This window comes from Rhinopithecus roxellana, chromosome 17, assembly GCF_007565055.1.
Source record: "Rhinopithecus roxellana isolate Shanxi Qingling chromosome 17, ASM756505v1, whole genome shotgun sequence".
Classification (NCBI taxonomy): Eukaryota; Metazoa; Chordata; class Mammalia; order Primates; family Cercopithecidae; genus Rhinopithecus; species Rhinopithecus roxellana.
In genome coordinates, this window is record NC_044565.1 from 112,497,841 (window position 1) to 112,640,937 (window position 143,097).

At 44.6% G+C, this 143,097-nt stretch overlaps 3 protein-coding genes across 7 annotated transcripts; 2 read left to right on the forward strand and 1 right to left on the reverse strand.

The window, feature by feature from the left end:
• Positions 1–15,167: 15,167 nt before the first annotated feature.
• On the reverse strand, positions 15,168–31,092 carry ZNF2 (zinc finger protein 2). Its single transcript, XM_010362061.2, has 5 exons — positions 30,672–31,092; positions 22,195–22,266; positions 20,543–20,669; positions 17,887–18,000; positions 15,168–17,074 (listed from the first exon to the last, which is right to left on the reverse strand). Exons 2-5 carry the CDS (start codon positions 22,225–22,227, stop codon positions 16,071–16,073), a joined length of 1,278 nt encoding a protein of 425 aa, XP_010360363.1. The 5' UTR covers positions 22,228–22,266; positions 30,672–31,092; the 3' UTR covers positions 15,168–16,070.
• A 5,945-nt stretch (positions 31,093–37,037) lies between these two features.
• Positions 37,038–54,542, forward strand: ZNF514 (zinc finger protein 514). Of its 2 annotated transcripts, XM_030920940.1 has the most exons (6): positions 37,038–37,643; positions 39,185–39,273; positions 49,279–49,405; positions 49,774–49,869; positions 52,263–52,333; positions 52,694–54,542. In XM_030920940.1, exons 1-6 carry the CDS (start codon positions 37,625–37,627, stop codon positions 53,246–53,248), a joined length of 957 nt encoding a protein of 318 aa, XP_030776800.1. In that variant the 5' UTR covers positions 37,038–37,624; the 3' UTR covers positions 53,249–54,542. The 2 variants fall into 2 exon arrangements, with proteins under 2 accessions (XP_030776800.1, XP_010360362.1); XM_010362060.2 differs by having other exon boundaries at positions 52,263–54,542.
• Positions 54,543–80,684: 26,142 nt separating this feature from the next.
• On the forward strand, positions 80,685–116,976 carry MRPS5 (mitochondrial ribosomal protein S5). Of its 4 annotated transcripts, none has more exons than XM_030920941.1 (12): positions 80,685–80,963; positions 84,630–84,710; positions 88,064–88,201; positions 93,228–93,353; positions 95,175–95,408; positions 97,113–97,147; positions 99,077–99,167; positions 102,080–102,126; positions 102,920–102,977; positions 103,273–103,335; positions 113,677–113,813; positions 116,505–116,976. In XM_030920941.1, exons 1-12 carry the CDS (start codon positions 80,906–80,908, stop codon positions 116,697–116,699), a joined length of 1,263 nt encoding a protein of 420 aa, XP_030776801.1. In that variant the 5' UTR covers positions 80,685–80,905; the 3' UTR covers positions 116,700–116,976. The 4 variants fall into 4 exon arrangements, with proteins under 4 accessions (XP_030776801.1, XP_010360359.2, XP_010360360.2 ...); XM_010362057.2 differs by having other exon boundaries at positions 116,594–116,967; XM_030920942.1 differs by lacking the exon at positions 80,685–80,963 and adding an exon at positions 81,113–81,224 and having other exon boundaries at positions 116,594–116,967.
• Positions 116,977–143,097: the final 26,121 nt, after the last annotated feature.

The window sequence follows — 143,097 nt, forward strand, 5'->3', positions numbered from 1 at the left end:
GAGTTGAGAGTGCACCGCTGCACTCCAGCGTGGGTGACAGAGCGAGACTCCATCTCAAAAAAGAAAGAAAGAAAGAATATATATGATGAGTGCCAGGCACCACACTGGAACACAGCAATACACAGATATGAAGGAGCTCTTGTTCTCCTGCAGCATTCAGCCTTGCGATAAATAAATAAATAATATGTCTGTTGCCTATCTTAGGGTCTCCTTCAAACACCTGCAAAGCATATTGATTGGAGAGCTTCTGGTCAATTTGGGGGATCCTCCAGGCATCATCTCAAATTTGAGGTATCCCAACGAAGCGTATGGCATGATTAATTGAGACTATTGATGAAGACTGTGGCACCAAATGGAGGTGTGAGGATAAGCAGTTGATAGAAGGTGCTCAAACAGAAATCGCCATTACCTTGAACAAACATGTGCCGAGTCTCTCTGGGGACTGCTTTTCTGGCTGAAGCACCTCCACGGTACCCGGAAGCCTGATTTTCATAAACATCACTGATGTTGGGTGATAGAGGATTTGCGACTGAAAACTTTCCCGCAGGTGCTGCACTCGTGGAGCTTCTCTCCAGGGTGCACTCTCTGATGGTGAGTGAGCCACCTTTTCTGCAGGAAGGTTTTCCTACATGCAATGCATTCATGGGGCTTGTCTCCGCTATGAATTTTCTGATGCTGATTATGGGATGAGCCGTCAAAGAAGACCTTCCCACAGTCATTGTCTTCGGAATGCGTCTCTATAGTGTGCACTGTCCTGTGTCGAATGAGGGATGAATGGTCCAACAGAGCTCTGCCCTACCCCTGCATTCCTAGGGCCACTCTCCAGGGCAGGTTAGCTGTGGCCAGAATACCTTTCCCACTGAAGGGTTCTCCACACGCTGTGCATTCATAAGGACTTTCTCCAGGATGAGTTCACCAATGTCCAGTAAGGGTTAATCAGTTGTAGAAAGTTTTCATTGCATTCAAAGGGTCTCTTCCCAGGGTGTGACATCAGTTGTTTCTTTTTTCAATTTTAATTAATGTTATAGAGACAAGGTCTCACTATGTTGCTCAAGCTGGTCTCAAAGTCCTAGGCACAAGCGATCCTCCCAAAGTGCTGGGATTACAGACATGAACCACCACGCCGGCTGACATCAGGTTTTTCTTAAGGCTCCTACAGCTGAAGGCTTTTCTGCATTCTTTTTTTTTTTATTTTTATTTAAGTTCTAGGGTACATGTGCACAAAGTGCAGGTTTGTTACATGTGTATACATGTGCCATGTTGCTGTGCTGCACCCATTAACTCGTCATTTACATTAGGTATATCGCCTAATGCTATCCCTCCCCTCCCCCAACCCCGCGACAGGCCCCGGTGCGTGATGTTCTCCTTCCTGTGTCCAAGTGATCTCATTGTTCAATTCCCACCTATGAGTGAGAACATGAGGTGTTTGCTTTTCTGTTCTTGCAATAGTTTGCTCAGAATGATGGTTTCCAGCTGCATCCATGTCCCTACAAAGGACATGAACTCATCTTTTTTTTAATGGCTGCATAGTATTCCATGGTGTATATGTGCCACATTTTCTTAATCCAGTCTGTCACTGATAGACATTTGGGTTGGTTCCAAGTCTTTGCTATTGTGAATAGTGCCGCAGTAAACATACGTGTGCATGTGTCTTTATAGCAGCATGATTTATAATCCTTTGGGTATATACCCAGTAATGGGATGGCTGGGTCAAATGGTATTTCTAGTTCTAGATCCTTGAGGAATTGCCACACCGTCTTCCACATGGTTGAACTAGTTTACAGTCCCACCAACAGTGTAAAAGTGTTCCTATTTCTCCACAGCCTCCCCAGCACCTGTTGTTTCCTGACTTTTTAATGATTGCCATTCTAACTGGTGTGAGATGGTATTTCATTGTGGTTTTGATTTGCATTTCTCTGATGGCAAGTGATGATGAGCATTTTTTCATGTGTCTGTTGGCTGCATAAATGTCCTCTTTTGAGAAATGTCTGTTCATATGCTTTGCCCAGTTTTTGATGGGGTTGTTTGTTATTTTCTTGTAAATTTGTTTGAGTTCTTTGTAGGTTCTAGATATTAGCCCTTTGTCAGATGAGTAGATTGCAAAAATTTTCTCCCATTCTGTAGGTTGCCTGTTCACTCTGATGGTAGTTTCTTTTGCTGTGCAGAAGCTCTTTAGTTTAATTAGATCCCATCTGTCAATTTTGGCTTTTGTTGTCATTGCTTTTGGTGTTTTAGACATGAGGTCCTTGCCCATGCCTATGTCCTGAATGGTATTACCTAGGTTTTCTTCTAGGGTTTTTATGGGGTTTTCTAAATATACAATCATGTCATCTGCAAACAGGGACAATTTGACTTCCTCTTTTCCTAATTGAATACCCTTTATTTCTTTCTCTTGCCTGATTTCTATGGCCAGAACTTCCAACACTATGTTGAATAGGAGTGGTGAGAGAGGGCATCCCTGTCTTGTGCCAGTTTTCAAGGGGAATGCTTCCAGTTTTTGCCCATTCAGTATGATATTGGCTGTGGGTTTGTTATAGATAGCTCTTATTATTTGGAGATACGTTCCATCAATACCGAATTTATTGAGTTTATCATGAAGTGCTGTTGAATTTTGTCAAAGACCTTTTCTGCATCTGTTGAGATCATCATGTGGTTTTTGTCTTTGGTTCTGTTTATATGATGGATTACGTTTATTGATTTGCATATGTTGAACCAGCCTTGCATCCCAGGGATGAAGCCCACTTGATCATGGTGGATAAGCTTTTTGATGTGCTTCTGGATTGGGTTTGCCAGTATTTTATTGAAGATTTTTGCGTCGATGTTCATCAGGGATATTGGTCTAAAATTCTCTTTTTTTGTTGTGTCTCTGCCAGGCTTTGGTATCAGGATGATGTTGGCCTTATAAAATGAGTTAGGGAGGATTCCCTCTTTTTCTGTTGATTGGAATAATTTCAGAAAGAATGGTACAAGCTCCTCCTTGTACCTCTGGTAGAATTTGGCTGTGAATCCATCTGGTCCTGGATTTTTTTTGGTTGGTAGGCTATTAATTATTACCTCAATTTCAGAGACTGGTATTGGTCTATTCAGGGATTCAACTTCCTCCTGGTTTAGTCTTGGGAGAGTGTACGTGTCTAGGAATTTATCCATTTCTTCTAGGTTTTCTAGTTTATTTGCATAGAGGTGTTTATAGTATTCTCTGATGGTTGTTTGTATTTCTGTGGGCTCAGTGGTGATATCCGCTTTATCATTTTTTATTGGGTCTATTTGATTCTTCTCTCTTTTCTTCTTTATTAGTCTTGCTAGCAGTCTATCAGTTTTGTTAATCTTTTCAAGAAAACAGCTCCAGGATTCACTGATTTTTTGAAGGGTTTTTTTTGTGTCTCTATCTCCTTCAGTTCTGCTCTGATCTTAGTTATTTCTTGCCTTCTGCTAGCTTTTGAATGTGTTTGCTCTTGCTTCTCTAGTTCTTTTAATTGTGATGTTAGGGTGTCAATTTTAGATCTTTCCTGCTTTCTCTTGTGGGCATTTAATGCTATAAATTTCCCTCAACACACTGCTTTAAATGTGTCCCAGAGATTCTGGTATGTTGTGTCTTTGTTCTCATTGGTTTCAAAGAACATCTTTATTTCTGCCTTCATTTTGTTATTTACCCAGTAGTCATTCAGGAGCAGGTTGTTCAGTTTCCATGTAGTTGAGTGGTTTTGATTGAGTTTCTTAGTCCTGAGTACTAGTTTAATTGCACTGTGGTCTGGGAGACAGTTTGTTATAATTTCTGTTCTTTTACATTTGCTGAGGAGTGCTTTACTTCAAACTATTTGTCAATTTTGGAATAAGTGCGATGTGATGCTGAGAAGAATGTATATTCTGTTGATTTGGGGTGAAGAGTTCTGTAGATGTCTATTAGGTCTGCTTGGTGCAGAGTTGAGTTCAATTCCTGGATATCCTTGTTTTTTTTTTTTGAGACGGAGTCTCGCTCTGTCGCCCAGGCTGGAGTGCAGTGGCCGGATCTCAGTTCACGGATATCCTTGTTAACTTTCTGTCTTGTTGATCTGACTAATGTTGACAGTAGGGTGTTAAAGACTCCTATTATTATTTTGTGGGAGTTTAAGTCTCTTTGTAAGTCTCTAAGGACTTGCTTTATGAATCTAGGTGCTCCGGTATTGGGTGCATATATATTTAGGATAGTTAGCTCTTCTTGTTGAATTGATCCCTTTATCATTATGTAATGGCCTTCTTTGTTGCTTTTTATCTTTGTTGGTTTAAAGTCTGTTTTATCAGAGAATAGGATTGCAACCCCTGCCTTTTTCTGTTTTCCATTTGCTTGGTAGATCTTCCTCCATTCCTTTATTTTGAGCCTGTGTGTGTATCTGCATGTGAGATGGGTCTCCTGAATACAGCACACTGATTGGTCTTGACTCTATCCAGTTTGCCAATCTGTGTCTTTTAATTGGAGCATTTAGCCCATTTACATTTAAGGTTAATATTGTTATGTATGAATTTGATCCTGTCATTGTGATGTTAGCTGGTTATTTTGCTTGTTAGTTGATGCAGTTTCTTCCTAGCATCGATGGTCTTTACATTTTGGCATGCTTTTGCAGTGGCTGGTACCGGTTGTTCCTTTCCATATTTAGTGCTTCCTTCAGGAGCTCTGGTAGGGCAGGCCTGGTGGTGAGAAAATCTCTCAGCATTTGCTTGTCTGTAAAGGATTTTATTTCTCCTTCACTTATGAAACTTACTTTGGCTGGATATGAAATTCTGGGTTGAAAATTCTTTTAAGAATGTTGAATATTGGCCCCCACTCTCTTCTGGCTTGTAGAGTTTCTGCCGAGAGAGCCGCTGTTAGTCTGATGGGGTCCCTTTGTGGGTAACCTGACCTTTCTCTCTGGCTGCCCTTAAGATTTTTTCCTTCATTTCAACTTTGGTGAATCTGGCAATTATGTGTCTTGGAGTTGCTCTTCTGGAGGAGTATCTTTGTGGCGTTCTCTGTATTTCCTGAATTTGAATGTTGGCCTGCCCTACTAGGTTGGGGAAGTTCTCCTGGATGATATCCTGAAGAGTGTTTTCCAACTTGGTTCCATTTTCCCCCTCACTTTCAGGTACACCACCAATCAGACGTAGATTTGGTCTTTTCACACAGTCCCGTATTTCTTGGAGGATTTGTTCATTTCTTTTTACACTTTTTTCTCTAAACTTCTCGTTTTATTTCATTCATTTGATCTTCAATCACTGATACCCTTTCCTCCAGTTGATTGAGTCAGTTACTGAAGCTTGTGCATTTGTCACGTAGTTCTCGTGTCATGGTTTCTATCTCTATCAGGTTGTTTAAGGACTTCTCTGCATTGGTTATTCTAGTTAGCCATTTGTCAAATCTTTTTTCAAGTTTTTTGTTTCTTTGTGCTGGGTTCATAATTATTCCTTTAGCTCAGAGGAGTTTGATTGTCTTAAGTCTTCTTCTCTCAACTCGTCAAAGTCATTCTCCATCTAGCTTTGTTCCATTGCTGGCAAGGATCTGTGTTCCTTTGGAGCAGGAGAGCCACTCTTTTTTTTAGAATTTCCAGCTTTTCTGTACTGCTTTTTCCCCATCTTTGTGGTTTTATCTACCTTGATGATGGTGACATACTGATGGGGTTTTGGTGTGGATGTCCTTTCTGTTTGTTATTTTTCCTTCTAACAGTCAGGACCCTCAGCTGCAGGGCTGTTGGAGTTTTCTGGAGGTCCACTCCAGACCCTGTTTGCCCGGGTGTCAGCAGCAGAGGCTACAGAATAGTGAATATTGCTGAACAGCAAATGTCGCTGCCTGATCGTTCCTCTGGAAGCTTCGTCTCAGAGGGATACCCGGCCCTGTGAGGTGTGAGGTGTCGGTCTGCCCCTAGTGGGGGATGCCTCCCAGTTAGGCTACTCAGAGGTCAGGGACCCACTTGAGCAGACAGTCTGTCCGTTCTCAGATCTCAAACTCTGTGCTGGGAAAACCACTACTCTCCTCAAAGCCGTCAGACAGGGACATTTACATCTGCAGAGGTTTCTGCTGCCTTTTGTTTGGCTATGCCCTGTCCCCAGATGTGGTGTCTACAGAGGCAGGCAGGCCTCCTTGAGCTGCGGTGGGCTCCACCCAGTTTGAGCTACCTGACCGCTTTGTTTACCTACTGAAGCCTCAGCAATGGCGGGCACCCCTCCCCTAGCCTCACTGCCGCCTTGCAATTAGATCTCAGACTGCTGTGGTAGCAATGAGGGAGGCTCTGTGGGTGTGGGACCCTCCAAGCCAAGCGCAGGATATAATCTCCTGGTGTGCTGTTTGCTAAGACCCTTGGTAAAGCACAGTATTAGGGTGGGAGTGACCCGATTTTCCAGGTGTTGTGTGTCACGGTTTCCCTTGGCTAGGAAAGGGAATTCCCTTCCCCCTTGCGCTCCCTGGGTGAGGTGAGGCCTCGCCCTGCTTCGTCTCTCACTCATTGGGCTGCACCCACTGTCCTGCACCCACTGTCCAACACGCCCCAGTGAGATAAACCCTGTACCTCAGTTGGAAATGCAGAAATCACCCATCTTCTGTGTCGCTCATGCTGGGAGCTGGAGGCTGGAGCTCTTCCTATTCGGCCATCTTGGTGCGGATCCTTTCTGCATTCTTGACAGTCATGGGGCTTTCCTCCACTGTGAGTCATCTGATGATGGGTGACGGATACGTGGTTATATCAGGTTTTCCCACACATGCTGCATTCAAAGTTCCTCCCCTTACTGTTGGTTTTCTTGGCATGAGTAGATCTTTGCCTCAGTTGTTCTCCTTGGGGGCAGATGTTTCAACATTTCCCTGAATGGGTTTTCTTCTTTCTCCCCTCAGGCTTTTCAGGGATAAGTGCAGGACCCAGAGGACAATCTTTTCCGAGTTTTTCATTAATGTATTTAGTGATTTTACTCTTTTAGAAACATCCTGCCTTTGAGTGGAGTTCTGGCTTTTAGGTCTGGTCTTCTGGTCTAAAATAAATAGCAAATAGAGATCACAGCTTTGAGTGCTAGTTAAGAAGAAAGTATTTTATGTGTTAAGAACAAGTACAAAATAGTGGCTGATTGGTAACTCCTTAAAAGAAAAACAACAGGGACAGAGTGAAAAATAGCAAAGGAAAAGAGAAACAGAGATTAGAAATGGAAAGTGGGCATTTAGCCGACTAAACACAGTTCACTTATTCATGCTTTAGCTATTTATCATCTAGTGTATCTGTTAAGTGCTGGGCATAGTAAGTCACTGAAACACGAATGCCTAAGACAGTCATAGTCCCTGCCCTCATGATGCTTATATTCTACTGCACAGATGACAAAGAAACAAAGAAAATACAACAGATGGTGATGAGTGCAGTGAAGGAAATAATGAGTGGGAGTTGGAGTAGGCGCTTCAGAGAGATCCTTAAGAGTGGTTATCTAGAATTGATGTTTAAACTAAGATCTTTTTTTTTTTTTTTTGAGACGGGGTCTCGCTCTGTCGCCCAGGCTGGAGTGCAGTGGCCAGTTCTCAGCTCACTGCAAGCTCCACCTCCCGGGTTCACGCCATTCTCCTGCCTCAGCCTCCCGAGTAGCTGGGACTACAGGCGCCCACCACCTCGCCCAGCTAGATTTTTTATTTTTTTAGTAGAGACGGGGTTTCACCATGTTAGCCAGGATGGTCTCGATCTCCTGACCTCATGATCCACCCGTCTCGGCCTCCCAAAGTGCTGGGATTACAGGCTTGAGCTACCGCGCCCGGCTAAACTAAGATCTGAAAGAAGGAAGTTAATCATGTGAACAGCCAAAAGAAGAGCATTTCGAAAAGAGGTATATGAAGAAAAATAGGAGATGTATGAAGGGGTGGCCTGCCCCTCCACACCTGTGGGTATATCTCGTCAGGTGGCATGAGAGACTGAGAAAATAAATAAGACACAGAAGCAAAGTATAGAGAAACAACAGTGGGCCCAGGAGACCGGCAGTCAGCATACCAAGGACCTGCACCAGCACCGGTCTCTGAGTTCCCTCAGTTTTTATTGGTTATTATTTTCATTATCTCAGCAAGAGGAATGCAGTAGGAGAGCAGGGTGATAATAGGGAGAAGGTCAGCAAGAAAACGTGAGCAAAAAATCTACGTCATAATTAAATTCAAGGGGAGGTGCTATGCCTGGATGTGCACGCAGGCCAGATTTAAGTTTCTCTCCGCCCAAACATCTCAGTGGAGCAAAGGATAACGGAGCAGCATTGCTGCCAACATGTCTTGCCTCCCGCCACAGGGCGGTTTTTCTCCTGTCTCAGAATTGAACAAATGTACAATTGGGTTTTATACCAAGACATTCAGTTCCCAGGGGCAGGCAGGAGACAGTGGCCTTCCTCTATCTTAACTGCAAGAGGCTTTCCTCTTTTACTAATCCACCTCAGCACAGACCCTTTACAGATGTCAGACTGGGGGACGGTCAGGTCTTTCTCATCCCACGAGGCCATATTTCAGACTATGACATGGGGAGAAAGCTTGGACAGTACCCGGCTTTCCAGGGCAGAGGTCCCTCTGGCTTTTTGTAGTGCATTGTGCCCCTGGTTTATGGAGACTAGAGAATGGCAATGACTTTGACCAAGCATACTGCCTGTGAACATTTTGTTAACAAGGCACGTCCCGCACAGTCCTAGATCCCTTAAACCTTGATTCCATACAACACATGTTTTTGTGAGCACAAGGTTGGGGCGAAGTGGCTGGGGCAAAGTTACAAATTAACAGCATCTGAGCAAAGCAATTGTTCAGGTACAGGTCAAAATGGAATTTCTTATGTCTTCCCTTTCTACATAGACACAGTAACAGTCTGATCTTTTTTCTTTTCCCTACAGATGTACATAGAACTATAGAAGAGGGAATGAGCAGGGCAGCTTGCTACGGGTAGAGGAGTGTAAACATCCGGGAAAAAGTAGGGAGGCAGGCTAGCTCCTGGGAAATAGCTGCCTGTGACTACTGAGTGGATCTAAAGGGAAAAGGAAGGTGGTATGGTAAAAGATAAGCAGGAGAGGCCGGCGTGGTGGCTCACACCTGTAATCCCAGCACTTTGGGAGGCTGAGGTGGGCGGATCACCTGAGATCAGGAGTTCAAGACCAGCCTGGTCAACATGGTGAAACTGCATCTCTACTAAAAATACAAAAATTAGCCAGGCGTGGTTGCGGGTGCCTGTAGTCCCAGTTACTTGGGAGGCTGAGGCAGGAGAATCGCTTGAACCCCAGAGGTGGAGGTTGCAGTGAGCTGAGATCGTGTCACTGCACTCTAGCCTGGGCGACAGAGTGAGACTTTATCTCAAAAAATAATAATAAAATAAGCAGGAAAGATGAAAAAGTGTTATCAGAGTTGAAATAAAGGTGTGTCTCAACCCTCTCCTCTCCCACCCTCACCCCTCACCACTACCACCCCCAAGAAAAACAAACAGGAAGGGCCTTGCTGTAGACAGCTCCACTTTCTCACTCATTATCTGTGTGTGTGCTGTGTGCCAGGTAGTGTTTTGACAGTAGGCGAGAATATAAAACAAAACATCTCTGGTGGTGTTGACATTTTAATTAGGAGTAGATGTGTACAGACAGTAAACAAAAGTAAAAAGTAAAAATGTCAGGAAGACAGAGCTGGGAAGACAGTTGAGAGTGCAGGGGCTGGGAAGTGTGAAAGGGATGGCGAGAGTTCTGTTTTATTTAATTTTTTAATTTTTGAGATGGAGTCTCACTCTGTTGCCCAGGCTAGAGTGCAATGGCATGATCTCAGCTCTCAGCTTCAGGTGATTATCCTGCTTCAGCCTCCCAAGTAGCTGGGATTACAGGCATGAGCCACCATGCCTGGCTAATTTTGTATTTTTTTAGTAGAGACAGGGTTTCACCATGTTGGCCAGGCTGGTCTTGAACTCCTGATCTCAAGTGATCCACCTGCCTTGGCCTCCCAAAATGCTGGGATTACAGATGTGAGCCACCGTGCCTGGCTCAGAGTTCTGTTTTTAGACAGGATGGCCAGAGAAAGCCTGGCTGAGAAGGGGGCACATCTGAGCAAAGCCTTGGAAAAGGGGACAGGAAAGCCATGTGCTTATCTGGAGCACAAATTTTTGGGGCAAAGGCCCAGTATGGCCATGACCATCTCCATAGGCCTATGAGACCCCAAGGAGGGGTCTCTATGTGAACCTTCCACTAAATCCCACCTGCCCATCCACACATGCCTACAGAAGTACTTCCTGCGCCCTGTCTCACTTCACCTTCCTGAATATCACGTTTCCATGGCTCTCCACCTCCATTCAACTGGAAAATCACATCAGATTTAGGAAATAAAAGTCCTCTTCACAAAGAACAGAATGAGAAACAGCCGTTTAGGATAGAAACCCATAAGCCACCTCAGGGTTTAGTAACAGTGCCTTACTTTCTGGCGGGGAACATAAAACTGTTCAGCAAGCATATGCTGCTTTCCAGAATCACATACACAGCTCTCTGAAGAGAAGTAAGGGCAACTTTCTAGAAAATCGGAGTTAGGTCTCTTTGAAGTGGTTCATGTGTTCTTTCCCTGGTGGGTATCTGGGAATGTCCCCCATATAGACCTGGTGTTCTTGTGGGTTGAGGGAAAGTTCTTGGCTTAGAGCAGTGGAATATGGAGAAGGTTCCACACCTCAGGAACAACCCCATGAAGCCATTTTCTTTTATAGCTTTAAAAATAATGAATTTGTATCCCTTAATTATATATCTGTGCAATTTTGTTGATTTTGATGAAAATACAAATTCAACTGGAAGAGTTTTAGATAATATAAAACACAACTATAAACATCAATAAACAGTTTTTTAGAAATCCTTAAAAAGATAAATTATGATGACTTTGGCTTTTAAAAATGTAAAATAGGCCGGGCGTGGTGGCTCACACTTGTAATCCCAGCACTTTGGGAGGCTGAGGCAGGCGGATCACCTGAGGTCAGGAGTTCAAGACCAGCCTGGCCAAAACCCCATCTCTACTAAAAATACAAAAATTAGCTGGGCGTGGTGGTGAGTGCCTGTAATCCCAGCTACCTGGGAGGCTGAGACAAGAGAATCACTTGAACCCAGGAGGCAGAGGTTGCAGTGAGCCAAGATTGCACCACTGCACTCCATCCTAGGGAGAAGAGCGAGAGTTTGTCTCAAAAAAGAAAAAAAATTAAATAGTGAAATTTATAAAGCGTTCATTTTCTGTATTTAGTTTCTAAATGCATTATGAAATGCTTAAGACATACAAGAAGCATAAAGACTAAAGCAAACACCTATGGACCCACCACCTAATTTAAGAAATAAACATTAACACTAAGGTTGAAGCCCCTCCCTCATCTCCTCTCTTCCCCTCCATGAGGTAACCACTGTACTAAATTTGGTGTTCATCACTCCACGTATTTTAAAATGTGCTTCCTCATTTTATTTGCAGTTTTAAAAATATTTTAAAACATTCCATGTTCACTGGAGACAACTGGGAAGTATAAAAAGGAGATAGGCTGGGCACGGTGACTCACACCTGTAATCCCAGCACTTTGGGAGGCCGAGGCAGGCAGAATATGAGGTCAAAAGATTGAGACCATCCTGGCCAACATGGTGAAACCCTGTCTCTACTAAAAACACCAAAATTAGCTGGGCGTGGTGCCGCACGCCTGTAATCCCAGCTACTTAGGAGGCTGAGGCAGGAGAATCACTTGAACCTGGGAGGTGGAGGTTGCAGTGAGCTGAGATGGCGCCACTGCCCTCAGCCTGGTGACAGAGTGCGACTACGTCTCAAAAAAAAAAAAAAAAAAAAAGAGAGAGATAAAGAAAAGTGTATAAAGTGGCTGGGCATGGTGCCTCATACCTACAATCCCAGCATTTTGGGAGGCCAAGGCAGGTGGATCACCTGACGTCAGGAGTTCGTGACCATTCTGGTCAACATGGTGAAACCCCATCTCTACTAAAAAAATACAAAAAATTAGCTGGGTGTAGTGGTGCATGCCTGTAATCCCAGCTACTGGGAAGGCTGAGGCAGGAGAATTGCTTGAACCCGGGTGGTGAAGGTTGCAGTAAGCCGAGATCATGCTACTGCACTCCAGCCTGGGCGACAGACTGAGACTCCATCTCAAAAAGAAAGAAAGAAAAAGAAAAGTATATAAGCTTTCTAGTCAAAGATAATTAGGGATAATATCTTGGTGTTGGTCCTCCTTTTTCTATGCATATATGTGGACATGTATTGTAAATGTATTCAAGTTCCAAACATTTTGTAACCCGGTTTTATCATTTAGCAATATATCATCATCTTTCCAACTCTGTAAATATCACTGCTAAATGTCACTGATAAACTCCAGTGGAGCCTTCTCAGGCTTTGTCTTCCTTGATTACCTGGCAACTTGGAGTGTTTTGATCATTCCCTCTTTCTTGAAAATCTTGTGACTTCTGTGACACTGCTGTCCCCTGGTATTTCTCTGACCTCTTTATCTCCATCTACTCATTCTCCTTTGAAGCCTCGTCCTGCCTTCACGCCCCTTAAATCTTGGTCTTCCTGCGACCCATCACATGAGATCAGATGTGGAATTTTCCACTTGTGGCTTTAGCTCAGCACTCAGAAAGCTTTACATTTTGGAGCATTTTGGATTTCAAATTATAATGGTCAATCTGTATGTACATTTCCCAATCCACTCAAACCCTTGTAAAAGCATTTCAGAGAAGCCCCCTCACTAGGATCCCCATCACCCAACTCAACATGCCTACTTCAACTTGCTTTTTACCACAGGAGTCTTGCCTCCATAACATAGACCACTTAGGAACTTGACATCCATTGCAGTCAATCTGTTAGACTTCCTGAGGAATCAGTTCTAGCTGGTTATTGAAAATGAACATATTTATCTTGTCTAATGGCTGGCACCTGGTATCTTCACTTCCATCTTCAGCTCTGTGATTTTTTATGTAAGACTTGCAGAGGGGGTTATTCTTAGAAATGCAGGCCTGGGGAGGAGGGAGTGGGTGTGCCTGAGCCCAGAAGCTGGCCAACCTTCCTGCTGACCACCCTGGCATCCTGACACCCCAGATGCATTTCTGGGATTGGTGGGTCTGCCAACTGTCTGTGCCAGGTTGCAGTGCCCAGCTTTTTGCCATCTGCCATATTCTTTCCATTGCAAGGTTCTCTAGCATTGCCAACCTTTCTTTTGATTTGTGGAATGCTTCTGTGCCTTTGTGTGGCAAGCACTCAATTCTCGCTTAAAACTTAGAGTTTGGCCAGGCGCAGTGGCTCACACGTGTAACCCCAGCACTTTGGGAGGCGGTGGTGGGTGGATCACGAGGTCAGGTGTTTGAAACCAGTGTGGCCAACATAGTGAAACCCCATCTCTACTAAAAATACAAAAAATTAGCCGGGCGTGGTGGCAGGCGCCTGTATTCCCAGCTACTCGGGAGGCTGAGGTGGGAGAATTGCTTGAACCTGGGAGGTAGAGGTTGCAGTAACCGAAGTCGCACCGCTGCACTCCAGCCTAGGCAACAGGGCGAGACTCTGTCTCAAAAGAAACAAACAAACAAAAAACAAAAACTTCAATTTGTCATCAGTAATATTATTTCGTGTCTTTGAAACTCCTTTTAAAGCTTGACATCAGTGATATTACTTCATTTCTTTGAGGCTCAAACCCCTGTAAACACTATCCAGTCATTTTTGGTTTATACCTTAAGAATGCTGATATTCTTCCAATTTGATCAATTTCTAATTCCAAGATTTGACCCTACTAATGGCCATTAGGTGAAGCCAAAACCTCAAAATTTAAGGTCTCCACTACTACGTGCTACATTGGGAAATATTAATTAAAAGGTAAAATGGCCATTTCCTGTTTTTAGAAGGAAGTGGAACAGTATCCCCTTTAAAAAAAAAAAAAAAAAAAAAAAGCTCTGATAACCAAATTTAAAAGGGGAACAAAGGGAAAACTATCAAATCCGTATCTCCACTCTGTTTCCATTACTACTGTGCTCAAAAGTCCACTGGTATCTTTTTTAAGGATAATAGAGTAAAAAAGATGTCCATTGAATCTGAATTTGTTCCAATCTCATCTTGCTGAAAATGGTAGAATGTATTAGGGAAATACCTGACCCTCAATTTACTTTTAACAAGGCAGTAAAAATTCAGAACTCCCAGAGACAGTCATCAGCCAAAAGTTTGTCCAGTCTTGTTTATTTCCTACTTGACATTATTTAGCAACATCACATATCGTCCACACCCATAGATTCTGTTACGTGTTTTTCCTCAAGTTGCTTCCAAAAGTCCACAGATCAAGTCTTCCCTGCCGTTTGTCTGCTCTAGGGTGAACAGAGTAATAGGGTTGTTAGTAGGTTGGGGAGGGTCTGTTTGGTAATTCAGCTTCTCAAATCTGACTTGAACTTCCAGAGGAAATTCATCTCAATCCACTGGGAATCACGTAGGGCAATCTAATTCCAGACAGCCTTTCAGAACCAAGTCCTTTTCTGAGCTTCACCCTAAGCGAACAGCAAGAGAATGCAGATGCCTAGAGTCAAGGTCATCTAGTGCCTATCCTTTAATAAAAATGAAAATATAGGACTGGGCCCAGGGAATAGAAGTTTTTGGAGTCAGGAGGTAAAGTTCAGCAATGGGGATCATGTTAAGGCAGATCTTAAATATTCAGATAATTTTTCACTGAATAGGGAGCTATTTTAGGTCTTGAGGAAGGCAATGATGGGCAGGAAGGGGTCACTTGCAAAGACTGGGTTAACAGTAATATGCAAAATGTAACTGTGATGGAGGCTCTTGGTGTTAACCAACTTTCAAGGTGCTTGTTTACTTTCCTAGCTTCCAAGTGCTGGGTTCTGGCTTATTAGACGTGGACAGAAGTGATGTAAGCCTGGGTCTAAAAAGAAATCCTACAAATTCCTCTAGCTTTCTCTTCCTCCCTTGTGGTGACTTTGGAAGCCAGATGTTCCAAATAATGAGGACAAAATAAGACAGAGTGGTTCCCATCAGGTTTTAAGGGAGACATAGCTCTCTGTGGGCTTGTTACTGTACCACATCTTAGCACATCCCTCTTCAACAATAAAGCAGGAAGAATTGGAATTAGGAAGCTACTGCTGCCAGGAGTGGGAGCTGGGGATGATAAAAGTGTAGGCTGGGCTGTGAATTCAGAGAAAGAATGCAAATCCAAGAGGTGTTTTGAATGGAGAGAATCTGGTAAGTAGAAAAGTCATTCACTCATATAAATATTTATTGAGCACCCATTAGCAAGGCACTGTGTGAGATACAAAGACCTTAAGTCACACCTCCAAGTGCTTACAATCTAGTTGAGAGGATAATACATATACATAAATTATAAAACAAACTGTCGAGCATAAATGGTAAAGAGAATAGACTTTGAAGGTGGGCCTGTCTTCAAGACCTGGCATCACCTTTTACCAGCTAGGTCACCTTGGGCAAGTGATTTAATCTCTAACCCTCAGGGTGCTCATCTGGAGATGCAGATGGTAACAGTGCCTACTTCATAGGGTTGGCGACAGGATCAATTAATCTACTTCCTGTAAAACCCTTAGCTGAGTGTTTACCTCATTGTAAGCGCTCAGTAAGTGCCAGCTGCTAGCAGTAGAAGTAAGAGATCTAAAAGCTGGGACACAAGAGAACAAGATTAGGGCCCCAAAAGCTCCAAGACAGGGGGACTAAAACAGCCATCAAAACAACCGTTCTGAAAAAAAATCGTACTGCTCTGGTATCATTCTGCCTTTCCCTCCTGCTGCAGCCACCAGTTACTTAAAGTGCAGTGATACCTGGGGCCTAGGTTCTCAGATAAGAGATGTGTCTCCTCCTAACATCTATCCTATTGTCTGACAAACCTCTTCAAACTTTTGTATCTTTAGAGTCATTTCCACGGCCTCCCTACAGTTCTGTAACACAGCAGGAAGGGAGTCATCTCCATGGCCTGCCTACAGTTCTGTAACACAGCAGGAAGGGAGTGCCTATTGAACACTCTGGTGCATAAGCAGGCCAGGACAGTGGCAGCCAGGGTGGGTAGAATGAGCAAACGGCAGCTTTGTTTAAGATAGGGGAGACCTATCTCGAATTTGTGGAAGTCCTTGTCCCGCCCAAGCTTTCGCCCAACTCAGTCTATTCCCTGCTTGGCGTAACGCCGCTGATGCTGAATAACGGAAGATTTTGAACTGAACACTTTCCCACACACGCTGCATTCAAAGGGCTTCTCTCCTGTGTGGACGCGCTGATGCCGCGTGAGCCGGCACCGCTGGCTGAAGGCTTTCCCACACTCGCTGCATTCATATGGCTTGTCTCCAGTGTGGATCTTCTGATGCTGCGTAAGGGACGAGCGATCAAAGAAAGCTTTGCCACACTCGTTACACTGATAGCGCGGGTCCCCGGCGTGAGCCTTCTGATGTCTGTTCAGTGATGAGACCCCATAGAACGCTTTCCCGCACTCGTTACACTCGTACGGCTTCCTGCCGGTGTGGATTAGCTGATGGCGAGTAAGAATGCTTTTCTGGCTGAAGGCTTTCCCACACTCATGACACTCATAAGGACTTTCTCCAGTGTGAATTCTATGGTGTCGAGTGAGGGACGAGCGGTCAAAAAAGGCCTTCCCACACTGGCTGCACTGAAAGGGCTTCTCCCCAGTGTGAATTCGCTGGTGGACAGTGAGGGACGCGCGGTCGAAGAAGGCTTTTGCGCACACGCCGCACTCGTAGGGACTCTCCCCGGTGTGTGACATCAGGTGTCTGCTGAGGCTGCTCCTGTGGCTGAAGGCTTTCCCACACTCACGGCAGCCGTAGGGCTTCTCCCCAGTGTGAGTCCTCCGGTGGCGGGTGAGGGATGAGTGGTCAAAAAAGGTCTTCCCACAGTCACTGCATTCCTGGTGTCTCTCTTTAGTGAGAACTTCCCTGGGCAGGGCTGACCCTCGCCGCATGCCTTTCTCCCGGAAAAGAGATTTCTTATGAGTCTCCCCTGAAGGGCTTTGCTTTTCTGTTCCCACCCTGCCATCGGGTGCATAAACTTCAAATTTAGGACACAGAGGACTTTGCCTTCCAAGGCATTCCCTCAGTGATCCTTCTGATTTTTCGTCTGAAGCATCATGAATCTCAGGCTTGGTTTCCCAGTCTGGAACAAACAGAAAACAGATGCAGTTTTTTTCCCTGGACTAGAAAATATTACAGCAGAAAGAAGAGATGCTTCGATGAGTCTGAAAGTAATGTATGGTCACTGCATTGCTTGCTCCCACAAATAGTACTACACTGCAGGGAGGGACTGAGACCTGGGAGTGAAGAAGGTGGCAGGGAACAGAACGGATGGTGGACACCTCAGAAAACAGGAGCATGTCCAGTGGGAGCATGGCCAGCACAATTAGGAGAGCATGCCACATGGACTGGATGGAGCTCAATAGAAATAGCAAAGTGTGGCCGGGCGCGGTGGCTCACTCCTATAATCCCAGCACTCTGGGAGGCCGAGGTGGGCGGATCACCTGAGGTCAGGAGTTCGAGACCAGCGTGGCCATCACGGCAAAACCCCGTCTCACTAAAATACAAAAATTATCCGGGTGTGGTAGCGGGCGCCTGTAATCCCAGCTACTTGGGAGGCTGAGGCAGGAGAATCGCTGGAACCCAGAGGCAGAGGTTACAGGGAGCCGAGACAGCGCCCCTGCGCTCCAGCCTGGGCGACAGAGCGAGACTCTGTCTTGGGAAAGAAAAAGAAATAGCAAGGCATGAGTGCGCCGTGTGACAGATGTGAGAGAGTAACACTTGGTGAATATAGATGGATAATACGCTAAGGTGTAAAGGGAATAAATGAAAGCTAGTGGGTGAAACACAACAAATAACAAAGCAAAAGACTGGAATGTGAGAGAGAGGCGAGAGCTGATGTTCCCCCATCACCCAAACAACAAATTCCATCCTGTCCTGTTGACACTCAGTTACCTGGAGAGACACTCTCTGGCCGTTCTCTCTCCTCAGACCCATGCAGATCTACTACCCGTGGCTTGTCCCCTCTCTTCAATTGGAAAATCACATCAGGTTGAGGAACTGGAAGGCCTGCTCAAAGAGACAGAAACAAACAAGTGGCTGTGTGTGATGACATATCACTCTCCCAAAGCTCAATCCCAGCTTCTAAGACTTTTTTGTTGTTGTTGAGACAGCGTCTCACTCTGTCGCCCCAGCTGGAGTGCAGTGGCCCGATCTCGGCTCACTGCAACCTCCACCTCCCAGGTTCAAGTGATTCTCCTGCCTCAGCCTCCCCACTAGCTGGAATTACAGGCGGGTGCCACCACACCTGGCTAATTTTTGTATTTTTAGTAGAGACGGAGCTTTGCCATGATGGCCACGCTGGTCTTGAACTCCTGACGTCAGGTGATCCACCTGCCTCGGCCTCCAAAACAGCTGGGATTACAGGCATTAGCCACTGTGCCTGGCCACAGTGTCTAAGTCTTTTAGAGAGAAAATGCAAAAGGCAGAACGCACAGGCCAAGAATGCAGAGTCTAAAGCAGAGGAAACTCTGGACAGAGGCCAGGACTGAGGCTATAAAAGGAGCAAGTGGCACAAGGTCAGAAGGTTGAGAGAACCCGTGTGGATTCACATGTTTATTCTTCCCTGTGAAGTGAATGGGAAGTTCCCGGTGTTAGTACTGGTAGGATGAAGGCTTAGGGGAGATGAGAATGAAATTAAGTCACCTTGAGTAAAAAAGTGTATCAAAACTGCCCATTTTTGTTCATTTGTTTGCCTTGAGCATTATGCTTTCATTGAAACAAATCTGTCTGGTTCATTCTAGGAAAATTAGAAGTGTATACAAGCAAAATGAAAAAAAAATCACCTTGCATACAGTGTATTTTCTTTCTTTCTATTCAGATATCCAAAGATACCTCTAGATACATTCTGTTAAAAACTGGATAATGAGGCTGGGCACAGTGGCTCCCCCCTGTAATCCCAGCACTTTGGGAGGCCAAGACGAGTAGATCACCTGAGGTCAGGAGTTCAAGACCAGCCTGGCCAACATGGTGAAACCCCATCTCTACTAAAAGTACACAAATTAGCAGGGTATGGTAGCTCATGGCTGTAATCCCAGCTACTTGGGAGACTGAGGCACGAGAACTGCTTGAACCCTGGAGACGGAGGTTGTAGTGAGCCGAGATTACATCACTGCACTCCAGCCTAGGCAACAGAGTGAGACTCTCTCAAAAAAATAAAATAAAATAAAATAAAATAATTAAAAACTGGATAATGAAATGATGCTGACTTGTAAACTTGATTTTTTTTTTCACATAATAAATTTAAAATACTATTTTATTTCAATCAGCACTGATCTACCTCACCATTGTAATAGCTACAGGATATTATGACATTGTATGGATAACATAATTTATTTAATGAATTCCCTTATGACAGATATTTAGATCATTTTTAATGTTTTGCTATTAACAAACAATAGTGTAATGAACATCTCCATACACCACGGATTGTTAGTCTTATTATTTCCTTAGGATAAATTCCCTGAAGCAAATCTATCCATTTTTGATTATATTAAAAAATAGATCCTGGAAATAGGCTTGGGCTCTAAACTTCCCTTTTGTTGAGGCCTCAACTTGGGAAAGAGGCACTTTCTTATTGGGCCCAAGGACTGTCTACTGGGTTTTATGTGGATTCTCTGTTGACAAAAGGGCCACACCCAGCATCTCCCTGTGGCTCTCCGTCCCTGACCTCAGGGGCTCTATTTTCCTCAACAGCCATCTGCTAACGCCTGTAACAAAGGCTCCTTCCTGAATATTCCATTCTGTCTGGGAGACTATTGGCCTGATTACATTACTCTGGGGGGTGTTAGCACTTACTTTTTGACCTGCCTGGTAGGAAATCTGCACTGCGAGTCCTGTCACTGCTGCTTAGTTTAAACCAGCTTCTCATTCTGGGCACTCCCTCAGCCTCTCACTCGTGAAGCCCCTGAGAGGTTCCCATAACCTCCGGGAGCCCAGCTTTACTTTTCACTAATACCGGAATCAGTAGTGACTCTTAACTTTCTCCTTGTTACACAAGTCTCTATAATTACAAAGTGTGTTCTGTGAGCATCTAAGACTGTACCTAAGACAAATACTCAAAATCAAACATATCTCTGGTGACCTCAGAGGCACAACCCTGTATTCTGACAAGATGGCCCCCTGCCCCAGCGCACGCTTCTCTGGGTGAGCTGAGTTACCTGACTGGCGAGTTGGGAGAAGAGCTGGGCATATGGAACTCGGCGTCTTCCACCTGCCCCTCTGGAGACCCAGCTCCCTGCCTCTAACACACACTCTGCTCGGTCCCTCAGCCCTCACTGGCCCTCCTTCCATTTTGCCAGGGCAGGCTGCTGAGCGAGAGAGCCTATGGTCATCCAGCACTGCCCATGGCTGGGGAGGCATGTCTGCCCAATGCTGGGGTTCAGTATTGAGCCCGCCATTGCTGTACTCTGATGCCACATCTTTCAACTCTTACCTTGTCTCTCAAGTGGCTCAGAACTCAGTGGGGAGGAGAAAGGTAATAATTCCTCAGCCCTCTCAGCCCCACATTAGCATAGGACAGACTGTACCTCCTCATGGAGGCTCCCCTTACCCAATGACACGATGCTGTTATAGTTCTCCAGCATCACCTCCTTGTAGAGGTCCCTCTGTATGGGGACCAGATGACTCCACTCTTCATCTGTGAAAACCACAGCCACGTCTTCGAATGTCACTGATTCCTGAAAATACAGTCACATTCTCCTTTACTCTTAACCCTTCTCTTTATTTGGACCAGACCAAAAATGTCAAAGATGACAGCCCTGGAGGATGCATGGTGGGAGGGAAGAAAAACAATTCTGACTGAGTAGAACTTCAAAGCATTTGGGAAAAGTGGCCTCATCACCCAAGACATGGAGTTCTTGGTCAGAATCTCACAGCACTACACCTGCAGCTAAGCTTCTGAGTATCAGCCTCTTTCTTCAGACCTCTAAAACCAGCACAAAAAAATTCCTGTGTGCCTTTCACCTGGCTTCCTCAAATGGCAACATTTTCCACGTTTGCTTTATCTTTCTGTCTCTCTCTAGATACACATTCTCCTATCTTTTTGCTAAGCCTCTTGACTAACTTGCCAACATCAGGTGTCTTTAATCCTAAATATTTCAATGTGTATTTTGTAAAAACAAGGGCATACTGTTGTTATGATCACAGTATAACTATAAAAAATGGAGAAATAGGCTGGGCGTGGTGGCTCACACCTGTAATCCCAGCACTTTGGGAGGCCAAGGCGGGCGGATCATGAGGACAGGAGATGGAGACCATCCTGTCTAGCACAGTGAAACCCTATCTCTACTAAAAATACAAAAAAATTAGCCAGGCGTGGTGGTGGCGCCTGTAGTCCCAGCTACTCCGGAGGCTGAGGCAGGAGAATCGCTTGAACCTGGAAGGTGGAGCTTGCAGTGAGGGGAGATCGTGCCACTGCACTCCAGCCTGAGTGACAGAGTAAGACTGCGTCTCAAAAAAAATAAAATAAAAAGGAGAAAATAGCATTGATCTTATCCTATTATGTAATCTACAGTCTTACTCAGATTTCACCAATTGCCTTTGTTTTTTACAAATCCTTAGAATAATGGTGTTGATTAGATCACCTGTAGGATCCCCCTCATTTCATTCCAATGCTCTGTGATTCTGTAAGATTGCATCTCTTTACCTCCAGTTCTAAAACCTCAGATGAGTCTCCAGTGTGTCGGCAAAAGTTCTAGCCCGGGGTGCAGAATGTAAGACTCTGCCCTTGGGCAGGAATGGAGCAAGCCACATGTCTGTAGCACAGGAGACTCTCTCCAGGGCTCTCAGCACCCTGAAGAGAGGTGCTCTACAGTGTGTATCACACATCCAGCCTGGCCCCACACTCCCTGAACACCGGGGCCTCCTCTCAGTCCACACATGAATGTACCAAAGGGACAGTCAGGACCAGAACCAGCCCACTATTCCCCAAACCTTCCAGTCAGACCCTAGCATTGGCTTCTAGGCAAAATCACTCACAGCGAAGGCTCCAGGAGTTGTAAGTCTGGTGACGAGCTAGTGGGCACGTGCTCACGGCAAGAAAAGGTCACTAAAGGATACCTCAAGTCAAATGGGAAAGAAATACTCTCTATGGAGTCCTTCATCTGCCTGGCCGGCTCTGCTCAAAGAGGCTCCAGGATAAAGAAAAGTGGTTATATTCTGGAAACGAATGGAGTGCTTCAGAAACACAAAAGGCCACCTCACCTGGCATCTGGTGGTCGGAGACACAGCAGCCATTCTTTCCTGTGTGCTGTCCTTGTAGACAAGGGCAGAGTCCTAATGAAGCAGAAGTGTGGGGTGAGAAAGAAGGTATGAGAAAGACCAGGACTGTCACATAGTGTTTTGACCCATGAAGCCCATACTAGGGGGATACGTCATTCTCAATACCTTACAAAAGGGGGTCAAAGTCAAGCAAGGCCAGGAACAACCCCAGACCACCCCAGAATGAGAGCTAACAACCATGGAATTGCCAATTAGACCACAATGTGGTGGTGGTTTTACCATGATGCTAGAGGCAGAGTTCTATTCCTGAGAGTCAAGAGCGGTGTAAGATTCACACAGTATGTATACGTATAAACTCACATTCATGATTGCCCTGAACAATTACTGGGCAAAAACCATAAGCAATTTTGTAAATGACTACATGGACAAGACATATCAAAGACAATCCAGTCTCTTCAAAGGAAAAAGACCCCACTCGTAGCCCCTGCTAAAGGACCGTCCCTTGGGCAGGTTTTGTACCATGTGACCCTGTGTCTCATTCCTGGAGCCACACTGATTAGGCCACAGGTGGGCAATGCGTAGGTGACTAGTAGACTGAGACGTGATCTGGCTTGAAAAGGTGTGACATCCTTCCTTGGGAATGTGAACGAAGAAATGTCAGGACAAGGAAGTGACTAGTTGAAAGGATATCATGAGGTCCCGAAGCAGCCACGAGGATCGGGGAACCAAAGTTACCAGCAGTAGAACCCGTGGGCACGTGGGAGGTACAAGGTAGAGAAAAGGTCATAACAGACCACGGGACCAGGGGCAGGCAGGGGGAGCCCGGCGCAGTCCCACCAGCAGTGGAACGCTGATGCAGAGACCTGAGAATTCCTGGGGAGGCCCTCACCTCGCCTAGCACCACCCACGGGTCCAATTTCCATGCAAACCAGCCTTATTTATTCATAGATTGCCATAATACTCTAACCCTCTTGGGCTCTGTGCAAGATCTTACCACTAATTCCCTTTACTGGGATTAGCGAAGTCTCAGTTTTTCACAATCAAGAGTCTAATTAAAACAGCAGACCAGGCACAGTGGCGCATGTCTGTAATCCCAGCACTTTGGGAGGCTGAGGTGGAAGGATCACTTGAGGCCAGGAGTTCTCGAGACCAGCCTGGGCAACATAGCAAGACCCCTGTCTCTACAAAAATAAAAAATATAAAAATAAAACAAGAGCATTAAATCCCACATTTCTGGGATTTATGGTGGCTGGGAGATGGTGTGGGCCTCGTGTAGAGGAGGAAAAGGCATATTTGTGGTGCACTGACCATTCTCCAACAGTCAAGGGGATGTGGTCACTGCTTCTTGTGACTCATTCATCCTTCTCTTCAACCAGCATTTATTCAGCACCAACTACTTACACCAAGCACAAAAAAACTGTCAGACGCTGTCTTTGTCCTCCAGAAGCTATAGCTTAGCACAGAGAACAAACAAGTAAATGAAATAATATTTCACTCCAGGATGTGTAAGTGCAGCAAAGCGGTATGCACAGCAATCCATGAGAGCACCTCAGAGGCTCACCTAACCCAGCAGGGAGGGATGGAGGGAGGAGCACTGCAGCTTTCTTGACAGGAGTGGGATCTAAGCTAAGTTTTCATTTGTGGGAGGAGCCAGAACCTTCTAAATCTTGAGAAAAAAACCTCAAGTTTCTCAAAAAGAAGGAGGCAGGTCTTTACATGGAAAGGATTAACAACAAAAATTAGCTTAGAATGGTAGAAGTCTAGGCTGTGAGTAGTGCTGTGGGGAAGATGAAGCTAAAGAGGTAGGCAGAGGCCAGTTTCATCAAGGAGAGTTTTGCACGGTCCTTTCTCCACAGGCCTGGAGATTACTGAAAGATTTGGGTGTGGACATGTCATCACGTCTGTGCTTTAGAAAAACCACTGTGACTCACAGCAAGGGCCTTGAAACATACTGTTTGACCCAGCAATTATCTCCTAGGAATTTATACTAAGGAAATAAGTAATAATATGTACACAGCTTTTTATGACTCATCATTAACACTAACCCTTACTGACAGCTATGTTCCAGGGCACTTCCTAAGCACTCTGTATGTATTATCTTATTTAATCTTTTCAATAAGGCAGCAAAAATTTGAAATATCTTAAACATCTGGAGACTTGGGTAAGTAATTTCTGGTCCAGTCCATACATAAGTGGAACACTATTAAACATCATCTTGGCCTGGTGCATTGGCTCACGCCTGTAATCCCAGCACTTTGGGAGGCCGAGGCAGGTGGATCATGAGGTCAAGAGATGGAGACCATCCTGGTCAAAATGGTGAGGCCCTGTCTCTACTAAAAACACAAAAAAATTAGCTGGGTGTGGTGGCACGCGCCTGTGGTCCCAGTTACTTGGGAGGCCGAGGTGGGAGAATTGGTTGAACCCGGGAGGCGGAGGTTGCAGTGAGCCAAGATCGTACCACTGCACTGCAGCCTGGCGACAGAGACTCCATCTCAAACAAACCAAACCAAAACAAAAAAACCCATCATCTTAATAACAACTAGCATTATTGAGCATTTGCTATTTGCCAGGTATTGTGCTAAGTGCTTTTTATAAGGATAATTTAACTCCATCCTCATAAATCAATAAGGAAGACACATTTTACATATTAGGAAATTAAGGCTTTGTAAGAAGCTGAGGTAGAACTTGAATCCAAGTCAGGCTGGGAGCTTTTAACTTTTATGCTATCATGATTTATTTTCATGAAAAGACAGCCACATCAATTACAGATGAATAGACTAGTACAGAAAATCCCAAAACATATCCAAGCATTAGGGAAGCCTGATGTGTGACTGAGGTGGCATTACAAGTCAGTGGGGAGAAGATCACTAGTGATAAACTGCAAACAACGTCAATGTCCATTAATCAGATAATGGATTTGTGAATATATACACATATATGAATATTATACATTATTAACAGAGATAAATTGCAAAAAACATAATTACTAGGCAAAAAATAAGTTTTAGAATGACTTACTGTATAATATTTACATAAAATTTAAAAACAGGTAGATAATACCTGCAAAAATCTATTAACACTTGGGACAATAAGCACCAATGTGTACATATCTGAGAAGACAGGGAAATAAGACTGGGGAGGGATACCCAGGATACTTCAGCTTTATAATGCTTTGTTTCTTACAAAAAAAAAAAAATCAACAATTGAAAAAAACTCACAAAGAATGGCCAGGCACAGTGGCTCACACTTGTAATCCCAGCACTTTTGGAAGGCCAAGGCATGCGGATCACTTGAGGTTAGGAGATCGAGACCAGTTTGGCCAACATGGTGAAATCCCATCTCTACTAAAAATACAAAAATTAGCCAGGCATGATGGCACATGGCTGTAATCCCAGCTACTCCGGAGGCTGAGGCAGGAAAATCGCTTGAACCTGGAAGGCAGAGGTTGCAGTGAGCTGAGATCATGCCACTGCACTCCAGCCTGGGTGAAAGAGTGAGACTCCATCTCAAAGAAAAAAAAAAAATACCCACTAAGAAATTCAAAAATACTACGTGAAGAATGTACACTCTTAAAATTACATACTTGTACGTGCACATTATGTATAGAAAAAGGACGAACACATATTAAAATGTAAATGAAATTTGAGTGGTGAGTTATAAGAGATTTTTATTTTCTTACCATTCTTTATGTATTTTTTTCAACAAGAGTATGTCCTTATTTTGGTGTACAGAAAAAATAACAGGAAGGAAGGAAGAGTGGTGTGCAGAAAAGTTATAGCGGACCTGAGACTGCTATTCCTAGAAAGTTCTGCTTGCATGCTGGCCCTTCGCTGCCAGGTGGAGATTTCGATTTTGAGAGGGTTCCCTAAGAGAGAAAGGTGGTCTACTATGCCTAAACTATTTATGCAAACAATGTGGTTTATGGTGAACACCTGCTTTCCTATTGGAGGGTCTGGAATTTTGGTATGTGTTAGACAGACGGTGCCTAGGTGACCAGCTCTCAGTAAAAACGTGGGTTGAGTCTCCAGGGAGCTGCCTTGAGCAGAGATTGTTGCTGCATTTTCGTTGCTGGGGGAAGGAGTGTGCTCCATGTGACACCCTCATGGGAGAAGGAGAATAGAAGCAAGCCTGTAAGCAGATTCCTCTACCCGGCTTGTCTTTTCCCCTTATGATCTGGCTGCCTGTCCTTGCAGGGTCATCACCATACTCTTAGTCAGAAGTACAACTACCGGTCGAGTCTTGAGTCATTCTAATGAATCCCTGAACCTGGGGTGATCCTGGGGACCCCAACACAGGTGGCCACACCACACTGAGTGGCTGTGGTGTGATGGGATTACAGGAAAGAAAGAATGGAGGTGAGCAGACCATTGAGGAGAGTGCTGTACTTCAATAAGAAAGATGACAAACTGAATGAAAGCTGTGAAAGCAGAAATGGAGGAAACTGCTGTCAAACTATTAAGAACAGACAGGCCGGGCGCAGTGGCTCACACCTGTAATCTCAGCACTTTGGGAGGCCGAGGTGCGTGGACCACGAGGTCAGGAGTTCAAGACCAGCCTGGCCAAGATGGTGAAACCCCGTTTCTACTAAAAATACAAAAATGAGCCAGGCACCGTGATGGGCACCTGTAATCCCAGCTACTTAGGAGGCTGAGGCAAAAGAATCGCTTGAACCCGAGAGGCAAACGTTGCAATGAGCCAAGATCACGCCACTGCACTCTAGCCTGGGCAACAGAGCAAGACTCCATCTCGGGGGGGGGGGGGGGGAAGAAGAAGAACAGAAAATACACTGGCTGGAAGAAGAGGCTGAAGGTGATGAGGGCAAAAATGATGTCCAGGTTACCACTGCGGCGTGGATAACGATGCTGTTCATGGAGATAAGCAACAGAGAAGGAGGACGGAAGGGAAAACCAATGAGTACAGTTTTGGACATTCAGAATTTGAGCTGACCCCACATCCTTGAATAAGAAAACTCAGATGACTCTGGCTCCCACTGGCCAGATAAGTAATAAAAATCATTAGTGCTAAATAAAATAATTTGAACTTTGAAGGGCTATGAGTTTCATACTCAAAATAGAAAAGTTAATATAAAGTATGCCATAAAAGTTGCAATACAAGGAAGGCAATGTTTAAAACTTTAGTTATATAAAAAGGTACTTTTTTCTATTAATTGTATGACTATTCATAAAGTATAGATGTACCCTTGGGATATATACTTGTATCTACTCATCTAAGAATGTAAAAAGAAATTTGGAATGGGAATAAACCAGGTAATTCCAGACACAGAACTACATACCCCAAACAGGGAGGACTCATCAGTACTGGGGCTACAGGTAACTATCAGGGAGAAAGAGAAATGGGCTCTACTAACAATGAACCTATGTATCCAAAGAGGCATAGTAACCGTGCAGATTTCATCCTTTCTCCCTTAGGAGATGAGTCCTACAGCTAGACTTATGAATCAAAGATACAAACAAGGAACAACTAAGTTTTCAAAAATGTCAAAAGACCAGATCAATAGATATTTACTGGTCTGTTTGGCAGCATTTAACTCTATTCTATAATGGGGCTATCATATTCTTGGATATTTGGGGATTTTCTGTTCTAGTCTATTGGTCTGTTACCTTTGCTATCTTTTCATGAAAATAAATCATTATAGCTTAAGAGTCACAGGTTGCCAGACAGCTCAGGGTTATTTAACAATGGGTTCACACTGGCCAAGCAAAATTTTAAAGGAATATTACCTTGAGGGTGAATGCCAGTTTGCAAAAACTATGCGAAAAACAAGCAAAAACTTATTGGAAAAAGAAGTTTAGGTAAGTATAAGCAAGAAATTTCTGCATAACTTTTGTCTTCTACCACACCAAAGATTCCCAGGAATGAGTTTCAAGGGAAGCAGGGTTATATGTTAGAAAGCACTACACAGGCATGGAATTATTAACCATGAAGCCTTGGATGAGTTACTTAAGCCAATAGCTGTTTGCTGCCTAACTCACAGAGTAGTTACAAATGGTAAGACCATTAATATAAAGCATTTATCATCCAGTTCATTCAACAAATACAAGTTCTCTTCCTTTCTACTGCTCAGTGCAATCCATCCACTCATTGCACTATTCAACGACTACGTACCAAGTAGCCGTTATGTGCTAGGCAGCGAGATATGTGAGGTCAACAAGACAGAAATGTCTGTCTCCAGGACTTTACCTGTGTTCTAACTGTTTTCTTTTTTTTTTGGAGGCGGAGTCTTGCTCTGTTGCCCAGGCTGGAGTGCAGTGGCGCGATCTCGGCTCACTGCAAGCTCCACCTCCTGGGTTCATGCCATTCTCCTGCCTCAGCCTCTGGAGTAGCTGGGACTACAGGGATGCACCACCATGCCCAGCTAATTTTTGTAATTTTAGTAGTGACAGGGTTTCACCATTTTGGCCAGGATGGTTTCAATCTCTTGACCTCATGATCCACCCGCCTCAGCCTCCCAAAGTGCTGGCATTACAGGCGTGAGCCACCGCACCTGGCCCCCAGTCTTTTTTTTTTTTTTTTTCCCAGCATTTTCCACCCTAGTAGTACTTTCTTTCGACATCTTCAAAGACATACAAGCCTCTTCTACCTGAAACTATTTTCACTGAATCCCATGACGTCCTTCTAGCAAAACAGTTCTCATTTAAGCTTTCCTTTCATGATCAAACTTTTTGGAGAGTAATACAAACCTACTGACTCCATACTGTCACCACTTACTCTTCTCCAGTCCCTGTTTTTCAGTTTTGCCCCTCACACACCTGAAAGGGCATGCTTGAAAGCTACCTTTTTTTATTTTGAGGCAGAGTTTCACTCTTGTCACCCAGGCTGAAGTGCAATGGCATGATCTCAGCTCACTGCAACCTCCACCTCTCAGGTTCAAGTGATTCTCCCACCAAAGCCTCCCGAGTAGTTGGGATTACAGGCACCCGCCATCATGCCCAGCTAATTTTTGTATTTTTACAGAGATGGGGTTTCACCATGTTGGCTAGGCTGGTCTTGAACTCCTGACCTCAAGTGATCTGCCCACCTCGGCTTCCCAAAGTGCTGGGATGACAGGCATGAGCCACTGCGCCCGGCCTACCAATGCATTTCTGATCTTATCTCTATTTCTCTGTAGCTTTTCACTATTCTGACAAGCTTCTGCTTGTTCCAGTGGTTACTGTAACTGCTATGATACTGCACTAGCCTTTCTTCCAACCACTAAAATAGCTGTCTCTCTGTGACTCTTTTTCCCCACTTTTGCCCTGGAAACATGGGTGCTGCCCATAGTTCAGTCTTTGTACTTTCTTCATTTTTGCCATCCCTCAGAAAGTCCATCCACACTCAGGGCTCCATTTTCCAACTCTACAGATGTCCATGTCCTGTAACTGTATTGTAATTGTACAACTGTATTGCATTCTTCCAAACTCATCCTGCATTTCCAATGCAGGATGACTGCAAACCTTGAATTAGGCGTTCCGCCATCACCTCAAAACTATCTTCCTTTAGGCAATTCCCCACATCCACGTCTCTTCCTGGCTTTACATTTGTATCAGATGTTTTATTCTTCTCCCAGGTGTCCCAAACTCAAACTCTTACCTCACTCTCTTTCCTCCCAAATCTAGTCACCAGGCCCTTCTGACTCTTCTTTTGCAATGTCATCTGTATCCTTCCCTTTCACTACCACCCCCTGAATTCAAGTCCACAACAGCTTACTTCAGAACTGCCATACATTCCTAACTGGCTCTCTGCTTCTGGTCCTTTCCCCTCTCTAGTCCGGAATGTGACCTCTAGAACAACTGTCCCCAAATAGTTCGATTCGTGTCAGTCCCCGGATCACACCCACACAAGCCGCCTTGCCTACTGGGTCTTGTCCCGATTCTCTGAGTCCCGGGCCCTGGCTCCCAGCGTACCTTTTCTTCAACCTGTCTACCACTGTTCCTAAATTTCTGTAAAAATTCTCTCCAGCTCAAATCTGCCTAACGCTTAGCTGCTGCTTTCGTGGTTTTTTTTTTTTTTTTTTTTTTTCACGTCAAATCCCACCTCCTTCACGAAGCCCTCCAGCACTCGTGCGGAGGCCCAGGGCAGGGAGCTAAATGAGGCCATCTGAGGCGCTCGCTGGGAAAGAGGGAGCGGGCAGCACCCTAAATTTGGTGTCAATTCCTCCCACGTTCATTAAGCACCCATTATGGGAAGAAGAAACGGGAGAGGCGGAGGAAGACTCCAAACCTCCACCTGAAAGTCCGGGACCGACATACAATGGGTGCCCAGACCCCACGGGACACACGCACACACGGGGGTGGGTGCACAACTTTCCGTCCGCACGGAGTCGTCGCCACACACGCTCTGCTAGCCTCGCCCTTATCACCCCGTTTTGCTCCCACAGCACCTCCCCAAAGTTCTCAAGTCCCTTCTCGAAGCTGCTGCGCTCACTCCGCTCCTGGGAGACACACACCCACAACCCTCACCTCCGGCACAGAGTGCTCGGGACCCGGGAAGACGACGCCTCTTCAGGTCGGTAAGCAACGCGCCTGCGCAAAGGGTCCCGGCGCCCGCGCTCCCAATCAACGCGCTGCCTTCGCAAGGACTTCATCTCCCAGAAGTCTGCGCGCCCGGTGCGCTTTAATATGACGTCCGAAAATCTGCGAACGCCGGCTTCGCGCGGTTGAACAGCCAAAATGGCAGCGCTGTCGCGTTAGCTGGGAGAGCGAGCCGTTGCGGATGTTTGTGAGACTTATGGTCACTCTGAAGTACTGCCTGCGTCTGGTGTCCAGTCCCTCCAGTCATCCGATGGGAGCGCCGTCCGCAGGGAATGTGTCTCTCTGATCCTGGTGCCTCTGCCCAGCCCTGGGGAAGACCTGGACGAAATCGAGTCATCTAGCGTTGGGAAGGGGCTTATTTCCGCTTCCGTTTGTCCACTTGCAGAAATTTGATTCTGGAATTTTGGCCGGAGAGGCAGTTTGGTTCTGAGAACAGGGCTGGGGTTCCAGGCAGGGTCTGTGCATATATTTGCGTTGGAAGGAGAGAAGAGCCTAGGACATATATGTATTAACTGTGCAGCTGGTCTGACTCCCGACAGCTTGAGCGCACACCAGCCGGCCTTGGAGTTGCTGGAAGGGCGCTGACTGCAAGCTACGATCACCCGGAAAGCTTTGGACATTGATGCCTGAGGCCCAGCTGTGGAGCAAAAGTTTGAAAAGAGCTGCAGGTGACTCTAACGTGCAGCTAAAGCTAAGAACCATTGAGCTATAGCTCAGGGAAGACTGAAAATTACAAAGAATATGATAAAATCCTACTTCAGGAACAAAACTACATTTTTCCAGGTTAATGCTTCCTTAGTGGTTTTTTTTTTTTTAAGTTTTTTGGGGGTACACAGTAGGTGTAAACATTTATGGGCCACCTGAGATATTTTGACACAGGCATGCAATATGTAATAATCTCATCAGGATAAATGGGATACCCATTACCTCAAGCATTTATCCTTTGTATTACAAACAATCCAGTTATATTCCTTTAATTACTTTAAAATATTCAATATTATTGGCTGTAGTTACTCCGATGTGCTATCAAATACAGTTATACTATTTCTTATTCTATTTTTGTACCTATTAACTAGCCCCATTTCCCCCACCACCACCACCCCTTCCCAGTCTCTCTTAATCATCCTTCTACTCTGCATCTTCGTAAGACTACACTTTCATTCAAAAAAAATCCTAATTGCTCACCATAAGCAAGGCATGGTTGAGTAAGTTACTGACCCAAATGAACTCTTGGTCCAATGGAAAAAAATCACAATAGAGGCAGTATGTTCTACAATTATGTCACACTCGACATACTATGAGAGTACAATGGAGGAAGGAAGCTATTAACTATGGTCGGGAAAGGTGGGAAAGGATTGCTATAATTGGTGTACTTAAAGTAATTACTTAAGAAAAAAAGTGTGATCTAAACAGAGAATAGCACCTGCAAAGGCATAGTCTAGAGGATAAAAGTGAAAAGAATTTGTAGCAAAATGAATAGCTTGTGGATAACGTTTAGGGGCCAATAACTATCTTGAGGTAAGGCCAGGTTGTGGCTGACTTCATGTTGTATTAAGGGGTTTGGACCTTCCTAGAAGATTAGAGCTTGATTAAAGTGACAACATCCACAAGAGAAATATTTTCTTTTTGTTCTATTCTGTGTGGTGGTTTTTATTATTTATTTAGCTTTATACTGAGGGTGGAAACTGGGGTCCTGAAAGTGTTTCTTTCTGGAATATTCCGCACCCACTGGCAGGCCCTAGGCTTTGTCTTTACTGCTTCCAGGTAGCTGCCAAAGTGGAAGTTTATATTCTCTAGGATTTAGCAGCCTCAAAGTCAGGCTTTTTGCTCGATTCTCAGAATTCTAGCTCTCATTTTTTGAGACAGGCTCTGGCTCTGTCAGCCAGGCTGGAATGCAGTGGCATGCTCTCAGCTCACCGTAACCTCCACCTCCTGGGCTCATGCAGTCCTCCCATCTCAGCCTCAGGAGTAGCTGGGACTACAGGCGTGCACAACCAGGCCCGGCTAATTTTTGTATTTTTTTTTTTTGTATTTTTTTTTTTTTGTAGAGACGAGGTTTTACCATGTTGCCCAGGCTGGTTTCGAACTTGGGCTCGAGCAATCCACCCTCTTCAGCCTCCCAGAGTGCTAGGATTATAGGCATAAGCCACTGCGCCTGGCCCATTTCACTTTTATTTTTTTGAATGTTTACACATTCCTCACTTTCATGCCTGCTCATCAGTGTGTTTATGAAGATGGTTGTAATTTTTCAGCATTTTTAGTTTTTCTTGATTAAGAGGGCTGTTTAGGCCATCTAATCTGCCATGTTACTGGGAAGATTAAGAGAATTTTAACTGATTTTCTCAAAAGAGTTAGGAGGAGCATATGGAAGCTAAGCAGCCAAGAAGTGACATATATTCATTTTTTTTAGAGTACAACAGATATCTCTTGGGCCCACAAGCTTGTAGGTTCTGCCAAATTGCGGGATGTTATGGCCATCTGATGGTGTTTAACAAACCAGTCCAAACTTAGTGACTTAAAACAACAGTTTTATTAGGCCAACACATTCTGTGGGTCGGGAACTTGGATGGGCACAACAGGGATGGGCACACAAGGGTATCATTTGGATATCCCCTCCAAATCTCATGTTGAGATGTAATCCCCAGTGTTGGAGATGGGGCCTGGTGGGAGGTATTTAGGTGATGGGGGCAGATCCCTCATGGCTTGGTGCTGTCCTTGCAATAGTGAGTACTCCTGAGATCTGGTTTTTACGTGTGTGGCACCTTCCTGCCCTCCCCAACTCTGTTTTGTTCCTGCTTTCGCCATGCAAAGTGCAAGCTCCCACTTCACCTTCCACGGTGAGTGAAAGCTCCCTGAAGCCTCCCCAGGAGCCAAACAGATGCTGGTGCCATGTTTCCTGTACAGCCAGAAGAACCAAGAACCAATGAAACCTCTTTTCTGTATAAATTACCCAGTTTCAGGTATTTCTTTATAGCAGTGCAGAATGGCCTAACACAGCTCGTTTCTGCTTCACAATGTCTGGATCCTCAGTTGGGAGGACTATATCTGGCACCCAGATTGGCACCTGTGGCTAGGCTCAGCTGGGACTGTTAGTCCCCACATGTAGCCTCTCTTTGTGCTTGGACTTTCTCACAGCATGGTGACCTCGGGGCAGTCAGGCTTCTTGCACCTCATTTCAGGGCTCTAAGAGGGTCCCAGTGAACAAGACAGAGGCTTCATGGCGTTTTTTTTTTTTTTTTTTTTTTGAGACAGAGTGTCGCTCTTGTTGCCCAGGCTGGAGTGCAATGGCATGATCTCGGCTCACCACAATCTCCACCTCCCGGGTTCAAGCGATTCTTCTGCCTCAGCCTCCTGAGTACCTGTGATTACAGACATATGCCATCACATCCGGCTAATTTTGTATTTTTAGTAGAGATGGGTTTTCTCCATGTTGGTCAGGCTGGTCTCCAACTCCCGAACTCAGGTAATATGCCCACCTCGGCCTCCCAAAGTGCTGGGATTACAGGCGTGAGCCACTGTGGCCAAGAAGCCGGTTTTTTTTTTTTTTTTTAGACGGAGTCTTGCTCTGTCACCCAAGCTGGAGTGCAGTGGTGCAAACTCGGCCCCCCGGGTTCCAGCAATTCTCCTGCCTCAGCCTCCTAGGTATCTGGGATTACAGGTGCACGCTACCACGCCCGGCTAATTTTTGTATTTTTTAGTAGAGATGGGGTTTAGCAGAGACAGGTGTAAGCCACTGCACCCAGCTACCAGTCTTAAAAGTTTACAAACTGTAGTCTGGGCGCGGTGGCTCATACCTGTAATCCTAGCACTTTGGGAGGCCGAGGCGGGCGGATCACAAGGTCAGGAGATTGAGACCATCCTGGCTAACATGGTGAAACTCCGTCTCTACTAAAAATACAAAAAATTAGCCGGGCGTGGTGGCAGGGTACCTGTAGTCTCAGCTACTCGGGAGGCTGAGGCAGGAGAATGGCATGAACCCGGGAGGCAGAGGTTGTGTTGAGCCAAGATCGTGCCACTGGCATCCAGCCTGGGAGACAGTGAGACTCCGTCTAAAAAAAAAAAAACAAAACTGTATGATTACAAACTGTATGATTCCATTTATGTGACATTCAGGAAAAGGCAAAACTATAGGGACAGGTAACAGCAGTGGTCACGGGTTGGGGTGGAAGAGGTGTTTGCAGAGGAACAGTAAAAGAAATGTTGAAGGTGGTGGAGAGTGTATAGGCTGGTAAGGACTGGAGCTCCACCAACAGTGCTTTGAGATGAAATGGTGCACTAGAGCACTGAGAAGGAGAGAGAATATGCCGGGGATAATTAACGTGCATTGTAACAAACAAGGGCCTCTGGATCAAGATCTGTCCCAAAGGACACAATGTAAGATTGGGGAATTTTAGACACTGTAGCAGGCCCAGAGGATGGGCATCAGGAAAAGGCAGTGGCCCTCAAGTTCATCTGAAGTAGTTCCATCTCTAGTTTTGTTGAGCCATCAATGAGATGAAAATCTTTTCTCATTTGTCCATCCCCTCACCTTTTTGGTTCAGAGCACCGAAGATGGAAAAGCTCCTATAGCAGCCATGGTTCCCAGACAATGTCCCCCTGCGTGGAAGAGGGCTTGCTTGCTGCGCCATCCTGGCCATCTGTGCCACTGGAAGTGCTGGCAGAAAAGTGAAACAGACTGCAAAAGCAGGAAAGGAGAATGGGCTCTTTGCCTTGATTTTGTAAGTTATTTTGTCCTGAACTCCTAAATAGAGCTGATAAACCAATCTCTCTATCCTCGTAAGTGGCCCTTCTCTGGCTGAGGACTGCCTCCAGAAAACCACTGTTTTAATACTCAGACTGAGTATTAGGCATCAGCGCTGCTCTAACAGAGTATCTTAAAGTGGGTAATTTGTAAACAATACAAATTTGTTGTTCACAGTTCTGGAGGCGGGGAAATCCAATATCAACATGCCAGCTGATTCAGGGGCTGGTAAGGGTGCGTTTCTCATAGATGGCACCTTCTGTGTCCTTACATGGCAGAAGGAGCAAAGGGGGCTAAGGCCTGTTTTTATTTTTATTTTATTTATTTATTTTTTGAGATGGAGTCTCGCTCTGTTTCCCAGGCTGGAGTGCAGTGGCATGATCTTGGCTCACTACAACCTCCGCCTCCCAGGTTCAAGCAATTCTCCTGTCTCAGCCTCCTGAGTAGCTGGGATTACAGGCATGAACCACCACACCCAGCTAATTTTTTAAAATATATTTTTGGTAGAGACAGGGTTTCACCATGTTGGCCAGGCTGGTCTCAAACTCCTGACCTCATGTGATCTGCCCGTCTTGGCCTCCCAAAGTGCTGGGATTACAGATGTGAGCCACCACGCCCGGTCTAAGGCCTGTTTTTAAAGGGCACTAATCTCATTCATGAGGGCAGAGTCTTCCAAAGGCTCCACCTCTTAATACTATCACCTTGGGAGTTAGGTTTCAACATATGAATTTGAGGGGGACACATACATTCAGACCGTAGCAGGCCGTTTTTCCATTTCTTTTGGGTCCTAAATGGTATTTGTTTCTGGAATAGGAGGGCATCCAAAATCCTCTCGTTCTCCATCGCCCTTCACTGAATTCAGGGGCAGATGGAGAAAGGCAAGAGGCACGGGGCAGCCTGTAGAAGCAGTATCTAGCACTGAGCCCCCAGTATCTCCTAGGCAGCCAGGAGAACCTCCTGGAAATCCTCACTGGGCAGATCCAGGGTAGGACTGCGGCTTCTGTTGAATAGCCTTACATCGAGATATGCGGCTTGGGCGCGGTGGCTCACATCTGTAATCGCAGCACTTTAGGAAGCCGAGGCGGGAGGATCATCTGAGGTCAGCAGTTCGAGACCAGCCTGGCTAACATAGTGAAACCCCGTCTCCACTAAAAATACAACAAATTAGCTGGGCGTGGTGGCGGGCACCTGTAATCCCAGCTACTACGGAGGCTGAGACAGGAGAATTGCTTGTGTCCAGAAGGCAGAGGTTGCGGTGAGCCGAGAGCGCGCCACTGCACTCCAACCCGGGCGACAGAGTGAGCCTGTCTCCAAAAAAAGAGAGGGAGATGAGGCTCGGCTACCAAAGGCACGCGCGAGGGGAAACGCTTGTAGGTCCGGCCCTTGGGGCAGAGCGGGGTGAAAGCCTGCGCGTGGCCGGCGAGCACGGCCCTTCCCAGCTGAGGTCCTCTCGGGCCTCGCCGCGCCTCCCACCCCGCCCCCAACCCCCGGCGCTCGCTCCGAAAGGCCTCGGCGGCGGCCGCGTCTGCGCAAGCTGGGGACGGCCTCGGGAGGCGGGGCTGGGCCTAGCCCTGTGCGCGTTCGGAGACTGCGGCGCGCAGACAGGGCCTGGGCCCGCTCCCCGGCCCCTTGCGGAGCGGGGCGTGTCCCTCGAGTGCCCCCGGCTAGGGGCTGTGCAGGCCGGGGCTAGGCAGGGGCAGCGGGGAAGCCGGGTTGATGGGGCCTGCGCCTGCCCCGTGAGGCTCTCACCGAATCCCTGCTGTCTCCGGGCAGCTGAAGGGCGCCGGGCCCCGCGTCGCGGGCGTGGCAGTGGCCGTGTCTCCGGGTGGTCTGAGCCCACTGCGCGTGTGGATCCGCGTGGGAGCTGGGTTCCAGAGCCTCGTCCTGAGGCGGAGCCGAGCGGGGGAGGAGGCTGGACTCGGCGGGGGAGGAGCACGGCGCCGGGCGCACCCGTGTTTGCCGGCCCTGCCCTGGGCCCTGCAGGTCCGCTGGCCCCGCCGCGCCTACTGGGGATGCCCCGTGTGCCCCAGGCAGCCCCAGCCTGCGTCCCGCTCCCTGAACCCTCGGGAGGACCGCAGGGCTGTGGCCGAAAGACAGAGATTTGGACCTAGTGAAAGGACGTCGCTCCTTAGCCCCCGCTATGGACTCCACAGCATCAGGTTTGGCACTGGAGCGTGCAGAGGGCCAGGAGCCCTCTTGGGGAGCTAGTACCGGGCCCGATATCAGGAGGACCCCAGGAAGAGGCCGGGGAATCCCACTGAAGGGGGAAGGGGAAGGCTGTACTGCATCTGCCTTTCCTGTGGCGACATCTAACCTTCCAGACCCAGGAGGCTGAAGCCGCGGGCTGCTGGGTCTGGCGGGGGTCTCTAGATGACCGTGGCGGAGGTGGGGGGGATGGCCACGGAAAATTGTCCCCACGGCCAGAGGAGAGAGAGGAGAGCGAGGAGAGCAGAAGAGGATCTGATCTCGTCCTGCTGCTGCAGGGAGAGAGCAAACAAACCAAGAGGGAGTGGCCCTTGGCCAGGAATCAGAGAACAGTAGGGCCATGTGGAGCCTTGTCATCCGCCTCCTTAATCACCTCACTAATAAGGTTCTTCCAGCCCTTCTAGCTCAGCAGTGTATACGGTCAGCAGTGTACACAGTTGGCACCTCCTGTGAGCTGTTCCCCCAGTAGCACTGGGGCAGGGCAATCCAGGGGACCCAGGAGATTTTAAGCCAGTCCTAGGTTTAGAACGTCCTGTCTTTCACCAGGTGGGTGTTTTAGTCCAACTGTTCATTCTTCGGTGCACATGCTCAAGGACACAGAACTGGCCAGTGGAAGAACTGGGCTCAGTCCCTGGGCCTCCCACCCGCTTTTTTTTTCCTTTATAACCTTGCTAATCAGTGTGGCTCTGGCACCAGCAGAGGCACTGCCCAGAAGCTCTCTAGAATTACAGACTCTGGGGCCCCACACATCCTCAAACAGGGTGTTAGCAAGTCTTGAACCAGAGTTTAACAACATCCTCAGGGATCCACACACACATGAAGCTTGAGGAGTGCCGACCTGTGCTGTGCTGCCTGCTTACATTCATATTGTTAGCCTTAACGACTTCTCTGGCATGATTTGGGCTAGTTTTTTTGTTTTAAGGCTCTGCAAACAGTATGATACAAAGCTTTTTAATAAAGGAGCTCTCATGTGTGCTGCAGAGACCTAACAGAGCTTGGGAACACCAGGGGCAGCTTCTCAGGAAGAGGTAGGCTCTGAGCTGGGTTCCCAAGGATGAGGGGAGAGGTGTAACTTCCTCCCCTTAAAGCCTCATAATCCCACATGGCCTTGCCTTGGGTCTTGTGTCATTGTTAACCTGTAGGCTAGATTTAAAGTTCCTTGAAGGTCTTTTCCATATTTATATTTCCAAAAGTCCTAGGAGATGACCTGCATACCGTATGCCCAGCAAATAACTTCACTAGTGTGGCCAGAGTGGTCACACTTCACTCACCTACAGGCTGATGTGGGCCTGTGGACAGATGGGAGCCTCATACAGCTGTGTACAGGGGCACTTCTCTCCATGTTTGAAGGCTGGAAGCTGCCTCTCAGATCCCTTTGACCCACTGGTGTCCTCTGGACCACGGAGGTGACATTCAGAGCTGCTCTGGGTCTCAGGTTTGGGAAGTCTGAGAGCTGTGTGTGCTGCTTCCCTTATATCTCCTTCTACCTTCCCAGCTTCCCCTTCTCAGAATCCTGTTCTTCCTCCAGAAACATTCCCAGGAGAAAAGGGAACAACCAGTTCATTCCTGAAAGCTAGGCCTCAGGTGAGTTATGTTCTCAACTTTTCCTCAAATGCCTGAACCATGGTTAGCTTTGCCTACTTTTCACCAAAAAGTAGCCTCTTTGTTTACTAAGGGAACTGACCCAGTGGTGCCTCTGCTGGAGGCTGAGCCCATGCAAGTGAATGATGGCTCCCTGCCCTGCCCTGCCCTGTCCAGGGTGTTCTCTTCTTGCTGTGCACCTTCTCAGATCATTTGGGCTTACTCCAGCATATTTCTGGAAAGGGCACTGTGGTGGCCACCAGGTAATATGACAGCCCTGGCCTTGAAAGAATGTCACAGCCACAGTGGGAGAGGACACTGGCACCCAGAACGCAGCCACCAGTAACACGATGTGAATGGTTTGATGCCAAATGGAGTGGCACAGATAGGCCTTTCCATCGAGGTTCACAAAAAGGGGAATTGGCCTGTTCGGAGAGGTTGGGAGAGCTTGCGGAGAATTGGGAACAAGTGGGTTTTGAGGGTATAGACAGATGGACAGGCCATTTGAGGCTGGTCACTATTCAGATGTTATCTCCCTGAATTAGGGAGGAGACACACTTAACTTTACTGTTGACAGGCTGTGTGGCCTTGGATAAATCACCTAACCTCTCTATGCATTGGTTTGCCTCCTGTAACATGAAGACTATAATAATGTTAATGATAATGAAAATAATTATTATTTACGGAGAACAAAACCTGTATCCGGAACTATTCTCTACAATTTACACATACTAATTCATTTTGTCTCTAAAACATTCCCATAAATGGTTACTATTTTGAAGAATGGTAACCAAAGTGTGGAGAGGTTAGCTGAAGAAATCAAGGCACAGAGAGAGAAAGTAACCTGTTTGTGGTTATCCAGTTAGTGAGGAAGGGACCCCAGTTTTACATCCAGGCTGTCTAGCTCTGAGATCTTAACCACTCAATCACAGAACCGCCTTCTGTGGTTGTTAGAGTCCGCTGGCAGTTCCACTGGCAGATGGTAACTGCCTAATCCTTGTTGGCATCAGGGATCATGGTGACTGGCCCTCAAGGGGGATTCAGGTTTGGCTCTAGTGAGCTGGATGTGAAGGGGTACAAATGCCAGCCTCCGGGGTTTCCCAGCATCCAGGATAAGCGTGGGATTCAGGCTTGATGATAGACACTGACATTTAACTTTCAAGCCAAGACGGGGAACCCCCCCAGTGAGGCATTTAATCAGTAAAGTCATAAATAGCGTTTAAATCTTTTTGGCCCTGACATACATCATTCAGAGGTTTATCGAGTGCTTAGGTGGGTTCAATGTGGTAATCACAGCCCCGCATCTCAACGTCTGGCAGTTAGAAAGAGTGTCTTTCTTCTTTCTGCTGTCTTTATCGGTAGTGGGCTAACCGTGACTCTACTCCACACCCTCTTCTCTCTGAGTTTCAGGCTGACGGGTCAGCCCCCTCTGGGATATGCTGTTCTGTTTTTTTTTTTTTTTTTTTTTTAAGCATTATTATTATTTTTTTATTATTATACTTTAAGTTCTAGGGTACATGTGCACAACTTGCAGGTTTGTTACATATGTATACACGTACCATGTTGGTGTGCTACATCCATTAACTCATTTACATTAGGTATATCTCCTAATGCTGTCCCTCCCCCCTCCCCATGACAGGCCCGGTGTGTGATGTTCCCCTTCCTGTGTCCAAGTGTTCTCATTGTTCAATTACCACCTATGAGTGAGAACAGTGTGGTGTTTGGTTTTCTGTGCTTGCGATAGTTTGCTCAGAATGATGGTTTCCAGCTGCATCCATGTCCCCACAAAGGACATAAACTCATCCTTTTTTATGTCTACATAGTATTCCATGGTGTATATATGCCACATTTTCTTAATCCAGTCTATCATTGATGGGCATTTGGGTTGGTTCCAAGTCTTTGCTGTTGTGAATAGTGCTGCAGTAAACATACGTGTGCATGTGTCTTTATAGCGGCATGATTTATAATCCTTTGGGTATAATCCTTTGGGTATACACCCAGTAATGGGATGGCTGGGTCAAATGGTATTTCTAGTTCTAGATCCTTGAGGAATTGCCACACTGTCTTCCACAATGGTTGAACTAGTTTACAGTCCCACCAACGGTGTAAAAGTGTCCCTGTTTCTCCACATCCTCTCCAGCAATTGTTGATTCCTGACTTTTTAATGATCCCCATTCTAACTGGTGCGAGATGGTATCTCATTGTGGTTTTGATTTGCATTTCTCTGATGGTGAGTGATGGTGAGCATTTTTTCATGTATCTGTTGGCTGCATAAATGTCTTCCTTTGAGAAGTGTCTGTTCATATCCTTTGCCCACTTTTTGATGGGGTTGTTTGATTTTTTCTTGTAAATTTGTTTAAGTTCTTTGTAGATTCTGGATATTAGCCCTTTGCCAGAGGAGTAGATTGCAAAAATTTTCTCCCATTCTGTAGGTTGCCTGTTCACTCTGATGGTAGTTTCTTTTGCTGTGCAGAAGTGCTTTAGTTTAATTAGATCCCATTTGTCATTTTGGCTTTTGTTGTCATTGCTTTTGGTGTTTAGACATGAAGTCCTTGCCCATGCCTATGTCCTGAATGCTATTGCTTAGGTTTTCTTCTAGGGTTTTTATGGTTTTAGGTCTAACATTTAAGTCTTTAATTCATCTTGAATTCATCTTTGTGTAAGGTGTAAGGAAGGTATCCAGTTTCAGCTTTGTACATATGGCTAGCCAGTTTTCCCAGCACCATTTATTAAATAGGGAATTTTTTCCCCATTTCTTGTTTTTGTCAGGTTTGTCAAAGATCAGATGGTTGTAGATGTGTGGCATTATTTCTGAGGGCTCTGTTCTGTTCCATATCTCTGTTTTGGTACCAGTACCATGCTGTTTTGGTTACGGTAGCCTTGTAGTATAGTTTGAAGTCAGGTAGCATGATGCCTCCAGCTTTGTTCTTTTGGCTTGGGATTGTCTTGGCAATGTGGGCTTTTTTTTGGTTCCATATAAACTTTAAAGTAGTTTTTCCAATTCTGTGAAGAAAGTCATTGGTAGCTTAATGGGGATGGCACTGAATCTATAAATTACCTAGGGCAGCATGGCCATTTTCACGATATTGATTCTTCCTATCCATGAGCATGGAATGTTCTTCCATTTGTTTGTATCCTCTTTTATTTCATTGAGCAGTGGTCTGTAGTTCTCTTTGAAGAGGTCTGTCACATCCCTTGTAAGTTGGATTCCTAGGTATTTTATTCTCTCTGAAGCAATTGTGAATGGGAGTTCACTCATGATTTGGCTCTCTGTTTGTCTGTTGTTGGTGTATAGGAATGCTTGTGATTTTTGCACATTGATTTTGTATCCTGAGATTTTGCTGAAGTTGCTTATCAGCTTAAGGAGATTTTGGATTGAGACGATGGGGTTTTCTAAATATACAACCATATCATCTGCAAACAGGGACAGTCTGACTTCCTCTTTTCCTAACTGAATACCCTTTATTTCTTTCTCCTGCCTGATCGCCCTGGCCAGAACTTCCAACACTATGTTGAATAGGAGTGGTGAGAGAGGGCATCCCTGTCTTGTGCCAGTTTTCAAAGGGAATGCTTCCAGTTTTTGCCCATTCAGTATGATATTGGATGTGGGTTTGTCATAAATAGTTCTTATTATTTTGAGATACGTCCCATCAATACCGAATTTATTGAGAGTTTTTAGCATGAAGGGCTGTTGAATTTTGTCGAAGGCCTTTTCTGCATCTATTGAGATAATAATGTGGTTTTTGTCTTTGGTTCTGTTTATATGATGGATTACATTTATTGATTTACGTATGTTAAACCAGCCTTGCATCCCAGGGATGAAGCCCACTTGATCATGGTGGATAAGCTTTTTGATGTGCTTCTGGATTCTGTTTGCCAGTATTTTATTGAGGATTTTTGCATCAATGTTCATCAGGGATATTGGTCCAAAATTCTCTTTTTTTGTTGTGTCTCTGCCAAGCTTTGGTATCAGGATGATGTTGGCCTCCTAAAATGAGTTAGGGAGGATTCCCTCTTTTTCTATCTGTTGGAGTAGTTTCAGAAGGAATGGTACCAGTTCCTGCTTGTATGTAGAATTCGGCTGTGAATCCGTCTGGTCCCGGACTTTTTTTGGTTGGTAGGCTATTAATAATTGCCTCAATTTCAGAGCCTGTTATTGGTCTTTTCAGAAATTCAACTTCTTCCTGGTTTAGTCTTGGGAGGGTGTATGTGTCCAGGAATTTATCCATTTCTTCTAGATTTTCTAGTTTATTTGTGTAGAGGTGTTTATAGTATTCTCTGAAGGTAGTTTGTGTTTGTGTTGGATCGGTGGTGATAACCCTGTCATCAATTTTTATTGCGTCTATTTGATTCTTAATTCTTTTCTTCTTTATTAGTCTTGCTAGCGGTCTATCAATTTTGTTGATCTTTTCAAAAAACCAGCTCCTGGATTCATTGATTTTTTGAAGGGTTTTTTGTGTCTCTATCTCCTTCAGTTCTGCTCTGATCTTAGTTATTTCTTGCTTTCTGCTAGCTTTTGAAGAGCTTTTGTTTGCTCTTGCTTCTCTAGTTCTTTTAATTGTGATGTTAGGTTGTCAATTTTAGATCTTTCCTGCTTTCTCTTGTGGGCATTTAGTGCTATAGATTTCCCTCTACACACTGCTTTAAATATGTCCCAGAGATTCTGGTATGTTGTGTCTTTGTTCTCATTGGTTTCAAAGAACATCTTTATTTCTGCCTTCATTTCGTTTTGTACCCAGTAATCTTTCAGGAGCAGGTTGTTCAGTTTCCACGTAGTTAAGCAGTTTTGAGTGAGTTTCTTAGTCCTGAGTTCTAGTTTGATTGCACTGTGGTCTGAGAGACAGTTTGTTATAATTTCTGTTCTTTTACATTTGCTGAGGAGTGCTTTACTTCCAACTATTGGTCAATTTTGGAATAAGTGCGATGTGGTGCTGAGAAGAATGTATATTCTGTTGATTTGGGGTGGAGAGTTCTGTAGCTGTCTGTTAGGTCTGTTTGGTGCAGAGCTGAGTTCAAGTCCTGAATATCCTTGTTAACTTTCTGTCTCGTGGATCTGTCTAATGTTGACAGTGGGGTGTAAAGTCTCCCATTATTTTTGTGTGGGAGTATAAGTCTCTTTGTAGGTCTCTGAGGGCTTGCTTTATGAATCTGGGTGCTCCTGTATTGGGTGCCTGTATATTTAGGATAGTTAGCTCTTCTTGTTGAATTGATCCCTTTACCATTATGTAATGGCCTTGTCTCTTTTGATCTTTGTTGGTTTAAAGTCTGTTTTATCAGAGACTAGGATTGCAACCCCTGCTTTTTTTTTGCTTTCCATTTGCTTGGTAGATCTTCCTCCATCCCTTTATTTTGAGCCTATGTGTGTCTCTGCGTGTGAGATGGGTCTCCTGAGTACAGCACACTGATGGGTCTTGACTCTTGATCTAATTTGCCAGTCTGTATCTTTTAATTCGAGCATTTAGCGCGTTTGCATTTAAGGTTAATATTGTTTTGTGTGAACTTGATCCTGCCATTATGATGTTAGCTGGTTATTTTGCTTGTTCGTTGATGCAGTTTCTTCCTAGCATTGATGGTCTTTACATTTTGGCATGTTTTTGCAGTGACTGGTACTGGTTGTTCCTCTCCAGGTTTAGTGCTTCCTTCAGGAGCTCTTGTAAGGCAGGCCTGGTGGTGACAAAATCTCTCAGCATTTGCTTGTCTGTAAAGGATTTTATTTTTCCTTCACTTATGAAGCTTAGTTTGGCTGGATATGAAATTCTGGGTTGAAAATTCTTTAAGAATGTTGAATATTGGCCCCCATTCTCTTCTGGCTTGTAGAGTTTCTGCTGAGAGATCCGCTGTTAGTCTGATGGGCTTCCCTTTGTGGGTAACCCGACCTTTTTCTTTGGCTGCCCTTAACATTTTTTCCTTCATCTCAACTTTGGTGAATCTGACAATTATGTGTCTTGGAGTTGCTCTTCTCAAGGACTATCATTGTGGTGTTCTCTGTATTTCCTGAATTTGGATGTTGGCCTGCCTTGCTAGGTTGGGGAAGTTCTCCTGGATAATATCCTGAAGAGTGTTTTCCAACATGGTTCCATTCTCCCCGTCACTTTCTGGTACACCAATCAGATGTAGATATGGTCTTTTCACACAGTCCCATATTTCTTGGAGAAATGTTCATTTCTTTTTACTCTTTTTTTCTCTAAACTTCTCGCTTCATTTCATTCGTTTGATCTTCAATCACTTGATACCCTTTCTTCCAGTTGATCGAATTGGTTACCGAAGCTTGTGCATGTGTCACGTAGTTCTCATGCCATGGTTTTCAGCTCCATCAGGTCAGTTAAGGACTTCTCTACACTGGTTATTCTAGTTAGCCATTTGTCTAATCTTTTTTCAAGGTTTTTAGCTTCTTTGCAATGGGTTCGAACATCCTCCTTTAGCATGGAGAAGTTTGATCATCTGAAGCCTTCTTCTCTCAACTTGTCAAAGTCATTCTCCATCCAGCTTTGTTCCGTTGCTGGCGAGGAGCTGTGATCCTTTGGAGGAAAAGAGGCGCTCTGGTTTTTAGAATTTTCAGCTTTTCTGCTCTGGTTTCTCCCCATCTTTGTGGTTTTATCTACCTTTGGTCTTTGATGATGGTGATGTACAGATGGGGTTTTGGTGTGGATGTCCTTTCTGTTTGTTATTTTTCCTTCTAACAGTCAGGACACTCAGCTGCAGGTCTGTTGGAGTTTTCTGGAGGTCCACTCCAGACCTTGTTTGCCTGGGTATCACCAGCAGAGGCTGCAGAACAGCGAATATTGCAGAACAGCAAATGTCGCTGCCTGATCATTCCTCTGGAAGCTTCATGTCAGAGGGGCAGCCGGCCGTGTGAAGTGTCAGTTGGCCCCTACTGGGAGTTGCCTCCCAGTTAGGCTACTCGGAGGTCAGGGACCCACTTGAGGAGGCAATCTGTCCGTTCTCAGTTCTCAAACTCCATGCTGGGAGAGCCACTACTCTCTTCAAAGATGTTCAGACAGGGACATTTAAGTGCCTTTTGTTCAGCTATGCCCTGCCCCCAGAGGTGGAGTCTACAGAGGCAGGCAGGCCTCTTTGAGCTGCGGTGGGCTACACCTAGTTCCTGCCGTGCTTCCTGGCCGCTTTGTTTACCTACTGAAGCCTCAGCAATGGTGGGCGCCCCTCCCCCAGCCTATGCTGTTCTTGTATCAGAGGGAAAGAGCAGTGTCAGAACCCGGGGATAGCTCTTTGGGCTTCCACTCAGAAGTGGCCCATGTGGCTTCTGCTCACAACCAACTGGCTACTGCAGGTCCCGTGGCCAATCTTAATGTTAATGAAGTGGGAAGTATTAGCCTCCTAGAGTGAGGATCCCAAAGGGAAGGGCAGGGATTATGTTAAGCAAATAATTCATCTATCACTGTATATTTTCTTAACCATGGATGTTCACTTCCCTCTCTCCTGCACACAAAATGCCCTCCAAGAGAATTAACCCAGGAGCCACATCCAGTCAGAACATCATGATCAAAGTCCTGGATGGCGCGATAGTCTGGATGGAGATCCTGTGGGTCTGGATACCTATAAACTAAAAGGACAATTACCTGAATCCATGTATCCAATATACAATATACAGTGAGCAATGGGGACAGGATGGCCTCGGTAAACATTCCTTTGCAGAAAGGGGAAGCATGGGAAGAGCCAGTCCCAGGTCCATAACAGTGGTGAAATTCCACTGGACAGACACTGTGAGGACCCTTGGTCTTGGAGTGGGAAAGTCTGCAGGTTCTTCCCTGGTTCTGCCCCCTGGGTGATGCTCCCCAGCCTAGTGTTTGCCTTGGCTGTTGGCTTTACCCTTGGGAAGTTCCTTCCTTTTGATACCTGCTTGGTGTCATATGAAGATGATACTGAAGAATAAGCTTTCCTGGGGGCAAAGCAGCTTTTCCATCCTGCCAGAGTAGGTTGGTGGCCCAGGATTATTTAAGGTGCAACTCTAAAAAACTTCATCAGCTTTTTATGAATTTGTTTCCAGTTGGCTCCATGTGTCAGTGGTCTGACCCACAGTTCTTTTTGAAATATGCCCCCTTCGTTAGCCTTAATTGTGGAGTGTTTGGATTTCCTTTGAAAATCCATACTTTTTTCACTCTAAACAGTTTGGTCCCACTGAAAGCCTTTACTGGGAGCCTTTTGAAATTATTGGGAGATTTACTGGGAGCCTTTTGAAATTACTCAGAGGTTTAAACCAAAGGTTTGACAAACCCTATCTATGATTTGGTGCCTGATAATGGGCTGAGTTTTAATTAGTCGTCATGCAGAAGCTGATGTATATTGTCTTTGGCCAGTTGGAAATGAGAACTGGTTGTCTCCAACCCTGCAAGTCCTAGCATTTCTGGACATTTCCTATTGCCTTCCATTTTTATTTTGCAAACCACAACTCTTGAGCTCATTTTTTCTTGTAATACTTTGTCAAACTGAGCCAATAAAACCAACTCACACTACTAATGTTATGTTTCCAGTCTCTTCTCATAACATCACAAGCTCATGCTTTCATTGTTCATCTTTCAAGTTACTGAAGGCAATAGTTTCACCAAACAGTTCACCACCAAATTACATGGGTTGCCACCTTGCCAATAAGTTTCCTCACTGCCTGGCCTGGACTCCAGTGTCATCTATTTTTGGCTTTTTGTTAAAGCAGAACTCCACTTTGAGTACCAGTTTTTTAACGAGTCCGTATAGGCCAGTTATGCCATGATAGCAACAGCCAACCCTCAGAGACTTACGCCATGGAAGGTTCCCTCTTGCCCATGTTACATGACAGCTGTGGCTTTGCCCACATCTTCACTCAGATCATTTGCCATTCTCAAGGCAGACAGGAAAGGACAACTGCAGAACCCCCACTGGCCCTGAAGGCTTCTGCTCACCTGTAGCTCGTGTCTTTCACGTTCCATGTGAGAAAGCAGATGACATCGCCCCACCTGGGGCAGGGGGAGGCAGAAGCTCAATTCTTTAGGGAGGGGCCGGTGGATATTTTGGACAAATAATATAACCTATCAAAAGAGGTCACTATAGTAGTGAATTTTTCATGTGTGATTATTTTGGATGATTTTTGTATTATAAAATTGTTATTCACCTTTTCTGTAGAATCAGTATCTAAATGGGATTTGATTTCTAAATACTTTGGGGTGAAAGTCACAGGAATTTATAGTACTTTCACCTATTCTGCTTTTTAGTGGATTGCCATACACTATAAGCCAAATGGGAGGTGTTCTAATTACTGAGATTGAAGGTGACAAGACAGTTCTGGCCAGGACCTATGGTATCGTTAGACTTTGTAAGGGTGACCTGGGATCTGGGGTCTCATGCTCAGCTTTGTAAACTTAGGGACGGAATAATGATCAGGCGTTGGGGGAAAGGATCATGCTAGTCAAACTCACAAAACCTACTGTTTCATCATAAAGCCATTCGATTTACTTTTGCTGAACTGTGTGCTGGCAGGCAGGTGGAGGGTAAATTATCATAAGCTCCAGATTACTTGATCTGGCCTTACTGTTGTGAAAATCATAGGTCACAAGTTTCAAAAATACTCTGTTAGAAAACTGTCGATCCTTGTGCATTTGAGAATGCAAAGCATATTCATCATTAATTCTAATTGATTCCAATTAAATGTAACTAGACTGAGAATAAGACCTTTTGACAAATGAGGAAATATATTACATTTACTTCTGACTAAGAAGAATGTCTCCACAGGCCTGATTCACCTGAGACACTGGTTATATTTCCTAGCAGTTTCATGTTGATAGGCATATAAGTGGACATTGGGTGGGATACCAAGTAGTGAGGATGGTACAATCCCTGGAGCAGCTTAAATATTTTTGAGATAACAAAACCCACAACTCTGTGGGCACTGGGATAGCTGGCAGGCACTCAGAATCCCTTCTTGCACGCCCTGAGGTTCTCCTTAGATGCCTGCCCGCTCTTCTCCCCAGGGCCATGAGGGTGCTCCTTCAGGGTACAGGAGTGTCTTCTGTGTTTCAGAACCTGATGACATTCGAAGATGTGGCTGTGGAATTCACCCAGTGGGAGTGGGGGCAGCTGAACCCTGCTCAGAAGGACGTCTACAGGGAGGTGATGCTGGAGAACTTCAGGAACCTGGCCTTTCTGGGTGAGCACAAGGCCTCTAAAGCCCAAAGCCTGCCCACAGGACTTCTTGATTTCCTTGATGTGTAAGAGTTAGCGATGTCCGGGCCAGTTGACTGAGTCTTGCCCTGGGTTTCCTTGGGAAGTCTGGAATCAGACATTTACATTCTCCTGGGGCCCAGTGAGACGGTATTTCTGTTCCTAGTTCTAGGAAACATCCAGCTACTTACGGAGTTGAAATGGGAAGTTACCTGGCTGTGTTCCTGATCTTTCACAATGCCTATTCCCTGGAGGCTTTCCACACCTACAGTATTTCTCCACCTTGAAGATGAATATCCAAAGACTTGGCCACTGGCATACGCAACCAAAATCCTTTTCCTTCTCTACCATCAGGCCTTCTAGTATCCAAACCATATGTGATCTGCCAATTGGAGGAAGGGGGCGAGCCCTTCATCGTGGAGAGAGACATCTCAACAGGGGCCGACTCAGGTGAGTGAGGGAGTGAGAGCATTGCATATGTGAAGGCCCAGCTGGGGTGGGAGGTAGCCTTGAGCCTTTGTCAGGGTGCTGTCTTGTCAGAAGATGAGCTCACTTGGCAGGAGCACTCAACTCTGGTATGTTGAAGTTTATAATTATTTCTGGTGTCAGAAGAGGAGATGTTCATTTTCTTTTCTAGGTTTTGTGCTTTGTTTGGTACCCATCTCTGCCCATGCCTTCTGGGTTATTGGTGCCATGCAGCGTCACGAGATGTCTCAGAGTCAGTGTTAGATGGATCAACAATCATATTGGGCCAGGCAGTCCTAGATCAGCAGAGTAAGGGAGTTAGGGAGGGATCAGACAGAAAAGTTGAGCACCCCAGAAATGAAAGGGTTACAGGCAATGACAGACAGGAGATGTCAGAAAGATCCAGGTGAGGACACTTCAAGCTTGGTTAAGCTGAGTCTCAAAAAAAGTGGTTCCAGGAACAAAGACCACTCCTTGACAGCTGTTGACAGCATCCCTTTGAGACCTTGGATTCTTAAGTGACTTGAGAGTACCTGTTAGGCTATATGCCCTGGAGCAGAATTCTTGACTCAAAGCTTTCCTGACTGCCGTGTGTAACCGAAGCACACTGGGGGCACATAACAGTCTATGCCACTTCATTTCCATGAGCCAGAATCTTACCCGTGGCCAAAGCTGAAGCTCAGGAAAGTGGTGCTAAATTCCTGAGAGGGTAGGCTGGGCTTTATGAGAGGAGCCTTTATGAGAGGAGCAGAGGGGAAGATGCTGATCTCCTCTGTACTGGTACGTACTTGATGTTTTTTCCTTCCAAAATGAGATCAAGGGTTTGACATCTGGATCTGGTCGTCTGTGTATTTAACAGTGGTGTATAAGCATGGCTATGTTTCAGAATGTCCCAGGGAGCTTGTTACACATTCAGGTTCCCAGGAGCCACACAAGACCGACTGACTCAGAAACTCTCTGACTGGCCTCTGGGACCACTGGTTAGGCATTACCAGTCATTTCCTTCTTCAGAAGTGTGCCTGTTTTTATTATTGTATTAATTTTCCACTGTGGCTGACACAGAGTGGCACAAACTTGGTGGCTTTAAACAACACAAACTCATGTCATAGTTCACAGGTCAGAAGTCTGGCATGTGTGTCACATGGTTCTAACCAAGATGTCCACAGGGCTGTGTATCTTTCTGGAGTGTCGGGCACCTTTTTTCTTTTCATTTGGGTTGTTGGCAGCACCAATACCTTAAAGTTCTAAAACTGAGGTCCTTGTTCTCTTGCTGGCTATAAACAGATGGGTGTTCCCAGCTTCTAGAGACTCCAGATTACTTGGCTGAAAGTGTCCCTCCTCCATTTTCAAAGCCAGCAGTGGCTCACACACCTTTCCGCGCATCCAGGAAATGCTCTCCGATTTTAAGCATGGGTGATTAGATTTGACCTATTTAAATAGTCCGGGAGAATCTCCCCATCTCCAGCTCTGAGCCCTTAGTCACATCTGCAGAGTCCCTCTTGTCATGTAAGGTGACCACTCACAGGTTCTTGTGCTTAGGACATGGGCATCTTTAGGGGAGAGTTTCTCTTCCTATCGTAATTATGTAGAGTGATATGATACATGTTATATGTATATGTGCATAATATATAATAATATAGAGTATGCACTAAGGTGTTAAAGGAATACTTCGTGGAGGACATGAGCTTGTCCCTGAAAGGTACGCAAAGTCTTAAAGAAAGAGAGTGGTGAGAGGGGCAGTGGATATATGGGAAACAGGAAGGCAGCCAGTTTCTGTGCTCAAGGCACTTGCTGAAAAAGAGGACAGGACCTGGTGAAGTATTACAGAGCTATAGTGAAAGATTAAGGGTTTATCCTGTAGGCACTGGAGAGCCTTTGGAAGGTCAAGACTGGGAAGAAACTTAACGAAATGGGCATTTGGAAAAGAAGAAAATGACGGGTGTCAGGAAACCTGGAGGTAGGAAGACTGGGTAGAACTCTGTTACGATTATGTAGGCCTGAAGAAATTGTGAGAATCTAGAATCTGTACCTGGTGACTTACACTCCTATACTTGGTTTATTGATTTTTGTCCCCATCCCTTAAACTGAGTCTATTTCCCTTGTCACCCTTTCTACCCTCCTCTCATCTTTGGTCTTTGGACTTACCTTGTGTACCGGAATCTAAATACAGATCGCTCAGATTTTCTTTATCTCTCATCACTTGTTCTCGATACTCCAAAACCATTTTCAGACATAAGCCATTATTGAAAAAATCTATACATCCCTTTTGGGTATTATTTTAAAGCTTAATTATTTCACATTTATCATAGGAGCTTGCTTTTCTTGGTACATAGGACATTCTACATACTAGAATGTCTTCATTTTTTTTTTTTTAACAGACTGGGAGAGAAGGTCTAAATCCAAGGAATCAATGCCAAGTTGGGGAATTTCCAAAGAAGAATTATTCCAGGTAGTATCAGTGGAAAAACATATTCACGATGTGCTGCAGTTCTCAAAGTTGAAAGCAGCCTGTGGTTGCGATGGCCAGTTAGAGATGCAGCAGATAAAACAGGAGACACATCTGAAACAGATGTCAACCACTCACAAATCTGCTACCACCCTTAGCAGAGATTACGAATGGAATGGATTTGGGAGAAGCTTACGTTTAAGATCAGTCCTTGTTAACCAACACAGTGTTCTAATGGGAGAAGGGTCTTATAAATGTGACGCAGAATTCAGGCAGACTCCAGAGGGAAGTAATTCTCAGAGAACCCATCCAGGGAAGAGGTCTTGTAAATGCAATGAATGTGGGAAATCCTTTCACTTCCAGTCAGAACTTCGGCGCCATCAGCGATGTCACACTGGAGAAAAGCCCTATGAATGCAGTGACTGTAGAAGAGCCTTTGGTCATATTTCATCCCTTATTAAACATCAAAGAACTCATACTGGAGAAAAGCCCTATACATGCAGTGAATGTGGGAGAGCCTTCAGCCAGAGCTCATCTCTTGTTCTGCACTATAGATTTCACACGGGAGAGAAACCCTACAGATGTAATGAGTGTGGACGAGCCTTTGGCCACACTTCCTCCCTTATTAAGCATCAGAGGACTCATACTGGAGAAAAGCCCTATGAATGCAAGGAATGTGGGAGAACCTTCAGCCAGAGCTCATCACTCATTGTGCATTACAGATTTCATACTGGAGAGAAACCTTACAAATGTAATAAATGTGGGAGAGCCTTCAGCCAGAGTTCATCTCTCACTCAACATTACAGATTTCACACTGGAGAGAAACCCTACAAATGTAATGAGTGTGGAAGGGCCTTTGCTCATACTGCATCCCTTATTAAACATCAGAGAAGTCATGCTGGAAAAAAACCCCTATGAATTCAGTGAATATAGAAGGGCTTTCAGCTGGAGTGCAGATATCACCAGAACTTAAAGAATTCATATCAGAGAGAGATCCTGAAGGTGTGATGTGTGTGGGAAGACCACATCTTGTTCCACATCAGGAAATAATTACTAAAGAGAATCCCTGTCAATGTCAGGAGGGGGTGGGCCTCCCCTCTCTTACCAAACACAGGAGAATCCATACTAGTGAGAAACCACGTGAATGCAATGAATGTGGAAAGGCTTCGATCAGAGGATGCATATTATTCAGCATCAGACAGCTGACACGGGGGAGGCTTATCAATGCAGTGAGTGTGGCAAGCCTTCAGTTACATACTGATTCTTTAAGAAAATCAGATAACTCGTACTGGAGAGAGATTCTACAAGTGTGGTAAGTGTGGAAAAATCTTTAGTTGTATCTCTTCCTTTACTAGGCATCAAGAATACATACTAGAGAGAGGCCCTATGAAAGCAGGAAACAGAGGAAGGCCTTCAGTCAGAGCTCATCCCTCATTAAGCCTCAGAAAATTCATACCTGAGGAAACCTGTGAATGTGGGCAATGTGGGAGCGCCTTCAGCCAAACCTCATTGCTTTGTAAGCCCCTTAGAACTCTCCCTACTAGCTGGAAACTCTGGCACTGCGATGAGCGTGGGAAAGGCTTTCATGGATGTTCCGCAAAAACGCATTAGAGAATTTGTGCCAGAGCAACTCTTCAAATTTAGTGAAACTGGGAAAACCCGCTAGTACAGTTCAAACCTCAGTATTCACCTCAAAGAGAAACCTTGGGAACATGATGAATGTGAGGAAAGTTCCTTTCCAACTTGAGATGTATAAAACTAGAGCTGAAAAGAAGCTGAGAAATCACCTTGTCTGGTGATTTTCTGCCTGGTGGGGCCATTTGTATAACGACACTTGTGCATTGCCTCCTTATGCTGTTACTGACGGGGCCGGGTGTCATGCATGGTGCAGAGGATGGAGGCTGAGAAAGGTAGACAGCTACCCATGATCTAGCCCAGTCGTATTTTAGAGCTAATGAAACTGATGTTCAAAAAGCGACAGGCTGGGCCTCTTTCCTGTGGTTCCTGTAGTATGGAGATTAGTAGACTGGACCTTTCCCGTACATCACCTCCATGCCACTGCTTTCTCTGTAGCACATGTTACCTTTCTTTGTGAGGCAATGGAGTGGTCTAGGATTGAACAAAAAGCAATTTTCATTACATCTTTATGCTAATAGATTTGGAATTTTTGAAATGAAATGAAACCTTGTTTAAATATTAAAATTACTAAAATGTGGGTACATTATACACAATCCAGATCTCAAAAACATGATTCTAACATGATTCTAAGTGAAAGAAGGCAGATGCCAGAGACCACATATTTTCTAGTACCATTTTAGGAAATGTCCAGAAATGGCAGAGCTTCAGAAACAAGGTAGGTGCAAATGTTACAAGGAATCTTTTTGGGGTGATGAAAATGTTCTAAAACTATATGGTGGTGATGGTCGAACAAGTTGGTAACTTCACTAAAAATCGTTGAATTGTTCACTTTATATGGGCAGATTTTATGGCAAATATACCTCAATAAAATCATTTTTCAAAATCGAATTTACAGATATACCAACCATTGCTAAACAAATGTTCCTGTTTTGTTTGTTAGTTCAAGCCATCTGTGCATTTTTGGTATCACTTTTTATTTTCTATAATAGTTACCCCTGCATGTACTGGGTCTCAGAACCTTGTCAGGCTCTTCTTTAGAGTCCCTACCATGTTGGCTCTGTAACCCAGGTGGAGAAGCCTAGACAAGGAGCTGGTGTAGACCGAAGGATACTTGCCTAATAGGATTAGCCTATACTGAGGGAAATCCTTCAAGTATTTAAAGTCCAGATGAGGAACTTGAGCCCAGAATTCAGGGAACCAGCACAAAGCGGGCCCATGCAGACAGGCTGGGTCTAAGCGTCCACAAGGTTGGCCAGGGCAGGCAGGATGCACAGGGGGCATCTGAATCTGGAAGTACTTGGACAACTGAGGTCGAGATGCCGGTCTTGGAGCCCAAAAATCACACAGAAATTTCTTCCCAGACAGCCAAGGTTTACAGGAGCAGAAATAGCAAATATTTTCTTGCTCCATCTCTCCCTTTTTTCCCAGTGCCCTTTTCTGTACCTACCCAGATTGCTTTATACCTGGACATCTGTCACAATTTTGTAACTGGTCTTTGTCCAAAATCTGTTCTTCTCTTGTATCCCTGCCATACTAACCATACTCACCAGTTTGAACCCAGTGTCCTGCCCTCCAAAAATCCTTTGCACTTCCTACAAGATAAATCCTCACCCCCGTGTGTGGTATAAAATGCCCTCTTTAGGCTGCTCCAACCTCCTGCTGCTCCTGACAGAAGCCTCCATTGCACACAAATGCTGTCTTATCATCCCTCAGACATGCCTTTCTGCTTCTCGCCTGTAAACCTTTACCTTAGCTGTTCCATTGGCCTGGGGTGCCTTTTCTACCTACCTAAAGCCTACGTAATCAGTCAGAAACCCGTGTAACTTCCCTTCCTCGGAGAGGTGTTCTCTTGAAAACTGATATGAAGTCATATCTTACCATTTGTAATCATAAACATTTGTTTGCATAAGTTTTTAAAAGTGGATGATATCTAGACTTGTGGTAAATCTTATCACTGTCTTGATCTGTTTAAATAATTTTTATCACTTTACCACTTTCTTTTTTTTTTTTTTTTTTTTGAGACGGAGTCTCACTCTGTCGCCAGGGCTGGAGTGCAGTGGCCGGATCTCATCTCACTGCAAGCTCCGCCTCCCGGGTTCACACCATTCTCCTGCCTCAGCCTCCCGAGTAGCTGGGACTACAGGCACCCGCCACCTTGCCCGGCTAGTTTTTTTGTATTTTTTAGTAGAGATGGGGTTTCACCGTGTTAGCCAGGATGGTCTCAATCTCCTGACCTCGTGATCCGCCCATCTCGGCCTCCCAAAGTGCTGGGATTACAGGCTTGAGCCACCACGCCCAGCCAACTTTACCACTTTCTTATTTCCTGAACCAGATGACAACAGAAAAAGCCAAATGGTAAAATAGTTTAAGAGATTTGTTCTGAGACAAATATGAGTGACCTGTAGGCATAGTTGACCAGCATTTGCCTTAGAACAGAGACCTTAAGACTAACAAAAACAGACTCTTTGTAGCAATAACAACATGACAGTAAGTCCTGAGAGAAATCAAAGTGTTTTACTCCAAAATAGATTTAAGTCTGATAAGAAACAAGTCTGACACAGCCCCAGGAGATCCTGAGAACATGTGCCTAAAGTGCCTCTTGTCAGGAGCAGCAGCAGGTTGGGGCAGCCTAAAGAGGACATTATATACCACACACGGGAGTGAGGATTTATCTTGCAGGAAGGGCAAAGGATTTTTGGAGGGCAGGACACTGGGTTCAAACTGGTGAGTATGGTTAACATGGGAAGAATATATGAGAAGAAGAGACAATTGTGCTGTCAGGCTACTGCTTGGTTTCATACATTTTTACATTTTGGGGAATGTCAGACATTGATACATGTAAGATTTACATTGGTTCGATAGAGAAAGGCAGGACAACTTGAAGCTGGTGGGGAAGGGACTGGGACAGAGGGAGGGCCTTCCAGATTATAGGTGGATTCAAAGATTTTCTGATTGACAGTGGGTTTATCCAAAGACCTGGAATTGATAGAAGGGAATGTCTGGGTTAAGATAAGGTGTTGTGGAGACCAAGGTTCTTGCTATGAGATGAAGCCAGAAGGTAGCAGGTTTCAGAGAGAGTAGATTGTAAATGCTTCTTATCAGACTTAAGAGAAATTTATTTTAGGGTAAAATACTTAGATTTCTCTCAGGGCCTGTTATCTGTCATGTTATCTTATTGTTACAAAGAGTCTGTTTTTGTCAGCCTTGGTCTCTGTTTTAGTTAATGCTGGTCCACTGTGCCTGACCACCCATTCCCGTCATGGCCTGAACTAGTGTTTCAGGTTTACTTTAGAATGCTCTTGGCCAAGCAGAAGGGTCCATTCAGTTGGTTGTGTGCTTAGAATTTTATTTTTGAGTTACACAGACTGTCAGCTGCTTCATGTCACATCTCATGCTTCTCTTGTGTTGCCCAGTTTTCTCAGTGCTTCCGACTGCATGTTTTTGTACTAGATGAAAAGCCTTATTTCTAAAAAACTACCAATTAAATATTTCTTTAGCGAAATGTAATATTGCTTACTGTAGTTATTTTTCAAATGCAAATATAGATTAGCACTGTTCCATCTTCTAGGGATAGGTTGGGGTGTGGGGGGGGGGCTTACATAGAAATTCAGTGTTATTTTATAGCAGGGTGATGACTTCTGATACCAGTTACCCAGAGTTAAGCCAAATTTCATGTGTTAAGGACACAGTAGCCCACAAGACTGCCCTCACTTCAGACACCAGCCACAAATCTGGGAGTTCCCAGGCTACCTTTACTTATAACCAATTGGCTACAAATTCAGGAATTCCCCTAACCCCTACAGGTTGATAACTTTCTAGAATGAATATGAGAACTCAGGAGAGTTCTGTATTTATGATGACAATTATAGAAAAAGGATACGAATCAGAACCAGCCCAAGGATGAGATGCATAGGGAAGAGTATGGGAGTACCCCAAATGCAAAGCTTCTGTCTCCCCTGCAGCATGTTACTCTGCTGGCACACTGATGTGTGACAATGCACAGAGAAATGCCTGCCATGGAAGCTCACCTGAGCTTTGGTGTCCAGAGTTTTAATTGGGGTTTCATTACATATTCATGAATGATTGAATCATTGACCTCACAGTGGAACTCAAATCACCAGCTCCCCCTCCTCTCCCTAGAGGTGTGGCTGGTATTACATGGCTCAAAGCCCCAACTCTGATTACATGCTTGGTATTTCTGGCATGACCAGCAGCCATTGCAGCCATCCTGTTATCTCATTAGCATAAAGTAGAGGCCAACTGTGAGTCATCTCTTTAGCATAAACTATCAGAAAATGCAGGAGTCTGTCCTGCAGACCCTGACCCAACAATGGATGAATAAAGTACACTGACACACAGACATTCTGCTTTGCCAGTCCAGCTGAGTGTCCGGGCTGCTTACAGACTCCAAGCAGAGTGCTGTCAACAGTTGGGACCGCTGCCCTGACCAGCCGGTGAGACTTGCATTTATTCAGTAAAGATTAATTGACAGAGGCCTGAGTCAACACCACTAGATGGTAATTGACATTGTGGACTTCCCGAGTAGAAAGCAGTTAAGCACCCGCTGTAAATCAAAGGTTAGTCTTAGGACCACATGAGTAAACAAACTAGTTAGGTAAACTCCCCACGTTCCTTTGTTTCTACTCTCATTTATTTAAGAGGACAAGGCTGCCTTCAGCCAAGTTTATTACTTGAGCAAACCCTGCAGGCTTTCCAAGAAGGTTTGTGTCATATAATTTTCCCCACCATCCTGACTGAACCCCCACAAGATGTGGCCCACCATGAATAGTAAAAGGCACTTCCATCCCTCAGGAAATTCCAGTGATCTAGAGGTGATTTCCCAGGAACTAGGGACAAAGTCCAGCCAAGTTCTTTATTTTTATTTTATTTTATTTTATTTATTTGAGACAGAGTTTCACTCTTGTTGTCTAGGCTGGAGTGCAGTGGCGTGATCTCGACTCACTGCAACCTCTGCCTCCCGGGTTCAAGCAATTCTCCTGCCTCAGCCTTCTGAGTAGCTGGGATTACAGGCATGCACCACCATGCCCGGCTAATTTTGTGTTTTTAATAGAGACGGGTTTCTCCATGTTGGTCAGGCTGGTCTTGAACTCCTGACCTCAGGTGATCCGCCCGCCTCAGCCTCCCGAAGTGCTGGGATTACAGGTGTGAGCCACAGCGCCTGGCCCAAGTTCTTTATTACACAAGCACACAACCTCAAACAAATCAATATGAAAATGATTCAATTATTATTCAAATAAACAAGTCACAAACACTAAGGCTGTCAAGGACTTCCTTTTTGATCATTCTCTTTGTTGAGAAAGATTGACCGGTTCAGAGAAGGCACGACATCCAGACCTTTACCACTTGGAGGTTGTTTCGTTGTCTCTGTAGTAAACTGTACCAGAATATCTTCTCGATCTTTTTCCTGTGTCATTGTGGCAATCGTCTGATAAGACAGCAGTTGTGCAGAAGCACTGAGCAAAGAAGTGCTTTCTTTAAGGTGATGTATAGCTTATTCTACCATGTCTGTGTCATTAATCCAAGTAGAGAAAGAAGTGATAGCAACGACACAGATGCTACCTTGATTAGCCAACAGGCAATCTTAGCAATGCAATCGTCCATCACAACTTGTGCCAGTGAGTTGAGACAGATGTGTGTTCCATCTGGGGAAGAGGTGGTGTCATTCATACATTCTGCTAGAGGTAGCGATAGGTCTTTTTCAGTCTTTTTATTTCCTACCATTGGAACACTGCTCTGTTCACATAAACAGTAAGTAAGCAATGCCTCAAGTAGAGTGTCTGAATAATCAGGCGTGATCTCACTCTGGAGCTCCTGCCTGAGTTGGAATTTCCAGCATTGGTGACTAGAGTTAGGATTTCAATACACAGGCAAGTCTTGAAATACTGTTCCTTAATCTGAGGAAAATAAGAATAGATGTCCTGGCTAAACATGAAGTGAACCTGGTAGGGGCACATAAAACTCCAGGAAAAAAGGGAGTTGTTTCATGGCTCAAAATTGGAACAAAGGCCTTACATTAACTGTGTTACAAATTTGGATTCCTATTAATGTCTCTTCCAGGTGATAGTAACTAACTCATCTCCCTATGAAGTTCATTGGGTTCAAATTTAGAATTACCTGGAGTCAGATCAACGTATTGTCATAATTGTTTCTTTTTCTGGGAGAGAAGGACACTAGTAAAACCACAGGTGTGTTTATTTAGTGTCATTTGTTCTGTAGGTGCAAGTGAAAAAGCCATTGCCTATAATTCCCCTATAGACTCGTTTGATGAGACTAGAACTTGTCAAATGTATTGGTCATGGTGGTCTAGTGACAGATGGTATAACCAGTGTTGGTAAGATGGAGGGCAGTGGCTACTGTCTGGGATAATGTTAAGAATGGCATTAGAATGAGTGTGTTCTGACCTAACAATTATAACAAAAATGAAAAAAAAGAGACAAAGAGCCATTGCGGGTGGATGACAACCAGGGGTGTATAGAAAATGAAAAGAAGAATGACCATAAGCAAGCAGAGGAAGAACAAAACAGAATTTTTACAGAGGTCTTGGTCTGACATCTTGCGTAGAGGCTGTCTACTGTTCAGGGTAGTTTATTCTGAGGGTCTTGAATTATCTGTATAGTTCTGAAGATCAGCTATGTGTAGAATGCCCTGGAGAATCCTAGTTTGTCATTTTCTATGGGAGTAGGCATCTTGTTATGTTAGGTTTTTTTTTTTGTTTTTTTTTGTTTTTTTTTTTTGAGGTGGAGTCTAGTTCTGTCGCCCAGGCTGGAGTGCAGTGGCCGGGATGTCCACTCACTGCAAGCTCCGCCTCCCAGGTTCATGCCGTTCTCCTGCCTCAGCCTCCGAGTAGCTGGGACTACAGGCGCCGCCACCTCGCCCGGCTAGTTTTTTGTATTTTTTAGTAGAGATGGGGTTTCACCATGTTAGGCAGGATGGTCTCGATCTCCTGACCTTGTGATCCACCCGTCTCGGCCTCCCAAAGTGCTGGGATCTTGTTACATTAATTCTTAATTGTTTCCTTAGTTGTGAAATGAGGACAACTTGACTCCCCAGAGTTTGATTGATTGGTTCCCTGGAGTTTCTCTGCTGTATTTTTTGCTAATGGTACCTGATAACATCCTTCACAATAAGGTTCAAAAGCAGTTTTTCTTGGATGACTCTTCCAGTAGACAAAATCTTATGATTTAACATTATAAAGCTGTTTAGGAAAATATGGGAAGGTGGCCTCAACCTGTTGGTGATAAGACTGTTGGTGACAGTACTTGAGTCCTTTACCCTATTTTGCCGTGCCTGCATGCAGCATGGTAGCGTATAGTATTGGAGGTAAAATCCCTAAATAAATGGGCCTTCCAGTTACCAGTTCTTAGCAGGAGAACTGATACGTCCCCAGGTGAGTGAACCAAATGGCCATAAGGGATTCTGGAAGTACCTTTGCCTAGAGAGCACAAAGGTTTCTGAAATTTTTGTTTATTTTAACTTAAGGATGCTGTTTATTCTTCCAAGCATTCCAGAAGATTGTGGATAGTAAAGGAAGTATAATTTTTGAGTAAGGGTTCATTCCTTATGGAGTTTTGTTATAGTGGTTCCTGTGTTAGGCTGTTGTTGTATTGCTATAAAGAAATACCTGGGACTGGGTTTTTGGGGAACAGGTGGCATTTGGTTGCATGAATAAGTTCTTTAGTGGTGATTTATGAGATTTCGGTGCACCCATTACCCAAGCAGTGTACGCTGTACCCAATGTATAGTCTTTTATCCCTCATCCTCCTCCCACCTTTTCCCTCCCTGAAGTCCATCCATTGTATCATTCTTTTCTTTTCTTTTTTGAGATGAAGTCTCTGTTGCCCAAGCTGGAGTGCAGTGGCATGATCTCAGCTCACTGCCACCTCCACCTCCCAGGTTCAAGCAGTTCTCCTGCCTCAGCCACCTGAGTACTTGGGACTACAGGCATGTGACACTATGCCTGGCTAATTTTTGTATTTTTAGTAGAGACAGGGTTTCCATATGTTGGCCAGGCTGGTCTGTAGCTCCTGACCTCATGATCCGCCTGCCTCAGCTTCCCAAAGTGCTGGGATTACAGGCGTGAGCCACTGCACCTGGCTCCATTGTATCATTCTTATGCCTTCGTGTCCTCATAGTTTAGCTCCCCCAACATCCCAACATTTTTTTTTTCAAGACGAAGTCTCGCTCCGTCACCCAGGTTGGAGTGCAGTGGTGCGATCTTGGCTCACTGCAACCTCTGCCTCCTGGATTCAAGTGACTCTCCTGCCTCAGCCTCCCTGGGATTACAGGCACATGCCACCACACCTGGCTAATTTTTGTATTTTTAGTAGAGATGGGGTTTCACCATGTTGGCCAGGCTGGTCTTGAACTCCTGACTTCCAGTGATCTGCCTGCCTCAGCCTCCCAAAGTGCTGGGATTACAGGGATGAGCCATTGTGCCTGGCTCCCCACCATACTTTTTTTTTAATTTTTAAATTTTTTTCTGGCCTTTTATTGTTATTATTATACTTTAAGTTCTAGGGTACATGTGCACAATGTGCAGGTTTGTTACATAGGTATACATGTGCCATGTTGCTTTGCTGTACCCATCAACTCGTCATTTACATTAGGTATTTCTCCTAATGCTATCCCTACCCTAGCCCACTGTCCCCCCACCCCCAACAGGCCCCGGTGTGTGATGTTTCCCTTCCTGTGTCCAAGTGTTCTCATTGTTCGATTCCCACCTGTGAGTGAGAACATGTGGTGTTTGGTTTTCCGTCCTTGTGATAGTTTGCTGCGAATGATGGTTTCCAGCTTCATCCATGTCCCTGCAGAGGACATGAACTCATCCTTTTTTATGGCTGCCTCCCAAGCATACTTTTAAATGACCAGATCTTGTAAGCACTTTTTCCATTCATGAGAACTCCACCCCCATGAACCTATCACCTACCACCAGGCCCCACTCTCACCATTGGTATTTCATTTCAATATGAGATTTCAATGGGGACAAGTATCTAAGCCATTTCATTCTGTCCCTGGCCCCCTCCAAATCTCATGTCCTTCTCAAATTGCAAAACACAATCATGCCTTCCCAATGGTCTTCCAAAGTCTTAACTCATTCCAGAGTTAACTCAAAGGTCTGAAGTCTCAAGTTTCATTTGAGACAAGGGAAGTGCTTTCACTTATGAGCCTAAAAAATAAAAAAACAAATTATTTACTTTCAAGATACAAGGGGTATATAGGCATTGGGTAAACGTTCCTGTTCCAAATGGGAGAAATTGGCCAAAAGAAAGGAGCTATAGTCCCCATGCAACTCTGAAACCCAGCAGGGCAGCCATTAAATCTCAGAGCTCCAAAATAACCTCCTTTGACTCCATATCCTGCATGCAGGGCACACTGCTGCAAGGGGTGGGCTCCCAGGCCTTGGGCAGCTCCACCTCTGTGGCTTTTCCATGCTGAGATTGCAAGCTGCTGGTGGCTCTACCATTCTGAAATCTGGTGGGCAGCAGCTCCCTTCCCACAGATCCACTAGGCAGTGCCCCACTGGGGACACTGTGTGGGGGCTCCAACCCCACATTTCCCCTTGACACTGCCCTAGTTGAGTTCTCTATGAGGGCTGCACCCCTGCAGCAGGCTTCTGCCTGGGCACTGAGTCTTTCTCATACAGACTCTGAAATCTAGATGGAGTCTGATAGGCATTCTTCACTCTTGCACTCTGCACACCAACAGCTTTAATACCACGTGGAAGCTACCAAAACTTACTGCTTGCATCCTTCAAAGTGGCAGCTTCAGCTGTACCTGAGCCCCTTTGAACCCCAGCTGGAGCTAAAGCAGCAGATATGAGCAGCATTTTCCTGGGCTGTGCAGGGCAGTATGGCCATGGGCCTGGCCCATAACACCATTCATTCCTCCTTGGCCTAAGGGCCTGTGATGGGAGGGGCTGCCACAATGGTCTCTGAAATGCCTTAGAGGCTTTTTTTCCCATTGTCTGGGCTGTTAGCACTTGGATCCTTTTTAGTTATGCAAATATCTCTAGCAAGTAGTTGCTCCACATCCGGCTTGAATTCCTCTCCCAATAAAGCTTTTTCTTTCTCTGCCACAAGATCAGGCTGCAAATGTTCCAAACTTTTACACTCTGCTTCCCTTTGAAATATAAATTCCAACTTTAAGTCATTTCTTTGCTTCCACTTCTGAGCATAGGTTATTAGAAGCAGCCAGGACACATCTTGAATGCTTTGCTGCTTAGAAATTTCTGCTGGCAGACACCCTAAATCATCACTCTGAAATTGAAACTTCCACAGATCCCTAGGGCATGGATACAATACAGCCAAGTTCTGTGCTAAGGCATGATGGGTGACCTTTGCTTTGGTTCTCAATATGTTTCTCATTTCCATCTGAGACCTTGGCAGCCTGGACTTCATTGTCCATGTCACTATCAACATTTTGGTCACAAGCACTTTACTAGTCTTTTAAGAAGTTCCAAACTTTCCCTCATCATCTTGTCTGCTTCTGAGCCCTCCAAACTCTTCCACCCTCTGCCTGTTACCCAGTTACAAAGCTGCTTCTGCATTTTCAGTTATCTTTATAGCAGTGCCCCACTGCTGGATACCAATTTTCTGTATTAGGCCATTCTTGCATTGCTATAAAGAAATACTTGAGACTGAGTAATTTTTAAAGAAAAGAGGTTCAACTGGCTCATAGTTCTGGAGGCTTTATAGGAAGCATAGTGCTGACACCTGCTCAGCTTCTGGGTGTGGGCTCAGGAAGCTACAATCATGATGGAAGGTAAAAGGTCAGTGGCCACATCACATGGTGAAAACAGGAGTGAGAAAGAGTTGGCAGGGGGAGGTATCACCTAAATGATCCCATGAGAACTCACTCCATTCATGAGCAGTCCACACCCATGATCCAGTCACCTCCCACTAGGCCCCAACCTGAACATTGGTGATTACATTTCACCATAAGATTTGGGTGGGGACAAATATCCAAACTGTTAAATCAGTTCCCCTAACGTGTGTGTGCCTTGATCACTCGCTATAGAAGTTTGGATGTTCCAGGTTAGAAACCTCTTAGTGGCTGTAAGGACTGCAGATTTTCAGAGAGGAAATGCTTCAACCCATTAATATAATACATACAATACTAAAACATACAATAACTAAAACATATTCAAATATCATGAAGGGAGGAAGCTGGATAAAATCCATCTGAAAGTTTCCAGAGGGCTCTTGAGACTTTGGTTCCTGGCCATGTCCTACCTTTACAGTTTTTCCAGGACTATGTTGACAGATGGTGTACAGCCAAAAATACTGTTTAAAACCTGTGCTTTAAAGTGTCTTCATCAATGTTAATTTAAGATAGTAATTGATTCATATGTACCATAATGGATAATATAATGGAGAAATTTAGCTGATGCCAACTTGAAAAAATCTGGCACAACCACATGGCCATTTCGGGAGCACTAGGGATTATTTGAGTGAAGGTTATAATTTTTAACACTTTTCATTTCCAGAATCAGGGCCTTAATATTGATATTTTTTAATCTCTTGGAATTCCTCCAGAGATGGATCCTTTGAGGGTTCAGTGAGGAACATGGCTTTGGGTAAGGCTGCTTCTTCGGCATAGAAATCAGCTAGAGCATTTTCTTTCATTTCCATGTTATCTTTTTCATATTATCACTTCTCATACTATCTTTTCATGAGCCTTAGCTTTCGTAACAGCTACAGTCTAAGAAGTAGGAGTGCATCTACCTAATATAAGTTCTTTAATTTGTTGTTCATTTTTGAAGAGGGTTCTATCTGAGGTTAGGAAACCCTCTTTGTTTTTGGAGTACCCTAAAGTCATATACTCCTCCCAAGCATGTCTGCCATCTGTACATATGTTTACTCTCTGGTATTTGACTAGTTGATGAGCTTTATATAGTAAGTGAGATAAGTTCTGCCATCTGGGTGACTTTGCCTCAGATAGGGGACTATATTCTAAAGATAAATTAGTACTAGTTTATCCTGCTTAATAACCTCCAGTTTCAGTTTTAAGGTATCATCCATCATAAACAACAACAAAAATATGAGCCCATGGTTCTCACAGGAGTCTCTAAGGGATCTGAGTGAGCTACAGGAAGTTCCATAACTTTCTGTTAGGTAAGACAATTGTGAGGTACCCCCTTTTCTTAGTGTTAGGAGCAGGAGAATGGCAAGAATCAGAGTGCCGCAGTGGTGAACAGAAATGTCAGAGGGAGAGAATAATAGAGTACTGTAGGCCAGGCGCGGTGGCTCATGGTTGTAATACTAGCTCTTTGGGAGGCAGAGGTGGGTGGATAACCTGAGGTCAGGAGTTCAAGACCAGCCTGGCCAACATGGTGAAACCCTGTCTCTACTAAAAATACAAAAATTAGTCAGGCATGGTGGTGCATGCCTGTAATCTCAGCTACTCAGGAGGCTGAGGCAAGAGAATCCCTTGAACCTGGGAGGCAAAGGTTGCAGTGAGCCAAGATCACGCCACTGCACTTTTGCCTGGGCAACAGCGTGAGACTCCATCTCAAAAAAAAAAGAACATTGTAAATGTTTAATTGGTTGAACATGAAAAACTCTGTTCACAAATGATATGATCTTGTGTATAGAAAATGCTAAGGAATCCATTAAAAACCTTTTAGAGTAAATAAGTTTAGCAGCATTGCTGGATACAAGATCAATATACAAAAATGAATAATATTTTATTTATTTATTTATTTGAGATGGAATCTCACTCTGTCACCAGGCTGGAGTGCAGTGGCACAATCTTGGTTCACTGCAACCTCCGCCTCCAGGTTCAAGTGATTCTCTTGCCTCAGCCTCCCTACTAGCTTGGACTACAGGCCACCAGGCATAGCTAATTCTTGTATTTTTAGTAGAGAGGGGTTTCACCATGTTGGTCAGGATGGTCTCAATCTCTTGACCTTGTGATCCACCTGCCTCGGCCTCCCAAAGTGCTGGGATTACAGGCATGAGCCACTGCGCCTGGCCAAAAATGAATAATATTTCCATACATGTGTGATGAACAATCCAAAATGAAATTGAGAAAACAATTCCAGACCAGATGTGATGGATCATGCCTGTAATCCCGGCACTTTAGGGGGGCTGAGGCAGGAGCATTGGTTAAGCCCAGGGGTTCGAGACCAGCCTGGACAACATAGTGAGACCCTGTCTCTATAAAAAATACAAAAATTAGCCAGGCATAGTGGTGTGGGCCCGTAGTCCCAGCTACTTGGGAAGCTGAGGTAGGAGGATTGCTCGAGCCCAGCAGGTTGGGGCTGCAGTGAGCCATGATCATGCCACTGTACTCCAGCCTGGGCAATAGAACATGATCCTGTCTCAAAAAAAAAGAAGAAGAAGAAGAAAGAAGGAAGGAAAGAAAACAATTCCATGTATAATAAATACAGTGGCATCAAAATGTATAAAATACTTAGGAATAAATTTAACTAAAGAAATGGCGGCTGGGAGCGGTGGCTCACGCCTGTAATCCCAGCACTTTGGGAGGCCGAGGTGGGTGGATCACGAGGTCAGGAGATCGAGACCATCCTGGTTAACACGGTGAAACCCCGTCTCTACTAAAAATACAAAAAATTAGCCGGGCGTGGTGGCGGGCGCCTGTAGTCCCAGCTAGTCGGGAGGCTGAGGCAGGAGAATGGCGTGAACCCGGGAGGTGGAGCTTACAGTGAGCCGAGATTGCACCACTGCACTCCAGCCTGGGCGACACAGCGAGACTCCATCTCCAAAAAAAAAAAAGAAATGGCAAAACTTATATTCTGAAAGCTACATGACACTGTTGAAAGAAATGAAAGAAGATATAAATAAATGAAAAAGCATCTCATGTTCATGCATTGGAAGACTTACTATTGTGAAGATAACAATATTAACCAAATTGAGCTACAGATTCAAGGCAATCCCTATAAAATCCCAGCTATATTGTTTGTAGAAATTGAAAAGTTGATTCTAATATTTACATGAAATTGCAGGGGATCTAGAATAGCCAAAACAATCTTGAAAAAGAATAATGAAGTAGTAGGACTCACACTTACTAATTTCAAAACTCACTATAAAGCAACAGTAGTCAAGATAATATGGACCTGGTAAAGTATGGACACGTAGACCAACAGAACAGAATTTTGAGCTGAGAGATAAACCTATGTGTCTGTGGTCAACTAATTTTCAACAAGAGTGCCAAGATCATTCTGTGGGGAAGGAATAGTCTTTTCAGCAAATGCTGCTGGGATACCTGTACAGCCACATGCAAAAACTGGACTCTTACCTAACCCAGTGTACAAAAATAAACACAAAATGCATCAAAGCTAAAATGATAAAACTCTTAGAAGAAAACAGGGCTAAATTTCGTGACCTCAGATTTGGCAGTGGGTTCTTAGTTAAGTTAGTGGTTGCTTTAAGCTAGAGTGGCAGACCGGACGGAGTTTAGGGGAGAAGCACCTAAAGAGTATGGGGTTTCTTTTCAGGTAGTAATAAATATTCTAAAACTGACTCTGATGGTGAGTGCACAGCTCTGTGAAAAACCACCAAGTTTTACAGTTTAAATGAGTGAATTGTGTAGTATATGAAATATATCAAAATGCAGCTGTTTAAAAAGGGGATGAGGTCAGCCCTAGGGAACTGGGGAACCTTAACCATGGCCTGAACTGCCTGTATCTAGTTCTCCTGAGCATCGGTAGCAAGTCCTTCCAGGGAAACACCTGGGAGGGAGGCCTTGAAAAGTGGTTTGAATAACCAGGGTGCAGAAATAGGGGTGATCCCTAAGACTGAGGCCTAACTTGCTGGCCTGGTCTGAGCAAATGAGTAAGGGTGAGGAGATGTGGTTTGGACATTCAGGGACCACCAGAAAGAACCTTTGTAAAAATCACAAAGTTTATGATTTTTGAGAGGCTATCAACTCCTAATAAAAAAAAATTTGGCCAAGATTCTTGGTAGGGGAAAAGATTCCTTTAGTCCTTGGTATAAGATATCCATTCTCATGGTCAGCTGAACTTTTTTGAGTTCATATACTTGTTACATTAAAATTTTTATTTGGAAATAATTGTAGATTCTCATGCAGTTGTGAGAAATAATATAGAGAAATCCCATGTACCTTCACCTAGTTTTCTTAATCGTAACACTTTGCAAAACAGTAACAATATGACAGCCAGCATATTGACATTGATACAGTTAAGACACAGAATATTGTCATTCCTCAATATCCCTGAGGGATTGCTTCCGGGACCCCTGTAGATACCAAAATCTGAGACTACTCAAGTCCCTGATCCAAAATGATATGTAATAATATTTGCATATAACCCATGCACATCCTCCTGTGTCTTTAATCTCTGGATGACTTATAACACCTGATACAATGTAAATGCTATATAAGTAGTTGTTATACTGTATTGCCTGGGCATCCTTTCTTTTCTGAATTTTTTTTGTCTTGGTTGGTTGAATCCACAGATAAGGAACCCACGGATATGGAGGGCCAGCTGTACCTCCATTACCACAAGGATTCAGGTTGCCCTTGTATAGCCACACCACTTCCCTCCTGCCCCCACCCCCTTCCTAACTCCTGACAACCACTCATCTGGTCTCCATTTCTATAAGTTTTTCCTTTCAAGAATATTATGTAAATTCAACCATACAGTGTGTGACCTTTTGAAATTGACCTTTCCTTTTTCTTTTTCTTTTTGAGACAGGGTCTTGCTCTGTCGCCCAGGCTAGAGTGCAGTGGTGTTGTCACAAGTCACTGCAGCATCAACCTCCTGGGCTCAAGCGATTCTCCCACCTCAGCCCCTCAGAGGGCGAGGATTGCAGGTGTGAGCCACTGTGCCCGGCCTGCATGTTTAGCTTTTTAAGAAACTGCCAAAATGTTTTCCAGAATGGTGGTACCATTTTATATCCCCACCAGCAACGTATGAGTGATCCCGCTTCTCACATCCTCATCAGTTCATGATGCTGGCACTACTTTTTTCCGCAGCCATTTTGATAGGTGTGTAGGGATCATCTTTTCAGGTGCCTCTTTGCTTCTGTACGTCTTTTTTGGTGAAATGTCTTTTCCTCCTTTTCTAATCAAATTGCTTGTCATTTTACTGTTGAGTTTTGAGAATTCTTCATAAATTCTAGATACTAGTGTTTTGTCAGGTATGTGGCTTGCAGATATTTTCCTCCCAGTCTGTAGCTTGTTGTTTAATTCTCTCTCTCTCTCTTTTTTTTTTTTTTTGAGACAGTCTTGCTCTGTCGCCCAGGCTGGAGCGCAGTGGCGCAATCTCAGCTCACTGCAACCTCCGCCTCCCGGGTTCAAGTAATTCTCCTGCCTCAACCTCCTGAGTAGCTGGGATTACAGGCGCCTGACACCATACCTGGCTAATTTTTGTATTTTTAGTAGAGACGGGGTTTCACCATGTTGGCCAGGCTGGTCTCAAACTCCTGACCTCAAATGATCCGCCCTCCTCGGCCTCCCAAAGTGCTGGGATTACAGGTGTAAGCCACGGCGCCTGGCCCATTTCATTCTCTTAATGGAGTCTTTCATTGAATAAAAGTTTTTAAAATTTTTTTATGGAAGTCTAATTCTTTGATAAGGTAGAAGGTTCAGGTTGTGGCTTATTTATTTTGCCTGTGGTTGTCCAGTTCTTCCTGCACCGTTTGTTGAAAAGGCTATCTTTTCCTTACTGAATTTCTTTGGCCTTGTAGTAAAAAAATCAGTTGGGCATTCTTTTAATGCCTTCTCATTCACTCTGTTGGTGAGGGGAGATTCCAGCTCTGGGGTTTGGGGATGGCTGAACACCTGACACCCAACACTGGAAAGAAGAGCCCCACAGTGGTTTATGAGCCACATGCACTGAGAGGAGGATACCCCAGGCCCACTGGGCAACATGGGGCTGCATTTGGGAACAGAGTGAACCAGCAAGGGCTGTGGGAAACAGGCTTTGTGGTATTAAGAGAGAGAGGTGACTCCGGGTTCCTGTGGGAGGATGTACTGGCTTGTTTGAATAATTCTGTGGGCTGGCAGGAACTGAACTCCATTACCCTGAGATAAGCAGGAACTGTGCCTGGTCCCTTTGATACAGAGCATTGTTTTATTCTTATCCATGAGGAAGAGTGGGGAATAGATCTTATAGTGAGGCCATTAGGAGCCCTCCTGATTTCACCAGATGTCAAGGCAGCAGTACATATTATTGGGCTTTAATTTTAGTCCTTACACAACAGGCATATTTGTGTATTGCTGGATTTTCTAATCTGTTCTGTCAATCTGTCTATCCTCCTCCAAAACCACATATTCTTGATTATAAATCAATAAGAGACCCCGGAGGCCTCTTAGGTATCTCTTTCTGGCTGTGCCCCTAGCTGGCTGTGCTTAATTAGGTGGTGTTACCAGACTCCTCCTACTTGCTGACCAACAAAATAACTGTTCTTAAGAGTTCCCTTAGGTTTGAACTTCCCCAAACTCTGATTTAAATAAAGTCAGTTCCTTCAGGGGTAGCTTTGGAGCTCTCTAGTCCTGTGGACTCTCTCTCCCACTGGGAAAGATCTCTGAGCCACTACTCCCGGGCAATGGGTGGGGTTGGTAGCCTCAGATCTTCTTGGCTTGATTCTCCTGGTGTGGAATCCCTGTCCAATGAATGAACTGAGGTGAGGGCAATGGGAGCCCCTGTCTGCTCAGCCTGGGGCACCAGTGATCCAGGCTTATCCTGTAAGCGGGGCCAGTGTGGAGGAAGGAAGTCTCTGATCTCTCAGCCACACACAGTAGGAATTGAGCCTCTTCAACTAGGAGTTGGAGGAGATGAGGAATCCTGTGGTCTGCCTTTCCCAGCAAGACACCACATCCCTTGACTGGGAGCTGAGGGGAGCCCTGTCTTCTTCATCACACTTGTCAAGAATGGAGCCTTCATCAAGCTGAGCTGGGAAGGAGGGTGCTGAGGGATGGAGTGGATTGTAGCTGAAGTGCCATGGACTCTTTTGTTCTCACTGAGTTTTAGTAGGTCCTCCTGAATAAATGTTTCTTCATTTGCTGCACGTCCTTAGGACAATTTCCAGAGATTAAAAAATTTTAACAGTTTTCACCAATTAGGCTTATTTCACTGGGGAGTGGGTCTGCATGGCTCCTCACCACACCACCCTGGAAGTGAAACTGCTCCGTAAGCAAAACTTTCAGAGTCAGTGTTTCGGCTAAAGAGGCTAAAAATGTCACCAACAGTTTTCTTGGTAGACTGACAGAAGTGTAGATCCGGGGTGGCCTATACCAGAAGAAATGGAAATACCAGAATTTTCTTAGTATACTACAGAGGAAGAGATCCAAAGGCTTGGGGAGATTAGAATGATAGAGTGGATTTATCTTATGAGACCTGCTCATCCACCTTGAGTGGGTCAGAGGATCCTCCTTTCACTACAGTTGTGAGAAATAAGTTGTGAGATGAGCTTCAGCATCCTCGAAGAACTCTGCGATGGCTTGTTCCACCTTTCCTCCTCCTCCTCCTCCTCCTCCTCCTCCTCCTCCTCCTTCTTTTCCTCCTCCTCTTCCTTCTTCATCTTCTTTCTTCTTTTTCTTGAAACAGTCTCACTCTGTCGCCCAGGCTGGAGTGCAGTGGCATGATCTTGGCTTACTCCAACCTCCGCCTCCTGGGTTCAAGCAATTCTCCTGCCTCAGCGTCCCGAGTAGCTGGAATTACAGGCACACACCACCATACCCAGCTAACTTTTTTTTTTTTTTTTTTTTTTTTGAGATGAAGTCTTGCTCGTGTCACCCAGGCCGAGGTGCAGTGGCTCAATCTTGGCTCACTGCAACCTCCACCTCCCGGATTCAAGCGATTCTCCTGCCTCAGCCTCCTGAGTAGCTGGGATTACAGGTGCCTGCCACCATGCCTGGCTTTTTTATATTTTTAGTAGAGACGAAGTTTCACTCTGTTGGCCAGGCTGGTCTTGAACTCCTGACCTCAGACAACCCATCTACCTCAGCCTCCAAAAGTGCTTGGATTACAGGCATGAGTCATTGCACCCAGCCCTAATTTTTTATTTTAAAAACTTTTTGTAGAGGTGGGGTCTCACTGTGTTGCCCAGGGCTGGTCTTGAACTCCCAGACTCAAGTGATCCTTCCACTTCAGCTTCTCAAAATGTTGGGATTACAGGTGTGAGCCACTGCATGTGGCCATGGCTCTTTAGGTCAAAAATATAGAGGGAACAGCTACCATCAAACTGAAACACTAGGCTGGGTATGGTGGCTCATGCCTGTGATCCCAGCACTTTGGGAGGCTGAGGCAGGTGGATTACCTGAGTTCAGGAGTTCAAGACCAGCCTGGCCAACATGGTAAAATCCTGTCTCTACTAAAAATATAAAAATTAGCTGGGCGTGGTTGCGGGCACCTGTAATCTCAGCTACTCGGGAGGCAAAGGCAGGAGAATCGCTTGAACCTGGGAGGCAGGGACTGCAGTGAGCCGAGATCGTGCCACTGCACTCCAGCCTGGGCAATAACAGCAAATCTCTGTCTCAAAAAAAACAAAAAAACCAACAAAAAAACCCCCCAAAACACTAAACACAATGAAGATAATGAGATGACAGGTACTATGTGGCTGCGTTTAATCACTGAACAGAAGTTGGGTATGGTTACCATATAGACAGTAGAACAAACACGGTCATCAGAATAGCCAGGCTCACCAGGACCTTTGGCGTTGCTACATGGTGTTTCTGGAAATAAAAGAGATGGGGAACCTACTGAAATCTTACTGGATTTGTATAAGCAGAAAAGATCTAGGCCTAGTGAACAGAAGTCTGACTTGAATCACCAAAAGAGGGAGTCATGTCCCCTCAATCAATTCCCAGACTTGAGTGAATTCACAGATCCAGAGTCCCCTGAGTGAAGGGGAGGCCAGGTCCCCCTTCAGGAAAGGCACTGATACACGACCAAAAGTGGACGCTGTTAATCTTCCTTTCAGCCTTCCCCAAAGGTACCTGTAGCCATTTACTAGGATGACTATGCATGAAGGACAGAGAATATCAGATGTTTTAAGGATGACTCAGCACTGGTTCTGAGCTGACACCAATTCCTGGAGACCCAAAATGTCGCCGTGACCCGTCAGGGCAGAGGGATAAAGAGATCAGGTGACTGATGGAGTTTTAGGTCAGGTCTGTCTCACGGTGGCTGCAGTAGGTCCCAGAACCCATCCTGTGATTATTCCTGTAGCTGTGGATTCCATAGTTCACATAAACACACTTGGCAACTGGCAGAATCTCCCCATGGCTTCTGTGACCTTATAGTGAGAGCTATTAGTGTGGGAAGAGCCAAGAGGAGGCCTTTGAAACTGCCTCTACCGACAGAAACAGAAAACCCAAAGCAGTGTCATATTCCTGGAGGGAATGCAGAGATGGATGCCACCATCAAGGACTTGAAAGATGCCAGCAGGCAGCTCCTACTACATCTGCATTAAACTTGCCCATTTCGCCTCTTCAAAAGATAGATGGCTCCTGGTGAATGATGGCGGACTATTGTAAACTTAATCAGGTGATGACTCCCCTTGCAGCTGTTGTTTCAGATGTGGTTTTATAGCTAATCAGTACATAGCATATGTACTGGCACCCTGTATGCATATTGATGTGGTCAATGCTTTTTTTTCTCTAATCCTGTTCATCAAGAGTATTAGAAGTAGTTTGCTTTCAGATGGCAAAGTCAGGACTTTGCCTTCAGTGCCCTACTTCAGGCATATATCTAACCTGTAGTGCAAAGTCATAATCTAGTTTCAAAGGACCTCGAATGCATTTCCCTTCCATAGGCGATCAGGCTGGTCTATTACACTGATCGTATTATGCTGATTGGATCTGGTGAGTAGGAAGTAGTGACTAACCTAGACACATACATTGGCAACGTACTTGCATGCCAGAGAGTGGGAAATAAATTCCACAGAAATTCAGGGGCCTTCCACCTGAGTAAAATTTGTAGGATCCTAGTGGTCTGAGGCATGTCAAGATATCTTTCCAAGGTAAAGGAAAAGTTGTTGCATTTGGCCTCTTAAGGGGGACCACTAAGAAAGAGACACAAAGCCTAGCAGGCCTTTTTGGATTTTGGAAGTAACATACATCTTACTTGGGTGTGCTACTCTGACCTATTTACCGAGTAACCAGAAAAGCTGCTAGCTTTGAGTCGGGCTCAAGACAAGAGATGGCTAGAAGATCCAGACTGCTGTGTGAGCTTCTCTGCCACGCTGCCATGACCCAGCGATATGACCGTGTTTGAAGCATCAGTGGCAGATAGGGATGCTGTGTGGAGCCTCTGGCAGGCTGCTGTTGGTGAATCACAGTGCAGACCCTGAGGGTAGTGGAGCAAAACCATGCCATCTTCTGTGCATAATCACTTCCCTTTTGAAAAATGCCTTGGAACAGAATAGAAAATCCACGCAAGTGTGTGCAGGTGATTTTTTTTTACAAAGGTGCAAAAACAATTCAATGGAAGAGCAACCGTCTTTTCAGCAAATGGTGCAGGAGTGATGTACACAGACAACAAGAAAGATAAAAGATAGACCTTGACCTAAACCGCACACATTTGTCGAAACATTCACTCAAAATGGGTCACACACTTAAACATAAAATCGGGACAACAAAACTTTTAGAAGAAAACACAGGAGAAAGTCTTTGAGACCATGGATTAGGGAAAGAATTTTTGGACATGACACCAAAATCATGATCCATAAAACAAACAAACAAAAAGGATCAATTGGACTTCATCAAAGTTAAAAACTTTTGCTTGGTGAAAGACCCTTCAAGCTACAGACTGGGAGGAAATACTGGCAAACAACCTATTTGAAAATGAACGTGACTGGGTGTGGCAGCTCACACCTATAACCCAGTGCTTTGGGAGGCCAAGGCAGGAGGACTGCTTGAGGCCAGGAGTGTGAGGCTGCACTGAGTTATGATGGTGCCAGCACACTCAGCCTGGGTGATACGGCAAGATCCTGTTTCCAAGAAAAAAGAAAAGAAAAGAAAAAAAAATGGACTCACATGTAGAACATACAAAGAATTCTCAAAACACAGCAGTGAAAGAAACCAAACAAGCCAACTAGAAAACGAGCAAAAGATATGAACAGACATTTTACTCAAGAGGGTATACAGATGGCAGTCCTAGAAGCACATGAAAAGAAATTCAGCGTCATTAGCTATTAGGGAAATGTAAATTAAAACCATGACGATATGTCACCATACCTATGAAAGCATCTAAAAACAATGGGGACAACACTGAGTGTTAGTGAGGATACAGAGAAACTAGATCTTTCACACATCGCTGGCAGGAATATAAAGTGGAATGGCCACTTTGGAAAGTAGTTTAGCAATCCCTCCGTCCTTCCCTCCCTCCCTCCCCTCTTTCTTGCTTTCCCTCCCTCCCTCCCTCCCTCCCTCCCTCCTTCCTTCCTCTTTTCTTTTTCTTTCTTTTTTGAGATGGAGTTTCACTCTTGTCACCCAGGCTGGAGTGCAGTGACTCAATCTCAGCTCACTGAAACCTCCACCTCCTGGGTTCAGGAGATTCTCCTGCCTCAGCCTCCTGAGTAGCTGGGATCACAGGTGTGCGCCACCACACCTGGCTAATTTTTGTATTTTTATTAGAGATGGGGTTTCACCATGTTAGCCAGGCTGGTTTCTAACTCCTGACGTCAGGTGATCTACCCACCTTGGCCTCCCAAAGTGCTGGGATTACAGGTGTGAGCCACCGCGCCCAGCTGGCAGTTTCTTAGAAACTAAACATATACTTACCACACAATCTGACAATCTCACGGCTTGACATTTATCCCCCCAGATGAAAACGTATAGCCACACAAAATCATGTACATGATGGATATATTTCAAAATAATTGAAAGCAGAGATTTGAAGAGATTATCGGTACACTCATGTTCAAAGCAGCATTATTCACAATAGGCAAAAGGTGGAAGAAACCCAAGTGTCCATTGACAGATGAATGGATAAATAAAATATGATCTATTCATACAATGGAATATTATTCATAATATTAAAAGTAAGGACGTTCTGGCACATGCTATACCTGGATGAACCTTGAGAACATCATGCTAAGTGAAACAAGCCAGTCACAAAAGGACAATACTATATAACTGCACTTACATGAGGTACCTAAAGTAGTTAAACTCATCGACATAGAAGCTAGAATGTTGGTTGCCAGGGCTGGGGGAGAGGGGAATGGGGAGTTATTGTTTAATGGCTGAAGTTTCAGTGTTGAAAGATAAAAGACTTCTGTGGATAGATGGTGGTGATGGTAGCACAACAAAGTGAATGTACTTAATGCCACTGAACTGTACACTTAAAAATGATTAAGGTGGGCCATGCGCGATGGCTCACGCCTATAATCCCAGCAGTTTGGGAGCCGGAGGTGGACGGATCACAAAGGTCAGGAGATTGGGACTATCCTGGCTAACACGGTGAAACCCCATCTCTACTAAAAATACAAAAATTAGCGGGGCATGAGGGCAGGCACCTATAGTCCCAGCTACTCAGGAGGCTGAGGCAGGAGAATCGCTTGAACCCAGGAGGTGGAGGTTGCAGTGAGCTGAGATCATGCCACTACACTCCAGCCTGGGCAACAGCTTAAAAAATTAAGATGGAATTTTTTTTTTTTTTTTTTTTTTTTTGAGACGGAGTCTTGCTCTGTTGCCTGGGCTGCAGTGCAGTGGCGCGATATTGGCTCACTGCAAGCTCCACCACCTGGGTTCCCTCCATTCTCCTGCCTCAGCCTCCCGAGTAGCTGGGACTATAGGCGCCCGCCACCCCACCCAGCTAATTTTTTGTATTTTTTTTAGTAGAGACAGGGTTTCACCATGTTAGCCAGGATGGTCTCAATCTCCTGACCTCGTGATCCACCCACCTCGGCCTCCCAAAGTGCGGGGATTACAGGTGTGAGCCACCGCGCCCAGCCGGCAATTTTTATGTTATGTGTATTTTACCACAATTTAAAAATTTCTGGCTGGGCACAGTGGCTCATGCCTACAATGGCAGCAGTTTGGGAGGCTGAGGCGGGTGTATTGCTTGAGGCAGGCGGATCGCTTGAGGTCAGGGGTTTGAGACCAGCCTGGCCAACATAGTGAAATGCTGTCTCTGCAAAAATACAAAAATTAGCTGGGCATGGTGGCGCAGGCCTGTAATCCCAGCTACTCAGGAGGCTGAGGCGGGAGAATCGCTTGAACTTGGGAGGGGGAGTTTGCAGTGAGCCAAGATCATGTATTATATGTATTATATGATTCCATTTATATAATGTTCTCAAATGATAAAATTATAGAGATGAGAAACAGATTAGTGGTTGCCAAGGGTTAGAGATGATGGAGAAGAGGATAGAAGAGGGGGTGGGTTTGACTCGAAGGGAGAAGCGCAAGTGCTCTTGGAGATAGAACAGTTCTGTATCTCAATTGTGGTGCTGGTTACAGAAATCTGCATGTGACATAATTGCATAGAACTACACATACACACAAATGAGTATATGTAAAACTCATAAAATCTAAATAAATTCCATGGATTGTACCGATGTCAGCTTCCTGGTTTTGATGTTGTACTATAGTTATGTAAGATGTACCATTTGGGGAAACTGAGTAAAAGATACATGGGACCTCTCTGTACTATTTTTGCAACTTCCTATCTGTATCTTTGTAATTATTTCAAATTTAAAAGTTAGAAACAAACGACTAAGTAATCAAAACCAAACTGGCTTTGGGCCTTAACAGAGTCTGAAGGCGTGACCATCGACCAGCAACTTACCATGCAGTTTAAGCTGCTCATCATGAACTGGCTGTTGTATGATCACCAAGCCATAAAGTTGTGCGTGCACAGCAACACTCCATCATTGAATGGAAATGGTACATATGAAACTGAACTGGAGTAGGATCTGAACATGCAAGCTACATGATCTTCTCTCTCTCAACCCCTGCCCACAGCTTCATGAGGAATTACCTATGACCAGTTGCCTGAAGAAGAAAACTCTTGGGCTTGGTTTAGTCATGGTTCTGCGTGATCTGCTGGTATCACCTGAAAGTGGACAGCTGCAGTACTGCAATCCCACTGTGGGATGCTTCTGAAGGATGGCAGTGAAGGGAGATCCTCCCAGTGGGAAGAAGATAAGACTAGTGTACCTGGTTGCTCATTTTGCCTGGTTAAAAGTATAGATCTATACTTTTTCATGAGCAGTGGCTAATGGCTTGGCTGGATGGTCAGTACTTGAGAGGAACATAATTAGGAAGTTGGTGACAAGGAGGTCTAGGAAACAGGTATGTGGATGGACTTCGGCCCAGAATGTGAAGATAATTATTTCCCACACGAGTGCTTATCAAAGGGCGACCTCCACAGAGGATTTTAATGAGGTGGATGGAATAACCCATTTTGTGGATGTCAGTCAGCCTCTTTACCTAGCCAAATGGACTCATGAATAAAGGGCTAGGGATGGAGGTTACACATGGGGTCAACGTGGACTTTCACTCGCCAGGGTCAATCTGGCTACAGCTCCTGATACAGCAGCACTTCTGGGGGCTCAGCCAGCTCTCTGTCTGTAGGTTGATTACATTGGACCATGGAAGGGGCAGCACTTGTTCTGACTGGAATATGACTCTGGATATGGATTTGCTATTCCTGCCCACAATGTGTCTGCCAAAACAACTGTCCTTGGACTTAATACTTAATTATTTCACACACTGTTGCCTCTGACCTAGGAACTCACTCCACAGCAAATGGCATTAGGTCCTTGCTCATGGAATTAGCTGGTCTTACCATGTTCCCAAATATGCTGAAGCAGTTGGCTTTACACATAGATGTAATCAATCTCTTTTCTCTTAATTTCGCCAACTCAAGATGTAGAAGGTCTGTTTAAAATGGTGTGCATCAAAATAACCTGGAGTGAAATAAGTTGTCTATTTCAGCAAAGAAAATGGGAAAATAATAGATGAAACAACTGTGTTCCTCTTGATAATCTTTAACTCTAGCTTGTCAGTAATTTTACTCTTCTGTATGTTTGAAAAATTTTATGCTAGACTTGAAAACCAGACGTTTATCTGAGCAGGCTACCCTCTTACAAGACATTGTGCCCTTCTGTGTTGCAGGTGTGTGGGTCACTTGAGTAGACGTAGATGGTATGGAGGCAATAAAAAAGCCATGACCCAGGGCTGAGATATACATGTGTGACCAAACGTTAATATCAGTATGAATCCACAAGTGTGTGCGAAATGCAGGTCATTTAAGTGCTTAATCTAGTGAAACTCAGAGCTTTACTGGAGTTGGGGATGAACACCTTCTCTACGTTCCTCGTCTTATTCATCCCTTGGATCCTCACTGCACTTGGACCCCTTCGGTCCTTCTGTGAACCTCGCAGGGGTCCGCAGTGCCAGCTCTGGTAAGCCCGAGGGTCCCCCGCCAGCGGAACCCTCCAGAGCGCCCCTGCACGAGCAGCCAATTTCACCCGGCCGGTCGCGCCCTCCCCGGCGCTGCAGGCGCCAGCTAGCCCCGCCCCCGCCCGGCCGCCCGCCCAAGCCCCGCCCGGCCGCCCGCCCAAGCCCCGCCCGGCCGCCCGCCCAAGCCCCGCCCGGCCGCCCGCCCAAGCCCCGCCCGGCCGCCCGCCCAAGCCCCGCCCGGCCGCCCGCCCAAGCCCCGCCCGGCCGCCCGCCCAAGCCCCGCCCGGCCGCCCGCCCAAGCCCCGCCCGGCCGCCCGCCCAAGCCCCGCCCGGCCGCCCGCCCAAGCCCCGCCCTCGGGTCCTAACGCGAGGCTCGCGCGGGGCTGTCCTCGGCCGCGCCGGGCTCTGCCTGCAGTGTGGCCCGTCCGGACAGTCCCTCACCCCGGCCTGCGCTGCTGCGTGGACTCGGGACTCAGGAATTCCGCCGCGGCCCAAGGCTTGCCAGTTTGACAAAGAGCAGTCGCGGCAGGTGGTGGGCAAGGCTGCTCTGGGCGGGGGCCGGGGCAAGGCTCGGGCTCCACCATGGCGACCGCGGCGCGTGTTGTGGGCCGGCTCCCCGCGCTGTATAGCTGGACGGCAGGTGAGAGCCGGGACGCCGGGAGCGGGGTTCGCCTGGGGCCTGCAGAAGCCAGGGCGGAGGGAAGCGGGAAGCCGCGGCCGCCGGCGCCTCACGCCGTGCTTCCACCTTCGCCGGAGCCGCTGTGTGACCTTGCGCGCGTCCCCTCCCTCTCTGGGTCGCGGAGCTCTTGTCTGTGAAATGAGGGGGAACTGGACGTCGTTGTCCAAGGTTCTTCCCAGTTCCCAAAACCGATTGAGCGTGCTCGGCGAAGAGCGGGAACTGGCACGCATCGCCTTTGGGGCGCGTGCGACCCCCGGGGTCGTTTGATGTCGGCGTGGGTTTGTCCTCCCGCATAACGCTTATCTCTAGGAAACGCTCCGTGATTGACTTTGCATTTTCTGTTTGCTCAATTTTACTGGAAGTCCACAATCCAGCGTTTGTAGTTTCGAAATCCGAAGACCCCTAAAGCTCGAATATGTGTGTTTTAAAACTCATGTAGTGGCAGTCTTTAACCTGAAGTCATTTGGCAGAAAATCTGACTTGAACATTCTTTTGTCCATGTTGTCTCCGTCCTCTCCTTTGTTTTTTTTTTGTTTTTTGTTTTTTGTTTTTTTTTTGAGACAGTCTTACTCTGTCGCCCCGGCTGGAGTGCAATGGCGCGATCTCCGCTCACTGCATCCTCCATCTCCCGGGTTCAAGCCATTCTCCTGCCTCAGCCTCCTGAGTAGCTGGGACTACAGGCGCCCGCCACCACGCCTGGCTAATTTTTGTATTTTTAGTAGAGACGGGGTTTAACCATGTTTGTCATGCTGACCTCGAACTCCTGAGCTCATGACCCGCCCGCCTCAGCCTCCCAAAGTGCTGGGATTACAGGCGTGAGCCACCGCGCCCGGTCGTCTCCTCCTTTTTCGAGGCCCTGTTCAGATAGCTCCTAGCTGTTGTAGCTTTCCTTCATTTTCTTCACCTTATCTTCGCAATGTCTTCATGAGGTATGTACTGCTATTCCCATTTTACAGATGAGGGAGTTAAGGCACATAGATTCAGAAACTTGCTTGAGGTTAGGCTAGGTGGACATCAGGTTTTTGCATCCATATCACCTGGCTCCAAAGCCTATTTTTTGTTTTTGGTAACAACTTCCTTGTTGAGACAATTCACATACCCTACAATGAATCCATTTGAAGTGTACATTTCAGTGGTTTTTAGTATATCACCAGAGCAATGCAGCCATTATAACCACTACAAAAAGAAAACCTGTGCTTTTTAGCTGTCACTTCCCAGCTTCCCATTGGCCTCCAGCACAACCACTGATGTCCTTTCCCTCTCTCTGTAGCAAGACTTTATGAATACCGCATTTTGTTTATCTGCTCATCAGTTGAACATTTGGGTTGTTTCTACCTTTTGGCTCTTAGGCCCGTTTTGCTGGAAACATTTGTGTGCAATGTTTTCGCAAGTATATTTTTATTTCTGTTGGGTATATACTTAGGATTGTAATTGCTAGGTCATATGGAAACGATGTTTAATGTTTCTTTTTTAACTCCCCTCTGTCGCCCTGGCTGGAGTGCAGTGGCACGATCATGGCTCACTGCCGGCTCCATCTCCTGGGCTTAATCCATCCTCCCACCTCTGCCACCCGAGTAGTTGGGACTACAGGTGCATGCCACCATGCCCAGCTAGTTTTTCTTTATTTTTTGTAGAGTGAGTCTCACTGTGTTGCCAAGGCTGGTCTCTAACTCATGGGCACAGGCAGTCCTCCCGCCTCGGCCTCCCAAAGTGCTGGGATTATAGGTGTGAGCCACCATGCTGAAACATATGTTTAGGTGTCAAGGAACTGCCAAACTGTTTTCCAAAGCTGCACCATTTTACATTCCCACCAGCAGTATATGAGGCTTCCAATTTTTCTACTTCCTTGCCAGCTCTTAATGTCTTTTTGACTATAACCATCTTAGTGGATGTGGGGTTTTTTGTTTTGTTTTGTTTTTTGGTTTTTTTGGTTCGTTTTTTTTTTTTGAGACAGGTTCTTGCCCCATTATCCAGGTAGAAGTGCAGAGGCACAGTTGCATCTCCCTGCAGCCTCAACCTTCTGGGCTCAGGTGACCCTCCCACTTCAGCCTCCTGAGTAGTTGGAACTACAGGTGTGTGCCATTATGCCTGGCTAATTAAAAAAAAAAAAATTTGTAAAGACAGGGTCTCACAATGTTGACCAGGCTGGTTTTGAACTCCTGGGCTCAAGCAGTCCTCCTGCCTCAGTCTCCCAAAGTGCTGAGATTACAGGCATGAACCTCCATACCTGGCCAGCCCAGTGGATGTGAAGTGGTATCAGTTTGTGGTTTTGATTTACATTTCCCTTATGAATAAGAATAAGAAGCATATTATCATGTGCTAATGGCTATTTTTGTATGTGTATATATATATATATATTTTTTTTTTGAGAAATAGCTATTCAGATATTTTGCCCACTTTTATATTGAGTTGTCTTTTTATGGTTGAATTGTAGGTATTCTTTGTTTTCTAGGTACAAAACCCTTATATCAGATATATGATTTGCAAAATTTTTGTCCCATTCTGTGTGCTGTCTTTTCACTTTCTTGATAGTATTTTTGAAGACACAAGTTTTAAATTTTGGTGAAGTCTCATTTATCTATTTTTTTTTCTTTTTGTTGCTGTGCTTTTAGTGTCTCATCTAAGAAAGCCATTGCAGAATCCAAGGTCATGATGATTTACCTCTGTGTTTTCTTCTCAGTTTCATCGTTTCAGCTTTACCTACAAGTCTTTGGTCCATTATGAATTAGTTTTTATATATGGTGTGAGGTGGGGTGCCAACTTCATTCTTTTACGTGTTGATATCCAGTTGTCCCAGCACCACTTGTTGAAAACATGATTCTTTCTTCTTTGAATGATCTTGACACCCTTGTCAAAAATCACTTGCCCATAAATGCGGTGTCAGAGCCTGTTCTGGAGTACCACACTGTGTGAGGGGGTGCACAGTACAGTCAGCCTGGTGCTGCAGGGGTTCCAGAGGAAAGGGGGAACATTGTAGGATCGGGGAGGCTTCACTAAGAGATGGTGTTTCATACAAACAGAGAACCTTACAGAGACACAGAAGTATGCGAGAGCATGGTAGGTTCAAGACTGACTACAAGTCTGGCATGGCCAGAGGGAAGGTGGAGGAGAGAAAGGTGGGGCAGCAGGCTGGTGTGGATGCTTGGGGCCATGTGGCAGGCCTGTAGGCCATGCTGAGGAGTTTTGACTTTGTTCTGAAGGTAGTAGGGAGCCAGAGAATAATCTGTCAGAGCTGTGAAGTGACCAGACCTTTTATTTTAGAAAAGCCATGAAGCAGAGGGGGAGAGATTGAAAGTAGGAAACCTGCTAGGAAACTTGCTATTCTGTGGCTGAGTGGTGATGAGGCTTGAGCAAAGAAGGGGCATTGAGGCCACAGGAAAAGGTACAGCTGGCAGGTGGATTGATTTTTGAAGAGACTGAAGGGCTTGGTAACTGGCTGGATGTGAGGGTGAAGGGAGAACATGAGGTATGATGTCAGCTACTTGACAGGTTGCCCTGAAGCCCAGAAATTACTTATTCCCTTGTCTTGGTTCTTTATTCTATAGATATATTTTGTGGGTGTTACTGTTTAAAATGTTCCTTTTCATGTGGAAATGTATCTTAATTTTTTTTTTTTCCCAATTGCAGGTCGTTTACTGGGGAGGCAGCGTTCCCTAAGCACCTCACCAGCAGCTTCCATTTCGGCGTGGACGACTGCTCTGAGCAATGGTGAGATTCATTAGTGCTACCACCTTTTCTCATAAGATGTACTGTCGGAGTCATTTCTATAGTTTTTAAAAATATAAGTAATCACCTGCTTTTTTCTTTTCTCTCTTTCATTTTTTCGCCTGGTTGGTGTTACTGCAATAATCGCATTCTTTATGATACAAATACATAGGGTCTGAAGAGTATTTTCAGATTTCTTATGATTGCAGTTGTTATAGTTCAAGGCTTTACAAAATAGTAACTAAATAACGATTACGGGGTAATTTCTGTGTATTAGGCTTAGAGCAGGGACAATGAAGAGTTGAATTTTCAATTTACCAATGGTTATGTTAGTTGAAAATTAAACCCTTCATTGTCCCTGCCTTCTCCAACATAGTTATAAGTACAATTTTGATTGAATCTCTGGTCAGTGTGTTTATTATTAAGTTTGTGTATATATTTATAGCTGAGTTAGGTAGAATTCTATCATTACATTTTCTTTTCTTTTTCCTACAACAATTTCCTTAGTATCTACTACAGTATTTTTCTAAATGCTGCAATAGATTGGTCAGACAAATGGCAATAATTTTCTAAAATCTCTCAAACACATCACTGATCAGCTGGTTTGATTTAATAGATGAGATTTCAATTAGGAGGAAGAAGTTCATCATAGTGAAAACTGTAAATGCGGAAACGGAACCCTCCTTGAGGTCAGACTATGTGTCTTTTTTTTTTTCTTTTTGAGATGGAGTCTTGCTCTGTTGCCCAGGCTGGAGTGCAATAGCTTGACCTTGGCTCACTGCAACCTCTGCCTCCTGGGTTCAAGTGATTCTCCTGCCTCAGCCACTCGAGTAACTGGGACTACAGGCATGTGCCACCACACCCAGCTAATTTTTGTATTTTTGATAGAGATGGGGTTTCACTGTGTTGGCTAGGCTGGTCTCGAACTCCTGACCTCAAGTGATCCGCCCTCCTCGGCCTCCCAGAGTGCTCGGATGACAGGCATTACAGGCATGCGCCATCACACCCAGCTGATTTTTGTATTTTTGGTAGAGACGGGGTTTCACCATGTTGGCCAGGCTGGCCTCGAACTTCTGACCTCAAGTGAGCTGCCCGCCTCGGCCTCCCAGAGGACTCAGCCTGTCTTTGACTTGACCCACAGGAGGGTGCTTTTTGGGCTTGGCCCGTTTTGGATTCCAGGGCAATCGTTTCCTAAGATGGGGACTTCATGGTCTGAAATTAATAATAATTCAGATAATAAGAACAAAACCCAAACTGATAATTAATCATTGATGGATAATCTATGACTGAGTAATTTAGCATAAGCTGATGCCACCTCCTGTTTTAAAAATTATAACACATTTTAAACAAAGTCAGTTGTAGTAACTACTTTCTCAATTCTAAAGTCAATTTCTTTCTGCTTTTGACAGTTGGACCTTTTAAGGTACATTATTAGCTGGGGAAGTATTTCAGGCTTTCAAAAAAAGTTAAAGAATTCTACATTTGTTAATAATGATTTTACATTTCTTGAAGTATGTCAGAGATTGCAGTACTAAACAGTACAAGATTAAATATCTTATTTAATATAAATAACAATATTAAATAAGATATTTTGTTGAAAATTAAAGAGCTGGCCAGGAGCGATGGCTCACGGTTGTAATCCCAGCACTTTGGGAGGCCGAGGCAGGTGGATCGTGAGGTTAAGAGTTCAAGACCAGACTGGCCAACATGGTGAAACCCCATCTCTACTAAAAATACAAAAAAGCCGGGTATGGTGGTGGGCACCTGTAATCCCAGCTACTCGGGAGGCTGAGGCAGGAGAATCGCTTGAACCTGGGAGGCGGAGGTTGCGGTGAGCTGACATTGTGCCACTGCACTGCAGCCTAGGTGACAAGAGCAGAACTCTGTCTCAAAAAAAAAAAAAAAAGAAAGAAAATTAAGAAGCATACAAGAAAAGCTAAAGGTAAAGTGTGTGCTGCACGATGGAATTTAGAATGATGAAGTCCTGAGTTTAAAAATGAAAAGCCAGTATGTCCTATCTACTGTTTATTGGCTAGTTCATTAAGTGCTAAGAGGGAACTCCGTGTGTCATCTCTCTGCCTCTGTGCAGTTGAGTAATTCATCTGGAATTAGAATTAGTGTTTAAATCCCAGCTGCTAACTAGTCTTGTGACTTTTGGCAAGTCCCTAACCTTATAGGCCTAAGTTTATTTTGTAAAATGAAAAGATTGGATTAAATAATCTAATTTAATTAGATCATTTAAATTAATTAAAAGAGGAATAATCTCCTTTTATTTAGATATTTAAATGATTTTAAGGATCATCTAATTTAATTAAAAGGAGATTATTCCTTTATTTTTTAGTGTGTCTATGCAATGGAGATATTTTGATAGCCTACTGTAACCATTTAATACTACTTGTTATTGCCACGTAAGATCATTGCTGGTGTATGGCCCTCTGTGGCCATAAAGCAGCTGTTACCGCCTTCTTCATGACTTCACACAGACTTGAAAATAGCTTTTGTTGTCACTGTTTGGTTTTCTTTTTTTAAGCCAAGTATTCGTAAATAACCATTTTTTTTTCTTTTCTCAAGGGTTGTTTTAATTCCCTTCACTTCTCTTGGAGTCACTAGTTTCTCTGTTGAAATGCAAAGCTTAAGGGTGTGTGCACTGTTTTTGTTAGCAATGTTCCCATTTCTTCACATGCACCAATTCTCAACTGCCCCCTTCCTCACAGGACTTTACCCTCCATGAATTGATTAGATGCTGCCTCTAAGACATGGATGTTTAAAAACTTTTTAAGTAATATGTGCGCTTGATGATAACAATTCCAAAAAATAACCAAAAAAGCAAGTCCCTCATACCCAGTTGGCAACCGTTGTTTCCAGGTTTTCTCACATACTTCTGGGTTAGTCTGTGAAATGCATTCACACCCACTGCTTGTTTTTTAACAGGAAGAGTAGGATGGTGTACATGCTCTCTGCACCTTGCTGTTCTCACCTGGCCAGTTGCAGGTCTTTCCGCAGCAGTGTGTTGCTGGCTGCTTACAGCAGAGGGCGCCATTTGCCCAGGTAGACTGCTCACCTAGGCTAGCCAGTGCAGTGCTGAAACCCCGGGATGGACAAATCTGCTTCGTTCTTTACCCAGCCGCACCCATTGTGCGGAGGAACTATAACTTTCCCAACTAGGCTGGGCATTTAGGTTGTTGTTGGTCAAAAGTTTTGTTTTATTTTTAAAACAAAGACTGTCCTAAAAATCTGATTCTTAAAAGTTCAGGATTTTAGTGACTTGTTTTTGTTAGTAATGATTATTTGATGTTAGCAGTGTTTTTCCGCAGCCGCGAAACATCTAACTCAAAGTTTAACCCCTCTGCCTACAGGCTGTTTGTCATCACTGGGAACCAGAGACACCCATCGCTACGCCAGCCTGAGCCACGCACTGCAGACCCAATGCTGTATTTCTTCTCCCAGTCACCTGATGGGCCAGCAGTGTAGACCATATAGTTTCTTCACTAAATGTATGTAGAATGGCCCCAAACTTCCTGTTTCTTGAAACAGGAAAAGAATTTCTTGTATCTGAATTTTTCTTCTTTTTTACGTGAATTAAGATTTTAGTGATTAGTTTACAATGTACTGTTAAAATGAAAATGTTTCTTGATGTACATTCTGGAATTATCTCAAATGCTACCAGTTGTATTTTGGGGAGTACTGGTTTGCTTTAGTCCCCTTGTTTGGGGCACCTAAGGCCTGAAGGATATTGAATCATGGCCCATATCTCTTGCTGACTTAGATTCACACCAAGAACATACTCATGTTTTCATTTGTGCTTTAGGTGAGGAGACAGGACATCTAATTGGAAAAAGTTAATTTTAAGGAGATACTGTTCACTAACACTACTCTTATTTGTGATAGCATTTAAGAGTCTAATCTGAACTGAGACTGGCTTGTCAAGGAATAAATGGAGATTGAATTTAAACTCCGCATTAGCAGATTGAAAGAAATTAGGATTGGCCGGGCGCGGTGGCTCACACCTGTAATCCCAGCACTTTGCGAGACCGAGGCGGGTGGATCACTAGGTCAGGAGATCGAGACCATCCTGGCTAACACAGTGAAACCTCGTCCCTACTAAAAATTCAAAAACAAAATTAGCTGGGCGTGGTGGCGGGCACCTGTAGTCCCAGGTAGTCCCCGCTCCTCAGGAGGCTGAGGCAGGAGAATGGCGTGAACCCGGGAGGCGGAGTTTGCAGTGAGCTGAGATTGCGCCACTTCACTCCAGCCTGGGCGACTGAGCGAGAGTCCGTCTCCAAAAAAAAAAAAAAGAAAGAAATTAGGATTATAAAGGCAATTCATGATTAGTTTAGAATATTTGGTAAATACAGAAGAAAAAAAAAAGATAATCACCTGTATTCCTACTGTGAAGTACTGAGTTTGCTGGTTTTTTTTTCTTTTTGGAGACGGAGTCTTGCTCTGTCACTAGGTCAGAGTACAGTGGTGCAATCTCGGCTCACCGCAACCTCTGCCTCCCCGGCTCGAGCGATTCTCCTGCCTCACCCTCCCAAGTAGCTGGGACTACAGGCGCGTGCCACCACGCCCAGCAAATAATTGTATTTTTAGTAGAGACAGGGTTTCACCATGTTGGCCAGAATGGTCTCTATCTCTTGACCTCGTGATCCGCCTGTGTCAGCCTCTCAAAGTGCTGGGATTACAGGCGTGAGCTACTGCGCCTGGCCTGCTGCTTTTTTTAATGTAGTAATATATTGCATTTTTCCATGGACTTCTGCAGTGCAACGATATGACCATAGAGTGTTTCATTGTATGGATACAGCTCACTTTAATTTGGAAGTCTCCTGGTAACGAGGTCATTTGTGTAGCAACAACACAGAAAAGACGTGGTGGAGGATTAAGCAACATAGGCTTAGTTGAACCTGCAGATTCCAGTACAGAGAAGAGAGAGATGGATAGAGTTGGGGCTGTTAGTCTCTCCACTTGGTATGCATAGCCCCAGTTTTTTCTAAGAGTTGACTTTGTGCTTTAGTGGGTATATCAGATTTACAAGCCTTGGGAATTTTTATTTATTTATTTATTTTTATTTTTATTTACTTATTTGTTTTGAGATGGAGTCTTGCTTCTGTCGCCCAGGCTGGAATGCAGTGGTGTGATCTTGGCTCATTGCAACCTCCACCTCCTGGGTTCAAGTGATTCTCCTGCCTCAGCCTCCCGAGTCACTGGGACTATAGGCGCCCGCCACCACGCCCGGCTAATTTTTTGTATTTTTAGTAGAGACAGGGTTTCACCGTGTTAGCCAGGATGGTCTCGATCTCCTGACCTTGTGATCCACCCGCCTTGGCCTCCCAAAGTGCTGGAATTACAGGTGTGAGCTCCTGCATCCAGCCGGGAATTTTTATTTTTTAATAGCCTTTTCCCTGTTCTAAAAAACCTTGTTCTAGAGGTGGCCTTACCCTCCGAGACCTCATCCTTCACAGTTGTCCCATCCCTGCCTCGAACTCTCTTCATTCATGGTGTTCTACCTCAGTGACGTGACTCGGTACTTTTTTTGTTTTTTTGTTTTTTTGTTTTTTGTTTTTTTTTTGAGACAGTGTCTTGCTCTGTCACCCAAGCTGGAGTGCAGTGGCGCGATCTCGGCTCACTGCAAGCTCTGCCTCCCAGGTTCACGCCATTCTCCTCAGCCTCCTGAGTAGCTGGGACTACAGGCACCAACCACCATGCCCGGCTAATTTTTTGTATTTTCGGTAGAGACGGAGTTTCACCATGTTAGCCAAGATGGTCTCGATCTCCTGACCTTGTGATCTGCCTGTCTCGGCCTCCCAAAGTGCTGGGATTACAGGCGGCGTGAGCCACCGCACCCGGCCCGACTCAGTACTTTTGTGGGTTTATGGCTCCAAGTCATAGTAAGATTTGCTTCATTGGGGACAACACAGTTGAAACTAGCATGGGCCGAGTTTTCACTGTTTCAGTAGGAAATAGTCTTTGATTTCTGAATCTCCAAGAAATAGAAGGACACACTTTTTCAAAAATGATTTCCTATGAGTATTGAATCTTGTAAACCTATCTCTTTTCTGTAGAGGATCCACTGTTTAAATCCCTTTGATTCAAATTGGCAATCTGTGTTACTTAGCATGATTAAGAGGGAAATAACTCAGTGTATAAGATAAGACACTACAGTGGATTTATGCATATGTGTATATATATATATATAAAAAACATGAGGCTGGGTGCAGTGACTCACGCCTGTAATCCCAGCACTTTGGGAGGCTGAGGTGGACGGGTCACCCGGGGTCAGGAGTTCGAGAGCAGTCTGACCAACAGGGTGAAACCCCGTCTCTACTAAAAATATAAAAATTAGCTGGGCATGGTGGCGGGCACCTGTAATCCTAGCTACTTGGGAGGCTGAGGCAGGAGAATCTCTTGAACCTGGGAGGCGTAGATTGCAGTGAGCTGAGATTGTGCCACTGCACTGCAGCCTGGACGACAAGAGTGATACTCCGTTTCAAAAAAAAAAAACATGAACTTAATCTTTTATAACTATAGTAGTAATAAGTGTGTGTATTAACCTAACTGCACCCTTATGGAAAAATGACAGAAATAATTGAAATAATAGTAGATGTATTCTAACTAGCCTTAAGGTTATTTAGAATCTTAGACCTGATGTGAAAATAGTAAAATTTCTGTTAAAAGAACTTAACTCACCTTGCAGCCATTTATGTTGATGAATAATATTTAAGAATATGGGAAAAGACTGACAATGCAATATTAAATTAAGAAACAGGATACAGATGTGCATATGGTATAATTTTGCTTAAATATATATTATGTATGCATGTGTAAAGAAAAAGGCAGAATACACATTCTTATCTAACAGTGGTAATGGGATTATGATTATTTTTGCATTTTGTATTTTCCAGATTTTAAAAAATAACTATTTTTAATTTGAAAAAGGATTAAAAACATTTTTAATAGCATAGTGGCATTCAAAGATTGACTAATGACTTTGCTGTCTTTTTCAAATGTAGTTAAATATTTTATTTTCCTCTTACTATATATATGAAAGAGCTAAACTCTTAATTTAGTCTTTTTACATTTTTGCTCAATGTCAAGTTCTTTTTAAAATTGAGTCTCTTTTCATCTTCATGAGTGATTTATGAGTTCTGATTCTAAGTGAAGGAAAACTCTGTGATTGATTGGCCTCTTAGTATGCCTCCATTACAAGTGAACTTTCAAGTTTTCCGTGGCATTTATAAGTAGCACCATTTTTTAGCACTTATGGAGAAAAATCAGATCGTTAGTGAGAGTTTGGCTGGAGGTTGGTATTTTTATTTTGAGCCTGTGGTCTTTTACAGTGAATTAGAGTCAGCTTCAAGTGGAGCCGAATCCTTTGTTCTGATCAGGGTTGTCCACAACAACGTGCGATGTGGACTCTCACTTCCCTGAGCCTCACTGACGAAGACCAGCTGTGATACATGTGTGTGTTTTTGAAAAATTGGATGCTCTACAGATACAGAGCATTTAAAAGTATCATACACCTAAAACATTGTTCTCTTTTCGTGTTATCTACCTAGAGGATCAGCGTAAGACCTTGCAGGAAGCAAGTAGGTAGACGTTTTAAACTCTGAGCATTCGTAAGCGAATGAAGGTACTCATTTGTCTTCTAGAATTTGTTTAGTATTTCAGGTGTATGGATATAAATGTGTCTTAGATTTTTTACTATGACAACATTTTGTGGTTCTGATTCTTTATTAAAGAAATTGGTAATGGAACCATTCTTTTTTTGAAGGCAGGGTCCCACTCTGTCCCCAAGGCTGGAGCACAGTGGCATGATTGTAGTAATGTCAAACTCCTGGGGTCAAGTGACCTTCCCACCTCAGCCTCCCTGGTAGCTGGGACCGTGGGCACATGCCACCACACCTGGCTCATATTTGAAGTTTTAGTAGAGATGGGGTTTCACTGTGTTGTCCAGTCTGGTCTCAAACTCTGGGCTCAAGTGAGCCCCCTTGCCTCGGTCTCCCACAGTTTTGGGATGACAGGAATGAGCCATTGTACTTGGCCAACAGTTGATTTTATAATCATAGATTGTGTTTCAGATTTATGGGTTCAGATTGAAATGTTGATTCTTGTTTGGACTAGAAAACTTATACTTAGGAAGGATAGTTATTAGTTATCTTAGTGGTTATAGTGGAGGCAAGAGGACAGGGAAGACGCCTATATCATGGTTGATAAAATGTCAGGGAAACAAACCTATTGGTAAGCCACTGAGATTTGAATGCTGGCTTTTAAGCAGTTAGAGGGAAAAATAAAATATTTAGTGAGAGTTTTGTGGAGGAAAGTGATAGAATTGTCTCTTCTTGGGCTTTCCAAATGTAACCGTCTTGATGTGTGCAAAGAGTGATTTAATTTTGCTTTCATTACCTCAGTGATGCATGGGTAAAGCCATAAGCAGACCTCCATTTCTCTTAGGATTCAATAGGAGAGCATAGACCATTGCTTGAAAACTGCGGAATTATAAAAAGGCACCCTGTTTCGTTACAGTGACTGCAGATGAGCTGTGGAAAGGCGCTTTAGCAGAGACTGGTGCTGGATCAAGAAAAGGAAGAGGCAAAAGAACTAAAAAGAAGAAAAGGAAGGATCTGAACAGGGGTCAGATCATTGGTGAAGGTAAACTTATTTATAAAAATAGCTAAAATGCTTTTTAAGTTTCTTACCCCAGATTTTATAGATATTTTACAAACTAGAAGCATCAAAACATTTCTCACGAAGGGCACTACGATCTATGGTTTTAGAATTCAACCAGTTGACTTACTCATTGCCCCAGGATTCTGGGAGAGGAAAATCCCATAGAAATGGATTTATTCGTTCAGCAAGCATTAAATGTCCCTATGTGTCAACTCCTGTAACAGTGCCTGCCCTCAAAGAGGTGGTAATTAATGGTAAAGTAGAGACTAAATGGAGAGTTGGCGAATCTTCCCTGCAAAGGGAAGACAGTAAATGTTTTTGGCTTTGTGAGTTACATAGTCTGTTTTGCAGCTGCTCAACTCTGCTGTTGTAGCACAGAAACAGCCACAGACAACACAGTCGAACAGGCATCTCTATGTTCCGGTATAACTTCATGTACAAAAACAAGGCACGAGCTGAGTTGGCCTGTGGGCCTCAGTTTGTTGACACCTAGAACACACGATTGTTGATACTCATGCTTTTGGAAGAGTGAAAACAGTGTAGTGTACTTCAGTCAGCCCGTCTTGTACTGTGCTTGCTGCCAAACCATCTTGGACAGTCATGGCCTTCAGGGATAAAGAAAACACCTGGCACCACACTTGCAGCATTGCGTGTCGACCTGGATGTGTTTCGTTATTATAGCTTTTTTTTTTTTTAACACTTTTTTTTAAAATTATAAGGATCATGTATGTATACTGTCTCAGTAAAAAATGTAAAGATGATAGAGAAACATGAAGCCCCCCTGGATGCTGCTTCTACCTTCTTCAATCCTGTTGTCGCCCCCAGGAAACCACCGGCCTCATATTGGTGTGTTTCCTTCAGTTTCTTAATACCTAAATGCCTAAAAAGGTATTTATTAAATTTTAGTTATTTATACATAAATACCCAAAAAGATTAATGCAAAAGGTATTATGTATTAAATTTTTATTAATTTATACATAAATACCTAAAAATAAATAGGTATGCGGCCGGGCGCTGTGGCTCAAGCCTGTAATCCCAACACTTTGGGAGGCCGAGACGGGCGGATCACGAGGTCAGGAGATCGAGACCATCCTGGCTAACACAGTGAAACCCTGTCTCTACTAAAAAATACAAAAAACTAGCCGGGCGAGGTGGCGGGCGCCTGTAGTCCCAGCTACTCGGGAGGCTGAGGCAGGAGAATGGTGTGAACCCGGGAGGCGGAGCTTGCAGTGAGCTGAGATCTGGCCACTGCACTCCAGCCTGGGCAACAGAGCGAGACTCCGTCTCAAAAAATAAATAAATAAATAAATAAATAGGTATCTTCTTTTTTAAAAAAATTTAGATTATATCACATGATACATGCTGTCTTACAGTTTACTTTTTTCACTCAATTATAGGTCTTGGAAATCATTCCACGTCAGAACCTAGAGAGAGACCTTGTTCTTTTGATATAGTGCAGAGTGTTTCCTCTGCTGGAGACGCTGCGGTTCATTTAACCAGTCCATAATTGCTGGATATTTGGATTACTTGCATTTCTTCTCTTTGCAAATAATGTTTCAGTGGACGTCCTTGTGCAAGCATCCATATGCCTTGTACTTATATGTATGTGAGTGTTTCTCTAGGTAATACCATGAAGTATGTTTAAAATTTTGATTGTGCCAAGTGGCCTACCAAGTTAATAATGTTAGCTTAAGCTCCAGTGAACAGTGTGTCATCATTATCTGTACATGCATTGCCTGACATTTTAACACTTGAAAAATGAGTACTTTAAAAAAATTATTATTTATATTTTTAAACCTTCAGGGCGTTACGGTTTTCTGTGGCCTGGTCTGAATGTCCCTCTTATGAAAAATGGAGCAGTGCAGACCATTGCCCAAAGAAACAAGGAAGAGCAGAAGAAGGTGGAGGCCAACATGATCCAGCAGAGAGAAGAGTGGGACCGAAAGAAGAAGATAAAAGTTAAACACGAGCGAGGATGGAGTGGAAACTCCTGGGGAGGCGTCAGTCTTGGCCCCCCTGACCCTGGCCCCAATGGAGGTAGCAGACTTCTGGTTTTGTTTGCCTTTGTGACAGAGAGTACTTGTAGTTTAGAATTTCCTTGAAATGGTGTTATTACTTGTCTGTTCATACTACCTTTTTCCAAAAAAGATTTGCGCATCTTGGAAATAACGTATCACGTTAATATGCCAACTGTATTTTGTGGAGTGCAGAAGTATTCCACTAACAGGATAGAAAGCACTGGGTTCCTGGTGTTTATCGTGTACCTTCTCAGATCCTTAAATGTGGGGATGGAGCTGCCTGTAGGATACACTGTTTCCAAAACACAGGTGGCCACAGGGGCGCCAGTGGAGCAGCATGGCTTGGGAATGCTGTTTCTGTCCTAGAAATCAGGAAAGTAGATAGTTGTCACGTTAACCCTGTAAAAGCACACATGAAGCAAAGATTGAAAATACTTAGGCCAAATTTGAAAACAAAGTTTCCCTCCGCCCTCCTTGAGTATGCAAAGCAGTAAACATCATCCAAGAGACGTGTTCTTGTCAATGAGTGGGAGAAGAAGAAATAGGTAAGAGTTTCGCTGCTTTCTTAAGAAGTTTGGCTTAAAGAGGAGGGGAGAGATTGAAACTGAGAGATTCCAAGGACCATGCTTAGAACTGATCAGAATGCTTCAGTCAGGAGGATGAAGGTGTGGGCGGGAGAGAACAAAAATCTTTGAACCAAGTCCCTGACGACGGCCCAGATCCTGAGTCTGGAGAAATGGCTTCACTTGTTCGCAGAAGGAAGGGCAGGGCGCAGGATCAGGTGAGCCCGTGGGGTTGTAGTGGAAAGGTAGTGGGGGTGTTGCGTGGTGTGGCCGCAGCTGGTCTGTAAGGAAGAGGTGGAATCATGTGCGGAGAGTGAGGTGGGACGTGGATGAATTTGGCCTCCAGATGGTTTCGTTATGAAAAGGTAGAATATCTGAGACTGGCTTCACAATTATCCAACGGAGTGAGAGTTGAGCAGAGTTTAGAGGAAAGAAGATTGACTGTGAGTGGATGCGTGTTGAAGCTGACTAATGTGTACGTAAAGCTTTCTGCTGTTCTATGTTTGTTTGATTGAAATTGTCTGTGATAAAAATATTTTAAAAATAAAAGAATGTAGAGAGTCTCTGAAATGGCTGCGGTGGTGAACGGAGAGAGACCTAATCGAAAGTACATAAAGGGCCAGCTGGCAGCAGGGAGGACTTGGTGGAATTGGAGTCCATGGATTTTTAGCGGGCCCTGTGTATGCATACTTTGACTTCTTTCCAGCAGCACCTAGCAGGTCAGGAGTGGCCAGAGAGCTGCCTGGATTCAGGCCTGGCTACTGTGGTGGAGAGAGCAAAGGGTGAAGGGGTTGAGGGCATCACAAGGTCTGGTGGAAATGATGGACTGTGGTGTCTTGGTCGAGGGGGAGAGGCCGCGAAGATGGAGGAAAGCAGAAGGGAGAGCAGGGATCCAGGGTCTGGAGGGGCCAGGAACTGATGAGGGGGAGTTGGACGGGGAGGAGGATGCAGGTGGGGAGATCAGTGACTGAGTTATGAACTTACTGGTGGAGTGGTCTCTAGTGATGAGGGGCGACTGGGGCGTGGCCTTGAGAGTGGGACCAAAAGATCTGAGATTCTTTCTCCCTGAAAGGTCTATGATGGTGCCTGTGTTGAAAATGCTTTCCTGTTAGTTGTGTACACACATTTCATCTGTATCCCTGTTTCTTTTCTCCCTACAGAAACATACGAGGATTTTGATACCAGGATACTTGAGGTAGGCATGCAGGGTTAAATACCTGGTTAAGCCTTTGGAGAGGTTGGGGTGGGTGGGGCAGGGACAGGGCAAGAGGAATTGTAAGGGAAGGCCTTGGATGCGTGACTATTTCTGACACACAGATGATCTGGGTAAGGAAATTATGCAACGTTAATTTCAGTTACTTGACACTGGCTCTTCTGACTACTACCCTCTTTCTGGGGGGCTACCATTGAGGTCTCATGTTAGGGTGGTATTGTGAACTACAGAATTTGAAGATGAGGTTTAAATTTTCTCCTTCCTGAGGCTAAAGTAGCTTTGGGAGTCTATGTTTGAATATAAACCAGCTGTATCTAGCACTCTGTGCGGGAAGCTGGGATTGCGCGGAGCCTGGGCAGGGTGGAAAGCCTAGAGTTGTGGTGCATGTCTGGTTCTTGATGGGGAAATGGTCTCTGGGTTGCTCATGGGCCCTTGAAACTGAAGCCTGTGTCAGGTAAGCTATTGTCACTCTCCGGAGCATTCTCTAAAATAGTCAACTTCCCTTTGAGCTGGCACTGAACGCTCAATGTTAAATACTATGTGGAATAGTCATTTATTGAGTGTGTGATTGAGCTTCTGATTATCTGTATTGTTTCCTCAATATCAATTGCATTGTAGGATTTAAAATGTTAACACATTGTGTTTTTGGTATTCCCACTTACAGCTTTTGGAAGTTAATCTCTGAAGAATTTGTATATATGTGGGTGATTTTCTGTAAGATCCATGGAGGTGGATTCAAGCTCCCTTTTCTTTTAACCCCGTTTTATGGGATAAGAGACAGCTATGCACCAGAGAGTCAGCTGCCACGTAAGCAGTTTAGTTAACAGTTCAGTAGTTCCTGGCCTTTTTTGGGGGTTTTTCTTTTGGGGGGGATGGAGTGTGGCTCTTGTCACCCAGGCTAGAGTTGCAGTGTTGCGATCTCAGCTCACTCACTGCAAGCTCCACCTCCCGGGTTCACACCATTCTGCCTCAGCCTCCCAAGCAGCTGGGACTACAGGCTCCCGCCACCACACCTGGCTAATTTTGTGTGCGTGTTTTTTTTTTTTTTTTTTTTTTTTTTTTTTTTTTGAGACGGAGTCTCACCCTGTCGCCCAGGCTGGAGTGCAGTGGCTGGATCTCAGCTCACTGCAAGCTCCGTCTCCCGGGTTGACACCATTCTCCTGCCTCAGCCTCCCGGGTAGCTGGGACTACAGGCGCCCACCACCTCGCCCGGCTAGTTTTTTTGTGATTTTTAGTACAGACGGGGTTTAATCGTGTTAGTCAGGCTGGTCTCGATCTCCTGACCTGGTGATCCGCCTGCCTCAGCCTCCCAAAGTGCTGGGATTACAAGTGTGAGCCACCGCGCCCAGCTGTTCCTGGCCTTTTAAATACACAGGAAAAAAATACATGGAATAAGCAGGTATTTCCAAATATGCTAATCCTTAGCATAGACACCAGTCCTGTGCTGGTTATGTCTATACACTGCACGTCATAATTTCTAAGGTGTATATTTTCCTCACATTTTATCATCTCTGACATTGGAATGCATCTTATAATCAGTGATAAATTACATCAAAGTTTGTAATTACAAAAAGTTACATAGCAACTTTTTTCTTTCTTGTGATACATTCATTGAGATAGGGTATATCGAGATGTATAATGTGAAATACTCTTAAAGGTTTTCTCAGTTGAAGCTTCTCATAAGCCTGTGAAATGAAGAGAAAGTCTCGTTTCTGTTTTGTTCCTGAAACAGTCCAGGAGGAGGTTTCATTTGGAGAAAGGCTGCTGCTTGTGCTCAGGAGCTGGAGGATGGTGCGCCTGTGTCTGTGTGCACCTGTTCACCGTGTATGCCTGCAAGGAAGGTGGCTTCCTCCATTTCCCTCCTTCATATTTTCTTAATGTGCAATATTTATGAGACATTTTGCCTTTTAGGTAAGAAATGTTTTCAATATGACAGCGAAAGAGGGAAGAAAGAAATCGGTCCGTGTCCTGGTGGCTGTGGGGAACGGAAAAGGAGCTGCAGGTGAATGGGGAGTGGTGGCTCCACAGTGGCAGTGGTGGGCAGGGACGGGCGTGACACGCAGGGACAGGCGTGGCACGGGGCCGTGCTGTGGAACCCATGGGCTCATGCTGCTGGCCAGGCTTTTTCTGCTGATTAAACCTTTTAGTGGTTTCAGTTCACAAAGCTTGTGGTAAGCCCATGACTTCCCCTAGAAAAGAGAGAATAGACTGTACTATACTTGCCTTTTCCTCTGAGGAAAAGGAATACTATAAAAGGCTGAAGACGTTATTATGTATAATAGTGGAAAATGAGGGAGAAAAACACTAAATGTTCGACAGGGTCATGGTAATAAAAACAATGTAGCCATACGGTGTAATATTCTGTATCTGTTAAAGAATTATGGGAAATTACTTATAATGCTAAGTTGAAAAAAACAAAAGCTTTCTATAAGAGCTTATCAAATTCTAGTTTTGTTTTGTTTTTTTAAGTGTATTTATATACCAAGAAAAGACTGGAAAACTAAACACTGTCAAGGTTAATAGTGTTTACTCCAATTAGTAGGTTTGCTGATTTAAATTTTCTCCTATGTATAGTTACCATAGTGGACACTCGTTTTTGAAATATATTCGTGTCTTTTGAAGGAAAGGAACACAGGAAAATGGCCTAGTTAGCCCATACTGAAGTAATGCATGTATATAGTATGTGGCCAAAGGAAACCAAGCCTTACAGCTACTTTTGTAGTTTTCCTAAATTTTATGTTCATATTATTATCACATATCTTTAAAAAAAATTTACACAAAGGAATCACATTATAGCCATCATTTTACACCTTGATTTTCTTACATAGTATTATATTCAGAGATATTAATACTCAGATTAACATAAACATTCTCCTTGATTCTTTGCACTGTTTGCAAAGTGTTCCATTGTCCATGGATAAGTTTTGTAACCTTTTCCCTGTTGCTGAATATTTAGGTTGTTTCCAGAGTTTTACTAATTATAAAAAACAGTGTGGTTCATGTATATGTAATTTGTTTTACTGCTGCAAGTATATCAATAGGGGAAACTTCTTGCGGTGAAATTGCTGCCCCAAGGTTAGACATATTTTAAGTGTTGATAAATATTGCTAGATTGCCTCCCCACAAAAGGCTACATCCATGTCTGTGTTCCTCTACACCATCTCACCCTTGCCAGCTTCGGGTGTCATCAGACCTTACTGATTGTCAGTATGATCTGTGAAACAAATCTCTCAGTTTTGACTTTTATTTTTTAAACTGAGAGCTTGAACAGCCTTTTACATGTGTATTGGCTGTTGTTACTTCCTTTTTGAGATCTGTTGGTTTATGTGCTTTGCTCATTTTTCTATTGGGTGGTTATTATTTTCCTTATTGAATGGTATAAGCTCTTCGTGAGTTAAGGACATTAGCCCTTTGTCAGTCCGATATTTTGACTTAGGTTTTAATTTTTTTCCACACAGAAGTTTTAAGCTCTGTGGCAAATTTATCAGTCTTATATCACTACTGGGTTGTAAATATTAGTTACCACTTCGGGTTTGTGTCTTGCTTAGAAAGCCTCATTTGAAGATTATAAGTGTTAGTAAGTTTCCCCGTATTTTCCTCTAGGACTCCATGGTTTAGTTTGTTTTGTTTAAACTAGGAATTGGCATTCGCAGCCTCTTTCGTCCCAGGGCTCAGAGGTCCCATGTGTCTTATGGAGCAGTATTGTTTTATGTTATTTTCCCATGTATAATTTAAAAACAAAATACATTGTTAAAAACAAAATACAGTGGCAGCAAATAATGGCAGTATCTCTGTAACTGCTGGTAAATTGTGTTTCGTAGTGAAGTGTTCATAAACTATAAAGAGTCATTACTATGGTTTCCTGGTTAATTAAAATCTGAATTCCATTTGAAGTTCCATTGAAATCATGGTTTTACTCTATAGCAGTGGATGTTTTTTCCCACCCTTTCTGATATTTTTTCCTTCCTGAGACAGGGTCTTGCTGTGTCACCCAGCGTGGAGTGCAGTCGCACCATCACGGCTCACTGCACTCTCAACCTTCTGAGCTCAAGTGATCCTGCAACCTCAGCCTCTTGAGTAGCAAGGATTACAGGCACCTACCACTATGCCTGGCTAATTTTTGTATTTTTGATAGAGACAGGGTCTCACTATGTTGCCCAGGCTCATTGTGAACTCCTGAGCTCAAGCAATCTGTTCATCTTGGCCTCCCAAAGTGCTGGGGTTATAGGCGTGAACCACCGCACCCGGGCCCTTTCTGATTATTTTAATCTATCTTTAAATGTCCAAAGTGATTTGCCTAATTAATTTAGAACATATTTAGTTTTTTAAAAATTGAGCGTATTTTATCTAGCTGTTTTTAAAAGGCGGCATCTAACCTTGGATTTTATAAATACATCTAAATTTGTTATTTCCAGGATGCTTCAAAACTGATCTCTGTAACCTCATGCTTTGTTATTGTTAGTTTTTTTGTTCTGGTTTTGTTTTGAGACAGGGTATTGCTCTATCTGGAGTACAATGGTGCAGTCATAGCTCACTGTACCCTCAAACTCCTAAACTCAAGTAATCCTCCCACCTCATCCTCCTGAGTATTTGGGACCACAGTCATGCACCAACATGCCTGGCAAATTTTTTAAATTTTGTTTTTAATAGAGACAGAGAGCATTGCCGTGTTGCTCAGGCTGGTCTCAAACTCCTGGGCTCAAGCGATCGTCCCACCTCAGGCTCCTGAAGTGCTGAGATTACAGATGTGAGTCATCACACCAGCCTGTTACTGGTTTTGTATAGCAAGTCTTTTGTGGGTGGTAGAAAGATGAAGTGCTATGAAATATCGTAGGAGCAGAAACTTGAAATGTGGCGAAAACCACGTGGGCCAAATTTCTGTCTCTTTTCTTATTTTTGCTTTTTTGTTTAAAGGTTTTGCTATTGGGAAAGCCACTGATCGGACGGACGCTTTCAGGAAAGTATGTGCGTTTTTTTCCTTTGTTGACACTCAGTAAAAGATTAGTAAGTTATATGCTGGACACAGTGGGAACCACAAAGCAATAATAATTTGTCCCAGAACCTTCCCATGAGGCTTGCTGTCAAGGGTTAATTAGCTCATAAAAATCGGTTTCAGAAGTACTTATATTTCTTTGCACCATTTTTTTAAATCAGATTTTTAATTGCCTAGCCAAGTTATGAGACAACTGTGAAAGTTTGAACGCTGACAGAATGTTTGAAGATACTAAGGGATTGTTAATTTTTTTTTTTTTTTTTTTTTTTTTTGAGACATTGCCTCACTCTTGTCGCCAGGCTGGGGTGCAATGGTGTGGTCTTGGCTCACTGCAACTTCCGCCTCCTGACTTCAAGCGATTCTCCTGCCTCAACCTCACAAGTAGCTGGGATTACAGGTGCACACCACCAGGCCTGGCTAATTTTTGTATTTTTGGTAGAGATGGGATTTCTCCATGTTGGTCAGACTGGTCTCGAACTCCTGACCTCGAGTGATTGGCCTGCCTCGGCCTCTCAAAGTGCTGGGATTACAGATGTGAGCCACCACGTCTAGCCAGGAATTATTGTTAATTTTTTTAGGGGTGATAGTGATATTGTGGTTAAGAGTTTTAAAAAATAAGTCTTTATATTTTAGAAGTATATACTAACTTTTTTGCATAAGTGAATTTTTAGTAATGAAACATTTTTAAAGATATTTTTGGAATCCTTGAAAAGATGTGAATTTCAACAATAGATTTAAGAAAAGCATTTTCCTTCTTTCAGGCAAAGAACAAAGCAGTTCACTATTTGCATTATATAGAACGATATGAAGACCATACAAGTGAGTGTTAATCTATTTTTTTTTTTAATTTGCAGGATTACATTTGTTAAAGTATGTGTGGTAATATATCTCTATAAGTATCTTTGTGTTTCTCTCTTACTACACTCTTACAAATACATGAAGTGTGAAAACAAATCTAAGAAGATTACTAAAGTGAATGAAATCAGAGCTTACCATTTATCTTCGGTCAGTATGTGCTGGCTGTTGAGGCTGGTATAAGTTGCTTTGCGATATTTGCAAAGGCTTATTAAAGCCACACACCTAATCCTTCTGTGTTTATGTTTTTACCCTCCAGTATTCCATGATATTTCATTAAGATTTAGAAGGACGCATATCAAGATGAAGAAACAACCCAAAGGTAACTTTAAAACTCTTCCCATTTGTCGATGATAAAGCAGAGAAATTATAACGGGTCTATCCTCTCCTCTATTTTTGTTCATCTTTAGTTGAACTCATCTTGGAAACACCAAAATGTAAAGGCTTATGTTAGGTTTAAGAACGATGAGGCTGTTGGAGAAATAAGAATAGTCAAGGCACACAGGCTCCTGTGAGCACAGGCCTGTTCCAGAAAAAATTTACGTGGGGAGAGCACACTGGAAACAGGAAATAGCACCTGAGCGATTGGTAGGGTTTGGAGGAGGGGGAACATGAGTTCCTCATAGGGAATTCATTGATGCATTTAGGTGTTTCTGTTCTAACTTACTCAGGTCCAGGTGTTTACTGCTCATCACATTCTGATTGGATGCCTTCTGTGAGCTGGGTGCTGTGCTGGGCACTAGGGATGCTGCAGAGATGGCCTTTCCTGTTCTGTGGACAAGCAGGCAGGCAGACAGAGTGCAGGGTCATGGGCTAGGGCAGTCATGCCTAGTGGTCTCTGAGTTGTAGGATTCTTGAACCTTCTGATTTGCATTTTACTGATTATATAAAATCAGTAAAAAATGATTTTATATAACTTGGTATTTAAATCTCAAAAAGTTTGAGTCAGAAGAGATAAAATGTTAAATTTTCATATCAAAGCTTCTAATACAACTTTGCTAGAGCCATGGCTTGGAATAAATCAGGAGAAAAAACCCTCAAATACAGAATCAGTTGTGTTAATGCACCAGAACCTGCCTTCTGCTTTAAAGCCATAATTAATGATTTAAGTGCTGGATAAAAACCACCTATTTTGTCTTTAGAAAAGGTGTTAAGTGGACTTCAAGGTTTAGATCTGTGCTGTCCCATACAGCAGTCACTAGTCACTAGCCAGCCTAGCTATTGAGCACTTAACATGTGGCTATTGAGATGTGCTCTAATTGTCAAATACACACCAGAATTCAAATACCTAGTACAAAACAAGAATATAAAATCTCAAAAATATTATTGCATTGATTACATTTTAAATGATAATGTTTAGACATGTTGGGTTAATAAAACACGTCACTAAATAAACTTTTTTAAAAAATTGAAAAAATGTATCTGTGAGAACATTTAAAATTATGGCTTCTGCTTATGGCTTGGATCATACTTACGTTGAGCAGCGTGGTTTAGACACATTTATATCTGAATGAGTTTTGAATGACTGCTACAATTTATATTTTAAAAATAATTTCTCTGGCAAGGTCCCCATATGTTCATGTATTATATTCATGTTTTCTTTTTTTTTATACTTTAAGTTCTAGGGTACATGTGCACAACGTGCAGGTTTGTTACATAGGTATCCATGTGCCGTGTTGGTTTGCTGCACCCGTTAACTCATCATTTACATTAGGTATATCTCCTAATGCTGTCCCTCCCCTATCCCCCCTCCCCACAACAGGCCCCAGTGTGAGATGTTCTCCGCCCTATGTCCAAGTGATCCCATTGTTCAATTCCCACCTATGAGTGAGAACATGCGGTGTTTGGTTTTCTGTCCTTGCGATAGTTTGCTCAGAATGATGGTTTCCAGCTTCATCCATGTCCCTACAAAGGACATGAACTTATCCATTTTTATGGCTGCATAGTATTCCATGGTGAATAAGTGCCACATTTTCTTTCTTTCCTTTTTTTTTTTTTTTTTTTTTTTTGAGACGGAGTCTCGTTCTGTCGCCCAGGCTGGAGTGCAGTGGCCTGATCTCAGCTCACTTACAAGGTTCTCCGCTCCCGGGTTCACGGCATTCTCCTGCCTCAGCCTCCCGAGTAGCTGGGACTACAGGCGCCCGCCACCTTGCCTGGCTAGTTTTTTGTATTTTTTTAGTAGAGACAGGGTTTCACCATGTTAGCCAGGATGGTCTCAATCTCCTGACCTTGTGATCTGCCTGTCTCGGCCTCCCAAAGTGCTGGGATTACAGGCTTGAGCCACCGTGCCCGGCCAGGTGCCACATTTTCTTAATCCAGTCTGTCATTGATGGACATTTGGGTTGGTTCCAAGTCGTTGCTATTGTGAATAGTGCCGCAATAAACATACGTGTGCATGTTTATAGTAGCATGATTTATAAACCTTTGGGTATATACCTTGTAATGGGATGGCTGGGTCAAATGGTATTTCTTTTTTTTTTTTGAGACGGAGTCTCGCTCTGTCGCCCAGGCTGGAGTACAGTGGCCGGATCTCAGCTCAATGCAAGCTCTGCCTCCCGGGTTTACGCCATTCTCCTGCCTCAGCCTCCCGAGTAGCTGGGACTACAGGCGCACGCCACCTCACCCGGCTAGTTTTTTGTAGTTTTTAGTAGAGACGGGGTTTCACCGTGTTAGCCAGGATGGGTCAAATGGTATTTCTAGTTCTAGATCCTTGAGGAATCGCCACACTGTCTTCCACAATGGTTGAACTAGTTTATACCCCCACCAACAGTGTAAAAGTGTTCCTATTTCTCCACATCTTCTCCAGCACCTGTTGTTTCCTGACTCTTTAATGATCGCCATTCTAACTGGTGTGAGATGATATCTCATTGTGATTTTGATTTGCAAAACCAGTGATGATGAGCATTTTTTCATGTGTCTGTTGGCTGCATAAATGTCTTCTTTTGGAAAGTGTCTGTTCATATCCTTTGCCCACTTTTTGATATGGTAGTTTAATTTTTTTCTTGTAAATTTGTTTAAGTTCTTTGTAGATTCTGGATATTAGCCCTTTGTCAGATGGGTAGATTGCAAAAATTTTCTCCTGTTTTGTAGGTTGCCTGTTCACTCTGATGGTAGTTTCTTTTGCCATGCAGAAGCTCTTTAGTTTAATTAGATCCCATTTGTCTATTTTGGCTTTTGTTGCCAATTGCTTTTGGTATTTTAGTCATGAAGTCCTTGCCCATGCCTATGTCCTGAATGGTATTGCCTAGGTTTTCTTCTAGGGTTTTTATGGTTTTAGGTCTAACATTTAAGTCTTTAATCCATCTTGAATTAATTTTTGTATAAGGTGTAAGGAAGGGATCCAGTTTCAGCTTTGTACATATGGCTAGCCAGTTTTCCCAGCACCATTTATTAAATAGAGAATCCTTTCCCCATTTCTTGTTTTTGTCAGGTTTGTCAAAGATCCGATGGTTGTAGATGTGTGGTGTTATTTCTGAGGCCTCTGTTCTATTCCGTTGGTCTGTATCTCTGTTTTGGTACCAGTACCATGCTGTTTTGGTTACTGTAACCTTGTAGTGTATTTTGAAGTCAGGTAGCATGATGCCTCCAGCTTTGTTCTTTTTGCTTGGGATTGTCTTGGCAATGTGGGCTCTTTTTTGTTTCCATATGAACTTTAAAGTAGTTTTTTCCAATTCTGTGAAGAAAGTCATTGGTAGCTTGACGGGGATGGCATTGAATCTATAAATTACTTTGGGCACCATGGCCATTTTCACGATGCTGATTCTTCCTATCCATGAGCACAGAATGTTCTTCCATTTGTTTGTGTCCTCTTACTTCGTTGAGCAGTGGTTTGTAGTTCTCCTTGAAGAGGTCCTTCACATCTTTTGTAAGTTGGATTCCTAGGTATTTTATTCTCTTTGAAGCAATTGTGAATGGGAGTTCACTCATGATTTGACTCTGTTTGTCTGTTATTGGTGTATAAGAATGCTTGTGATTTTTGCACATTAATTTTGTATCCTGAGACTTTGCTGAAGGTGCCTATCAGCTTAAGGAGATTTTGGGCTGAGATGATGGGGTTTTCTAAATATACAATCATGTCATCTGCAAACAGGGACAATTTGACTTCCTCTTTTCCTAATTGAATACCTTTTATTTCTTTCTCCTGCCTGATTGCCCTGGCCAGAACTTCCAACACTATGTTGAATAGGAGTGGTGAGAGAGGGCATCCCTGTCTTGTGCCAGTTTTCTAAGGGAATGCTTCAAGTTTTTGCCCATTCACTATGATATTGGATGTGGGTTTGTCATAAATAGTTCTTATTATTTTGAGATACGTTCCATCAATACCTAGTGTATTGAGAGTTTTTAGCATGAAGGGCTGTTGAATTTTGTCAAAGGCCTTTTCTGCATCTATTGAGATAATCATGTGGTTTTGAGATTTGGTTCTGTTTATATGCTGGATTACATTAATTGATTTGCATATGTTGAACCAGTCTTGCATCCCAGGGATGAAGCTGACTTGATCATGTTGGAGAAGCTTTTTGATGTGCTGCTGGATTTGGTTTGCCAATATTTTATTGAGGATTTTCGCATCGATATTCATCAGGGATATTGGTCTAAAATTCTCTTTTTTTGTTGTATCTCTGCCAGGCTTTGGTATCAGGATGATGCTGGCCTCATAAAATTTGTTAGGGAGGATTCCCTCTTTTTCTATTGATTGTAATAGTTTCAGAAGGAATGGTACCAGCTCCTCTTTGTACCTCTGGTAGAATTCGGCTATGAATCTGTCTGGTCCTGGACTTTTTTTGGTTGTTAGACTATTAATTATTACCTCAGTTTCAGAGCTTGTTATTGGTCTATTCAGCAATTCAGCTTCTTCCTGATTTAGTCTTGGGAGGGTGTGTGTGTCCAGGAATTTATCCATTTCTTCTAGATTTTCTAGTTTGTGTAGAGGTGTTTATAGTATTCTCTGATGGTAGTTTTTATTTCTGTGGGATCGGTGGTGATTTTTAAATTGTGTCTATTTGATTCTTCTCTCTTTATTAGTCTTGCTAGCGGTCTATCAATTTTGTTGATCTTTTCAAAAAACCAGCTCCTGGATTCATCAATTTTTTTGAAGGGTCTTTTGTGTATCTGTCTCCTTCATTTCTGCTCTGATCTTAGTTATTTCTTGCCTTCTGCTAGCTTTTGAATGTGTGTGCTCTTGCTTCTCTAGTTCTTTTAATTATGATGTTAGGGTGTTGATTTTAGATCTTTCCTCCTTTCTCTTGTGGGCATTTAGTGCTATAAATTTCCCTCTACACACTGCTTTAAATATGTGCCAGAGATTCTGGTACGTTGTGTCTTTGTTCTCATTGGTTTCAAAGAACATCTTTATTTCTGCCTTCATTTCATTATGTACCCAGTAGTCATTCAGGAGCAGGTTGTTCATTTTCCATGTAGTTGTGTGGTTTTGAGTGAGTTTCTTAATCCTGAGTTCTAGTTTGATTGCACTGTGGTCTGAGAGACAGTTTGTTATAATTTCTGTTCTTTTACATTTGCTGAGGAGTGCTTTACTTCCAACTATGTGGTCAGTTTTGGAGTAAGTGCAATGTGGTGCTGAGAAGAATGTATATTCTGTTGATTTGGGGTGGAGAGTTCTGTAGATGTCTGTTAGGTCTGCTTCCTGGATGTCCTTGTTAACCTTCTGTCTCATTGATCTGTCTAATATTGACAGTGGGGTGTTAAAGTCTCCCGTTATTATTATGTGGGAGTCTGAGTCTCTTTGATGGTCTCTGAGGGCTTGCTTTATGAATCTGGGTGCTCCTGTATTGGGTGCCTATATATTTAGGATAGTTAGCTCTTCTTGTTGAATTGATCCCTTTACCATTATGTAATGGCCTTCTTTGTCTGTTTTGATCTTTGTTGGTTTAAAGTCTATTTTATCAGAGACTAGGATTGTAACCCTTGCTTTTTTTTTTTTTCTTTTTTTCTTTCTTTCCATTTGCTTGGTAGATCTTCCTCCAGCCCTTTATTTTGAACCTGTGTGTGTCTCTGCATGTGAGATAGGTCTCCTGGATACAGCACACTGATGGGTCTTGACTCTTTATCCAATTTGCTAGTCTGTGTCTTTTAATTGGGGCATTTAGCCCATTTACATTTAAGGTTAATATTGTTATGTATGAATTTGATCCTGTCATTATGATGTTAACTGGTTATTTTGCCAGTTAGTTGATGCAGTTTCTTCCTAACATTGATGGTCTTTTTTTTTTTTTTTTTTTTTTTGGAGACAGAGTCTCGCTCTGCTGCCCAGGCTGGAGTGCAGTGGCTGGATCTCAGCTCACTGCAAGCTCCGCCTCCCAGGTTTGCGCCATTCTCCTGCCTCAGCCTCCCGGGTAGCTGGGACTACAGGCGCCCGCCACCTCGCCCGGCTAGTTTTTTGTATTTTTTTTAGTAGAGACGGGGTTTCACCGTGTTAGCCAGGATGGTCTTGATCTCCTGACCTCGTGATCCGCCCGTCTTGGCCTCCCAAAGTGCTGGGATTACAGGCTTGAGCCACCGCGCCCAGCCGACATCGATGGTCTTTACAATTTGACATGTTTTTGCAGTGGCTGGTACCGGTTGTTCCTTTCCAGGTTTAGTGCTTCCTTCAGGAGCTTTTGTAAGGCAATCCTGGTGGTGACAAAATCTCTCAGCATTTGCTTGTGTGTAAAGGATTTTATTTTTCCTTCACTTATGAAGCTTACTTTGGCTGGATATGAAATTCTGGGTTGAAAAATTCTTTTAAGAATGTTGAATATTGGCCCCCACTCTCTTCTGGCTTGTAGAGTTTCTGCTGAGAGATCTGCTGTTAGTCTGATGGGCTTCCCTTTGTGGGTAACGTGACCTTTCTCTCTGGCTGCCCTTAAGATTTTTTCCTTCATTTCCACCTTGGTGAATCTGGCAATTATGTCAGATTCTCTTCTCGAGGAGTATCTTTGTGGCATTCTCTGTAATTCCTGAATTTGGATGTTGTTGTGCCTTGCTAGGTTGGGGAAGTTCTCCTGGATAATATCCTGAAGAGTGTTTTCCAGCTTGGTTCCATTCTCCCTGTCACTTTCAGGTACACCAATCAAATGGAGATTTGGCCTTTTTACATAGACCCATATTTCTTGGAAGCTTGTTCGTTTCTTTTTACTCTTTTTTCTCTAAACTTCTTGCTTCATCTCATTCATTTGATCTTTAATCACTGATACCCTTTCTTCCACTTGATCGAATCGGCTGCTGAAGCTTGTGGATTTGTCACGTAGTTCTCGTGCCATGGTTTTCAGCTCCATCAGATCATTTAAAGTCTTCTCTACACTGTTTATGCTAGTTAGCCATTCGTCTAATCTTTTTTCAAGGTTTTTAGCTTCCTTGTGATGGAGTTCGAACATCCTCCTTTAGCTCGGAGAAGTTTGTTATTACTGACTTTCTGAAGTCTACTTCTGCCAACTTGTCAAAGTCATTCTCCGTCCAGCTTTGTTCTGTTGCTGGTGAGGAGCTGGGATCCTTTGGAGGAGAAGAGGCGCTCTGGTTTTTAGAGTTTTCAGCTTTTCTGCTCAATTTGTCCCCATCTTTGTGGTTTTATCTACCTTTGGTCTTTGATGATGGTGATGGGGTTTTGGTGCGGATGTCCTTTCTGTTTGTTAGTTTCCCTTCTAACATTCAGGGCCCTCAGCTGCAGGTCTGTTGGAGTTTGCTGGAGGTCCACTTCAGACCCTGGTTGCCTGGGTGTCACCAGCGGAGGCTGCAGAGCTGGAAATATTGCTGCCTGATCCTTCCTGTTGAAGCTTTGTCTCAGAGGGGCACCCGGCTGTATGAGGTGTCAGTCGGCCCCTTCTGGGAGGTGTCTCTCAGGCTACACGGGGGTGAGGGACCCACTTGAGGAGGCAGTCTGTCCATTCTCAGAGCTCAAACACCATGCTGGGAGAACCACTGCTGTCTTCAGAGCTGTCAGACAGGGACGTTTAAGTCTGCAGAAGTTTCTGCTGCCTTTTGTTCCGCTATGCCCTGCACACTGAAGTGGAGTCTACAGAGGCAGGTGGGCCTTGTTGAGCTGCCGTGGGCTCCACCCAGTTCGACCTTCCTGGCTGCTTTGTTTACCTGCTCAAGCCTCAGCAATGGCGGACGCCCCTCCCCTAGCCAGGGCGGCTGCCTCACAGCTCGACCTGGGACTGCTGTGCTAGCAGTGAGCAAGGCTTCGTGTGCGTGGGACCTGCTGAGCCAGGCACGGGGTGTAATCTCCGGGTGTGCCGTCTGCTACGACCGTTGGAAAAGCGCAGTATGTAGGGGGCAGTGTTCCAATTTTCCTGGTACAGTCTGTCACAGCTTTCCTTGGCTAGGAAAGGGAAATCCCCTGACCCCTTGTGCTTCCCAGGTGAAGCGATGCCTCACCCTGCTTCATGGGCTGCACCCACCGTCCAACCAGTCCCAGTGAGATGAACCAGGTACCTCAGTTGAAAATGCAGAAATCAGCTGTCTTCTGCGTCGCTCATGCTGGGAGCGGCAGACTGGAGCTGTTCCTATTCAGCTATCTTGGAACGAAATCCTATTCAAGTGACTGCTGTAATTGTAATTTAATTGAAGAAGCTACCTTTGAAAATCTTTCCTGTCTTCTAATCAAAGCTGTATTTTTCAGGTTTTTGTATTATGTAGACCATTACACATTTCCTAAATACATACACCTGTATAGACATTTTGTACATACATGTTCAAATAGGCATGTCCTAAACGACGTCGCCTATGTGTTACCAGTTCTGTAGGAGATAGAAAAGGTGTTACTCCAAAAAGGATGCCAAATGGCAGAACTGGATTAAGGAAAGGCACCAAAAGTGTTTGTGCATCTTTGTGAATGTTGCAGTCATGGATGCACTGCCATGCAATATGAATCTCCCAAGAGAAATGGAGGGTGTGGCGTTCCCAAATTTATTTCACCATGGAGCACTTCTGCCTCGGCTGTAGAACAGTGTTCAGTTCCACACACGGCACTGCAAAACGTGGCCATGTTTATTCAGTGTTTTTTGACACAGTCTCTGCCTGGAAGGTAGTGAAATCATTACCATGGGACCGACCACTACCACGACCACGTGGGTGTTGGTGTGTGTGTCACGCAGTGGCAGCGTTCATGCACTGTCTGTGCTGGTCCAGGTACTGTATTACACACCTTCGCGGTGCTCACCAGCAGCCCTGCCAAGTAAGTATTTTAAGGGGGCCCTTCTTGTCACGGTTATCCAGCGAGCAGTGGCAGGGTAGAGGCTGCCTCTCAGCTGCTTCCAGAATCTGCACGATGCCCCTTTCCACGTGTACCTCTCTCTAGGTGTGTGTGCACCCGTGCTCATCCAGACATGGATGGCACCTGTTCTGTGTGTAAATAACTCCACCTGGAAGAACAAAGGACCCCATTGTGACCTGTCTTTAGCTATCCTCTTAAGTTCCTGCGTGCTCTAGCATAGTTATGGAGGCCACAGTTCATTGACCCTTTCAAGTAGAAGGAATAGTTCTTGACCATAAAAAGTCAAACTAGAAAGCCAGTAATGTCCAACTTCCAGAGGAGATCTTCTGCCTTGGAGCATAAGAGGTGTGTGCTGAGTTTTATGTCTGGCAAATAAGAATGTTAGAGGCCAAACTTGGACCCTGCAGCTCCCTCACTCCACCTGCATTTGCCAGATGCTGCTGTAGGCTCTGGGGACACTGCGGTGAGCAAACAATATCCTGGCCCTTATGGGGGCCATCTTCCATTCATGGGAAACATTGGATAAACAGGTTTTGTTGAATGCCCTAATCAGGGTACTGTGTTAGAGTACAAGGGAGGAAGGCAGAAGGAAGGATGCCACCTTGAATAGCATGGTCACAGAAGGCCTGTCTGAGGAGGAGCAGTTTGAATGGGACCTTGAAGAAGAGACGGAGCCAAGGGGGCAGAGCTGGGAGGACATTCCAGGCAGAGGGAGTCCCAAGTGCAGTCCTTAAGGTGAGGAAGCCAGCAGGAGGTGTCATGTGTCTAGATGAGGTTAGGGAGGTAGGCAGGACTCTCAGGCACAGAAGGCTCTGAATAGGCCATGGCATTCTTTATTTTAATCTCGAGAACAGTGGGAAGGAGGGATCTTTAAATGGGGAACAACGTGTTTGGTTTGTGTTTTTAAAGCTCTCTGGAGAAGGGATTACAGGCAGAAAAGGGTAGGGCAAGTGGCTGGAGGGGAGACCCCCCACCAAGATTTAGAGGCCAGCAAGAAGGGGAGGACAGGCCAGTAGCTAGGAGGAAAGCCAGGAGAGGATGTGTTACCAAAACAGAAGAGCTTCTCCAGGAGGAGGAAGTGGACCAGTCTGCTCAGGTAACGTAACTATCAAGGAGGGTGAGAAGAGGTGTGTCTCTCCATCCTTAGTTAACGTGAGTCTGGAGTGTCAGGAATTTTCATGCATGTTTGTTAATCTCAATAACAATCCTGTTTCTTTGCCCTGGATACATGTTCAAGATATTTGTAGGTGTCATCTTTTTAATCCTTGTAGTATCCTGTTGAAGTGTCATCTTGGAAGTTAAGTAAGTTGTCAAGGGTCAGCTCACTAGGAAGTGGTGATACCAGAATGTGAACCAGTTTCCCGAAGCCCAGCGTGAAGCCATGCGAACGTCAGCAGGGCGACTCCTCCCGCTGCAGGCGAGTGGGCTGTCTTTCACCCGGTTCTCCCTTTCTAGGTTACGGCCTCCGCTGCCACAGAGCCATCATCACCATCTGCCGGCTCATTGGCATCAAAGACATGTACGCCAAGGTCTCTGGGTCTGTTAATATGCTCAACCTCACCCGGGGCCTCTTCTGTGGGCTCTCCAGACAGGTAACCCTTCCCCGGGGTCTGAAACAGAAGTTCTAGTTTGTATTTCAGTTGTGTGTATTAGGGCTGCGATGCCCTGGGGCCTCCTGGAGATGCTTTCCTGGGGCCACCTGAGGAGCTGGGCATTCTTTGCTGTCTGTGACTACGTCAGTTTAGTTAAATCCACTGACGAGTTCATGAAAATTACCTTATAAAAAGTATTTCATGGGTTTTTCTAAGTAGCATTTTTTAAAGCCAGTAATTACAGTCTACATGTTATTAGGAAAATAACACATGCTTGTTCTAAAGCTCCAACAGTATGGAAAAGTAAAATCAAAAGAGAAAGTCTATTTCCTAATTTAGTCCTTTCAGTTGGGGCTAGGGTGAAGCACCCAGGGCACCTCTGCACTCAGGGCAGGCACAGTCAGTTCCCTGTTACCTGTGTAGGTGGTTCAGACTGATGCCTGGGTTGGTGCGAACTCTGAACATTAACATGCCAGGTTACTTTTCCTCATAGGTGGGAGCCCTGGGCCCGGCTCCCAGTCACCCACCATGGAGGGCAGGGCTGTGGCTACACCGGCCGCCCGTTCTTGGGCAGCCGCTGTACCTGCCCAGCAGGGCTGGCCTATCTCTTGAAAGGATGGGTAGACCTCAGCATGGTGGATGAGCAGAAAAGACAACCAGGTTCAGTGGGCTCCATTTGCTGACCCTGTTAGCTGAGGGACTCTGGCAGACTTCCTGACACTTCAGGAGTACAGTAGTGGGTTTTAGTTAGAGTGATCCATGGAGAAATTTTACATGTCTCTCTTTAAAATAGGAAAATTAAAAGAAAAAGAAGGCTTTGGGTAAAAGCCTTCTGTTTTCTGAACAGCTTTTGTGTGTGGGTACTGTCTAAACAGCCTTCAGAGCACTTCCAAGTGGAAACGTTAGAGGTTTAATTAAGGTGTTGGTTTTATTTATGATCCAGTAGACTTGTTCTGTTTTTGTTTTTGTTTTTGTTTGTTTTTGTTTTTTGAGACGGAGTCTGGCTCTGTCACCAAGGTTTGGAGTGCAGTGGCTCCATCTCAGCTCACTGCAATGTCCGCCTCCTGGGTTCAAGCGATTCTCCTGCCTCAGCCTCCTGAGTAGCTGGGACTACAGGTACGTGCCACTATGCCCGGCTAATTTTTATATATATATATATTTTTTTTTTTTTTTGAGACGGGGTCTCGCTCTGTCGCCCAGGCTGGAGTGCAGTGGCCGGATCTCAGCTCACTGCAAGCTCCGCCTCCCGGGTTTACGCCGTTCTCCTGCCACAGCCTCCCGAGTAGCTGGGACTACAGGCGCCTGCCATCTCACCCGGCTAGTTTTTTTTGTATTTTTTAGTAGAGACGGGGTTTCACCATGTTAGCCAGGATGGTCTCGATCTCCTGACCTCGTGATCCGCCCGTCTCGGCCTCCCAAAGTGCTGGGATTACAGGCTTGAGCCACCGCGCCAGGCCTAATTTTTATATTTTTAATAGAGACGGGGTTTCACCATGTTGGTCAGGCTGGTCTTGAACTCCTGACCTCATGATCCACCTACCTTGGCCTCCCAAAGTGCTGGGGTTACAGGCATGAGCCACCGTGCCTGGCCTAGGCTTGTTCTTTTATGTGATATTTTTGTTTTCTTTTAGTCTTTTAAACCTTCTGATGTAGTTACCATATATCATCTCTCCTAAAATGCCATCAGCTATAAAAGGTTGTGTTATTTAGTATGTCACTCAAAAAGGAAAAGATGCCACCAATTTAGCTGATGTGCCTTTGATTGAAAGATACACCAATATAAGTTATTTTATTTTGTTTGTGGAATGGCTCATGTCTTTTCTAATTTCAAACATACATAGAATAGTGCAAGGCAGCCATAAGGCCTGGGATCACGGGATTGACATAGCAGGTATGTCATTGTACCATGAATAACGTCTCCTGAACTGATCTGCCTGCTTCCAGATCTCTGTGGCTTCCCTCTGCAATGAATCCCCATGGCCGTCACCCAGCTCATGACCAGTCTTGCTTCTTAGTACCACCCCCAGTTATTTTGAACCAAATCTCAGACATTTTATTTCACCCCTCAATATTTCAGTATGTATCATCTTCGAAAAGATAAGGATTTTAAAAAATACCCTGTAATACTATTACCATACCTAAAAATTAACAGTGACTTGTATCATCAAATATCCAATCAGTGTTCATGCAAATGAACACATTCCATTTGTTAGATTAAAAACAATTCTTTTTACACAATATGTTTGAATCAGCTTGCAGAGCAGGTTAATGAATGTTTTTGCTATGCCTTTTAAATAGGTTCCCCTCACCTCCCGCCCCCCGCCGCCCTGCCCCCTTATGATTTTTTGTTGAGGAAACCAGGTTGTTTGTTTTGTGGTGCTTCCTGGCCTGTTGCTGACTGAAATACCTGTAGGGTCCTGCATGTCTTATCTCCCCTATATTTACTGTAAATTGGTAGTTAGATCTAGGGGGTTGGTGAGATTCAAGTGCAGTGTTTGGCACAGCATGGTGCATAATCAGGAGGGTTTAGAAGGCAAGAGACCAGAGGCCAAGGCCCTTCCTCTGTCCCAGTTTGGGGTGGGCAGATGCGGCAGGTGAGGCTGAAGTGGCTCCACCCGTGACAGGTTATTAGAGTTTAGCCACAAAACACATTAACCCAAATCCACTGAAATGGCCTTTGAATTCCCCCAGGCTGTACTCTTCTGGCCTGTGGAAGTTCCTGCTCTCGATGTTGCAAATGTGCTTCAGACCAAATCTGTTCTGAATCTGGTCTTGCCTAGGAAACCCATCAGCAGCTGGCTGATAAGAAGGGTCTCCATGTTGTGGAAATGCGGGAAGAATGTGGCCCTTTGCCCATTGTGGTGGCCTCCCCCCGGGGGGCCCTGAGGAAGGATCCGGAGCCAGAAGAGGAGGTTCCAGACATCAAACTGGACTGGGAAGACGTGCAGGCTGCGCAGGGAATGAAACGCTCTGTGTGGGCTAATTTAAAGAGAGCCGCCACGTAAGCTCTCCGGCCTTGTGCAGCCGGTTCCTGTACCTAGGAGAGACCAGGAGAGACTCAGCCCCTCACAGCTTGGGGTGTGGCCTTGGTTTTTGTTTGTTTTGAGGAAAGTTTAATCTGTAAACGCTTCAGAAATAAATAATTACAGCTTTCGTTTATGGAGCACATGTTATATGCCAATGTGATAGAACCTTTACATACATATCTCAGTTCAAGACTACTTTAAATATTCATCCAAAGTAACAAAAGTAAATGAATTCGGGAGACGGGGCTAATAATTTGACCCGATCGGTAATAATGTACACAGTGGTAATCGCTATAGCAATTATAGCTGATATATATGAACTCATTCATCCAAAGTGAACGTGATAAACTTCATTTGACAGAGCAGTTAAGTAACTTGACTACCTTGAGGAACTGCTAAACTTTTCCACAGTGGAAGTGGAAGTTGTTGGCTACGTTGGCAATGTTAAGTGGCGATTAATTGTACACCATTGTATTTCCCTGAGGGCTGATGATGTTGAGCGTCTTTTCATGTGCTGATTGGCCATTTGTATATGTTTTTTGGAGAAACGTCTATTCAGGGCCTTCACCCATTTAAAAAGTTATTTTTATTATTATTGAGTTCCTTATAGTTTCTAGATATAAGCCCCTATCAGATGCATGCTTTACAAAAGTTTACCCATTCTGTGGAACATATTTTTTTTTTTTATTTCTTTGCATACTCTTTCTGCCCCACCCACATCCTGTTTCTGGGACACTGATGACACAAATGTTCAATCTTTTATTATCGTCCGTGAGTCCCTGAGGCTGTGTTTAACAATTTTTTTCCAGTCTGTTTTCTCTCGGTTGCTCAGTTTAGGTAATTTCTATTGTTTTATCTTCAGAATAACTGGTTATTTTCTCTTTCCTTTCCATTCTGCTCTTGAACCATCCATACAGTACTTTAACTTTGGCTATCATTGTATATTTCTGTTAAAATTTCCATTTGATTTCTTTTTTATATCTCCTGTTTCTTTGCTGAGGCTATTTGCTGAGACTTTTTTTTTTTTTTAATGGCTTCAAGAGTGTTTATAATTGCTCACTGAAGCATTTTCATGGTGGCTGCTTTAAAATCCTTGTCACCAGGTGGGTGTGGTGTCTCACGCCTGTAACCCCAGCACTTTGTGAGGCTGAGGCAGGAGAATTGCTTCAGCCCAGGAGTTTGAGATCAGCCTGGGCCACAAAGTGAGACCTCATCTCTACAAAAAATAAAAGTAAATGTAAAAGTTAGACACACATGGTGGTGTGCGCCTGTAGTCCCAGCTCCATAGGAGGCTGAAGTGGGAGGATCGTTTGATCGCAGGAGGTTGAGGCTACAGTGAGCCTTGTTCGTGCCACTCCAACCTGGGCGGCAGAGCGAGACCTTGTCTCCAAAAAAAAAAAAATTCTTGTCATAAAGTTTCAACATCTGTGTCATCTTAGTGTTGACATCCCTTGAGGTTTTTTCTCATTCAAGTTTACAATGTCCTGGTTCTTGTTATGATGAGTGACTTTGGCTGTATCCTGGACGTCGTCACTGTTATATTATGAAGCTCTGGCACTTATTTAAATCTCTCAGCATGCTTCCTCTGACGGTGCTGGTGTGGGATGGGGCCCTGGCTCGTTACTGCCTGGTGAGGATGGAGATCCAGGTTTCCTACTGCCGCTGTCCTCGGGACCTCTGCTGATGCCTTTCTGCTGGAAGTAGGAGGAGCACCCTCATGACATGGGATAGGGAGAAGTCCATGTTAGGCTGGATGGTGAAAGTTTTCAGCCTGTGACATTATCTGGTGAGGGTGGGGTCCCTTTTTTCCTGTGGTATTTTGCTAGAGTAAGGTAGTTATTTCCTAAAAGTTACCTGTCTTGTTAGTTTACCTTCTTTCCTTAAATGCTTAACAAATATCAAGACAATGAACTTTAAGTAATAAAGGACAATGATCCTTTGGAGAGGGGAAACAAAATTATTCCTCCTTACTATCTGCAGAAAGTCTGTGGCTGTAGGAAGGGTTACCCCATCAGGACCTGGCGGTCTCCTGGAGTTGAGGTGCAGTTGGGCAGCCGAAATGGCTAGAGTTCACGGGGAGAATGCCTTTGAGGAGAGAGTTGCACAGCAGAACCAAGATCTACAGAGAGTTTCCATCAAATATTTAGTTACACACTAACAGTGCATGCCTGTGAGGAAACTCACCCAAAAGAATTAGAAGGAACAGTGTTTGGAGCAGAAAATAGTGTCAGCAGCCACGGTGGAAAACCTTGTAATCTAGGTGGCATTGGAAGAGAACTAAGATGCCCTAGTAGTAGAAAAATTAAGTATATGTAAAAACTACCCCGGTCCCAACTCAGAAAGCTTAAAAACAAGACCAAACTGGAACACAGCTGTTTCCGAGTAACTTAATTGTGTTCCAGAACAAAGCTCAAGAATATAGGAATACAAAAAATATACCCAATAAAGTAAAATATACAATACTTGGCATCGAATAAATCACTAGGCAGCCAGGTGCGGTGGCTCACGCCTGTAATCCCAGCACTTTGGGAGACTGAGGTCGGGAGTTTGAGACCAGCCTGACCCACATGGAGATCACCTGAGGTCGGGAGTTTGAGACCAGCCTGACCCACATGGAGAAACCCTGTCTCTACTAAAAATACAAAACAATTAGCCAGGCGTGGTGGCACATGCCTGTAATCCCAGCTACTTGGGAGGCTGAAGGTGGGAGAATCGCTTGAACCAGGGAGGTGGAGGTTGTGGTGAGCCAAGATCATGCTGTTGCACTCCAGCCTGGGCAACAAGAGTGAAACTCCATCTCAAAAAAAAAAAAAAAAAAAAAAAAATCCCTAGATATGCAAAGAAGCGAGAACATAAGCTCATAATGAAGGGAAAAATCAGTCCATCAAAACTCAGCCAGGAATGGCACCATGACAATCAGTCGACAAGGACATTAAAACAGGTATTATGACTGTGTTCCATATGTTCAAAAAGCTAGAGAGAGAAACATACTAAGTAGAGGCATGGCAGATACAAAACACCAAGTTGAACCTCTAGAGATGAAAACTGCAATATCTGATGAAAAACACTGAATGGGGTTGACAGCAGATTGGACATCTTAGAAAAAGATATGAAAGAATTTGAAGACAGCAGCTTAAACAGGAAAATGACTGAAGAAGAATTGGTAGGAGAAATTGGGCATTAGAGAACTATGGGACAACTTCGGGAGACAAATGTGTGTGTAATTGGAGTCCCTGGAGAAGGGAGGTACAAAAAATTTTTTGAAGAACTATGGCTGGGCACAGTGGCTCACGCCTGTAATCCCAACACTTTGGGAGGTCGAGGCGGGTGAATCACGAGGTCATCTGTTCGCGAACAGCCTGGCCAACATGGTGAAACTCCGTCTCTACTAAAAATACAAAAATTAGCCAGTCATGGTGGCAGGCACCTGTAACCCCAGCTACTGCGGAGGCTGAGGCAGGAGAATCACTTGAACCCGGGAGACGGAGGTTGTAGTGAACCGAGACCACACAATTGCAATCCAGCCTGGGCAACAGAGCGAGACTCCGTCTCAAAAAAAAATTTTTTTTTGAAGAAATAATAGCTGAGTTGATGGCAACTACTGAGACCCAATAAATACAATAACTGTATCAGCCGGGTGCGGTGGCTCAGGCCTGTAATCCCAGCACTTTGGGAGGCTGAGGTGGGCAGATCACGAGGTCAGGAGATCGAGACCATCCTGGCTAACACGGTGAAACCCAGTCTCTACTAAAAATACAAAAAATTAGCCGGGCGAGGTGGCGGGCGCCTGTAGTCCCAGCTACATGGAGGCTGAGGTGGGAGAATGGCGTGAACCCGGGAGGCGGAGCTTGCAGTGAGCCAAGATCGCGCCACTGCACTCCAGCCTGGGCGACAGAGCGCGACTCCGTCTCAAAAAAAAAAAAAAAAAATTAACTGTATCAATCAAATTTCAACTAGCAATAGAGGAAATTTTAGAAGTGAGGAAGGGAGAGAAGATTAGTTACAGAGGAACAAAGGTAAGGATGACAGCAGCTTTCTTGTAGGAAACAATGAAAGGTACGAGACAGGGAAACACAGCTCTAAAGTATGGAAGGAGACATTACCAACCTGGAATTCTTTACCTAATGAAAATTTCTTTCAGAAATGAAGGCCAAATGGAGGGTTTTCCAGACATAAAATCTGAAAGAATCAGCAGCCCTGCCTTACAAGAGTTGTTAAAGGAGGTTCTTTGCGCAGAAGGAAGATAGTAACATCCCTTCTATGCAAATACTAGAAATGATGACTAGGTAGGTTATTATATGCATAAAGGATTTCATATATCCTTTTGCTTAGGTATCTTTAACACCTAATTGACCACTTAAAGCAAAAATAATCATGGATTGTGGTTTTCAACGGGCAGAAGTAAAATCTATGATAATAGCCCAAAGGCAGAGGGGAGAAATGGAAATACGTAGTCATGTGGTTCTTACATACTGGAAGTCGTGTAGTATCATATGAAGGTAGATTGGTTTAAGTTAAAGGTGTGCACTAAAAATTCGCCCTAAAGGAATCACTGAAGTAACACAGTTACAGCTATTAAGCCAACAAAGAGGATACAAAAGCAATCTTAAAACTTTTTTATGAAGAAGTTTTAAGATTGTATTTTAAAAGAAGACAGGAAAAGAGGAACAAGGAACTGGTGAAATAAATAGAAAAGACTGCAAGATAGTAGATTTAAATCCAGCCATATCATAATCACCTAAAGTGTAAATGGTCTAAATGTGTCCCTTGTAACCAGTTGGTTAATGGTGGTGTTGCTTTCACCTGTGTCCTTACTGATGTTCCTCCTGCTAGATCTGTCTCTTTCTGAGAAGGGGGTGTTGATGTCTCTAACCTGTAATACTGGATTCCTCTATTTCTCCTTGCAGTTCTGTCAGTTTTTGCCTCATATATTTTTTGATGCTCTGTTGTTCATTAAAGATTGTAATCCAACCTAGGCAACATGGTGAGACCTCATCTCTACAGAAAATTACAAAATTAGCCAGGCATGGTGGTGCGTGCCTGTAGTCTCAGCTACATGGAAGCTTAGGCAGGAGGACTGTTTGAGCCTGGGAGGTTGAGACTGTAATGAGCCATGTTTGTACCCCAAAAAACAAGGATATGTCTTCTAGGAAAAGTGACCGCTTATCATCATGTCATCTTCCCATATGCTTGCTGATTTTCCTTGCTCTGAAGTCAGCTCTGTCTGAAATTAATAGAGCTACTCCCACTTTCTTTTGATTCGTGTTAGCATGATATGTCTTTCTCCATTCCTTTACTTTTAATCTACATGCATTTTTATATTTAAAGTGGGTTTATTGTAGACAGTATATACTTGATTCTTGATTTTGGATCAAGAATCAAAATCTCCCTTCTGACAATCTGTCTTTCCATTCGTGTATTTAGAACTTTGACATTTAAAGTAATTCTTGATAGAATTGAACTACTGTCTGCCATAACATTACTGTTCTTTGCTGCCCTTGTTCTTTGTTCCTATTTTTGTTTTCCACTTTTTCTGCCTTTTGATTCCATATTCTCTCCTTAAACTTTCCTTTGTGTTTACCCCAGATCTTGCAGTACACATTTGCAACTAATCCAAGGCCAATTTCAAATAACAGTATATTGCTTCTTGGGTAGTGCGAGTACCTTGCATTAATAAAGTATTCCTAATTCCTCCCTCTTGTCCCTTGCTGTCATTCATTTTACTTATATAAACTATACTCATCAAGTACATTGTTGCTATTACTATTTTGAACAAACTGTTATCTGTTAGATCAATCAAGAAAAATGAAAAGTTTTTATTTTCCTTTCACCTATTCCTCCTTTGATGCTCTTCCTTTGTGTAGAACCAGTTTCTGACTTATGTCATTTTCTTCTCTGTAAAGAGCTTGTAACATTTCCCACAAGGCATCAAATTCCCTGTTGTCTGAGAAAATCTTTATTCTCCTGTACTTTCAAAGGATAATTTCACAGGATACAGAATTCTAGGTAGTGGGGTGATTTTTCCTCTCTCACCACTTTAAATACTTCACTCCACTCTTGCTTGCGTGGTTTGGGGGAGAAGTTGGATAATTCTACTTTTATTTGCTTGCGTGGTTTGGGGGAGAAGTTGGATATAATTCTATTTTTACTCTCTATAGGTAGGACTTTTTTCCTCCGGTTTTCAATATTTTTAAGAAACTATTTCATTATGCGAAATACTGCACGTTCATGATGCCCTTTAGTCAGCAGTTCTGTGAAACGATGCTGTCATCCTTGGCCATTCAAAGAATGGAGTCATCTGACTCATGCACTGTGCAAATGGCCTTGCAGATAGCATACGTTTTGTTTTTGTTTATTTTTGAGATGAAGTCTTGCTGTGTTGCTGAGGCTGGAGTGGAGTGCAGTGGCACGATCTTGGCTCACTGCAACCTCCACCTCCTTGGGTTCTCGTGCCTCAGCCTCCCTAGTAGCTAGGATTACAGGTGTGCACCACCATGCCCGGCTAATTTTTGTATTTTCAGTACAGACGGGGTTTCACCATGTTGGCCAGGCTGGTCTTGAACTCCTGACAAGCGATCTGCCCACCTTGGTCTCCCAAAGTGCTGGGATGACAGGTGTGAGCCAACACACCTGGCCAATAGCATAGGTTTTAAACTGGCCATTAAACCTGTCTGCAACCTTCTCAACTTTGGCCACATGTATCTGGATGGACATGAGGTCCTTGGCACCAATGCCACAGTTGCTGGCAGGGTATTTCCATGGCACATTCAGGTCCATGGACTCTCAGGCATCATCTTGCACATGGAGGCCGTGCCTGATGCCCCTATGATACATGCTAGCAGAGAAAGCTTTCAAGGTTTTTTCTTCATTTTTGGTTTTCTGTAGGGTGAATATGACATGTAGGCGTACTTTTTTGGCATCTTTTTGTGTATATATGTGTGTGTCTGTGTGTTTTCCTGGATCTGTGATTTGATATCTGATGTTAATTTGGGGGAATTCTGAGTTGTTATTGCTTCAAATAGTTTTTCTGTTCCTTTTTCCGCTTTCTGATATTTCCATTAGGTGTATGTTACACTTTTTGTTGTCCCACAGTTTTTAGATATTCTGTTCCAGTTTTTGTTGTTGTTTAGTCTTTTTTCTCCTGGATTTGCAGTTGTGGAAGTTTCTACTGACATGTCCTCAAGCTCAGAGATTCTCTCCTCAGCTGTGTCCAGTCTACCAAGGAGTCTGTCAAAGGCATTCTTCATTTCTGCGATTGTACTTTTTACAATCTCTAGCACGTTTTTTACTCTTTCTTGGAGTTTTCATCCAAGCTTACGTTACCTGCCTGTGTTTGCAGGTTGTCCCCCTTTTCCATGAGTGCCCTTGCATATTAATTGTCGTTGTTTTAATTCCTAGTCTGATGAGTCCAGCATCCCTGCCATCTGGTTCTGATGCTTGCTCTGTATCTTTAGACTTTTTTGTCTTTTAGTATGCCTTGTAATTTGTTATGGGACAAACATGATGTACTGGGTAAAGGAAACTCCTTTAAATAGGCCTAGTGATCGGGCGAGTTGAGGCTAAGGATTAGAAGCAGCTTCTCTAGTCCTGTGATTAGGTCTTAGTCTTTTAGTGAATCTGTGGCCTTGGCCCTTAATCTTTACAAGTACTCCTCGGTTTTTACCCACTTAGAACAGGATAACAGAGTTGAATATTTCCCTTCTATCATGTCAGGCTCTGATAACACAGTTTATCATAAGAGCAAGACTTTCTGAGAATGCGTTCTGGCGTATTTCAAATGGTTACCTCCCTGTTTCCTTGCCAGAAGCAGGAGGAGCTTGGAAGGTGTTCACTGTGGGGACATGGTAAGTTCCTGGAGCTAAAACTCATAGAAACGTTCCCCACCATGACTGGGTCCCCCTGGAGTTTTCACCTTTCAAACTTGGCCACACTGAGCCTCTAGCAATTCATCAGCTACAGTTTAGGTTCCCTACCCTGAACTACTTCCTGGGAATGGTTCTGCCAGTGGGTTTCTGCTCTGGTGAGTTGTGATTCTTTGAATCTAGCCAATTTCTCAACTTCTGGAGGCACCAGTTTGCCCTGTGAACTCAATTCTTTGATAAATCTAAGAAGAGGTTTTGATTTTTCAGTTTATTTTTTACTTGTTAGTATGGAGTGTTGGCCTCCAGGCCCCTTATACAGCCGATCAGAAACCAGAAGTCTAAACATGTCAGTTAAACAGTAGAAATGACCAGATTTCATTTGTAAAAAGCAAGACCCAACTATATGTTGCCTATAAGAAATCCACTTTAGACATGAAGACTGATAGGTTAAAAGTAAAAGGGTGGAAAAATAAGTTCATAGAAAGTTGAAGGATATGTTAATACTAGACAATGTAGATTTTAGAGCAAGGACTATTACTAGGGATAAAGAGGACCATTTTATAATAATAATTCATCAAGACAACATAGCAGTCCTAAATGTTCAAACACCTAAAAATAGAACTTCAAATACCTAAAGCAAAAACTGATTGGACTACAATGAAAAACAGAACCACAGTTGATAGAGATTTTAGCATTCCTGTCTCAGTAACTGACGCAAACAGAATTGGTAAGGATGCAGAAGAGGTAAGCAGCATTAGCAGCTTGGACTTCATTGGCGGCTTTTTTGAGAGATGGGGCTTCTCTCTGTTGCAGAGGCTGGAGTGCAGTGACATGATCATAACCCTGCAGCCTCGAACAACGAAACTCAAGGGATCCTCCCACCTCAGTCTCCCGAGCAGCTGGGACTGTAGGCATGTGCCACTGGACCCCGCTAATTTTTAATTTTTTTTGTGGAGATGGGGGGGGCCTCACCTTTTTGCCGATGCTGGGTTTGAACTCCTGGCGTCAACCAGTCCTCCTGCTGTGGCCTGTCATTGAGTTATAGAACACTCTACCACCAACAACAAAATACATACTGTTTTCAAGGGCATACAGGGCATTTACCAAGATGGACTATGTTCTGGGCCATAAAACAAGTCTCAATAAATTTAAAAGGATTTAAGTCACATAGAGTATATATTCTGATCACAGTGGGTTGAAATTAGAAATCAGTAGCATCTGGAAAATCCAAATATTTGGAAACTAAATGACATCTAAATAACCATGAGAAAGAGCAAAAATAAAAAGGGAGAAATTAGCATTTTGAACTGAACAGACTAAAGCTACAGTCATTGACCCTGTGGTACCAGTGGCAAGATAGACACAGATCAGTGGAAGAAAATAGAATATAGAAATACACCCTCCAAATGTGGTCAGTTGAGTTTTGACAATGATGCAAAGGAAATTCCGTGAAGAAGAGATAGGAGAATAAGAGAAAGATAGGAGTGGTGGAATAGATGGATATCCATATGCAAAATATGAGCTTTGAACCATATATCACAGTATATACATAAACTAACCAATTATGTTTCAGACCTACACTTAAAACCCAAAACTGAAACTGCTGAAAACCTAGAAGCAATCTTTGTGAACTATAGCTACAATATCAAAGGCACAATCTGTATGTTGATAAATTGACTTTATCAAAATTCAGAATTTCTTCTCTTGAAAAGATGTGTTTGAAAAAGTCTTCCACAGCTGGGTAAGTCACACATGGGAGAAAATATGTGCCAGATATATCTAATAAAGGACTTGTATTCTGAATACATAAATCTCAAAACTCATAATTAGAAAATAACAGTAAAAATGGGCAAAATATTTGGACACTTTACCAAAGAAGATATAGATATGGCAAATAAGCCCATGAAATGGTGCTTATCAGTCATTAGAGAAATGCAATTAAAACCACTGAGAGATACCACCACATACATTAGAATGTCTAAAGATCCTTCTGCCAAATGGTGAAGATAGGATGAAACAGCTGGAATTCTTGTACATTGTTAATGGGAATGTAAAACGGTACAGCCACTTTGGAAAATACTTGGGCAGTTTCTTAAAATGTTAAAGATACACTTGCTGTATAATCTGACCATTCTCTTCCTAGGTATGTTTCCAAGAGAACAAAAGCATCTGCCCTTACCAAGACTTGTATGTAAATGGCCATAGCAGTTTAATTTGTAATAAAAACTGGAAACAACACCAATGTGTATCAAGAGGTAAATGGCTACATTTTTATTGCTGAGTAATAACCATTGTATGGATGTACCACAATTTGTGTAGCCATTTACCTGTTGATACACATTCGATAAATGAACTATCAATAAAAATGGACTATTGGGCCAGGCGCGGTGGCTCACACCTGTAATCCCAGCACTTTGGGAGGCCGAGACGGGTGTATCATGAGGTCAGGAGATGGAGACCATCCTGGCTAACACGGTGAAACCCCATGTCTATTAAAAAAATATATATATGCAAAAAAATTAGCTGGCGAGGTGGGCGGCGCCTATAGTCTCAGCTACTCAGGAGGCTGAGGCAGGAGAATGGCATGACTCCGGGAGGTGGAGCTTGCAATGAGCCGAGATTGCGCCACTGCACTCCATCCTGGGCGACAGAGCGAGACTCCGTCTCCAAAAAAAAAAAAAAAGGGCTATTGATACACAATACAGATGGATCTCAAAATGCATTGAGTGTAAGAAGTAAGACCAAAAAGTGAGCACATGCTGTATGATTTCATTTCTGTAAAATTCTAGGAAGTGCAAACTAGTCTACAATAACAGAAAGTGGATCAGTGGTTGCCTGGGGCTGGGAGTGGGTAAGATGGGTATGAGGGAGGGATTACAAAGGGGCATGAAGCAACTTTAGCGGGTGACAGATATGTTCAACAAATTAGTTGTGGTGATGATTTCACAGTGTGTGTATATATCAAAACTTACCCAAGAGGTACACTTTTTTTTTTTTTTGAGATGAAGTCTGGCTGTGTCGCCCAGACTGGAGTGCAGTGGCGTGATCTTGGCTCACTGCAAGCTCTGCCTCCCGGGTTCACGCCATTCTCCCGCCTCAGTCTCCCGAGTAGCTGGGACTACAGGTGCCCACCACCTCGCCTGGCTAATTTTTTGTATTTTTAGTAGAGACGGGGTTTCACCATGTTAGCCAGGATGGTCTCGATCTCCTGACCTCGTGATCCTCCCACCTTGGCCTCCCAAAGTGCTGGGATTACAGGTGTGAGCCACCGCGCCCGGCCGAGAGTACACTTTTTAGTGTGCAGTTTATGCTAAACATCTTTACAACCACCAGGGGGCAGGAAGAGCTTCCCAAATATAGCAGTTCCTGTTTACTGAATGCGCAATGTAGACATTGATGATTCTAGTAGAAACCTCTCTCTCCTTTCAGTGAAATAGTTTTCAGTTAGACATGCTTGTGTCCGGGCCAGGCGCGGTGGCTCACACCTGTAATCCCAGCACTTTGGGAGGCTGAGGCGGGCAGATCACGAGGTCAGAAGATCCAGACCATCCTGGCCGTGATGAAACCCCGTCTCTACCAAAAATACAAAAATTAGCCGGGCGTGGTGGCACATGCCTGTAATCCCAGCTACTCAGGAGACTGAGGCAGGAGAATCGCTTGAACCAGGGAGTCGGAGGTTGCAGTGAGCCAGGATCGCGCCACTGCACTCCAGCCTGGCCGACAGAGCAAGACTCCATCTCAAAAAAAAATAAAATAAAGAAAAGAAAAGAAATGCTTGTGTCCTACAGAGATAATCACTTCTGTTTGAAATGCTAGATGTGGGATCTTCAAGGGCTGTAAGTACCTACTAGCAACATGATTAAAATTAAGCTTCCAGATCTGCATGACAAAGACTACCTTGAAAGAATCGCATTTGCTTCTCTTCCTCTCCTGAGCGGTTTTCAAACGCCTTTCAGCTGCAGATCATGCATTCACACTGTAATTTATCACTAGCCTAAAGTCTAAGTCAGGGTCAGGGTTATGGGGCAAAGGCAGGACGCACCCAGGATCTGGGGACTGCAGCTTGAAAATTCATCAACTTGCTGTGTGACGTCAGTCGTGTTGCTTAACTCTTTGGTCCGCCCCCGGCACCCTCCACCACCATCTTAGCTTTCTGAAAGTAATGAGCTCTCCAGCGCGTGAGTGTTACATAAGATCCACACCGTCGGCCAGCGTAGCATGGGTGGAGAGGAAAGCGTCTTGCTGGGTGTCATCGGTGGCTGATGGGCTGCCCGGGACAAACAGCAGCTCAGGGAGTGGAGCCTTCTGAGCTCCTCCTAGACCTGAGGCATGTAAATTGGAGCCAGCATCTCAACAGCCCAGTGCTGCTACTTCTAAAAGACGTTTTGTGTTTTTTGTTTTTAATTTTTAGTTTTTTTAGGGACAGTCTTGCTCTGTTGCCCAGGCTGGAGTGTAGTGGTGTAAACAGCTCACTGCAGCCTCAGCTTCCTGGGATAAAGCGATCCTGTACTTCAGCCTCCCGTGTAACTGGCCACAGGCACATGCCACCACACCCAGCTATTGTTTTTTTTCTTTTCGTAGAGACAGCATCTCGCTTTGTTGCCTAGGCTGGTCTTGAACTCCTGTGCTGAAGCAGTCCTCCCGCCTCAGCCTCACGAACTGCTGGGATTACAGGCGTGAGTGACTGTGTCCAGCCAGAGGCTCATTTATTTTTAGAAAGAGGCCAGCCAATGAGAGCCGAGCTGTAGGTGCAGGCAGAAGCAGTGAGTGTCTGTGCTGCACAGCGCTGTCACTGGCTGCCGCAGCTCTACAGCCTGCGACAGGCAGAAGCACCTGGGCCTTTTTCTTAGCACTCGAATCAGTGATTCTGGACCCTCAGAGATTTGCTTATTACTTTGATGTTGATCGAGCTCCTCATGCTTACCTAGAATACTGTTTGGTGAGTATTAGTGTCCTGTGACTTTAAGGTTTTTTTTTTTTTCAATGTGCTGACGTTTATTGAACACTTGACCTGTGCCTGACAGTGTTGTAATCCACTTACATATTTAAATTATTAACCTTGAGCATTTAGATCCCCAAATTAAAAAACTTGCTCAACACATAGCTAGTAAGAGGTGAGGCCAGGGTTGACACCCAGGCAGGCTGGCTCCAGTGCCCAGCTCCTAAGACCAGGCTGCCCCAGTGAGGCTGGACAAGTTCCCTTACCTGGGAATCCCAGCTCAGAGAGTTAGGGGAGGCAAGGGTTTCAAAGGCCTTTGAAAGAAAGCTCAAGGAGCGCTGAGGAGTGAAAGAATTTTTGCGTAGGGTCATAAGGGACAGTAGAGGTGTGTGTATGCGTGTGTGTGCACACTGGGCAGAGGGCAAAGGGACTGTGGCATCGGGGAGCTTGGCTAGTTCAGAGCTGAAGCTGGATTGTGTGTGGGAGCCACGTGAGTCCCGAGCCATCTGTCGTGAGCGGTGCACACAATTCAGCGATAACCAGGTCCGCGCATGTTTTGTCTTTCCACAGTGTCCGACTCTGATTGATGTTATTATTTCAATCACAGGAGCCATGAGTGCCATGGAGTTCCTCAGGGGACAGTTCTCCTTAGTACTTCCTGCTCACTTCCCCAGTCAGAGCACACATGCTTCAGCCACTCCACAAGCCAGTCAGCATTACAAGCCATGCAGAGTCATTTACTTATTATATAGATGTTATAGATTAAACATTCCACAACACACAGTAACATTTAACATGAAGAGAAGGGCGGTGGGAAAAAGGTTAACAAACCAGTCCAAGGAGAGTAACAGAGAAAAAGAAATCTCTTGGTGTGGGCTGGTGCAACCTTCAGTAGTTGTAGGAAGCGTCTGATGTGGGCAGATGTCAGGTGCTGATCACCAGTGGCTGTAAGACTGGGTCTGTTAGGACGGCCATTTGGGGCTGCTGAAGTCCTGCGCCTATGGCCACGGTGTCCTCTGATGAGGACTGAGTGGAGGAGCGTGCTTGGTTATGCTCTTGTCTGGCTGGATGCAGTCTTTATTGACCAGGCAGAACATCTGGTCCCTGTTAGCAAAGTGTCCTATGATACGTAAGATGCAGTCTTTTTCTAAGACGGAGTTAGTTATGTCAAGGGTGCTGTATACAGGCTCGTGGGGAGGGGGAAGGGAGAGGACCCTGGCAGCTGCACAGGCCCCCGTAGGGTGTGTGGGGCGCCCCGCCGTAGTCCTGGGGCTCTGCGATCCCCCCAGCTCTGCCCAGCAGGCTGCTGAACCCTGGTGGGGTCCCTGCAGGTGGTGGCGCCTCGCCAGGAGAGCGGCCAGAGAACCTCTCCGTTCCGCCAGGCGCTCTGGGAGGAGCGGGGGGTGGGGGGTGCGCTGGCGTTTGGGACGCTGGGGGCGCCTGCTGGGACCCGGGAGCGTCCCCTGACCCCACCCTCGGGCTGCGGCGCACTCCGCCGCAGGAGGGAGCCTTTGGTCCCGGTCACCGGCAGCCCCACCTCTTAGCTGCTGCTGGTCTGAGGAGGGTTCTGTGCGGGTCCAGACGCCCCCGCCTGAACAAGGCGCCTTCTGGAGGGCGCGAGTCAGCGAGCCCCGCTGGGTGTTTGCTCCCGAACGCCCCTTGCTGGCCCGAACTGGGCTGGGCACTGGCCTTTCCCGAGAGGGCTGGGGCGCCCGTCCCGCCAGGGGAGCTGCACCCAGGAGGCGCCCCCTGCCAGGGGTGACCTCGTGGGCGGGGCCGGCCTGAGGGTGGTGGGGCGGGAGGGCGGTGCTGCTGGCCGGGGACTCAGCACTCTGCACTGATTGTGGGGTTTTTTTGTTATTGTTTTTGTTTTTTGAGAGCGTTTTTCGCTCTTGACTCCCAGGCTGGAGTGCAACGGGGCAATCTCGGCTCACCACAACCTCCGCCGCCTCCTGGGTTCAAGCATCCTCCTGCCTCAGCCTCCTGAGTAGCTGGGACTACCGGGGCCCGCCACCATGCCTGGCCCATTTTTGTATTTTTAGCAGAGACGGGGTTTCACCATGTTGGCCAGGCTAGTCTCGAACTCCTGACCTCAGGATCCACCGGCCTCGGTCTCCCACCAAAGTGCTGGGATTACAGGAGTGACCCACCGCTCCTGGCCGATTGCGGTTTTTAAAACAACCTGAAGTGGAAAAAAACCCACGAGCTTCACTTTCAAGCATAAAGTAGGATACAGGGATTGGGTGGCATTGGAAAGCTTCAGAAAGTTCCTTCTTGGATGTATGGTGCAATGAGAGACCCTACAGACTAAGGGTCAGGAAGAGAAAATAATTTACTATTCAAATGATGAGATAGGGGTCCAACCTCTGCAGTGCAGTCAGTGAATGAATAATAAAAAGAGGGTGGTGTGGCCTGGGGCTGCTCTTGCTTCCTCTGGGCCCTCAGTTTCCCCATCTGTAAAACAAAGGGACAGACCAGACTGCATGATCCTTAACTGGGGCTGAGGCTGCAGCCTTAGGCTTCCAGGGTGCGGATCTTGATATTCCCTGGGCACAGCGCCTGAGCACAGATTCCTTTGTGGGGAGATGGACTCACCTCCCTGGGAACCATGCTGCCATGCTATAAGTATCTGCCCAAGCAAGCAGCTCTGAGCCCTCACCTGAAGGTTCATCTTTGGCAATGGGATTCCTTGGAAATAAAGCTGCCCCTTAACCCCGGGGGCTGCCATGGGGTGCCCACATAGCAGGGCTGTAATATTTTTTTCTTATCCCTGGAGAGCAGCTCAATTCATGTCTAGTAAACACAAACCCAGAGGCCCTTTCTTGATAAACACTGCAGATATAACTGAAAAACGGGCTCAGATCTTCATCTTACAAATGCAGCTGCTGCTTCAGACATGGTGCTGCCCCCAGGCCTATGGGGATTCAACTCATAGACTCATGTGAACACACATGTAACCCATGGCACCCTCAAGGTCTGGGACAGCAGTCCAGAGTGGCTCTCTCTGCCTCCTAAGGCTGGCCCTGGAGAAGTGGCTTGGGGCAGATGTCGGGGGTGTCACCAAAGGGACGGGGAATCACCACCAGCATGACCAAGATCATTCCTAGAAGGCAAGCAGCAACCTACCTGCCAGGCTTTCTGTGGCTTTCAGGAAGCCCTTGGATGCCTGTCCGTTAAAAGAGGAGTCATTCAGGCCCTTCGCGAATGCGGGTGCCACAGTGGCCTTCCGAGGAGGGCTCACGGCCCTTCCTGACGTCCCCTTGGTGCTTGGCTCCCCCGCCTTCTGCAGTCTGGTCCAGAACTCTGAGTGCTGTCCTGCTGCTTCCAGGGGTTCTGTGGCATTGCCCTTCTCAGTCCGGCCTGAGCTCCTAGGCAGCAAGGCTTCCCCTCCCACCCCCAGCAGCCTTCACCCACCTGCCCTGGGGGCTTTGTTCCTGCCTATGGGACCCCGGGCTATAACCATACCTCCAGGAGCCTTCGTCACCTGCTCCCAGGGTTGGGCAGGGTCTCCCTCCCAGCAGAGTCATCCTGGCTGCCCTCAGGCTGTGGCTCCCACCAGAAGCTGACAGACTCCAGCAGAGCCAGAAATGCCCCCCTTGGTGGTTCCACCTGGCCCTCCCTTCTGTTAACAAGAACGCGGCCCGAGTTGTTGCTTGTTGTTACCGCTGTGCAGCAGTTTCCAAAGAACTGCTTCAAAGCACGGGGCAGGGAGGGCTCCACAGGGTTTGGAGGCGGAGGCAGCCTGGAAACAGCTGGCAAAGCTCTGAGGGCGGGTGCAGGAGCAGAGCTGGGTGCGCTCTGCCTGGTGAGTTCCAACAAAATAGGATGTCGGTTGGTGAAGAAGTAAAAGTGCCTCTGAAGTGTTCTTGAGAAGGTGGTGGTTGCTTCTCAGAAAGGGCATTTACCATGGACCACGCAGAATTTCCCAGCTGGGCACCTGGGGCATGGGGAACGTGCTGTCGAGCACAGGGGCATCTGAGAGCATTCGGAGACTGCTGGCCTTCACCTCACACAGCCTCAGTTGCCTGGTGTGCTCTCCTCTCCAGATGGCCATATGGCCAGGGTTTCTTGTGCCCTTGGGCTGTGCAGGAGTAAAATCTCCTTTCCTCCCCGCAGGAAGCCATGTGGGCTTCAGCGGCTGTTTTGATTTGAGCCTATGAATCAGACGCTGGCCAGCTGACCCTCCATAGCCCCTGCCTGCGCCTAGGGAAGGACCATGGGGTCAGCCATGCTGTTGGTCAGGTATTGTGGGCTTGTTCATGGTGTCTTTGTGGGCCTGACAGATGTCTTTGAGGCCATCGACACCCAGACCCTTCCACTCAATGTTGGGCAGGCTGAGAACTCTTCTAAGAATCTTAAGAGTCAGCCTGAAGTGTGGGGTGGGGTGGGGCTTCACTAGGATGGCAGCCACGGTGCCCTCACCCTCATCCCAGGCAGTTCCATGGTCAAAAGGCTCACTCTGTCCCAGGCCCTCCTCTCTAATGTTGCCCTCCCTGTCACAGACTGGGATGACTCAAGTCCTGGACCGCACCCGGGCCAGCTGTCACCCGAGTGGGGTGGGAGTGGGGTGACTGCCTGCCCAGCGGTCAGGGCAGCAGCCACCCAGCTGCTCGTTAACTCAGAGGCGGCCACTGGCTCCAGGGAGGCCCTCTCCCCAGGACTTCCCAGCCTGTCCATGCTTGAAGATCTCTGTTTAATATATATATATTTTTAATTCGCACATTGGTCCTCTACCCAAGACACATGTTAATAGTAGGTACACTTCTAGTAGCTGTCGATGGAGATAGAGGTTTGTAAAACGCTGCTCTGAGGTCAGCGGTGTTTTTAATGCAGGCACCATGAGCACAGGTATACATTTTGAAAAACAACACTGGAGGGTATAAGGAGCTTGGACTGCAGGTGAATGTGCAGGGCTAGTTCCCAGGGCCCTCAGGATGGAAGCCATAGGTTTAGAGTCCCCTTGAGTCCCCAGTGAGAGCTGGACTCGCAGTGTGCACCCAGACACACATTCCTGCTTCGCGTGGGCGAGAATTAGCATGGTGACCATGCCACCTCTGAGACCTTCCAGGAGCCCCTTGAGCTCATTGATGATAAGGCTGAGGCCAGGACCTTCCAGTACCTTCTCAGTCAGTGGTTTTCAAACCTGGCTGACCAGAAATGAACCTTCTGAAAAAACTCTTTAAAAATGCAGACTTCTGGCCAGGTGCAGTGGCTTACCCCTGGAATCCCAGCGTTTCAGAGGCTGAGGCAGAGAGACTGCTTAAAGCCAGGAGTTTGTGACCAGCCTGGGCAACATAGTGAGACTGTGTCTCTACAAAAAATAAAAATTAACTGGGTGTGGTGGCATGCACCTGTAGTCCCAGCTACTTAGGAGGCTGAGGCAGGAGGATGCTTGAGCCCAAGAGTTCAAGGCTGCAGTCATCTGTGATTGCACCACCGCACTCCACCCTCGGCAACAGAGAGAGAGACCCTGTCTCAAAAAAAAAAAAAAAAAAAAAGCAGATTTCAATGTCCACTACCTGGCAACTGGATCAGAATTTCCAAGGCTTGGGTCCTGGGCTGTATTTTTTAAAGCTCCCAAGTCCAGGCAACACACAAAACAAAATGGCATGTCAATTCCATGGATGCATCCAAAGGTGAAAATCCCAAAAAAATTATGGCACATCTATAGAACGTTAACAGTAGTCCTGTGGTGGAAACTTCTGAAGTAAGAATTATTCCCTTTTCTGGGTGAAGCTTTTCTTTGATTCCTTTGGTATCTGACAGATGAAGTTTTGAGACACCAACAGATGGAGGCCAGTTAAAAGGCTGCTCATCTCTGGTCATCTCTCTTTCAAGGTGCAATTTCTCCTGAGCCTAAATGTCCTGGACTCCAGAACTGACGGCTCATGTGGACCCGCAGGTGGACACAGATGGGTTTGGCTGCAGTCCATAGGCGGGCTCTGAGAGTGCGACCTGGTGGGCATGGGGCGTTCTGCCTGTTAGTTATAGCCCTTAAAGCAGAAAGCACAGGTCTGGGCCATAGTCTTGCTTGACTCCTTCCTTCAGGACCTGAAGTGGGTATCTGGTCACTAAACAATAAGCAAACACAGCCTCCAAAGACAGATCCAGCCGGGAAACTGCTGATCCACGTGATGCAGCCACCTGAGCTGACCTTCTCGGGAAGGGGATCGCGGATTGTGGTGGAACTTGCCTAAGTTCATGGGTCCTGATTTGATCTCTCAGCCTTTCTCCCTGAGAAGGAAAAATCTTCATATGATGGGGTTGGGGTGTCCCTAGGGCTGCCAGAACAATGGCCCCAGGACTGGTTCAACAATGGTCTATGACCGTAATTTACTAGAGCATCAGTTTAAAAGAAGAAAGCCTTGCGATTGATCCGCTCCAAGAGAGACCCCTCAAAACTGATAAAAGTCACACCCATTCTTGATAAGTCTCTTGGCAAACCAGGAGTAGAAGGGAACTTTGTTGAGATAAAGGGTACTTCCTCGAGTAAGCCTGGGACTGAATGGCGAAACCTTAGAGACATTTCTTCTTTTGCTGCGGGGAACAGGGCATGCATGCCTGCTCGTTCACCGTTCAACTCTGTCTCAGGGACTGACCCAGCACAGCAGGCCGAGAGGAGGGACAGAAAGGAACAAAGCAGTCTTCATTCCAGGGGACATAACTGCCCACACAAATAATCCAAGAGGATCAATGGCAGACCCTTAGAGCAAATGCAAACAAGGCTCAAGGTGGCCCCATACAGGTGACCCCGTAAAAAATCATAAGGTGGCCAATGCCCCAGCAATGGCCAGTTAGAAAAAGTAACATAAAAGAGATCCCAGGCATGGAGCACAAGTTACAGAGACCACGGGAAGCGGGAGGACTTCATGCTAAGTGAAATAAGCTAGACACAGACAAACAAGCTAGACCGACACATACTGTATGATCTCACTTACTTGTGCAAGCCGAGAAAGTTGAACTCATAGAAGCAGAAAGTAGAATGTCGGTTACTTTGAGGAGATAGTCAAAGTATACACAATTTCAGAGGGGAAGAATGAATTCAGGAGTCATCTGCTGCACAACATGGTGACAATAGCTACTAATAATAACGGATTGCATTCTTGAAAATTGCTAAGAGAGTAGATTTCAAATGTTCTCACCACAGAAAAATATGTGAGATAATGCATGTGTTAATTAGCTTGCTTTAGCCATTCCACAATGTACACATATATCAAAACATCAAGTTGTACACCATAAATACATACAGTTTTTGTCTGTTCTCTTAAAGTAAAAAAATGTATATATATACAGTACTCCATGCCAGACATTCTTTTCAGTGTGTTGACTGTTCTGTTCTTGCCACACCTTTAGAAGCTGGCATCATTTCTAGAATCGTCAAGGAAATTAATAGAAGAGGCTGGGCGCGGTGGCTCACGCCTGGAATCCCAGCACTTTGGGAGGCTGAGGTGGACAGATCTCCTGAGGTCAGAAATTCGAGACCAGCCTGGCCAACATGGTAAAACCCCGTCTCTACTAAACGTACAAAAATTAGCTGGGCGTGGTGGCGGGCACCTATAATTGCAACTACTCAGGAGGCTGAGGCAGGGGAATCTGTTGAACCCCGGGGGGCAGAGGTTGCAGGGACCCGAGATCATGCCATTGTACTCCAGCCTGGGCAACAGGAGTGAAACTCTGTCAAAAAAATAAAAGAAAGAAAGAAAGAAATGGAACAGGATGGAGAGTTGGAATGTTAACCATACATGCATGGGAATTTAGAAGATCTTTCAAGTTATCTATTGGAGCAATTGTTTATCCAATTTGGAAATAAAGTCAGACTCCTACCCCACAATACTGACTAATTAACATCATGGAAAAGTAAAGGCAATGATAACCACATTCCACTATTAATACCACTATGTTAATAATTGTTAATGCATATGCCTGTTAGTAATTGGCATGCTAGTTAACAGCAGTCATTTGTGAGTGCACTGAGTGCTGTGTACGTCCCCGCCCAGTGTTGCCAGCTAGTGAGTGGAGGAGCCTAGGATGTGAACTAAGACTATGGGGTGTTCTGGAGCCTGGTTGTAGCCCTTAAAGCAGAAAGCAGAGGTCCAGGCCATAGCCTTGCTTGACTTCTTCCTCCAGCACCTGAAGTGAGTATCTGGTCACTAAACAATAAGCAAACAGCCTCCAAAGACGGACCGGCCAGGAAACTGCAGACCCACATGATGCAGCCACCTGAGCTGACCTTCCCGGGAAGGGGATCACAGATCGTGCTTCCCGGGAAGGGGATCACAGATCGTGGTGGAACTCGCCTAAGTTCATGGGCCCTGATTTGATCTCTCTGTCTTTCTCCCCGAGAAGGGAAAATCTTTTTCTTTCAACAAAATAACATGCATATAAAGTATTTATTGTAATTTCAGTAAAAAAGCTAAACGAATATGTTTGTGGCCTAGAAATAGGGAAAGTTGGCTTAATCTAAAAAAATCCAAAGCCATGAAGTCACGACTGACAATTTGACCTCCACGCTAAAAACTTTCCGCAACAAATTACATCCTCGGTGTTAAAATATGAGGGACAGATTGGAAGGAAGGGACAACCCAGTATAAAAGTTGACAAAGGATATAAATAGATGATTCTCATAAGAAGAAACACAAATAACCAATATGCTTATGAAAAAGGTGCAGAAACTCACCGGCAATTAGAACAATGTGAGTTCAAATGACATACCTTTTTTACAAAAATTAAAAATATTGATAATATGTGTTGGTGAGGGGTGGAATGAAATAGACTCATACATTTGGGGTCACATTTAACATTATCTGTCAAAATTGAAAGTGCACATGTATCACCTACTACTGAGAAGTTTCACTTCTTAGCATCTGCCGCAGAGAAAGGCTCCCAGAAGGATTCGCGATAGTCCTGGTACTGTTTTCAAACAGTGGTGACAATTAAATGACTGTTGACAAAAAGTCCTAATCAGCAATGTGTAATATGCATCTATCCAGATGTGCAGAGTTCTGTAGGACAAATGATCGTGCGAAGAAAAGTGTCTGAAAACAAGCTTGTGGGACACAAACACGCCCCTGCCCATAAGCAAATCAAGTATCAGTGTGTGCCTCTCCAGACCCTTCCAATGCATCAGCCTAGAGATCACTTCACTTTACAGATAGGAGCTGATGAAATCCTCCAGCGTAGGGGGTTGGGTTTGAACAGCTCTGCACCAAACAGATGACCGCAGTCACCTCTGGGGAGGTTCTGGCAGGGGAGTGATGGGAGAAGTTTGGTTTATTTATTTATTTATTTTTAGGAGAAAATGTGGTCATGGCCTCCTTGTTTCCCCTCAGAGCTGCATGTGAGCCCTCCTTTCCACCCCTTTCATGGATCCATTTCTTCATTGTTACAGGCTGTATTTTGTTCCCTCAAATTCACATGTTGAAGTCCTAATCCCCAGTACTGCAGAATGTTACTGTATTAGCAGACAAAGCCGTTAAAGAAGTAATTAAGTCAAAATGAGGCCATTAGGGTGGGCCATAATCCAATATGACTGGTGACCTTATAAGAAGAAATCTGGACATGCAAGGGACTGAAGGGTACACGTGGACAGAGGGCCAACCATGTGACAAGGCAGTAAGGGGGCAGCCATCTGCAAGCCAAGGAGAGCAGCTTCAGCATGAAACCAATCCTTGGAAGACTGAAAACGTTTTCTTTAAGATGGGGAGCAAAGCAGCCAGGAGAGGTGGTTCATGCCTGTAATCCCAGCTACTCGGGAGGCTGAGGCAGGAGAGTCGCTTGAACCCGGGAGGCAGAGGTTAGAGTTAGCCAAGATCACACCATTGCACTTCAGCCTGGGCAACAAGAGCGAAACTCCGTTCCCAAAAAACAAAACAAAACAAAACAAAAAAGATGGGGAGCAAAGCAAGGGTGCCTGCTTTGGCCACTTCTATTTTATAGTACTGAATCTTAGCCAGAGCAACTAGGCAAGAAAAAGAAATAAAAGGCATCCAAATGGAAAAGGAAGAAGTAAAATTATCTCTGTTTGAAGAAGATATGATCTCATATGTAGAAAACCTGAAGATTCCACACACACACAAACCTGTTAAAATAAATGAATTCAGCAAAGTAGTAGGGTACCAAGTAAATAGACCCAAAACCATTGCATGTCTGTATACTAATAATGAACAATCTGAAAAAGAAATTGTGAAAACATATTACTATTTACAGTAGCATCACAAAGAAGTTTAGGAATTGACTAAGGAGATGAAAGATTTGTACAAGGAAAACTGCAGAACATTGCTGAAAGAATTTTTTTTTTTTTTTTTCGAGACAGAGTCTTGCTCTGTCACTCAGGCTGGAGTGCAGTAGCATGATCTCAGCTCACTGCAACCTCCATCTACTAGGTTCAAGTGATTATCTTGCCTCAGCCTCCCTAGTAGCTGGAATCACAGGTGTGCACCACCACAGCCAGCTAGTTTTTTGTATTTTAGTAAGAGACTGGGTTTCACCATGTTGCCCAGGCTGGTCTCGAACTCCTGAGCTCAGGCAATCCACCCGCCTTGGCCTCCCAAAGTGCTGGAATTACAGGTGTGAGCCACCGCGTCCAGCCAGGTTGTTTCTTTTCATGTTGCTGAGTTTCAGGAGTTCTCTATATGTTCTATATATTAATCTCTTATCAGATGCATGATTTGCAAATATGTTCTCCCATTCTGCTGGTTGTGTTTTGCTCTGTTGATGTTGCCTTTTGGTGCACAAAACTTTTAAATTTTTACGAAGTCCAGTTTGCTTTTTCTTCTGTTGCCTGTGCTTTTGGTGTCATATCCAAGCAGTCATGGTCAAGCCCAACGTTGTGAGCTCACACTGTAAACAAGCCTTTTGTTGCCCACTTAGTGCCCCTTTGTTCGCATTTGGTGCTTGTGTCCGGTGACCCGCAAACACAGCGCTGAAGTGCTGTCCAATGCTCGAGGGTGCTTCCATGTGCCTTGTGGAGAAAATACACGTGTTCGACCAGCTTTGTTCAGGCATGAGTTATAGTGCTGTTGGCTGTTATTTCAGCGTTAATGAATCAATGACATACGTTAAATAAGGGTGTCTCTAAACAGAAATTCACATAAAACAAGATTACGTGTTTCTCAGCTGACATAAATACTGTGGCCATAGGTTCATAAGAACCTAATCCTATATTTATCCCGCAAGCAGCAGTTCAGTATTCTCTAATTCAGTGTTTGTGGTAAGTTTATAGAACATAACTCCTGTGATTAACAAGAATTGAGTCTATCTATCTATCATCATCTAATAGAAAATATGAAAAATATTTGAATGCACACTTCACAAAAGAAACTATACAAATAGCCAATAATGACACAAAAAATTGTCCAATCTCATTAATTGTTGGGGAAATGCATATTAAAACCTCAAAGGGCTACCACTATGTACCCATAAGAATGGCGAAAATCTTAAAAGATTGATAATAGAAGATGTAGAGAAACTGGAACTCTCATACATTTTTGGTGGGAATGGAAAATGGTACAACCATTTCGGAAACCATTCTGATGGTTTCCTATAAACCTAAGATTCACTGACAGTTTGACTTGGCCACTCTACAACTAGATATGCCCACAAAGAGACTTTTACGTGAATGTTCCTAGCAGCTTTAGTCATAAGAACTAAAACTGAACCAAGCCAAATGTCCATTGGCAGATGGATGAATAAATAAAGACATACTCATGCAATGGGTTACCGGGGGAAAACAGCAATAAGAAGAAATGAACTCTGAAGCACTCAAAACATGAATGAATTTCATGCACATCATGCTGGACAAAAGAATGCAGGCGCCGTGTACACCGTGGATGAGCATACCGTATAAGACTTTATTTATATAAAATGCTAGAAATGACAAATCTACCCCATAGTGAAGAAAGTAGATTAGTGGTTGCCTGGGACTGAGGGGTGAGGATGTTGGGGATTGACTGGGAAGGGGCACAGGAACTGTCTTACGTGATGGAAACATTCTTTCTGTTGATTCTCATGGTTGTCACAGGCATGCATGTATGTGCCAACTTATCAAAATGTATGTGGAAAATAGTTGTCTTTTATTAAATGCAAATTGTGCCTCAATAAGGTGGTTTTAATTAATTAATTAATTACTATTTTTGAGACAGAGTCTCGCTCTGTCGCCCAGGCTGGAGTGCAGTGACATGATCTTGGCTCACTGCAAACTCCTGGGCTCAAGCAATTCTCCTGCCTCAGTCTCCCGAGTAGCTGGAACTACAGGCGTGTGCAGCACCATGCCAGGCAAAGTTTTGTATTTTTAGTAGAGATGAGGTTTCACCATGTTGACCAGGCTGGTCTCAAACTCCTGGCCTCAGGTGACCCACCCGCCTTGGCCTCCCACAGTGCTGGGATTATAGGCGTGAGCCACCGCGCCAAGCCCCAATAAGGTTGTTTTTAAAAATATAAACTATTAAGACAAAGATTACCAGAAATCCCAGGAATGCCTTTAATATAAAACAGGGAGATCAAAACAAACAAAAAGTGAATATAAGGGAGAATAAAACATCCATACGATTATTAATATCCTAGGAGGGGAAAAAAGAAAATATAACAGATCCGTGAAGCAAAGAAGGATGACTTTGAAAAGGAAAATCAGAGCACAGAAGAAATCTCTTAGAAATACGTTTTTTAAAATTAACAATAAAAATTAAAAACTCAGTAGAAGGATAGGAAGATAAACTTGAGGAACTTCCCAGAAAGTAGAGCAAAATGACAAAGAGATAGAAGACAGTAAAATAGCCGGGCGCGGGAGCTCACGCCTGTAATCCCAGCACTTTGGGAGACCGAGGTGGGTGGATCACGAGGTTAGGAGATCGAGACCAGCCTGACCAACATGATGAAACCCCGTCTCTACTAAAAATACAAAAATTAGCCGGGCGTGGTGACGTGCACCTGTAATCCCAGCTGCTCGGGAGGCTGAGGCAGGAGAATCGCTTGAATCAGGGAGGCAGAGGTTGCAGTGAACTGAGATCGTGCCATTGCACTCCAGCCTGGGCAACAGAGTGAGACTCTGTCTCAAAAAAAAAAAAAAAAAAAAAAAAAAAACAGTAAAATAAAGAAACTTAGAGAGCCAGTTCAGAAAACTGGATACACAAATAATAGAAAGTCCTGAACAAGACAGAAAAATAGCACAGGAAATTATGGAAGAAATAGTAACTCTGGAAGCTTGAATATGACAGAACTATGCCTCCCACATTTTGAAAGAAAATTACTGTTAACCCCAATTTGATTCTCAGCTTAACTATTAATCAAGGGTGGAGGCAGAATAAAATACTGTCCAACAGTAACAGTCTAAAACCCAGCCATACCAACTCCTATTAGTCAGTTTCCTAGGAGGTCACTGGAGAACGTGTCCCCGCACGAACGAACCTGACAGGAGTGAGAGCTGTGCACACAGCAGGAAAGGGGAGAGGGGCACAGGGGTG

What these genes read in the sequence shown, in the direction of transcription:
- ZNF2 (XM_010362061.2), bottom strand. Translation starts at nt 22,227, where the DNA reads ATGGCTGCTGTGTCTCCGACCACCAGATGCCAG. An exon ending in CTCCGACCACCAGATGCCAG is followed by an intron (nt 20,670 to 22,194) that starts GTGAGGTGGCCT and finishes CTGTATTTTCAG; the next exon opens with GAATCAGTGACATTCGAAGA. An exon ending in TAACAGCATCGTGTCATTGG is followed by an intron (nt 18,001 to 20,542) that starts GTAAGGGGAGCC and finishes CTCTTTGAGCAG; the next exon opens with GCCTTCCAGTTCCTCAACCT.
- ZNF514 (XM_010362060.2), top strand. An exon ending in CAGGAACCTGGCCTTTCTGG is followed by an intron (nt 49,406 to 49,773) that starts GTGAGCACAAGG and finishes CTCTACCATCAG; the next exon opens with GCCTTCTAGTATCCAAACCA. An exon ending in CTCAACAGGGGCCGACTCAG is followed by an intron (nt 49,870 to 52,262) that starts GTGAGTGAGGGA and finishes TTTTTTTAACAG; the next exon opens with ACTGGGAGAGAAGGTCTAAA.
- MRPS5 (XM_010362057.2), top strand. Translation starts at nt 80,906, where the DNA reads ATGGCGACCGCGGCGCGTGTTGTGGGCCGGCTCCCCGCGCTGTATAGC. An exon ending in TTGATACCAGGATACTTGAG is followed by an intron (nt 97,148 to 99,076) that starts GTAGGCATGCAG and finishes TTTGCCTTTTAG; the next exon opens with GTAAGAAATGTTTTCAATAT. An exon ending in TCTGTGGGCTCTCCAGACAG is followed by an intron (nt 113,814 to 116,593) that starts GTAACCCTTCCC and finishes GGTCTTGCCTAG; the next exon opens with GAAACCCATCAGCAGCTGGC.